A 113,005-nucleotide genomic window follows, 5' to 3' on the forward strand; every position below is an offset into this window, starting at 1 on the left:
TTAAAAATAAATAAATAAATATCCCACTATAATAGATCTTCAGGTAAATTACAGTACATCAACTCAGTGGAACACTACACAGCCATTAACAGGCAACTATAAAGGTGATGAAACCACAAGTAAAAATTTTTATAATTCAGTTCAGTACCTGAAAATTGCTCTTCACCTAAGACCATGATGAGGCTTTGTAAAAAAATATTTATAGGCCAGGAGTGGTGGCTCACACCTGTAATCCCAGCACTTTGGGAGGCTGAGGCCAGTGGATTACCTGAGGTCAGGAGTTCGAGACCAGCCTGGCCAACATAGAGAAACCCCGTCTCTACTAAAAGTACAAAATTAACAGGGTGTAGTGGTGCATGCCTGTAATCCCAGCTACTTGGGAGACTGAGGCAGAAGAATCCCTTGAACTCGGGGGGCGGAGGTTGCGGTGAGCCGAGATCACACCACTGCACTCCAGCTTGGGCAACAAGAGCAAAACTCCGTCTCAAAAAAAAGAAAAAAAAAATGTTTATAATGTTAAGTGAAAAACACAATATTTTTTCTGCTACTATAATAATAAATATGTAAATAGCAAACTGACTATATTTGAAAATGGCCTGGAAAGACTGGAAAAAATACAAAAAAAGGGTGATCAAATCTGATTTATCTTGTTACCCCCAGTACCTACCCAGTGCCTAACACATATGAGGTATTCAATCAATATTTCTGGATGAATTTCTTATTGAAAAAAAAAAAATCAGAGCCGGAAGTGGTACCTTGCGCCTATAATCCCAGCACTTTGGGAGGCTGAGGCAGGCAGATTTCTGGAGCCCAGGAATTTGAAACCAGCCTAGGCAACATGGTAATACCCCATGTCTACTAAAAATACAAAAATTAGCCGGGCATGGTGGTGCACACTTGTGGTCCCAGCTACTCAGGAGTCTGAGGTGGGAGGATCACTTGAGCCAGGGAGGCAAAGGTTGCAGTGAGCGGAGATGGCACCACTGCACTCCAGCCTGGGCGACAGAGCAAGACCCTGTCTCAAAAAAAAAAAAAAAAGAAAAAAGAAAAAAAAATCAGTTTCTGTGTTAGTATGAGAGAATCCAGGTTATCATTTTTATTATTTTTTATTTCTTAACAATTTAATGCTGTTATAAAACTGTTAATACACTTACTTATTTATTTATTTATTTATTTATTTTGAGACGGAGTTTTGCTCTTGCTGCCCAGGCTCAAGTGCAATGGCGTGATCTCGGCTCACCACAACCTCTGCCTCCTGGGTCCAAGTGATTCTCCTGGGTAAGCCTCCCGACTAGCTGGGACTACAGGCATGCACCACCACGCCTGGCTAATTTTGTATTTTTAGTAGAGATGGGGTTTCTCCATATTGGTCAGACTGGTCTAGAACTCCCAACCTCAGGTGATCTGCCCGCCTCGGCCTCCCACAGTGCTTGGATTACAGGTAGTGAGCCACTGTGCCCGGCCTAATGCAATTTTTAAAAGGTCCCAAATGTCTTCTGGATTTGGAGGTTAGGCAGTATATTAGTCTGCTCAGGCTACCGTAACAAAATACCATAGACTAGATGGTCTGAACAGCAGAAGCTTATTTTTCTCATTCTGGAGGCTGGGAGTCTGAGATAAAGGTGCTGAGGAGGTAGGTTTCTTTTTTCTTTCAGACAGAATCTCGCTCTGTCGCCCAGGCTGGAGTGCAGTGGCGCGACCTTGGCTCACTGCAATCTCCGCTTTCCAGATTCAAGTGATTCTTCTGCCTCAGCCTCTCGAGTAGCTGGGACTACAGGCCCGTGCCATCACGCCTGGCTCATTTTTGTAATTTTTTTTTAGTAGGGACGGGGTTTCACCATATTGGCCAGGCTGGTCTCAAACTCCTGACCTCGTGATCTGCCCACCTTGGCTTCCCAAAGTATGCTGGGATTACAGGCGTGAGCCACCGCACCTGGCCAGGAGGTGGGAGGTTTCATTCCGAGGCCTCTTCTTTGGCTTGTAGGTGGCCGCCATTTTGCTGTGTTCACATGACCCCTTCTTTGTGTGTACACGTGGAGAGAGAGGGCGAGCTCTCTAGTGCCTGTTCTCATAGGGACTGTGAGGCCTCTGAGCCCGAGCTAAGCCATTGTATCCCCTGTGACCTGCATGTGTACATCCAGATGGCCTGAAGTAACTGAAGAATCACAAAAGAAGTGAAAATGACCTGTTCCTGGCCGGGCGCTGTGGCTCATGCCTGTAATGCCAGCACTTTGGGAGGCCGAGGTGGGCAGATCACAAGGTGAGGAGATCAAGACCATCCTGGCTAACACAGTGAAATGAAACCCCGTCTCTACTAAAAATACAAAAAAATTAGCTGGTCGTGGTGGCGGGCGCCTGCAGTCCCAGCTACTCGGGAGGCTGAGGCAGGAGAATGGTGTGAACCTGGGATGTGGAGCTTGCAGTGAACCGAGATTGAGCCACTGTACTCCAACCTGGGTGACAGAGTGAGACTCTATCTCAAAAAAAAAAAAAAAAAGGCCTGTTCCTGCCTTAACTGATGACATTCCACCACAAAAGAAGTGAAAATGGCTGGTCCCTGCCTTAACTGATGACATTACCTTGTGAAATTCCTTGTCCTGGCTCATCCTGGCTCAAAAGCTCCCCCATTGAGCTCCTTGTGACCCCCGCCCCTGCCCGCCCCCTTTGACTATAATTTTCCACTACCTACCCAAATCTTATAGAACGGCCCCCACCCCATCTCCCTTCGCTGACTGTCTTTTCGGACTCAGTCCGACTGCACCCAGGTGAAATAAACAACCTTGTTGCTCACACAAAGCCTGTTTGGTGGTCTCTTTACACAAACGCGAGCGAAAGGGACACTAATCGCATCATGGGGATTCCACCCTTGCATTAGGGTTCTCCAGGGAGACAGAACCAGTAAGATATATGTATATACAAAGGGGAGTTTATTAGGGAGAATTGGCTCACACGATTACACGGCCAAGTCCCACGATAGGCTGTCTGAAAGCTGGGGAAAGAGAGAAGCCAGTAGTGGCTCAGTTCAAGTCCGAAAGCCTCAAACCAGGGAAGCCATCAGTGCAGCCTCCAGTCTGCAACTGAAGGCCTGAAGCCCCTGGGAAATCACTGGTACAAGTCCCAGAGTCCAAAGGCCAAAGAACCTGGAGTCTGCTGTCCGAGGGCAGGAGGTGGGGAAGCAAGCATCCAGCACCAGAAGGAAAAATAGAACCAGAAGACTCAGCCAGCAAAGCTGTCCCCTTCTTCCGCCTGCTTTGTTCTAGCTGCCCTGGCAGCCGGCCGACTGGATGGCATCCGCCCACAATGAGGGTGGGTCTTCCTCTCCCAGTCCTCAACTCCAATGTCAATCTCCTCTGGCGACACCTTCACAGACACACCCAGGAAGGTACTTTATAGCCATCAAGGTATTCCTCAGCGCAGTCACCCAATATTCACCATCACAACCCTTGTGCCCTCGTGACCTCATCTAACCCTAATTACCTCTCAAAGGCCCCGCTTCCAAATACCATTACATTTGGAGTTAGGGGTTCAGCAAATGAACCGAAGAGGGAAGGAACAAAAACATTCAGCTTTTAACAGGCAGTTCTTTTTTTTTTTTTTTTTTTTTTTTTTGAGACGGAGTCTCGCTCTGTCACCCGGACTGGAGTGCAGTGGCCAGATCTCAGCTCACTGCAAGCTCCACCTCCCGGGTTTACGCCATTCTCCTGCCTCAGCCTCCCGAGTAGCTGGGACTACAGGCGCCCGCCACCTCGCCCGGCTAGCTTTTTGTATTTTTTAGTAGAGACGGGGTTTCACCGTGTTAGCCAGGATGGTCTTGAATTCCTGACCTCGTGATCCGCCCGTCTCGGCCTCCCAAAGTGCTGGGATTACAGGCTTGAGCCACCGCGCCCGGCCTTAACAGGCAGTTCTTGACCCCACCTTCTGTACATGATGGCAGCTGGAGACATTCTGGGTGGGTTGGCTGCAGGAGCCATGGTGGCTGCCCAAGGTGGAGCTGGAGAAGGCACTCGACCTTCCTTGTCTGTCCATGGAGCCTTCAGGGGGCTGAGGTCAACTTACTGGCACTGGGGAGACAGAGACTGCAGTAGGGCCCGTGAATGGAGGGCTCTGGGGCACAGGGGCAGATGCCTCTGACTGGGCACCGTGGTGAGCCAGACTTGTCATTCGAGGGAAGGACCTGTCAGCAGGCTGCGGCGTTTTGACCAGAGGCCTAAACCAGGAGAACCTCAGCTGACCATCCATCAAAGCAAAGCTGGGCCGAGGGGTTCTCTCCACCACAGCAACCGAGGGCCCACACCTCCCACACCCTGCGCTGCCCTTTCATCACCTCTCAAGATCAACATTAGCCACACCTTCAAACTCTTTTGTCCTCCATCTGAGCTCACTTGGTGGTGGTGTGCACGCACACAACTCACATGCACACAGAGTGCACGCACGCCCACAGACGCACGCACACATGCACACAGACGCACGCACATGGACACACAGAGGGTACACATGCAGACACACAGAGTGTGCACGCACACACATGGACACATGCACACAGATGCACGCACATGGACACACACAGTGTACACATGCACAGACACACAGGGTGTGCACGCACGCACACGGACACATGCACGCATGCACACAGATGCACGCACGTGGACACAGTGTACACATGCACAGAAACACAGGGTGTGCACGCACGCACATGGACACATGCACGCATGCACACAGATGCACGCACGTGGACACACACAGTGTACACATGCACACAGACACACGCACATGGACACACACAACCTGGCTGTACTGCGGCGTTGCCATGTGGGCTCTTGGAGGCTGAATTTAGCAGGGCGGATGGAGCTCAGCCATGTCCCGGAACAGAAGCCCTCAGGCTGCACACACCCAGCGCCACACTGCCAAAGAGGTCAAGGGTGAAGGACACAGAGAGAAGGGGTCAAGTGGTGCTGACGATTCAACTCCAAGGCCAAGGTGTGGGCCCTATTGGGTGGACACTGCTGTTTATAGCTCCCCTCGTGAAGCATTTTTGGCAAATACGATGCCAGTCTGCACTGACAGTGACTGGGGACACGTGAGTGAGCCCCTGAGCTCGCAGCCATGGTTTGCATGGCCTCCCCGAGTCTGCACTCTGAGGCTCTGCCTCCAGCCTGACATCTCATCACAGCTTCTCTACCTCCTAGTCTATATCCTACCTTCTATATCCTAGTCAGGGAGAGAAAACACAAAATTGAAATAACTACAGAAGGCTGTTCACCGCATGGCAGATCCAAGGTGTGAATGAGGATTAGGAAATGTAGATTCCAGAAGGGCGTGTCAGCAGCGGTGAAGGGCGAGCAGGCAGGTGTGGACTGTTTTCTGTGGGAGATGTGTTCCAGGCCTCAGAGGAAGAGGGGTGGGGTGGGCCAGGTGAATAGTGGCCCAGGTGTGGCCCTGAGACTGGAGGGCAAGGTGTGCAGGGATAGAGGGAGGATTGGCTTCTCTGCACCTCGAGGGGAGAGGAGAAATCAGGCTTCGAGCAAAGGACTGGGGTGGGGGCCTGTCCTTCTGAGAAAGCCCCTCCCTTCTATCTGCCACCTGCCCCACCCCACCCCCATGCAGAGAGAAACCCTTGGGGCATGGGGGCCTCTGCCCTGCCTCTGCTGTCCCTCCCCCGCCACCTCTCCCAGAGACCTGGAACAAAAAGGGAGAAGCCTTGATTTTATTTTGTATTTTTTGTTGTTGTAAAATACACATAAAATTTACCATTTTAACCATGTTTAAGTGTATAAATTAGCAGCATTAAGTACATTCACAATGTCGTGCGACCATCACTGACATCCGCTTAGAACCTTTTCATCATCCCAAACAAATGCTCTAAACAATAACTTCCAGCCAGGTGTGGGGGCACACCCTGCAGTCCCAGGCCCAGCTACTTGGGAGGCTGAGGCCTGGGGATTACTTGAGCCTGGGGGTGGAGGTTTCAGTGAGGCAGGATTGTGCCACTGTGTTCCAGCCTGGGTGACAGAGCCAGACTCTGTCTCAACAAAAACAAAAACAATAATGACTTTCCATTCCAGCCCCTCCTCAGCACCCCCCAACCCCCGCCCACCACTATTCTACAGTGTGTCAATGAACTCACCTATTTCAAATTACTCATCTAGGTGAGTCAGAGAATATTTGTCTTTTGGGTCTGGTTTATTTCATCAGCAGAATGTTTTCAAGGTTCATCACTGTTGTAGCGTGTCAGGATTTCCTTCCTCTTCAGGGCTGAATATTGCCTGAACACATCACATTCTGTGTATCCATTTGTCCACTCACCGAGGCTTCGTTTGTTTCCACATTTTGGCCATCATGAATAATGTTGCAATGGCAATTGCGGACAAGTATCTGTTTGGCTCCCTGCTTTCCTTTCTCGTAGGTATACCACTAGATGGGGAATTGCTGGGTCATGTTCTATGTTTAACTTTTTGAAGAATATCTAAACAGTTTTCCACAGCGGCTGCACCAAATCTTGATTTTTTAAAAATATTTTATATTTTATTTTTATTTTAAGACAGAGTCTCACTCTGTCACCCAGGCTGAAGGGCAGTGGCATGATCTCCGCTCACTGCAAACTCCACCTCTTGGATTCAAACGATTCTCCTGCCTCAGCCTGCTGCGTAGCTGAGATTACAGGTGCCCGCCACCATGCACGCCAATTTTTTGTGATTTTTAGTAGAGATAGGGTTTTGCCATGTTGGTCTGACCTCAAATTCCTGACCTCAGTTGATTCGCCTGCCTCAGGCTCCCAACGTGCTGGGATTACAGACCTGAGCCAGTATGTCGGCCTTTTTTTTTTTTTTTTTTTTTTTTTTAAAGAGATACAAGGTCTCACTCTGTCACCTAGGCTGGGGTTCAGTGGTGCAATCTTGGCTCATTGGAGACTGGAACTCCTGGGCTCAAGCAATTCTCCCGCCTTAGCCTCTCAAGTAGCTGGAACTAGGGACATGACCTACCACATCTGGCTAATTTTTTTTTTTTTTTGAGACTGAGTCTCGCTCTGTCGCCCAGGCTGGAGTGCAGTGGCCGGATCTCAGCTCACTGCAAGCTCCGTCTCCCGGGTTTACGCCATTCTCCTGCCTCAGTCTCCCGAGTAGCTGGGACTACAGGCGCCCGCCACCTCGCCCGGCTAGTTTTTTGTATTTTTTAATAGAGACGGGGTTTCACCGTGTTAGCCAGGATGGTCTGGATCTCCTGACCTCGTGATCCACCCGTCTCGGCCTCCCAAAGTGCTGGGATTACAGGCTTGAGCCACCGCGCCCGGCCTTTTTTTTTTTTTTTTTGAGACGGAGTCTTGCTCTGTTGCCCAGCCTGGAGTGCAGTGGCCAGATCTCAGCTCACTGCAAGCTCCGTCTCCCGGGTTTACGCCATTCTCCTGCCTCAGCCTCCTGAGTAGCTGGGATTACAGGCACCGCCACCTTGCCCGGCTAGTTTTTTGTACTTTTTAGTGGAGACGGGATTTCACCGTGTTAGCCAGGATGGTCTCGATCTCCTGACCTCGTGATCCGCCCGTCTCGGCCTCCCAAAGTGCTGGGATTACAGGCTTGAGCCACCGCACCCAGCCATCTGGCTAATTTTTAAAATTTGTTTGTAGAGACAGGGTGTCTCTCTGTTGGCCAGGCTGGTCTTGAACTTCTGGCCTCAAGTGATCCTCCTGCCTCAGCCTCCCGAAATGCTGGAATTACAGGCATGAGCCACAATGCCTGGCCACTTTGATCTATTTTAAAGGAAGAATGAATCTGTTCTAAAAGCCTCATGCTTGGCAGGGAGGGATGGTCTACCAGCCAAATTTCAGGAGCCCAGAGCCTCACTGCACTATGAAATCACATAGCCAGCTGTGGAGGTCCCATCTTAGCTAGAGGCACAATGACAAACTGGCTGCATCCAAAAGAGGACGACCCAAGAGGGAGTTACATCAAGTAAAAAGCGGCTGAAGGGAGCGGGTGTCTGAGGCATCCCTCTTCACAAAGAACTGTTCCCAGGGCTATGAAAGGCCACTTTGCAGCAGGGTAGATAGACCTGCCTACAGCCACAGAGGCAGGACCCGGGGACTGGGGTGGGCCTGTGTGCGAGCTTCCAGAGACCAACTTTGGCTGCACACTGCTCTGAGGGCTGGAGGGTAATCTCTAAGGCTCCATGACTCTGCCAGGCCAGGAGAAGAAGATATCACAGAAGACATCATGTTCCATGAGATTCTTTTGTTAATTCTGCTTTGAACAAATGGGAAGGCTGAACTCCTAAGAGTTTTTGCAATTGAAAAAAAATCTTCCACTTTCTTTTTCTTTGAGGTGGAGTCTCACTCTGTCGCCCAGGCTGGTGTGCAGTGGCGTGATCTGGGCTCACTGCAACCTCTGCCTCCTGGGTTCAAGCGATTCTCCTGCCTCAGCCTCCCAAATAGCTGGGATTACAGACGTCCACCACCACAACCAGCTAATTTTTGTATTTTTAGTAGAGACGATGCTTCGCCATGTTGGCCAGGCTGGTCTTGAACCCCTGACCTCAGGTGATCCGCCCACCTCGGCCTCTCAAAGTGCTGGGATTACAGGCATGAGCCACCACAGCTGGCCTCCATTTTTTCACACAGGAAATCAGGAAGCACACTGTCTCGACACAAATAATAGTGTAAATGCTGAATTATGAATTGCATTTTGATAAATGTAAGCACTAATGAAAAAATATTTTAGGACAGACATCTTATTTGAATGATTTCTCTAGGAGTTGGAGGTGCAGAAACAAATGCGATCAGAGATTAAGAAGAGTTTTGAGACCTGAAGCTCCGTGCTTTGTTTGGGCATCCTGAAGGCTTTGGATACCTCTACAGGCGGCCGGAGAAATTAACACTGCACAGAAACAGCACGTTGAGGAATAGGTACCAATCATTCCACCTTTTCTTCCACTCAGCTCCTGATGCCAGCTGTCTCTCAGCCTTGTGCTTTTTTTAAATTGTTTTCTGAATTTTAAAAAATTCATTACAGGCAGGGTGTGGTAGTTCACGCCTGTAATCCCAGCAGTTTGGGAGGCCGACGCAGGCGGATCACTTGAGGTCAGGAGTTCGAGACCAGCCTGACCAACATGATGAAACCCTGTCTCTACTAAAAGTACAAAAAAAATCAGCTGGGCGTGGTGGCGGGTCCCTGTAATCCCAGCTACTCAGGAGGCTGAGGCAGGAGAATCACTTGAACTGGGGAGGGGAGGTTGCAGTGAGCCAAGATCGTGCCACTGCACTCCAGCCTGGGCTACAAGAACAAAATTCTATCTCAAAAAAAAAAAAAAAAGAAAAAAAATTCATTACAAAAGTGGCACCTGTCTGAGGGAGTGAGTGCTGTCCAGCCACTATTTCTGGTTCTCCTCTGGAGCTTGTTGTGTCCTCATTTTTCCCTGCTCCCTGAAAGTGAAGTGCAGCTATGTGACGTGCTTTGGCCAACAAAACGAGAAGTGGCACCTGTCACTTAAGGTTCCCCTCCAGGTGGGAACTCTAAGAGTCTGTGGCCGGGTGCAGTGGATCACGCCTGTAATCCCAGCACTGTGGGAGGCCGAGGCAGGCAGATCACAAGGTCAAGAGATCGAGACTATCCTGGCCAACATGGTGAAACCCCGTCTCTACTAAAAATACAAAAATTAGCCAGGCATGGTGGCGGGTGCCTGTAATCCCAGCTACTCGGGAAGCTGAGGCAGGAGAATCGCTCGAACCTGGGAGGCTGAGGTTGCAGTGAGCCAAGATCATGTCACTGCACTCCAGTCTGGGTGACAGAGTGAGATTCCATCTCAAAAAAAGAAAAAGAGAAAAGAAAAAAGAATGTGTGCAATTTATACTTCTGAGGAGGGTGACATAGAGCAGCCTCCCCCATCTACCCTCAATGGGCGCAAAGCCTATACAAGAAATAAACCTTGGTTGCACTAAGCTGCTGAGGTTTGGGGGTTGTTACTGTAATATAACTTGTTATAAAAAATCTTCCATAAATATTTACTTACTGTCAAGGTGCTGGCAATATAGCTGGGAACAAGAAAGCCATCAGTAAGCTGACAAGCTCTCCTCTCAGAGAGCTACACGCTAGCAGGGAAGAGAGCCATAAACAACCGATTGTACAATTCACCATTTTGTTGTAACAGTATGGAGAGGCTGGGTGTGGTGGTTCATGCTTGTAATCCCAGCACTTCGGGAGGATGAGGTGGGAGGATCACTTGAGGCCAGGAGTTGGAGACCAAACTGGGCAACATAGCAAGACCCTTGTCTCTACAAAAAAAAATTTGCCAGGTGTGGTGGCATGCACCTGTAGTCCCAGCAACTGGGGAGGCTGAGGTGAGAGGATCACTTGAGCCCAGGAGGTCAAGGCTGCAGTGAGTGGTGATCATGCCGCTGCATTCTAGCCTGGGTGACAGGGAAAAACCCTGTCTCCAAAAAAAGTATGAGGAAATTCAGGGCACTGAAGAGTGTAGGCAGCCAGGCGACCTGCCTGCCAGGGATCGGGGAGAGCTGCTCGTGGAGGATGGAAAGCTGAGGTGGAAGATGAACAGGAGTTAGGCAGGGAGAAGGGAGACCAGTGTGGCAGGCAGAGGCAGAAGGGAGCTTGGGTGGCTGGACTGCCAGGAGGAAGGTGAGGAAGGGCTAGCGGGGTGGGGACTGGGCAGGGCCAGGCCACTCAGGGCTTGTGGGCCCAGGTCTCATCCCAAGAGCAGCGCGATGGGAGTCACGGAAGCGTTGAGGCAGGGGAGCAGCGTGCCTCTCCCCAACGCCCACTGTTGCTTTCAAAGACCAGTGGCCGACAGGGACTGTGTGTGATAAGAAACATCAGGTGAAGAGAAATCGAAACCACGTCCACTCTGTGCATCCGACAGGACAGCCCACAGTCCCACAAGCCCCGCAGCGGTGGCTCTGCTGGCACTTCTGCCCAGTCTTCAGGAGCAGCAGCCACTCCAGGGACGCTGTTTCAAACTGGCTGCATCTCTAGCTTCTCACGGCCACTCAGGACACCCCTGCATCCTCCCTTGGCCCAGAGAGGGGGCACGCGCTGGCCATGCCTGCTTCAGCACAGCTCAGGCCAGGATTTGGAGACGAGGAGGTGTCTGTGCCCTCATTATTATTAGCAGTAGTATTACTAGCACCAGCTGAAGCCCCTGGTTCCTCCCTTCCACATTTACTCTCAGCTCCTATTTTTCAGCAGAGCCTAACGAGGACCCTTGTCCTTGTCCCCATCCCTCATCCTCCCTGGCATCTCTGCAATGTGTATGGCCCCGTGGACCCTCCTTTTCTTCCACAAATGTCTCTCTAGGCTCCTCACCCTTCTCAGCTCCTCCCACAACTTTCACAGCTCCTCCTCTTCCTTCTGCCCCTAAAGGAAGGGAGGTCGTTCCCGTAGTTCCTAACTCCTTTTTAAAAAAATTTTAAAATTATTTATTTATTTTGAGATGGAGTCTCACTCTGTCACCCAGGCCCAAGTGCAATAGTGCAATCTTGGCTCACTGTGGCCTCCACCTCCAGGGCTCAAGGGATTCTCGTGCCTCAGCCTCCTGAGGAGCTACGATTACAGGTGCCTGCCACCACACCCGAGTAATTTTTGTATTTTCAGTAGAGACGGGGTTTAACCATATTGGCCAGGCTGGTCTTGAACCCCTGGGCTCAAGCAATCTGCCCGCCTCGGCCTCCCAAAGTGCTGGGATTACAGGCGTGAGCCACTGTGCCTGGCCTGTAACTCCTTTCTTACCTCTGCACTCTCCAGTTCTTGGTTCCAACCATGACCTACCGTTGAGTGTGTCTAAATCTCCCCTCTGGCCAGCACCTCGCTTCTGAGCCCTGATCCCAAATTCCCCACTCCCCAAATCAGGCAGAACATCTCCCTCATTTTCCACAGCCGTCTTCATGGCTCCAGAGAGAAAATCTGATTCATCTAGCTCTGGTTGTACAGCCCGTGATCCCACCCTGGTCCCATTTGCCCAGGCCAGTGAAGAGTCGGGGGAAGAGGTACAGAGCACAGCCGAGGTAGGTGGGCCACAGAGAGAGTAACACATCAGTGGAGACCACAGGAAGAGGAGAAGCAAAAGGATGTAGAGGAACAGTCAGAGACAGGAGGAGAGTCGGAGAGAAGGTATCAAAGCAACCAAGAGAGGACAGAGTTGCAAGACGGGAGTGAGTGAAAACAGGGGATTCGCCTTGGCAATTACCAAATTTCAACCATTCAAAGACCCCCTTTCATGCTTGAATGATGTCTCACACCACAGATGGCACTTCATTGTTAAATGGTGGTGGGGTGTTTTTCTTCCTTCTCTCTTAGTGGTAAAGTGACAGAATGGCTTAAAAGCCATGGACTCTTAGAACTCATGGAACAAAGGCAGCTATGAAGCTGCTCCACTGGAGCAGTGGGGGCCGACGTCCAAATGCAATGGGTTGAAAAGGCAGAGGAGCAACTGGGCGCAGTGGCTCACATCTATAATCCCAGCACTTTGGGAGGCTGAGGCAGGCGGATCACGAGGTCAAGAGATTGAGACCAACCTGGCCAGCATGGTGAAACCCCATCTCAACTAAAAATACAAAATTAGCTGGGCGTGGTGGCGGGCACCTGTAGTCCCAGCTACTTGGGAGGCTGAGGCAGGAGAATCACTTGAACCCAGGAGGTGGAGGATGCAGTGAACTGAGATGGTGCCACTGCACTCCAGCCTGGCAACAGAGCGAGACTCTGTCTCAAAAAAAAATACAGAGGAGCATTCCACAAAACAATCGGGCCAGGACTTCTCAGAAAGGTCAATGTTGGCAGGGTATGGAGGCCCATGCTTGTAATACCAGCATTTTGGGAAGCCCAGGTGGGAGGATCACTTGAACTCAGGAGTCTGAGACCAGCCTGGCAAACACCGTGAAACCCCATCTCTACAAAAAATACAAAAAATTAGCTGGGTGTGGTAGCACGTGCCTGTGGTCACAGCCGAAATGGGAGGATGGCTTCTGCCCAGGAGGCTGAGGCTGCAGTGAGCCATGATTGCACCACTGCTCCAGCCTGGGCAACAGAGGGAGCCAAAAAAAAAAAAAAAAAGTCAATGTCATAAAAGACTCCTCCCCCACAAAAAAGGAGGGAACTGTTTCAGATTACCAGATACTAAAGAGACATAACAGCTAAATGCAATATGATCATTGACTGGATCATTGATCAAAAAATCCATTAAAAACATTATTGGAATAATTAGGAAAAATTAAATAGTGAATACAGAGTGCACATTAAATAATACTATATGGATGCAAATTGCTTGATGTAAATGTTTTATGTGTATATATACATATATGCATTTGTATATGTGCATATTATATATATGTATATGAAGAGTGTGTATAAATAAATGTGACAAAATGTTAATTCATAAAGCCAGGTCAATGGCTCTCAACTGGGGGCAATTTTGTCCAGAGGGGACATCTGGCAATGTCTGTTTGGTTGTCACAGCCAAGCGGGTGCTAGGACCGGGAGGCTATAGTGTCCTATAATTCACCCAGATGCCCCCAGCACAAAGAAGTATCCAGCCCAAACTGTCCAGGGTGCTGGGGTTGAGAGCCTTCGTCTATGTGAAAAGTCTGGGTGTTCACTGTACCTTCTTTCAACCTTTCTGCAGATTTTTCATTTTTCATTTTATTTTTTTGAAACAGAGTCTGCCGCCCAGGCTGGAGTGCAGTGGTGCAATCTCAGCTCACTGCAACCTTTGCCTCCTGGGTTCAAGCTTTTCTCCTGCCTCAGCCTCCCGAGTAACTGGGATTACAAGGCATGTGCCACTGCACCCAGCCAATTTTTAATTTTTTTAAATACAAAGTTAGGGCCGGGCATGGTGGCTCACACCTGTAATCCCAGCACTTTGAGAGGCCAAGGTGGGCAGGTCACCTGAGGTCAGGACTTCGAGACCAGCCTGGCCAACATGGTGAAACCCCGTCTTTAATAAAAATACAAAAATTAGCCGAGTGTGGTGGCGCTCCCCTGCAGCCCCAGCTACTAGGGAGGCTAAGGTGGGAGAATCACTTGAACCTGGGAGGCTGAGGTTACAGTGAGCTGAGATTGCCCCACTGCACTCCAGCCTGGGCGATGGAGCAAGACTCAAAATAAATAAATAAAATACAAAGGTGGCAACCAAAAAAAAAGTGAGAGGGAAAAAATGTGTGCTAGAAAGATGAGAAAGTAAAGGAAAAAGACTGGAGGGTAAGCAAGTTCTTCCCAGGATCTTGACTCTAAAGGGATGGTCTTCAGCCTGAGGGAGAGACAAAGAAACAGAAGCAAACCCTCACGCAACCTGCGGTCCCCACCCCCAACCCCAAGGCAGATTCCTGGTGGGTATTTTGCAGCTCCTGACTGTTGCCTGCCTCAGGCATACCTGATGGGGGTGGGAAGCCCCAGACCTCCACAGCTCATCTAGTGGCTGCCACGACACAGCCCGGCCGGGAAAGACTAGGGCCGTCAATCAGACTCTTGCTCCTGTCAAACCCTGATAATAAGACATTTAGGAGAGGAAGCTGGAGCTCAACGCAAGCAAAGACAGAGACCAGAAAGTACAGCAGGAGTCACAGGGGATCCTGGAGGATCACAACAAGCTGCGGTGGTGGAGATGCTGACACCGACAGAAGGCAGAACTCACAGGCGGAGAAAGCCGGGCAGAGCCAAGAGGACCAGGCAGCCGGGGCTCGTGGAGTCTGTCCTCTCACTACAGCAGCTCAGGAGCGAGGAGTCACCACGCTGCTGCGGTTCTTGGCGCTGGCTGGGATCCTGGAGCCACCAGGCTAGCCCGAAGGGGTTCACTAGGATTCTACAAGGTTCTTGTAGCCCCCGCCCCGTCTCTGCTCTGTTCAGTCCCCTCGCCCTGCCACGCTCCCTCCTTCCTGCCTTTGCACATTCTCTGGCCCTGTCTAACTTAGTCCAAGGGCAGAGCCAGGTTTTGTGGGGCCTAGAGCTTGGGGACTTTAAGAAAAAGATCACAACAGTATGAATACAAAACGGCCATGGCTTCGTTAGCTTCGTGGTAAATCCCTCTCCAGCTCTCAACTCCAACATCGCTTCCTCAGTAACACCTTCCTGCCTCTCCCCGTCCCCAACTAGGTCAGAGCTTTTCTGCAGGTAGCTCTGCGCTGTCTGATACAATAGCCACTAGCCACATGGGGCTACTTAAATTTGAATGAATTACAATGAAACCACATCAGACATTCAGATCTTCAGTCGCGCTGACCACGTCATGCTCAGCTGCCCCATGTGGTTCTAGGCTATGATGGACAGTGCAGCATAGAACATCTCCATGATCAGAGACGATTCTCCTGGACAGTGCTGATACACCAAGCAGCACCAACTGATACCTACTCACCTTTAGCTCCCCGTAGACTGGAGCCCCAGGAGAACAGGACCATATATCTGTTGGCCTCATGTCTGTCGCCCAGTGCCTGGCACAGACAGGCCCTTGATAAACACTCATTTCATGAATGTGCAATTCTTACTGGTCCACACATCTTTGGAACGCCCTCACTCCTAACTTCAGTGAGCCCCAGATTGTCTCATTAAAAAGTGGGGAAAAGAGTCTCTGTTTTCCAGGCTGTGAGGAAGGAGCTGGCAGGGAGGAAGAGCTTGAAAATGCAGAAGACAGACTTGACCTAGAATAAAAATATGTACCCTTGTGTACATGGAGATACTTATACCAGCACGTAGAAAATAGCCTGAGTATACACCAAATGTGACAAATGGTTGACACAGCTTAGCCACAGATGGGCGGGACTTGGGGTGATTCTAATTGTCTTCTTTGTGGCTCTTGTTTTTCCCAAGTGTTCCCTGTGTACTTTTTTTTTTCTGAGATGGAGTCTCGCTTTGTCACCCAGGTTGGAGTGCAGTAGTGTGATCTCAGCTCACTGCAACCGAGTTCAAGCAATTCTCCTGCCTCAGCCTCCTGAGTAGCTAGGATTGCAGGCGTGTGCCACCATGCCTCGCTAATTTTGGTATTTTTAGTAAAGAGGGGGTTTCACCATGTTGGCCAGGCTGGTCTTGAACTCCTGACCTCGTGATCTGCCTGCCTCGGCCTCCCAAAGTGCTGGGATTATAGGTGTGAGCCACTGTGCCAGCCTTTTTTTTTTTTTTCCCCAAGATGAGTTCAGCCCTGGCAGGAACGTTGGACAGCTCGGGTGTGCGGTCTCTCCTGCCACAGCTCCCAAGTTCCTCTGTCCCAGGATCTAGCTGCAAGGGTCTGACCGGACCCTATTCCCTATTCCGTGGCCTCGTCTCTGTTGGGGCCACCTGCTCTTGTATCTGGGACTTGCCTCCTCTTTATCTCTCAGTCTTGTTGGACCTTTTCTAGCTGTCATCAGCTTGAGACATGATTCACATACCATCAAATTCACCCTTTTAAAATGTACAGCTTAGCGGTTTTCAGTATAGTCGCAAGGTTATGCAACATCACTACTATTGAATTCCAGAACATTTTACCGTGCGAAAAAGGACCCAAAGGTTACAGACCCATTAACAGCCACTACTTCTCATTTCCCCCGGCACTCACTAATCCACTTTCTGTCTCTAGGGCTTTGCTTGTGTGAGTATTTCATCTAAATGGGATTACAATATATGTATCCTTTGTATCTGGCTTCTTTCACTTAGCACGGTGTTTTCAAGGTTCATCCATGCGGTGTAGCACATATCACTATTTCATTCCTTTTTGCGTTTAAATAATATTCCATAGTATGGATAGACTCCATTTCTCTGTTGTTGATGGACATTTGGGTTATTTTCACTTTTTGGCTATTATGAAAAATGCTGTAATAAACATTTGTATGTAAGTTTTGTTTTGTTTTTTGGTATCTTTGAGACAGGGTCTTGCTATTTTACCCAGGCTGGCCTCGAACTCCTGGGCTCAAGACACCCTCTGGCCTCAGCCTCCTGAGTAGCTGGGTCTATAGGCGAGCACCGCTGCACCTGGCTTATGTACAAGATGTTGTGTGACCATGTGTTCAGTTCTCTGGGCTTGTACCTGGGAGTGGAATTGCTGGGCCGTATGGTAACTCTACTTACGTTCTGAGTGGCTGCCAAACTGTCTTCCACAGCAGCTGCATTTTATATCCCCACCAGCAATGCATGAGGGTTGCAATTTCTCCCACCCTCACTGACACTTGTCACTGTCTCTCTGGATTCTGTCATCAGTTTTGTAATGGAAAATTCCATCCTAAAAAAAACATGTCTGCCTCATCCACATGTGACTGCCAAGTCCTCCTTCCTCCTCAGTGGACACTTTTTCTATTCCTGTAGTCACCGTTCCCTTCTCTCCCACTTTTTTTTTTTTTTTTTTTTTTTGAGACAGTCTCACTCTGTCACCCAACAGTGGCGCGATCTTGGCTCACTGCAAGCTCCACCTCCCAGGTTCAAGCGATTCTCCCTTGGCCTTGGCCTCCCGAGTAGCTGGGACTACAGGCGCCTGCCACCACGCCCAGCTAATTTTTTTATTTTTAGGAGAGACGGGGTTTTACCATGTTGGCCAGGCTGGTCTCGAACTCTTGACCTCAGGTGATCTACCCATTTTGGCCTCCCAAAGTGCTGGGATTACAGGTGTGAGCCACTGCACCTGGACTTCTCTCCCACTTTCTTTTCTTTTTTTTGAGACGGAGTCTTGCTCTGTCGCCCAGGCTGGAGTGCAGTGGCGCGATCTCGGCTCACTGCAAGCTCCGCCTCCCGGGCCCACGCCATTCTCCTGCCTCAGCCTCCCGAGTAGCTGGGACCACAGGCACCCGCCACCGCACCCGGCTAATTTTTTGTATTTTTAGTAGAGACGGGGTTTCACCATGTTAGCCAGGATGGTCTCGATCTCCTGACCTTGTGATCCACCTGCCTCAGCCTCCCAAAGTGCTGGGATTACAGGTGTGAGCCACCGCGCCCGGCCTTCTCTCCCACTTTCTAACCATCAAGTCCCGTATCCATCCTCTCCCTTGCATAGAGCCTTCCTCACAAAAAGCCCCCATAGCTTCACAGCAAGGCCTTCACTTCAGCTGTTGTCTCCTCCAGGTAGCCCTCATGGCCTGTATGTGGACTTTCCTATCACTGCTTATATTTGTCCCTGCCCAAATCTCATGTGGAATTGTAATCCCCAGTGTTGGAGGTGGGGCCTGGTGGAGGTGTTTGAGTCATGGAGATGGATCCCGCATGGATTGGTGCTGTTCTCGAGATAGTGAGTTCTTGCCAGATCTAGTTGTTTAAAAGCATGTAGCACCTCCCCACAATCCTCTTTCTTTAGCTGCTGCTCTAGGCATGTGGTGTGACTGCACCCTTTTGCCATAAGTAAAAGCTTCTGGAGGCCTCCCCAGAAGCCCAGCAGACGCTGGTGTGATGCTTGTACAGCCTGCAGAACTGTGAGCCAATTAAACCTCTTTTCTTTATCAATTACCCAGCCTCAGGTTTTTGTTTTTTTTGAGACAGAGTCTTACTCTGTTGCCCAGGCTGGAGTGCAGTGGTGAGATCTCAGCTCACTGCAACCTCCGCCTCCTGGGTTCAAGCAATTCTCCTGCCTCAGCCTCCTGAGTAGCTGGGATTATAGGTGTGCACCATCACGTGCAGCTAATTTGTGAGTGTGTGAGAGGCTCACTCTGTCCCCCAGGCTGGAGCGCGATGGTGCAATCTCGGCTCACTGCAATCTCTGCCTCCCGGGTTCAAGCGATTCTCCTGCCTCAGCCTCCTGAGTAGCTGGGACTACAGGTGTGTGCCAACACGCCTGACTAATTTTTTGTATTTTTAGTAGAGACAGAGTTTCACCATCTTGGCCAGGCTGGTCTCTGACCTTGTGATCCGCCCGCCTCAGCCTCCCAAAGTGCTGGGATTACAGGCATGAGCTACCAGCTGCCCAGCTAATTTTTGTATTTTTAGTAGAGACAGGATTTCACCATGTCGGCTGGGCTGGTCTCAAACTCCTGGTTTCAAGTGATCTGCCTGCCTCCGCCTCAGGTATTTCTTTATAGCAATGCAAAATGACCCAATACACTGTGCCTTTCACAAGCTCCTCTTTGAATCTTTAAAAGCAGCAAGAATCAGGATTCTTGCCAATTTGGGTTTAGGGGAAATAAAAACAGCAGGGTTCAAGGATATATTTTATCATCAGATATCCTCCAGATGTCCTCTAGAGGTCTTAATCCCACCCTCCTCTTAATCACCTTCATAAATTGCATCATGAATGTACTCTTTGTTTTTTTTTTTTTTTTGAGGCAGAGTCTCACTCTGTCGCCCAGGCTGGAGTACAGTGGCCGGATCTCAGCTCACTGCAAGCTCTGCCTCCCGGGTTTACGCCATTCTCCTGCCTCAGCCTCCTGAGTAGCTGGGACTACAGGCGCCCGCCACCTCGCCCGGCTAGATTTTTGTATTTTTTAGTAGAGACGGGGTTTCACCGTGTTAGCCAGGATGGTCTCGATCTCCTGACCTCGTGATCTGCCCGTCTCGGCCTCCCAAAGTGCTGGGATTACAGGCTTGAGCCACTGCGCCCAGCCCATGAATGTACTTTATCAAAGTTGAAATAGAAACTTAGTTGCCCTCTGTTAATCTGGGTAGTAGCCTTCTTGACCAGACTGGAAGCTCCTTGAGGGTAAGTGTATTAGTCTGCTCTCATGCTGCTGATAAAGACATACCCAAGACTGGGTAACTTATAAAGAAAAAGAGGTTTAATGAACTCACAGTTCCACATGGCTGGGGAGGCCTCACAATCACAGTGGAAGGTGAAAGACACGTCTCACATGGCCACAGCAGCAGACAAAACAGAATGAGAGCCAAGTGAAAGGGGAAGCCCTTATCAAACCATCAGATCTCGTGAGACTTACTCACTACCATGAGAACAGTATGGGGAAAACCACTCCTATGATTCAATTATCTCCCACCGAACCCTCTCACAATACGTGGAAATTATGGGAGCTACAATTCAGTATCAGATTTGGCTGGGGACACAGCTAAATCATATCAGTAGGGATCAGTAGGATAGACATACCAGTACTATCCTTGTCTTCGTGCCAAGCATAATAGATGCTCAATTAATGTATTGAAATAGCTTTAGTTGAAAAAAGTTTTAAGTTCAGTGTTTCACTAAAATAAAAATAATTTCTCAAAAAGTAAAATGCATCACAACCTTTATATAGTGTGTAATGTTTATAACTTTATGTATATGTGGTAACACTAGAGCATGGCTATTAGAACCCAAAATTTCTTACGGTGTCTCTCAGAACCCCAGGGCTCCAACGAGCACAATACTGAGACAGCCTCAACCAGTCTGCTAAACTAGGGGTGAGCCTTGAGTCACGGTGCCCCAGCCAGTCAGACCAGTGCTTCCCCCATTCCAGCACCACAGTCCTGGCTCATCATTTCATCGTCTCAAAAGAGAAGAGCATGGCCGCTTTCAGACCTTGTTAGCCTGTAAATGCCTGTACCTGTGCTGCAGGTGAGCAGCATTTCAAGTCGTCTGGAGTAAAATCTGTTGCTGGCAATAGTTGTTATCCTGACTTCTCTTCCCCAAGCCCTGTTCTCTGTAACAGAGATGTGTTGTGAAATGCTGTCACTTAAGTCTTGCTTCTCCCTTTCTTTCCCTTGGCAGCACCTGGCCAATGGTAGCCTTGCAGGTGCGGGCAGTCAGGGATCAAAAGGAAGCTCTGCAGGTGCCTTCTCCCCAACCTTCCAATAACCAACCGCTCAAATACAAGCTCCTGAACCCAGGTGAGGACAGGAAAGGACGTTATACATCCTACAGGTTCGGATTCCACAAGCCTTTTAGCTTCTGGGTAGGCAGCATTAACTGGAGCAGTGGCTCTCTATCTGTGTGGCTGGGCGGCAGCAGCCATAACCTGCCAACGTACTGGAAACACAAATCCCTGAGCCCCATCCTTTCTGCGGGGGTAGGGCCCAGCAATCTGCACTTAGCCAAGTGTTCCAGGTGACCAAGAGGCACACTCAAGTGTGAGAACTGCTGAACTGGAGTTTATGAGTTCAGCAGTCCCTAACAGGGTGGGAAGGTGCTCCCTGTCTCCAAAGCCAGAAAACAGACAGCAGAGGAGACCTCCCTTCAGATTCACCCAAGTGAGGGCTCCTCTGGCAACTGGCCAAGGGCTGCTATGGATACTGCACAGGTGGTGCAGGTAGACAATACTGTTCCCAACAGGCTGATGTGGGTCACGGACACCCCGTTTCTCTAGCACAGAGATTCATGTAGCTTCCTTTTTCTCTGATGCATATGAAAGCCTGAGTCCTGAGTTGCAGCCTCCCTTAGCAAACCTCATGAATCCTTGCAATCCTCACAAGGCCACCTGCAGCATAATTATAATTCCAACAAACTAGAACATCCCCGGAGGTGCTGCCTAGAGTGTGTCAGCTTTGGGCTCAGAATGGTGAATGGAGACAACAGTGCAGGGGCTGGGGAGGGGCAGGAAGAGCCAGGAAGACAGAGCAGGAAGCAGGGATGGAGTGCTCAGGAAGTCAGAGCCGGCGTCCGCACTTACAAAACGCTGGCTTTCACATCTGGAGAATTCAGGCCTCTGGGCCGAGGAGAAAGAACTGCAGTTTCATCTCTTAGGTGTCTCCTTACAGGGCTAGGGAGATCCTAGAATATCAGACGAATGCCCAGGGCAAGTGCCTGGCACCAATTCTATAACTCGGGGCCAGCCAAGTTTAACGAAGTATGCAGAAGGTGGGAAGAAATAGAGTGTAGAGAGGAGGAGGAAGAAGAGTCAGGTGAAATAGGGAAAAAAGAGGGATGGCTGGGTGTGATGGCTTTCCCTGTAATCCAGCACTTTGGGAAGCCGAGGCGAGTACAGTGGCTCATGCCTGTAATCCCAGCACTTTGGGAAGCCGAGGCGAGTACAGTGGCTCATGCCTGTAATCCCAGCACTTTGGGAAGCCGAGGCGAGTACAGTGGCTCATGCCTGTAATCCCAGCACTTTGGGAGACTAAGGCGAGCAGATCACCTGAGGTCAGGAGTTGGAGACCAGCCTGGCCAACATGGTGAAACCCTGTCTCTACTAAAAATAAAAAAATTAGCATGGCCTGATGGCGTGCACCTGTAATCCCAGCTACTTGGGAGGCTGAGGCAGGAGAATCGCTTAAACCTGGGAGGCAGAGGTTGCAGTGAACTGAGATTTCGCCACTTCACTCCAGCCTGGGCAACAGAGCGAGACTCTGTCCGAAAAATAAAAGAAAAAAGAAAGGGATGGGTGGATTTGCCCCCTTTGCCCTGCACCCAGCCATTTCGTACTGTCAGCCGCTTCTCACCATCTGCTTGCAGGACTGGCAGGGTCAGAGCATTCGTGACCATCTTAGCATCCGCGGAGCCTGTGGCTAATTCAAATCAAACAGAGTCAGACAGCTGAGAAGAAAATTATAGAAACAAAGTATTTATTATTTTCCATTAAAAAAAAAAAAGGAAATAGTGCCCAAGAGAGCAGTGTTCCTAAGGAAACCCAGTGCTTTTTGCGGTGTCTTCTCTAAATGACAAACCCTCTTTGGCAAAAGAAAACAATTAATGCAACTAGAACTGCCTTTTGGGAGCAAAGTTTAATTCTGACCCAGAATTATAATAATTTCTGAAAGGTCTATTAATTTCACCACACTGTGTAGGAATTACTCAGGCTTTTCCCACCCTATAACTCCTAAAAAACCAAAGTGGCTAACCATATCTGGCATAACAGAGGAAGTAAGGTGCATTTCCCCATCAACAACCATCACAGAAAAGCACACTTAATTTGCATCTCAAGTCGTCTGGAGTAAAGTCTATATTGCTGGCAATAGTTGTGTTATCCTGACTTCTCTTTCCCAAGCCCTGTTCTCTGTAACAGAGATGTGTTGTGAAATGCTGTCACTTGCTTCTCCCTTTCTTTCCTTTGGGAGCACCCGGCCAGTGGAAGCCTCGCAGGTGCAGGCAGTCAGCGACGTTGTGGGCGATATAGTAGAGGTTCAGCATGGCCGCGGGGCTGAGAATGTCCACTTCTGGTTTCTTCTGTTTCTTCCCATGAGACTTGCCCTGGCCTTTTCCTTTTTTCCCTTTAGCTGGCTTTCAAAGACAAATATAAATATGGGAGGAGGGAAGTTAGTTTTTGTTTTTTCTTTTTTTTGAGACAGGGTTTCACTGCCATCACCTAGGCTGGAGTGCAGTGACATGCTCTTGGCTCACTATAACCTCCACCTCCCGTGCTCAAGTGATCCTCCTGCCTTGGCCTCCCAAGTAGCTGGGATTACAGGTGTGCCCCACCACTCCTGGCTAATTTTTGTACTTTTAGTAGAGACAGGGTTTCACCATGTTGGGTAGGCTGGTCTCAAACTCCTGGCCTCAAGTGATCTGCCCACTTCGGCCTCCCAAAATGCTGGGATTACAGGTGTGAGTCATCGTGCCAGGCTGAGTTAGTTTTTATAAACTTGGTATCATTTTCAGTATTTCTGTATTGAACAAGGAAAAAAAATTCCTAAAAGGAAGTAAGTCAAAACAGCAGCCACAACAGTTTGCATTGTCGTGTCTTCTCTAAATGACAAACCCTCTTTGGCAAAAGAAAACAATTAATGCAACTAGGACTGCCTTCTGAGAGCAGATTAATTCCGACCCAGAATTATAATAATTTCTGAAAGTCACATGCAATCTAATTTGACAAATGTTTATTAAGCACCCTGATTAAAAGAGACCCAACCTAATGCAAGGTGTGGCCCTTGTTTGCATTCTTATTTGAACAAGCTGCAAAAAGAGGTCTTTGAGTTAATCAGGGAAATCTGATCATGTCAAGGAATTATTAGTAATTCTGTTAGGTCTGACAGTGGCAGCAAATCACAGAAGAAAATGTTCACACATTTCTGAAGTACACACTGAAATCTGCAGGGATGAAATCAAAGAAGGTCTGAGGTTTGCTGTAAAACACTGCAGCTTCCCCACTGCCCCCCACCAAGAAAAAACAGATAAAGCAAATGTGGCAAAGTCCTAATCATTTCTGAATCTGAGAAATGAATATGAGGATTTTACTTTACAATTCTATTTTCATTTATGTTTGGAAATTTTCATAATACACATTAAATTTAAAACGAGTTTGATAATCAGGATGCAAATATGTATGTTGGCACTTGTTTTACAAGTAGTCTCTACCTCATTAAGCAGTCATGAGGTTTAAGTGAGACACAAATATAAGATACTTAGCACAGGCCAGATGCGGTGGCTCATGCCTGTGACCCCAGCACTTTGGGAGGCGGAGGCGGGTGGATCACCTGAGGTGAGGAAGTTCAAGACTAGCCTGGCCAACAAGGTGAAACCCTGTCTCTACTAAAAATGCAAAAACCAGCTGGGCGTGGTGGCACGTGTCTGTAATCCCAGCTACTCAGGAGGCTGAGGCAGGAGAATTGCCTGAACCCAGGAGCCGGAGGTTGCAGTGAGCCAAGATCACACCACTGCATTCCAGCCTGGGGGCTAGAGCGAGACTCTGCCTCCCTCTCGCCCCCCACCCCAAAAAAAGACACTTAGCACCATGTCTGATGTGAGATAATTACTCAATAAATGATGACTGTCATCACCTTCCCTTTTTTTTTTTTTTTTTTTTTTTTTTTTTTTTTTGAGACGGAGTCTCGCTCTGTCGCCCAGGCTGGAGTGCAGTGGCCGGATCTCAGCTCACTGCAAGCTCCGCCTCCCGGGTTTACACCATTCTCCTGCCTCAGCCTCCCGAGTAGCTGGGACTACAGGCGCCCGCCACCTCGCCCGGCTAGATTTTTGTATTTTTTAGTAGAGACGGGGTTTCACCGTGTTAGCCAGGATGGTCTCGATCTCCTGACCTTGTGATCCGCCCGTCTCAGCCTCCCAAAGAGCTGGGATTACAGGCTTGAGCCACCGCGCCCGGCCCACCTTCCCTTTTTTTTGGAGAAAGGGTCTTGCTGTGTCACCCGGGCTGGAGTGCAGTGACACAAACTCAGCTTACTGTAACCCCGACCTTCCAGGCTCAAGCGATCCTTCCACCTTAGCCGTCCAAGTAGCTGGGATCACAGGCATGAGCCACCATTTCTGGCTAATTTTTTTTTTTTTTGGTAGAGACAGTCTCGCTATGTTGCCTAGGCTGGTCTTGAACTCCTGTCAAACAAGCCTCCCAGCTTGGCCTCCCAAAGTGCTGGGATTACAGGCTTGAGCCACTGTGCCCCTGTGCCATCATCTGTAACACCACCAACACTCAGAGCTGTATTTCTTTTTTTCTTTTTTTTTTTTTTGAGATGGAGTCACGCTCTGTCGCCCAGGCTGGAGTGCAGTGGCGTGATCTCGGCTCACTGCAAACTCTGACTCCCGGGTTCACACCATTCTCCTGCGTCAGCCTCCCGAGTAGCTGGGACTACAGGCGCCCACCACCACGCCCGGGTAATTTTTTGTATTTTTTAGTAGAGATGGGGTTTCCCCGTGTCACCAGGGTGGTCTCGATCTCCTGACCTCGTGATCCACCCGCCTCGGCCTCCCAAAGTGCTGGGATTACAGGTGTGAGCCACCACACCTGGCAGAGCTGTATTTCTAGGTATTACTCCTGCCTTCAAAATGGAAATGTAGGGGCTCAGTTAGGCTACCCAGCACACAGAAACCAGCGTCCACCAGGCTCGGTGTCTATTCTCTTTCCATGACTACCCCATAAGATCAGTGTTCTCTGGGAAAATGAATGGATACCATCCTAATCTGGAAATACACTATTATACTTCGAGCTCGTCAACCTGTTTTTCATGGATTGTGCTTTTGTCATACCCAAGAAATTTTTGCCTAACCCAAGTAACAAACGTCATCCATATTTTCTTCTAGAAGTGTTATAGTTTCTGGTTTTACATTTATATTTGCTAGAGCTGCACAAAACTGAGTTGAACTTCTCTATGTCCTCTGACCCACACATACAGAAAATAACAGATGGAAGTATATTATTATTATTTTATTTTATTTATTTATTTTTTTTGAGACGGAGTCTCACTCTGTCGCCCAGACTGGAGTGCAGTGACCGGATCTCAGCTCACTGCAAGCTCCGCCTCCCGGGCTTACGCCATTCTCCTGCCTCAGCCTCCCGAGTAGCTGGGACTACAGGCGCCCGCCACCTCGCCCAGCTAATTTTTTGTATTTTTTTAGTAGAGACGGGGTTTCACCGTGTTAGCCAGGATGGTCTTGATCTCCTGACCTCATGATCCGCCCGTCTCGGCCTCCCAAAGTGCTGGGATTACAGGCTTGAGCCACTGCGCTCGGCCAGGAAGTATATTATTAAAAAGTGTCTCCTGTAGGCAAGGGAGAGGAGAGGAAGGTATAAATGTTCAAGGACACCTGCAAGGGTAACCATTTATATAAAATAGATGTCCTATTCACAGCATTGCAGTCGAAAAATATCCCAAGTTAAACAAAGAGGAATATAGTTCATGCGTTAAAACTACTAAAATAGGCCGGGCATGGTGGTTCACACCTGTAATCCCAGCACTTTGAGAGGCTGAAGTGGGTGGACCACGAGGTCAGGAGTTCGAGATCAACCTGGCCAACATGGTGAAACCTCATCCCTACTAAAAATACAAAAATTAGTCAGGCATGGTGGCACACACCTGTAACCCCAGGTACTCAGGAGGCTGAGGCAGGAAAATTGCTTGAACCTGGGAGGTGGAGGTTGCAGTGAGTTGAGATCGCACCACTGCCCTCCAGACTGGTGACAGAGACTCCATCTAAAAAAAAAAAAAACCTACTAAAATACATTTTTGCTAGGTGAAATGGAGTACATTCCTAGATACAAAACCCGGTAATGAAGATGAGACATATCTTGCAATGCAGAATCCACATGAAAATCCTATGTACCTGCATTCTCCTGGTAAAACAACCCCATCAGGTATGAAAGGTACATTTTACCAGAAACTCTAAGAGACTTTGGGTCTTGATTTATTTCCTTTTTTCCTTTCTTTTCTTTTCTCTTTTCTTTTCTCTTCTCTTTTTCTTTCCCTCCCTTCCTCCCTTCCTTCCTTCCCTTTCTTTTTTTAACTGCATTCTCCTGGTAAAACAACCCCATCAGGTATGGGATGTACAATTTACCAGAAACTCTGAAAGACTTTGGGTCTTGATTTCTTTTCTTTCCTTCTCTCTCTCTCACTCTCCTTCTTTCCCTCCCTCCCCCTTCCTTCCCTCCCCTCCCTTCCTTCCTTCCCTCTCTCCCTCCCTCCCTTTCTTCTTTTAACTGCAGCCTCCTGGTAAAACAACCTCATCAGGTATGGGATGTACATTTTACCAGAAACTCTGAAAGACTTGGGTCTTGATTTTCTCTCTCTCTCTCTCTCTCTCTCTCTCTCTCTCCCCCCTTCTCGCTCTCTTTCTTTCCCTTCCTTTTTTTTTTTTCTTTTTTTTTTGAGATGGAGTCTTGCTCTTGTTGCCCAGGCTGGAGTACAATGGCATGATCTTGGCTCACTGCAACCTCTGCCTCCCAGGTTCGAGCAATTCTCCTGCCTCAGCCTCCCAAATAGCTGGCATTACAGATGCCTGCCACCAAGCCTGGCTAATTTTTGTATTTTTAGTAGAGATGGGGTTTCATCATGTTGGCCAGGCTGGTCTTGAACTCCTGACCACGTGATCTGCCCACCTCGGCCTCCCAAAGTGCTGGGATTATAGGCATGAGCCACCGCACCCGGCCTGGGTCTTCGTTTCTTTATGACCCTGTACTTTTTTCATGCCAACCACACTTGACTTAATGTGTTTTAATCTTTAAAATGGTTTGGGACCTAAAATTCACATAAGAGTTTGACATTTTTATTTGAAGTTCTCATCTTATTGTACAAAAATGGCAAACTGATTCTAAAATTCATATGGAAACACAAAGGATGTGAGATAAAGGTTTGACATTATTTTCAAAGTTCTCATCTTTTTGTGGAAGGTTCCGAAATTCACATGGAAAAGTGAAGGACTTATAAAAAAGAACCGGCCGTGTGCCATGGCTCACGCCTGTAATCTTCACACTTTGGGAGACTGAGGTAGGTGGATCACCTGAGGTCAGGAGTTTGAGACCAGTCTGGCCACTACAGTGAAACCTGGTCTCTACCAAAAAATCCAAAAATTAGCCAACTGTGGTGGCGGGCACCCATAATTTCAGTTACTTAGGAGGCTGAGGCAGGAGAATCGCTTGAACCCGGAAGGCAGAGGTTGCAGTGAGCCGAGATTGCACCACTGCACTCTAGCCTGGGTGACAGAGCAAGATCCTGTCTCAAAAAAGAAAGAAAAAGAAAAGAACAAAATTGGCGGACTAATACTACCTTATTTCAAGAATTATTATAAAGCTACTGTAACAAGATGGTGTGATACTGGTGTCAAGAAAGGCAACTAGAACAATGGGACAGAATAGAGTCGAGAAATAGATCCACACGTATTTGATCAACTAATTTTCAACAAAGGTATTGGTGGAGCAAAGATAATCTTGTTCAACATGTGGTGCTAGAATAATGAATATCCATTTGCAAAAAAAAGAACCTCAACCCACAGTTTCACCATACATAAAAATCAACTCAAAATAGATAATAGAATTAAATATAAAACCAAAAACTATAACACTTCTACAAGAAAATAGAGAAGACTTTTGCTACCTTGGATTATTAGGCAAATGTTTCACAACTCAAGAAAACAACTTGATAAACTCACCATCAACATTTAAAGCTTTTGCTCTTCAAAAGATATTATTATTATTATTATTATTTTTTTTTTTTTTTTGAGACGAAGTCTCGCTCTGTCGCCCAGGCTGGAGTGCAGTGGCCGGATCTCAGCTCACTGCAAGCTCCGCCTCCTGGGTTTACGCCATTCTCCTGCCTCAGCCTCCCGAGCAGCTGGGACTACAGGCGCCCACCACCTCACCCGGCTAGTTTTTTTTTTTGTATTTTTTAGTTGAGACGGGGTTTCACCGTATTAGCCAGGATGGTCTCGATCTCCTGACCTCGTGATCCGCCCGTCTCGGCCTCCCAAAGTGCTGGGATTACAGGCTTGAGCCACCGCGCCCGGCCAAAAGATATTATTAAGACAATGAAAAGCCAAGCATCAGACTGGGGGAAATATCTGCCAATCATAAATCTCATAAAGGCCTATATGGAGAACAGAGGACCCCGAAAACACAATAGTAAGAAAACCACTTTTTTTTTTTTTTTTTTTTTTTTGAGACGGAGTCTCGCTCTGTCGCCCAGGCTGGAGTGCAGTGGCCGGATCTCAGCTCACTGCAAGCTCCGCCTCCCGGGTTTACGCCATTCTCCTGCCTCAGCCTCCCGAGTAGCTGGGACTACAGGTGCCCGCCACCTTGCCCGGCTAGTTTTTTTTTTTTTTGTATTTTTTAGTACAGACGGGGTTTCACCGTATTAGCCAGGATGGTCTCGATCTCCTGACCTTGTGATCCGCCCGTCTCGGCCTCCCAAAGTGCTGGATTACAGGCTTGAGCCACCGCGCCCGGCCAAAAGATATTATTAAGACAATGAAAAGCCAAGCATCAGACTGGGGGAAATATCTGCCAATCATAAATCTCATAAAGGCCTATATGGAGAACAGAGGACCCCGAAAACACAATAGTAAGAAAACCACTTTTTTTTTTTTTTTTTTTTTTTGAGACGGAGTCTCGCTCTGTCGCCCAGGCTGGAGTGCAGTGGCCGGATCTCAGCTCACTGCAAGCTCCGCCTCCCGGGTTTACGCCATTCTCCTGCCTCAGCCTCCCGAGTAGCTGGGACTACAGGTGCCCGCCACCTTGCCCGGCTAGTTTTTTTTTTTTTTGTATTTTTTAGTACAGACGGGGTTTCACCGTATTAGCCAGGATGGTCTCGATCTCCTGACCTTGTGATCCGCCCGTCTCGGCCTCCCAAAGTGCTGGATTACAGGCTTGAGCCACCGCGCCCGGCCGTAAGAAAACCACTTAATAAAACATGTTCAAAGGTTGAATAGACCCTTCCCCAAAAAAGATATACAGATGGCAAATAAGCACATGAAAAGATACTCAACATTAAGTCATTAGTGAAATGCAATGAAAACCAGGAGATACCACCACATACCTTTTGGAATGGTTCAAGTCAAAAAGACTGATCCTACCAAGTATTGGTGAAGATGTAAAGAAACTGAAACTCTCATACACTGCTGATGGAAATCTAAAATGACAGAACCACTTTGAAAAACAGTCTGCAGTCTCTATAAAAAGTTAAACACATGTCTACCATATGACCCAGTCCATTCCACTCCTAAGGTGGAAATAAAAGCATACGTTCAAAGACTTTTACATGAATGTTCATAGTAGCTTTATTTGTAATAGCTAAAAACTGGAAACAGGCCAAGTGCAGGGGCTCATGCCTGTCATCTCAGCACTTTGGGAGGCCAAGGTAGAAAGATCGCTTGAGCCCAGGAGTTCAAGATCAGCCCCAGCAACAAAATGGGACCCCATATCTATATTAAAAAAAAAAAAATTGGCCAGGTGCAGTGGCTCACGCCTGTAATCCCAGCACTTTGGGAGGCTGAGGCCGGTGGATCGTGAGGTCAGGAGATCAAGACCATTCTGGCTAACACGGTGAAATCTCATCTCTACTAAAAGTACAAAAAATCAGCAGGGACTGGTGGCGGGCACCTGTAGCCCCAGCCACTTGGGAGGCTGAGGCAGGAGAATGGCATGATCCCAGGAGGCAGAGCTTGCAGTGAGCCAAGATCACACCACTGCACTCCAGCCTGGGAGGCAGAGCAAGACTCTGTCTAAAACAAACAAACAAACAAACACAAAAGAAAAAAATTAGGTGTGGTGGTCCCAGTTAAGGTGGAAGGATCACCTGAGCCCAGGGAAGTCAAGGCTACAGTGAGCCATGATCATGTCACTGCATTCCAGCCTGGGTGACAAAATGAGATCCTGAGAAAGGAAAGAAAGAAAGAAAAAGAAAAGAAAGAAGGAAAGAAAGAAAGAAAAGGAAGGAGAGAGAGAGAGAGAGAGAGAAAAGGAAAGGAAAAGAAAAGAAAAGAAGGAAGGAGAGAGAGAAAGAAAAGGAAAGAAGAAGAAAGAGAGAGGAAAGAAAGAAAGAAAGAGAAAGGAAGGAAGGAAGGAAGGAAGAAGAAGGAAGGAAGGAAGGGAAGGAAGGAAGGAATGAAAGGAAGGAAGGAAGGAAAGGAAGGAAGGAAGGAAAGGAAGGAAGGAAGGAAGGAAGGAAGGAAGGAAGGAAGGAAGGAAGGAAAGAAAGAAAGACAGGCAACCCAAAAGCCCATCAGCAGGCGAATGGATAGACCATGGTTTAACCACACAATGGAACACTACTCAGCACTAAAAAGGAATAATTACTGATACATGATACAACATGGATGAATTTCCAAATAATTACTCAAGTAAAAAAAGTCAGTAAAATTAAAAAAAAAAAACTATAATGTATGACTGCATATATATAAAATCTTAGAAACTATAAACTAATCTAGAGAGAGGGCAGACCAGTCATTGCCCGGGAAGGTTGGGAAGGAGTAGGGGTACAGAAAGGGGCAAGAGAGAAAAGTGGATTACAAAAAAATGGGTGACGGCTATGTTTACAATCTTGATTGTGATGATGGCTTAATGAATGAACACATTTGCCAAACTTATCAAAATGTGCATTTTATTTTTATTTATTTATTTTTTGAAACAGGTTTCACTCTGTTGCCCAGGCTCACTGCAGCCTCGAGAGCCAGGCTCAAGAGATCCTCCCACCTCAGCCTCCTGAGTAACTGGGACTACAGATTTGCACCACCATGCCGCACTAATTTTTTCTTTTTCTTTTTCTTTTTTTTTTTTTGAGATGGAGTCTTGCTCTGTCTCCCAGGCTGGAGTGCAGTGGTGCGATCTCGGCTCACTGCAAGCTCCACCTCCCGGGTTCATGCCATTCTCCTGCCTCAGCCTCCTCAGCAGCTGGGACTACAGGTGCCCGCCACCGCACCCGGCTAATTTTTTTTGTATTTTTAGTAGAGACGGGGTTTCACCATGTTCTACTAGGATGGTAGTAGATGGTAGCCAGGATGGTCTCGATCTCCTGACCTCGTGATCCGCCCGCCTCGGCCTCCCGAAGTGCTGGGATTACAAGTGTGAGCCACCGCACCCGGCCCCAACTAATTTTTTCTACTTTTTGTAGAGATGAGGGTCTCACTATGTTGCCCAAGCAGGTCTTGAACTCCTGAGCTCAAGCTATCCTCTCACCTCAGCCTCCTAAAATACTGGGTTTACAGGCATGAGCCACCATGTCCAAAGTATGCATTTTAAACATGTAAAATTTATTGTATATACATTCCACCTCAATAAATCTGTTAAGAAATTATTACATGGGAGTAATAAACGTTTTGTTTCTGGGCCCATCCATTCCTTGGGTTAAATCAATACAACTTTGTGGCTCTTGGCTGTTCCTGGTCTCAGAACATGTAGCTCCCAACTTAAAACCCTCTAAACTCCTTAACGAAGACCACTTGACTCCAGCCACACTGGACTTTCTTCTAGTTCCCAACACTCCGAGCTTCTCCCTGTGCAGTGCTTGTTCTTCCTGCAGACCTTCTAATTGAAAGGGCAGAGTTTGTTGCTTCTCTTTATGCTAGCCTGTGCTCAAATATCACCTCTTTAGAAAAACCTCCCTGACAGGCCAGGCATGGTGGCTCACAGTGGCTCAGCATTTTGGGAGGCTGAGGCAGGTGGATCACCTGAGGTCAGGAGTTCAAGACCGGCCTGGACAACATGGTGAAACCCCGTCTTTACTAAAAATACAAAAAAATTAGCCAGGCATAGTGGCAGATGCCTGTAATCCCAGCTACTCAGGAGGCTGAGGCAGGAGAATCGCTTGAACCTGGGAGGCAGAGGTTGCAGTGAACCGAGATTGTGCCATTGCACTCCAGCCTGGGTGACAAGAGCAAAACTCTGTCTCAAAAAAAAAGAAAAAGAAAAAAGAAAAACCTCCCTGACACCATGTCTATACTCTGTCTATAACTGGAGTTACCATATAATTTATTGCCCAAACCAAGATACTTCAACAAATATAAACAAACATAAACTGAGACTGTCCCAGGCTAAGGACGGGGGGTAGGTACCGTGGTCTGTCTTTAACAGTCTCCCAACAACCCCAGTAGAGTCACTGTCCATCTCCTTACCCGCAGCACTTTTCACTAGTTAATAGTAACTGCTTATGTTTATTGTTTGTTTCCCTCACCAGAGATTCTGTCTATACATTTACCACTGAATTCCCCAGCCTACACCAGCATCTGCCACACTGCAAGGATGCATAAATATCTGCTGAGTGAATGAATACATCGCAACTGAGATGCAGTGCAAGCACAGAATTTAGAAAGCAAATGTGGATTTCTGCTTTTCTGAATGTTAAGATGCCTCCTTCATTCATTCAACAAGTATTTAACAAAAATCTACTGTGTAGCAGGCCCTGTATTAGATGGGGAACAAAAGAGATCTCAAGATGCTTACAGTTCAGTGAGGTCTCAGAAAGACACTAGTCACCTAATCACAAACACATTTACTCACAATCCATGCTGTGAAGAAATGGCCCTATTGGCCAAGTGTGGTGATTCACACCTGTCATCTCAGCACTCTGGGAGGCCGAGGTGGATGGATCACTTGCACCCAGTTTGAGACCAGCCTGGGAAAGATGGTGAAATCCTGTCTCTACAAAAATTTAAAAAATTAGCCGGGTTCGGTAGCACATACCTGTAGTCCCTGATACTCGGGAGGCTGAGGCGGGAGGACCCCTTGAGCCCAGGAATTCAAGGCCAAAGTGAGCTACATATGATGCCATCACACTCCAGCCTAGGCAACAAAGCAAGACTCTATCTCTAAAAAAATAAATAAATAAAAACAAAGAAATTAATAAAGAAAGGCCCTATAATGCCTATAACACATGGCATTATAATAGCACAGGATGGGCAAGGGCTGACCTAGTCTGGGACATCAAAGGCAGGGTTCCCTAAGAGTGGCCTGTGGGCTGAGGGTAGGTAATTCCAAGGCCAACAGCCTACGCAAAGGCTCTGAGGCTGGAGAGAAGGTGCACAAAGAGACCGAAACCCAAAAAAGGCCAACATGGCTAGCCCACAGGCAACCAAGGGGGCCAGTGAGAGCAGCTGAGGCAGGAAAGGTAGGCAAGATTCCGCTCTGCAGGCTCTGTGCACTAATGTGTTTGACCTTCATTCAAGGAGCATGAATTAACTGGCATTTGCTTAAATGGCTATGTACAGCTTTCTGCCTCAGTTCCCTGGGCCCTGAAAGAAATGGCAATTGGCTGGGCACAGTAGCTCACGTCTGTAATCCCAGCACTTTGAGAGGCCAAGGCGGGAGGATCCCTTGAGCCCAGGTGTTTGAGACCAGCCTGGGCAACGTGGCGAAACCCTGTCTCTACTAAAAATACAAAAATTAGCTGGGCATGGTGGTGCTCGCATACGGTCCCAGCTACTTGGGAGGCTGAGGTGGGAGGATCACTTGAGCCCCAGAGGTCGAGGCTGCAGTGAGCTGTGATCACACCATTGTACTCCAGCCTGTGTGACAAAGCAAGACCCTGTCTCAAAAAAAAAAAAAAAAAAAAGGCAATAGCAACCATGGAATGACTCTCAACTTAAACCAAGAAATTTTTACTTAACCCTTTTACACCAAACAAACTGGAAATAACACAAAAACTTAATGATTTCTACACCAGAGTCTAATGGGGAGTAAGGCTTTCCAAGGAAAAACACGCAAAGCACCAGAGGTAAGGTGCAAAGGGCTGTGGGCGCTGAAGGAGCGATGGGGAAGCAGGAGGCACGGTCCTTCTGAGCCAAATCTCAAAGAAAATGGATCAAGACAGGGAAGGCGCAAGAGGCTTCCAGAAGAATGCGGGTTTAGTGTGGGATGCGGGGTTTTTGTTTGTTGTTGTTTAGCAGAGAAGATATGGCAGAGAAAGCTCGAGGTTGAGGCCCCTTTAGCAAGGGCTCTGTTCGCATAGTTTAGCAGACAATGGTGCCTCCCTGAGGACTTGGGGCAGGGCCTGGAAGGTCACAGCCCTTCTGGAAAGAGCAGCGAAGGTGGGAAGGAGGTCGCAAGTGACTGGACGAGGGCGGAGAACAGGAATGCTGTTGACAGCAAGGTGGTGGCACGAGGGCTCACTCTCTGCTTCCTGAGTCTGCAGAGCAGCGAAGAATCCCGCGCGGCGACCCAGGGTGGCGACGGCAGCTAAGAGCCCGGACCCGTCACTGTGGGCGTGGGCATGGCCTGGCGCCCTGAGCTGCCACACCACAGTACCACCCTCCCTTTATTTCCCACACCAACCGTCTGGGTGTGAGGGCTGCTCAACTGGACCACGACCTAAAACCCGGAAAGAGGGCTCGCCTGACTCCGTGGCTGCTGCGCCTCCAGCAGGCGCGGAACCGCCGGGCACCCCTTGTCCCTCCATCTTTTTACCAAGCGTTGAGGTCGCCCCCAGGGAAAAGCGGTGACCTCAGCGCCCGCGCCTCTCCGGGACAGCCTAGGGCTCCACGGCGCGCGCCCGGGCCCCCCGTACTTTAGGGAGACGGGGATTACCATGGCGATTCTCAGCCGAGCAGGCAGGCGTGGTGGACTCCCGATCCCGAAGCCCTTAGCATCCACCTGGGCCGCTGCCCCAGAGCCCGTTCCCCTAGCGCCCCCGGCCCCTTCTCCGCCCTCCTCAGGGAACCGCCGCGGGCCCGGCCTCACTATGCCTCCTCGCCACGCCTCGCTCGGAGGAGCGCGGCCGGCTCAGGGAGCAGCCAGCCGCGGAGCCGCCTGTACGCGAGGTGCCCGCTCGTCCCACGCGGCACCTAGGCCGCAGCAGCTGTGGGCGCTGGGCCGGCGTGCGCCTCGGGGGCGGGGCCGCGCGCACAATCGCCGGGCTTGGGGCAGGGCCTCGCCATGGTAACCGTTGCCAGGGCAACATTGCCGCGCGCGGAGTGTGAGGGGAGCTGGGTTCCCGGGCCGCGCGCGCGGGCTGGGCCTTCACCAAGCACGAGGCCCACCACGGCCTCCAGCACCCGGAATCCCGGTTTGGCGCTGTAGCGTCTGGGTTTGGGCTGCCGGAGCGGCGGGCGCGGGGCGAAGGGGCGGGCGCGGGCGGCTCTCCCACTGGGGTGGCGCTGGCGTGAGAGCACAGGCTAGGCGGCTCACTCGGCCGACCTGGGAGAAATCATCGGAGAACCTCTTTTGGAAAACGAGCGTAAGGACTACGACGGTGAAGGGAGAATATCATGGGAAATGTTTGCAAAAGAGCCAGGTAAACAGTAAGAGCCCGAGAGACTAAAGGGGTGGGGAGGGAGTTCATGTGCAAGTAGGACAGGACAAGAAAGGTACAGTAGATACAGTTCCAGCCTCACTCCCCGCAGGGGAAGGCTACACTTTGAGTGGTACGACTCATTCTTTTCTATGACTTGTCATTCCTTTTTTTTTTTTTTTTTTTCCAACCGAGTCTCTCTCTGTCGCCCAGGTTGGAGTGCAGTGGCACGATCTCGGTTCACTGCAACCTCTGCCTCCCAAGTTCAAGCCATTCTCCTGCCTCAGCCTCCTGAGTGACTGGGATTGCAGATGCGTACCACCATGCCCGGCTAATTTTTGTGTTTTTAGTAGAGACGGGGTTTCGCCATGTTGGTCACGCTGGCCTCGAACTCCTGACTTCAGGCGATCCGCCCGCCTCAGCCTTCCAAAGTGCTGAGATTACAGACGTGAGCCACCACGCCCGGCCTGTCATTGCTTTTTATTCAACAGTTATTGAGCATCTGCCACGTGCCTGACACTCTTCCAGGCCCTGAAAATTGAGCTCTGAATGAGGCAAAGTCCTTGTTCTTTTAAGCGTGATTTGGGGGAGGTGGTCGAGGCTGAAATGGAGGGCCTGGCAGACATTAAAAGTGATAGGGACAGTATGGCATATTGCATTAAATTGATGTGACCACTGGGTGCTCTTTTAGATTGCTGACTGAGGAAGGCCTCTCTGAGGAGGTGACGTTAAAACACATCTGGATGACAAGGAGCAGTCAATTATGCCAAAATTAGGGAGAGGAGGAGAAGGCAAGACCAGGAAGCAGGAGCAGGGTCCTGGAAGGCTCTGCAAGGATGAGGTGTTTTGTTTTTTTCTCCTGAAAGACAAACTGGCTTCCAAAGAGGAGTGTTTATGTTCTAGGTTCTCTTACATATGCTTTCCCTAATCCTTCATTAACAAAGCAAACCCAACTTCCAATTACTTTTAATATGTCTGTGAATTTTTCTTATGAGTCCATATGCCCTGGATATGGCAAATTCTCCTGCCCTCCACCTGCAGTTTCTTCTCTGCTTGCCCCTGTCTTCATCCCTGGATAGAGCCAGCCCACCCCAGCTGCTTACACTTCTCTGGGTTATCTCAGTTCTCCCAAGGTTACCCCTATGGGATCACTCCCAAATCTGTTCCATTCCTGCTTTTCCTGAGCTCCAGATCAGAGATCCAGAGCCCTGCTACAAGGTTTTTTTGTTTGTTTTGTTTTGTTTTTGAGATGGAGTCTTGCTCTGTTGCCCAGGCTGGAGTGCAATGACAGGATCTCTGCTCACTGCAATCTCCGCCCCCTGGGTTCAAGCAATTCTCCTGCCTCAGCCTCCCAAGTAGCTGGGATTACAAGCATGTGCTCTCACGCCCAGCTAATTGTTGTATTTTTAGTAGAGACAGGGACCAGGCTGGTCTCGAACTCCTGACCTCAGGTGATCCGCCTGCCTTGGCCTCCCACTGGGATAACAGGCGTGAGCCACTGCACCGGCCTCCTGCTACAAGTTTTAAAACTCAGCTGTTTTGAAAGTAGATCAGTGGTTGAGGTGTGCCATGGGTGGGGGAGGATTGACTGCAGTGCACTAAGAGGAAAATTCCAGAGCGATGGAAATACTCTCCATCCTGATTGTGGCGGTAGGTACACAGGTGCAGGGCTGGCTGCATCATTTGCATGGCTCAGTGCAAAATGAAAACAGGAAGAAGCAGGGAAAAGTGCCAGTAAAGGTACTAAATTAGAAAGCTTACCTTTTCTCTGCAGTCTCTATCAACCTGTTATGCTGTTTTTATTTACTGTTTAATGTGTTTCCTTGGGTACGGGAACACTCCCCTTCCTAGCTGTCTTCCCATAGCAGATGGGTGACCCTCGAGGGATTGCACCCTCTGTGCCAGGATGTGCTCAGTGTCATGACTGTGGTGGACGGGACACTCACATGTCTCACTCTGAATGTGCTGGGATACTGCCGTGTCCTGCCCTAGATGGGGGTGGGGGTGGGGTAGGGTGAGGGTGGGGATTGGGGGTGGTGGGGGGTGACAAGAGGTGAGACTCAGCGGGAGCTAAGGCACCAACCCCCTTCCCCCAACATGCTCCATTTTCCATTTTCCCGTCGGATTTCATTGACAAAACAGAAATTCAAAGGTAAAATTACTAAGAAATTTTCACACTGTGAAACTCAGAGCATTAAACCCCAAGCATGTGGCCCTTCTAAGAGTAGAACTTGGCCAGGCGCGGTGGCTCACGCCTGTAATCCCAGCACTTTGAGAGGCTGAGGCGGGTGGATCATCTGCAGTCAGGAGTTCACGACCAGCCTGACCAACACGGTGAAACCCCGTCTCTACTAAAAAATACAAAAATTAGCCAGGTATGGTGGTGGCAGGCGCCTATAATCCCAGCTACTTGGGAGGCTGAGGCAGGAGAACTGCTTGAACCCGGGAGGTGGAGGTTGCAGTGAGCCGAGATTGCACCACTGCACTCCAGCCTGGGTGACAGAGCAAGACTCCTTCTCAAAAAAAAAAAAAAAAAGAGCAGGACTCTGTGTGACCACTGGGGTCAAACAGTGCACGAACCTGGCCCTGCACAAGTATATACATTTGTCAGAATTAATTAAATTATATACTTCAAATTAGTACAGTTTACAATATATGAATTATACCTTGATAAAGTTGATTTTGAAACTTCAACTCTTAGGAACCTCACCTTGCCGCATCTAAAATCAAACCTGGCTGGGTGTGGTGGCTCACACCTGCAATACTAGCACTTTGGGAGGCTGAGGCAGGTGGATCGCTTGAACTCAGGAGTTCGAGACCAGCCTGGGCAACATGGTGAAACCCCATCTATGGAAAAAAAAAATACAAAATTTACCGGGCATGGTGGCATACGTCTGTGGTCCTAGCTACTTGGGAGGCTGAGGTGGGAAGATTGCTTGAGTCCAGGAAGTCAAGATTGCAGTGAACCGTGATCGCACCACCACATTCCAGCCTGGGTGACAGAGCAAGACCCTGCCTCTAAATAAATAAAGTCAAACACTTCTTATAGCAAATGTGCATCTCCTTCTGTTTGGATGATAGCCTCAGCAACCATCTAGGTACCCACGCTAGGAACTGGTCACCTTTGATCCCTCTCTCTCCTTATATCTAGAACACTCTCATCTGTACCTACTGGAGGCTACCTCCTGACTTGTTTGTTTTTTTTTTTTAGACGGAGTTTTGCTCTTTTGCCCAGACTGAAGTGAAGTGGTGCGATCTCGGCTCACTGCAGCCGCTGCCCCCCCCCGGGTTCAAGCGATTCACCTGCCTCAGCCTCCAGAGTAGCTGGGATTACATGTGTGTGCTATCAAGCCTGGTTACTTTTTGTGTTTTTAGTAGAGACAGGGTTTTACCATGTTGGCCAGGTTGGTCTTGAACTCCTAACCTCAGGTGATCCGCCCACCTTGGCCTCCCAAAGTGCTAAGATTACAGGTGTGAGACACTGCTCCCAGCTGATTTTCTTTTTTCTTTTCTTTTTTCTTTTCTTTTTTTATAATTTTTTTTTTCTTTAATAGAGATAGGGTCTCCCTATGTTTCCCAGGCTGGTCTCGAACTCCTGGGCTCAAGGGATCCTCTTGCCTCAGCCTCTGAAAGTGCTCAGATTATAGGCATGAGCCACCACACCTGACCCTCACCTTCATAAGTCTGTGGATGGTGCCACCTGCTCCCAGTCACCCCGCTGCAAGCGGTTCAGTGTGCCCTCCTGCACTGCTTGCCAAGCCCTGTCTCTCTGGGGGACCGCCCTTCCCCACCCTGCTCTTCCTCAGATCACCACACTGCTCAGGCCTGTGCTGTCTCTGGCCTGGGCTGCTTCAGAAGTCTCCTGACCAGCCCTGCTCCCTCCTTAGGCTTCTGCACTCCATCTGGTATTCTTTCTAAAGCACAGATTTAATCATGTCTCACCCATTTTCAAAAACTGTTGATGACTATTTCCTACAAAGCACTCCTTGGTATGGTATGAATATGTGTAGTCTTTCCGAATCTTGCCTCCATCTGCTTGTCTAGTTTGACTTACCCTTGCTGGCCCCTCATGCCTTGTTTTGGCCACTCTCCTCTGTCTCTGGGATTTGTGGTGCTCCATGCCTCCCAGCCTCTACTTATGTGGTCCCCTTTAGCTGGAGTGTTTTCTCCTCCTTGCTGATCATCAGAAGCCTGTTCAACCTTCAAGGCCCGGCACAAACTGTGAGCTCATTAATCACTGGCAACACTTTGTGCCCGTTAAACTCAGCCTCAGCTTCTGGCATTGCACGAATCTGGACTTCAGTTAGAGAGAGGTTTCCTTGTCTCCTCCACAGTGAGCAGCCTCTTTTAGCCTCCTCACTGTATGCCACAGCAGTAAGATAGATGTTAATGGAATAATTTTCATGGTCCATTGGGAAGTATTATTGCCTCTATTCTGCCAAGCGCGGAGACTTCATTCTCACTGACCTCTGAGCTTAAGTGAAGGCTGCTAGCCTCCCCTCCTCCTTTAAGTCCCCCACTTGTTTCTGAGGCATACATTCTGCTCCTTGCTCATCCCGGCCTACATCATCATTGCGTGCCTATCTGCTTCCTGCTGCACTCCAAGTGGGGGATGATCTCAAAGTGCACTCCTCAGCCCTGTGCGCTTCTCCCTCAGTGTCCCCTCCCCTGCTGGCTCAGGGAGTCACATCAGTCCCTACCACTCTCATGATGACACAGTCTCTGTGGTGAAAAATGGCTGCCCTCTGAGCTCTGGTCCTCAGCCCCCATCATTCCCTGCACTTTGGGCATCTCCCCTCGTCCTGCCTCGTCCGGTCCCCACTGGCTGCACCGTTCTCCCAGGCTCCTGCCTTTCATCTCCTCTAGCTCATCTTCATCCATCTAGAATGATAAGTTCATTGGTCAGGCCTAGATGTCCTTTGGAAATGCTCTTGTATCAATCCCTCCCTTGATATCCATATCATTTCATCCTTTTCTCACTGCAAATTGTAGCTAACACCGAAGGGGGGTTTGCACACATACTGCATTTTCACTCACTATAACCAGTGTGGTCATTTCACTCACTATAACAGAACAAAAGTGCATTATGTTCTCCACTTTGTACACGAGGAGGTCAGAAAGTGAGTAACTTTCGCAGGTTCACAGTCAGAGTCAAAGCCAGCTCTGTCTGCCTGTCAAGCCTGTGCTGTTAACCACTATAATTATTCAGGAAGGTGCCCTGGACTTGAGGCCAGAAAATGTGAGTTCACATCTTGGCCTCAGTACTTATTAGTTGGGCAATTCTCTGAGCTTCGCTTTTTCCCCTTAGGTTGCTGTGAAAGCAATATGATAGAATAACTGTGAAAGTACTATGTGAATTAATTATTATTATTATTTATTTATTTTGAGACAGCGTCTTGCTCTGTTGCCCAGGCTGGAGTACAGTGATGCAATCATAGCTCACTGCAGCCTCGAATTCCTGGGCTCAAGTGATCCTCCCACCTGACCCTCCCCAGTAGCTGGGACCACAGGCTAGCACCACCAAGCCAGGCTAATTTTTTTTATTTTTAATTTTTTGTAGAGACAGGGTCTCCCTGTGTTGCTCAGTCTGGTCTCAAACTCCTGAGCTCAAGTGATCCTCCCTGGGCCCCCCAAAGTGCTAGAATTACAGGCATGATTCACTGCACCCAGCCTGCTATGTAAATTTAAAGTGTTTCCAAGAAGCCTTGCTTTAAAAGATATAAAGCACAAGCAAACATGTTTTGCTAGTGGACAGGCAGGATATAAAATGCATGGTCTAGTGATGATTGAAACAATTTCAGTGGCAGGACTGTTTTCTATCAACCAAATGGATCTTCAGCCTTTACACGGAAGAAAGCCTTAGCATGGACTTGCAGGGAGGTAAGGAGGGCTGCTGAGGTGTGTGGCTGGATGGTAGACTTTGTTATAGCACATATTTCAGATTCTTGCTAGTATCAGAACATCATTGATTATATATGCATTTGTCTTAAATGCCAGTTTACTTAAGAATCACTCAATGTTTAGGACCTTAGATGTTTATTCCACAAGAACTGAGCAAATCTTCCTGTGTAAAGTGGAAGAAGATGTTAAATTTAGATAACTATTCATTCTCACATCAGAATAGCACTAATTTTATCTATTTATGAATACACATCCTTATGCCTTCTTTATAAATAGTAATGCTAACTGTGCTGTTCTTTTTAAAAATTACCAGAATTGAAGCATGCATTCTTAGAAAATCCAAACTTAGAATATTCTATCACTATCTTTCTTAGAAGTTACACTTAGAAATTCTTATTTCCTCTTTTCTACTCTGGTGGCATCTTCTTTCCATCATTCCTTTATTTTTTTCTTTCTCTTTTTGTTTCTATTTCATTAAGTGCAATAGTATATCACTGGATTCATTTCATGATAGCCCCACCCTTGGTAGCCCTTATATTAAATAAGAAGTTACAGAAAAAATAAACCGCTCTTTGTAGGTAATTTCCTCTGGTCACCCACTAGGGTCCTAGCAGTGAGAATGCAAGATGTTGGGATGCACGGCCAGCTGGGGCAGACTTAGGAGAAGAGTCATTCATATCCAGGGCAGAGGTCAGCAAACTCTGTGAAGGGCCAGAGAGTAAAAATTTTAAACTTTGTGGGCCCTGTGTCCTCTTTTTTTTTGAGACAGAGTCTTGCTCTGTCACCCAGACTGGAATGCAATGGCATGATCTCGGCTCATTGCAACTTCCGTCTACCAGGTTCAAGCAATTCTCCTGCCTCTGTCTCCTGAGTAGCTGGGATTACAGGCGCCCGCCACCATGCCTGGCTAATTTTCGTATTTTTAGTAGAGACGGGGGTTTCACCATGTTGGCCAGGCTGGTCTCGAACTCCTGACCTTGTGATCCACCTGCCTCAGCCTCCCAAAGTGCTGGGATTTCAGGTGTGAGCCGCCTCGCCCGGCCCTGTGTCCTCTTTTACAACTATTAAACTGTGCTGATGTAGCATAAAAGCAGTTATAGGCTATGCACCGCATAACGGCATTTTGGTCAGTGGTGAACCACATATACAACAGTGGTCCCATAAGATTATAATGGGACTGAAAAACTCTCATCACCCAGTGATGTCTTCATGATCCTGACCCTGTGTAGGCCTCTAGGTTAATGTATTTCTTAGTTTTTAACAATAAAGTTTAAAAACTAAAAAAAATTAAACATAGAGAAAGCTTAGAGAATAAGGATATAAGGAAAGAAAGTATTTTTGTACAGCTTCACAAAAATGTGTGTGTTTTAAGCTAAGTGTTATTACAGAAGAGTCAAAAAGTTTAAAAATATTAAAAAGTTTATAAAGTAAGAAAGTTACAGTGAGCAAAGGTTAATTTGTTATTGAATTAAAAAATTTAAATACGTTTAGGGTAGCTTAAGTGTAGAGTGTTCATAAAGTCAACAGGAGTATGTAACAATGTCCTAGGCCTTCACCTGCACACACCACTCAATTTCAGCCCTGCAGTCTCCATTCATGATAAGTGCCCTCTACAGGTCTACCATTTTTACTGTATTTTACTTTATTTTTACTGTGTCTTTTCTATGTTTAGATACACAAATACCCACTCTTGTGTTACAATTGCCTGCAGTCTTCAGTACAGTAACATGCTGTGCAGGTTTGTAGCCTAGGAGCCATAGGTTATACCATATAGTCCAGGTGTGCAGGAGGCCATACCACCTAGGTTTGTGTAAGTGCACTCTATGGTATTTGCACGAGGACGAAATTGCCTTATGATGCATTTCTCAGAAAGTATCCCCATCACTAAGCAATGCATGACCATACAAACCACATGTAAACAAATGAGCACATCTGTGTTCATTTTCATGTGTCAGAATGTATTTTTCTTCTTTGGATTTTTCCCATTTAAAAATGTAAAAATGTTTTCTTAGCTCATGGGCTGTATAAAAACTGGTAGTAGGCTAGAGTTGGCCCATGGGCTGTTAATTTGCCAATCCCTGATCTAGAGAGTTAAAATGCTATTTATTATTCTTGCTGGGGGATTGAGAGGGAGGGGAATGAGGTAGGAAAAATAATAGTAATTATTGGGCACTCATATTTAGTAAGCATTCTCCTAAGCACTATATATACAAATCATGTATACTCATTTAATACAACCATAGAAGGTAAGTAGGAATATTAGCCCCACTTTACAGATGGGGAGTCTGAAGCATAGAGAGACTAAATCATCTGTCGCATATCACACAGCTAATAGAGGCAGAGCGTGATACAATAGCTCACCAAGTTGGGTCTAGCACCCTCTATCTGAGCCATTATGCTGTACTGCCTTTCTGGGTGAAATATTGTCTTCTGGCAAAGACATATTTTCACAGGCATCCACATAGAAGATCTTTGTCCTGTCAGTTCCATTAAGCATTTGAACAAAAAGTTACAGAATGTTTGAAGTAATGTTTCCATTTGGAGGCAAGGGGACAGATGGCACTGTCTTACTTAGTAAAGAAGTCACTTTCCCTGAAGGTGTTTGAGCAGAGGTGGGATGACTTTTGTAGTCTTGTGGTTCCCTAGAAAGACTTTGGTTATTTTCTTTTCTATAAAATAAAAGTAAAAATTAACAATTCTTGATTTTTGAAATTTAAATCTGGCTAATTACTAAAGGAGCAAACAGCCTGAACACCTCCCCATAGCACACTCGGGCACCATCTCATTACATTTACAGGATTTGAGAGTCTGAATAACCAGAACTGCTGGAAGGAAATGATATGTCAGACTGTTTTGACCTATTGCTACAGGAACTGAGTGAATCTCCCTTAACCCCATCCCCACCACAACACACACACACACACACACACACACACACACACACACGCTACACACGATTCTTCCCATCTATACCCTTCTTAGGTGAAAAGTATTTGAAGGTGGTGTTAGGGAAGACTTATTTATTAAGTAATTAAAATCATATATTATTAACTGAGTATATTAATTTATAGTCATATGAGAGAACGTTAATATGGAAAGATACCCAAGACGAATGGTAAAGACAAATATAGAACAGCATGTCTTGTGTTCCCAATTGTGTAAAAAACAATGTTGGTAGGGAGGAGATGGATGAGTACCGTGGAAGTTTTCTGAAAGGATAAAACAATATTGGTAGTCATTACTTCTGGGGAACGAGATAGGGATCTGGACGGGAGGAAATTACATTTTTCATTGCGTACTCTTGTATCCTCTGAATTTTTAACCTGTATATTCTTAATTAAAATATCAATAAATACAGAAGTGTATTCTTCAACTGGATACCTGCTTCTCCATGGCATATCCCCTACCCAAGCCAGAAAATCTTTCTTTACTTGAATCTCCTTTGACTACATTTACAGTTGCAAGCATTTTTCAATTAAAAATAACTTCTCCTGGGACTTGCCTTACACTACTAATGATGACAGAGAGAGAGTAAATGAATCAGTGTTGCTATTTGTTAGACTTCTGATGAGTGTTAGTGGGTAAAGTGGGTTGAATGGTGGCTCCAAAAAAGATTTTTACACATTTGAATCCCAGGAAACTGAATATTACCTTATAGGGCCAAAGCTGTGATTGGGTTCAGGATCTTTAGAGGAGGATCATCCAAGGGGGCCCTAAGTGCAATCACATGCATCCCTGTGAGAGAGAAGCAGAGGGAGTTTTGAGGGAGAAGGGGAGGAAGAATTGTGACCACAGAGGCAGAGACTGGAGTGATGCACCACAAGCCCAGGAATTCCCAGAGCCCCCAGAAGCTGGAAGAGGCAGGGAACAGATTCTCCCATCTTTTGAGGAAGCACCTTCCTAGTGACACCTGACTGCAGGCACCTGGCTTCCACACTGTGAGAGAGAATAAATTGGCCAGGCACGGTAGCTCATGCCTGTAATCCCAACACTTTGGGAGGCCAAGGTGGGCGAATCACGAGGTCAAGAGTTCAAGATCAGCCTGGCCAACGTGGTGAAACCCCGTCTCTACTAAAAATAGAAAAAATTAGCTGGGCATAGTGGCAGGCACCTGTAATCCCAGCTACTTGGGAGGCTGAGGCAGGAGAATCGCTTGAAGCCAAGAGGTAGAGGTTGCAGTTAGCTGAGATTGTGCCACTGTACTCCAGCCTGGGCGACAGAGTGAGACTCTGTCTCATAAAAATAAAAAAAATAAAAAAAATAAAAAAAGTGTGTGTGAGAGAGAGAGAGAATAAGTTTCTATTGGTTTGTTTTGTTTTTGTTTGTTGTTGTTGTCGTTGTTTGAGATGGAGTTTCACTCTTGTTGCCCAGGCTGGAGTCCAATGGCGCGATCTTGGCTCACCGCCACCTCCACCTCTCAGGTTCAAGCGATTCTCCTGCCTCAACCTCTCAAGTAGCTGGGATTACAGGCATGCACCATCATGCCTGGCTAATTTTGTATTTTTAGTAGAGACGGGGTTTCTCCATGTTGGTCAGGCTGGTCTCGAACTCCCAAACCTCACGTGATCCACCCACCTCAGCCTCCCAAAGTGCTGGGATTACAGGCGTGAGCCACCGTGCCTGGCCAAGTTTCTATTGTTTTAAGCCGGCAGTTTCTGCTAGCTTGTTGCAGCAGCCTTAGGAAACTAATACAGTGGGGAAGAAAGTGCAACTAATAGCTAAAGTTTGGTTTCTGGATTCCATAAATGTAATCATGGTTCTTCTGGCCCAAATAATACCAAAAGATAGTATTGTATTGAGTCACTTAATTCTGTCATAGACAGTTCAGTTGTTACTAATGAAAGTGTGAAGTAGTAAGGTTCTTGTCAGTAAAAATATTAGAGGCTAGATAAGCACCTAGGGGATGCTAGTAAAGGAATTCCTGCATTGGATGGAGACTGGCTTCGGTAACCTCAGATCCCTTTCAGCTCAAAAACATGTCTTAGTCTCCTCAGGTTGCTATAATAAAATACCATAAACTGGGTAGCTTATCAACAACAGAAGTTTATTTCTCTCAATTCTGGAAGCTGGGAAGTCCAAGATCAAGGCAGATTCAGTGTCTCATGATGGTCTGCTTTCTGGCTTATCGGTGGTGCTTTCTTGGTGTGTCATTACGTGGTGGAAGTAATTAACGGTCTTTCTTGGGCCACTTTCAAAAGGGTACTATTCCCGTTCATGAGAGCTCTGTCCCTATGGCCTAATCATCCCCCAAAGGCCCCACCTCCTAACTGTCAACTTAGGGGTTAGCATTTCTTTTTTTTTTTGAAATGAAGTCTCGCTCTTATCCCCCAGGCTGGAGTGTGATGGTGTGATCTCGGCTCTCACTGCAACCTCTGCCTCCCGGGTTCAAGCGATTCTCCTGCCTCAGCCCCTCGAGTAGCTGGGATTACAGGCACCTGCCACCACACCTGGCTAATTTTTGTATTTTTAGTAGAGACGGGGTTTTACCATGGTTGGCCAGGCTGGTCTAGAACTCCTGACCTCTGGTGATCCACCTGCCTCGGCCTCCCAAAGTGCTGGGAATTCAGGCGTGAGCCACCTTGCCTGGCCGGGGTTAGCATTTCAACATATGTATTTTGGGGAGAACATAAACAGCCCATTTCAACATATTTCTGCAGAATAATTTTTTGCAAGTATTAAGGTTTAACATTTTAAGGAGAATATTAGAATAGGCAAACGTTTAGAGAATTCATTCACTTAGAAATGTGTTTGAAGGTATAAGGTGTTCAGGACTTCTATAAACTTTCCAGACCAGCAATTCTTTTTTTTTTTTTTTTTTTGAGACAGAGTGTCACCTAGGCTGGAGTGCAGTGGTGCGATCTCGGCTCACGGCAAGCTGCGCCTCCTGAATTCACGCCATTCTCCTGCCTCAGCCTCCTGAGTAGCTGGGACTACAGGCGCCCGCCACCACACCTGGCTAATTTTTTGTATTTTTAGTAGAGACGGGGTTTCACCGTGTTAGCCAGGATGGTCTCGATCTCCTGACCTTGTGATCCGCCCGCCTCGGCCTCCCAAAGTCCTGGGATTACAGGCGTAAGCCACCGCACCCGGCCCCAGACCAGCAATTCTAATGGAATACCACAGGTTACTGAAAATTCACTACTGGAAAAATAAAAACATATGAGCTGTAAGGGTAACTCGGGTTTTCCAAACACATGAGGGACTTACCTATACCAACATTTCCAGAAATAATTTGCATGTTGTTACAATGCTTTACCAGTATCAATAGAGCTTTGATCTATTTGTTCTACTGTTTTAGAGATTACACATTTCCTTATGTTGTTAAATCACCACCATATAAACAATCTGTGTTGAGTGATGAGATAAGGGAGGTAAATTATTCTCTTCATTCTAGTTTTTTTTTTTTGTTCAGAGAAAATGGGAAAGGAGGAGACTCAGAGGCAGATAAAGTTTATATTTAATGTATAGATAATAAAATCATACTGTAGCCATTTTTACTCTCAAATGTCTTTTTGAGGTCTCTAATGTCAAAAAACATCATATAAAATTTGTGCTATGGCCAGGCATGGTGGCGCATGCCTGTAATCCCAGCTACTTGGGAGGCTGAGGCAGGAGAATTGCTTGAATCTGGGAGGCAGAGGTTGTAGTGAGCCAAGGTCACACACACCATTGTACTCCAACCTGGGGGACAAGAGCGAAACTCCGTCTCAGAAAAAAAAAAAAAAAAAAAAAAGAGGTGCTATGGTTTGAATATGTCTCCCAAAGTTTGTGTGTTGGAAGCATAATTCCCAACACAATCATGTTGAGAAGTGGGGCCTTTAAGAAGTCATTAGATCATGAAGATGCTGCAATCACGAAGGGATTGATGGAGTTATTGTGGGAATAGGTTGATTCTCTCAGGAGTGGGTTCTTGATAAAAGGATGAGTTTGTCCCCCTTTTCCTAGTTCTGTCTAGTGTGCTATCTTGCCTTTTTGCCTTCTGCCATGGGATGATGCAGCATAAAGGCCTTCACCAGATACCAGCACCATGCTCTTGGACTTCTCAACCTCCAGAACTGTAAACCATATAAATTTCTATTGTTTATATAAAATTATGCAATTTCTGGTAGTCTTATAACAGAAAACAGACTAAGACAATATAGTTGTCTCTCAGTATCTGTGAGGGATTGGTTCCAGGACCTCCTAAGGATACCAAAATCCTTGGATGCTCAAGTCCTTGATATAAAATGGCAAGTAGTATTTGCATATAACTATGTGCATGTTCCTGTATATTTTAAATAATCTCTAGATTACTTATAATACCTAATATTATGTGAATGCTATGTAAATAGTTGTTTTACTGTATTGTTTAGGGAATAATGACAAGAAAAAAAAGACTCTACACGTTCAGTACACAAGCAATTTTCTTTTTTTTTTTTTTGAGACGGAGTCTCGCTCTGTTGCCTAGGCTGGAGTGCAGTGGTATGATCTCGGCTCACTACAACCTCTGTCTCCCAGCGATTCTCATGCCTGACTCTAGAGTAGCTGGAATTACAGGCATGAGCCACTATGCCTGGCTAATTTTTGTATTTTTAGTAGAGACAGAGTTTCACCATATTGGCAAGGCTGGTCTTGAACTCCTGACCTCAGTTGATCTGCCCATCTCGGCCTCCCAAAGTGTTGGGATTACAGGCATAAGCCACCATGCCTGGCCTCACAAGCAACTTTTAAAAATATTTTTGATCCACAATGGTTGAATCCATGGATGTGGAGCCCATGGACGTGGAAGGCCAACTGTATGTGTTAGCATTAACCATATGTCAGAATAGTACCAGCTGCTAAAGAATCTACTGGGTGTTTCACAAATGTTTATAGCAAATTCTGTATTTTGTAAAACATTCTTTTACTACAGAAAACATTCTATGACACTTAACACTATTATCAAAAAGTCTGACCTGGACCTATTATTGTAGGTAAAGCAGATGTTAATTGGTGTACCCAGGATTTCTGAAATAATGTCAAGACTTTCTTTGCCCCTACAAACCACCCTAAACACACACTTATCACCAATGTTCCCAGAGTCCCAGTGTGGCAAGTTTTATACTTCACATAGGTTTATACTTCATGTAGCCTGGATATCAAAGTGACAAAAATTTTATATAATTAAGGAGTACAACTTGATGTTTTGATATATGTATACATTGTGACATGACCACCACAATGCATTAACTGTGAAATTATCAAAATGGAGTCACTAATGTCAAACTCTAACAAACAAAATGGACTTGAGGTCATGGAGGAGGGGCCCTCATTTGAGTATGCCTGTGATGGGAACTATGCAAAAAATTCCTCAAAACCTCAGTATTCTAGATAAGCCACTTACACAAGGATACTCACCTAACAATGAATGTCTCCACCCATGAGCTACTGCCAACTCCTGCAACAAGCCCCTGTAACCAGTGGTCTTTGTTTCAAAACAGTTTATGTGGACTTTTTGTTTTTAAAAGCTTCCCCTTTGCCACAACCCCTTTGGATGAGCCTGTGGTCAGCCATAGCATGCATATCCCAGATTGCAATCCCCTGCTATTCCCAAATAAACTCTGCTTTGGAGAGTTGGTCTCTGTTGTTCATTTTAGGTAGACATATCTTGTTGTTTAACAAGTCACAGGATCAAGAAACACTTCATCTACACCTTCATCTAGATGAGATCCTAGAATTTAGGTCTCACATGACTGGATAAGATTTTTGGTCTTCCTTGAGGAAGGGCTGTGTGTTGTGTGTAATATAGGAGCAGATATTCATGACCAATTCACTTTCTCTACTACGAGAGTATTATACCACCCATGTTTGCCACTCTGTGGGTAGAGTATGCTTCTCCAGTCTCATGTTAGGCTTGTCCACATGATTTGCTTTGTTCAATGGTATATGAACAATTTGATTTACACCATATTCAAGCAAGAGCTTTGAATGTGCTTGCATGGTATGGTTTGTCTCTTGCTTCTGCTCTTCACTATAAAAAGTGTATGTCCCAAGTAGGGGCTATTCCATCAGTCTAGTGCCAGAAAAAGAAGACTGTGCTGTAATCTCTGCACTTTGGGAGGCCGAGGTGGGTGGATCACGAGGTCAGGAGATCGAGACTATCCTGGCTAACATGGTGAAACCCCGTCTCTACTAAAAAATACAAAAAATTAGCCGGGCGTGGTGGCGGGCGCCTGTAGTCCCAGCTACTTGGGAGGCTGAGGCAGGAGAATGGCATGACCCTGGGAAGCACAGCTGTGAGCCGAGACAGCGCCACTGCAATCTAGCCTGGGCACCAGAGTGAGACTGTCTCAAAAAAAAAAAAAAAAGAAAAAACAAAAGAAAAAAAAAAAGACGACTGTGGAGCAGAGCCAAGCCAAGCAAGCCAAGCTGAGTCGAGCAGAGCTGTGGCTGACTCCCAGACCCATGAACAAGAAACATTTGTTAAAAGTCACTAAGATCTGGAGTTATTGCTTGTGATAGTCTATCCTCAGGGAACACTCTGGGGGTAAAATAATATTTTATATATTAACTTTATTATATCCTTCGTTTTTGAGATGGAGTTTCATTCTTGTTGCCCAGGCTGGAGTGCAGTGGCGCGATCTCTGCTCACTGCAACCTCCGCCTCCTGGGTTGAAGCAATTCTCCTGCCTCAGCCTCCCAGTAGCTGGGATTACAGGCATGCGCCACCATGCCTGGCTAATTTTGTATTTTTAGTAGAGAACAGGGTTTCACCACGTTGGTCAGGCTGGTCTCGAACTCCTGACCTCAGGTGATCCACCTGCCTTGGCCTCCCAGAGTGCTGGGATTACAGGCATGAGCCATTGCACCTGGCCTATATCCTTCCTTTCTATATCTGATTTTGAGGTTCTCTTGTGTTGAAGAATTTAAACACCAAATTTCTAATTCCAGTTCATTTTATTTTTATTAAAGTGCTTCAGTAGATGAACAGTGTTATCAACAATCAACCCAAACTTTACTGAAATATTCACAAATAAAAATCCTCTATAAGTCATTCAAATAATGTTTTTCTATGTAGTAAAAGTAATCACCATTGGAGATTGGTGAATTTTAATTTATTCCTAACCACATACATGGATTCTTAAATTGGGAGATTCAGCCTGGTTACCTTAATATATGGAGCTGGCTGTTAATACCTGAAAGCTAGTCCCAGCAAGTCTGTGAAAAAATGATGTGATTGAGAACTAATCATTTATCCTTAGTGCTTCAGTTTCTCCATCTGCACTGAGAAGTAACCTTCCCTTAGAGAAGGGTTGTAAATAAATACAAAATGTTAAAGCTTAGCACACTTCTGTGCCTCAAAAAGCATTCATGTACATGCTTTTAAAAGGGCAACTTCTTTGTGCTTGACATAAATTGAATACTATCTGGCTTTAAAAGAAATGGATGAGCCGGGCGCGGTGGCTCAAGCCTGTAATCCCAGCACTTTGGGAGGCCGAGACGGGCGGATCACGAGGTCAGCAGATCGAGACCATCCTGGCTAACACGGTGAAACCCCGTCTCTACTAAAAAATACAAAAAAAAACTAGCCGGGCGCGGTGGTGGGCGCCTGTAGTCCCAGCTACTCCGGAGGCTGAGGCAGGAGAATGGCGTGAACCTGGGAGGCGGAGCTTGCAGTGAGCTGAGATCCGGCCACTGCACTCCAGCCTGGGCGACAGAGCAAGACTCCGTCTCAAAAAAAAAAAAAAAAAAGAAATGGATGATTACTCTTTTCTTCAAAATTATCTTTTTACTCAAATCATATTAAAATCATACTAGTCTGACCGTAGATTAATTTACAGGAGTCATGCTCAGTAAATTATTTGGTTGCAATAAGGACTACTATCCTACTTAGGTAAAATTTACAAATTATTTTAAAAAGTTTCATCCATTACTTACATTCTCCAAGACCTATCCATAAAGACAGAAATCCTGATACTTTAAAGCACAAAGAAGTCAAATCCAAAATTTACTTATTAGATTTTGGTATCGCTCCCTTGGATACTGTCAAGTATTTTATTCATGTCCTCCAAATTATACTGTGGTTGACAAGGGGCAGAGTAAACAAACAAATTTTGACTAGATCTTCCAGCATAAAGTGACCTGGTGCCATCATAAAAAGATTCAGTAGTGAATCTTTGGGGGATAATCTAAGTTGGGGGAGAGGGGCAACATTTATAGTAAAAAAGCTGGAAGAGGCTGGGCGCCGTGGCTCACGCCCGTAATCCCAGCACTCTGGGAGGCTGAGGCGGACAGATCACCTGGGGTCAGGAGTTTGAGATCAGCCTGGCTAACATGGTGAAACCCTGTTTCTACTAAAAATACAAAAACTTAGCCAGGCATGGTGGCGCATGCCTGTAATCCCAGCTCCTTGGGAGGCTGAAGCAGGAGAATCACTTCAACCCAGGAGGCGGAGGTTGCAGTGAGCCGAGATCGTGCCATTGCACTCCAGCTTGGGCAACAAGAGCGAAACTCAGTCTCAACAAAACAAAAAACAGAACAAAAAACAAAAAACCCACAAAAATCAAAAACAAAAACATATGATCCTAACTAAATCACAAACTCTTTTAAAAACCTTGTTTGTCTTGAAAAGTATGTGATTTTGCTATAAAAGAGAAATATAAAGAGGCTGGTACATCAATTCTTATATTTTCAATGAAATGTGCAATACTTTTAGGTAGAAACAGTATTGCTAAATCTCTACATGACACTTTGAAACTGCTAGCAATAAAAGGGAGAAAAATAATTAATCAACATTGGAGAAAAAAATGGTAAGCTGTGATGCTCTTACTGTTCTTTTCAATTAGAAAAATATATTGATCATGAGCACAAGTGGACATACCATCTGAATAAATAAAGCCTCCTGTAGTTAACTTGTCATTTAAAAAATGAATTGGATGAAAAGGATAATTTTCTGTAGTGTGCTCAGCCATTTTAAGACTGGAGTCATTTAAGAAAAATACGAAACATCCTTAGAAAGAACCTGAATATTTCATATTGGTTGTGGCTCTTTAAAAATGGCAGAGCATTCCATGCCCTATACAGAGTACACAAGGAAATAATTTTCACATTGAATATAGATCTCTTACAGAATGAGGAAAAAAACACTTTACACAACACCCTTTTCTATAACATGCAGTATTAAGGGAATAGTAAATCATCATCCTTCACAAAGAAGGTGCAGGTGCGCTAAAATAATCTTAGAGTTAATGATTTTAGAAAGAGGCTGTCCAAATTTGAAATTTAAAATGCAACCTTAATTTCAAAGTTGGTTTTTCCAAATCTCTGATAAGTCCTAGGAATCCAGGGTGAGCAAGAAGAAAACTTTCTCCCTATTTTATGACTTGTACCTCCCACTATCTGTGATGAATGCCGTGGGTCAAATGCTGTAACAAATTTCCTCTTTTAGAGCCAGCAAAGGCTAGCCTGGTTCTAGCCAAGACTAAAGCAGGAAGAGGTCCTACCAAAGAGCTTGTCTAGGACTGATCCACCAAAAGATTTCCTAGGCCAACTGGGCACCCAACTGACCCCAGGGCAAGTTGATCATTTTGTTGTGATTCAGGATCCCACCCTTGCACCATCTCTAGGACCAAGAGCCCCCAGAAGAGCCCTGAATACTGGATGTTCTTAGGCTGATCTTCCTGTGGCAAGCACTCCTAGAACTGGTAACAAAGCCTGTATGGACAGGGTAAGCAGAGCACCATTTACTGGAGCTGACCTCCATCTATTGATGCTTGTTGACAAGAACTTAGTCAGTGATTCTGGAGCAGCTCCTCCCAACAGATGGGCTGTGAAAACACCTCTCTCTCGAGCCAGAGCTCATATGAATAGTGAAAATCTTCAGGCAGATCCAACCTCTGCCCCAGCACACTCTGCAAGCAGTTATCCACAGGTGAAAATTCAGAGTCCTGGGGTCTGTCATACCGACGGCTGTTAAAAGCCTCAATGTTGGCCCTCAAGGTACATTCTTCTGCTTGGAAGTCCCATGGCCTGGCATCGATGTCTGTGTTGGAAAGAGAGGAAGAAAAATACATTTAATGCAAGACACTGCTCCTCTTACCACAGATCATGGTTCCAAAAATGGAACTGCTCAGAATTTTTTTTTTTTTTTTTGTAAAAAGCAATGTACAAAGTAAGTATACAGCATGCTGACACTTAGGTTTAAAAAATATACATATGCTCACATGCATAAGCTTGTATATGCAGAAATTACCTTTGGAAGGGTAGCCTAGAAAGTAGTAATAGTGGTTACCTATGAGAAAGGAAATGAGGGCCCGGAGGGAGGTGGACTTCTTCTATTGTATTTCCTTTTCATTATTTCCCTTTCTTACTAGCTTTATGTATTACTAGTTATATGTATTATATTTCCCAAAAGGGTAATTAAATTCCTTTTATGCAGCTTTCCCTAGGGGATGAGTATGCCATCTGAATGGAAGAGCCAGCTCTCAAGGAATGGGAAGGGGCAAGAGGGATATAACATGGAGAATCAGAATGGACCAATTACTGAAGACTTTCCTGATTCTGTGGAATCTCCTCCAGCATGTGATAAATCTATATATCAGCTTATTTTAAGATGATGAGGTGACAGCTTCAATGAAGGTAAAAACAGAAAACAGATAATCTGTTTTGCTTCTATTCACTTAGACACTTATTTCAGGGCTAAAGATACAAATCTCCCAGATCTCTCATGTCCTACATGCAAGGGTTTATCATAAGGAAGTGTAGTGTGAGTTTGGGCTCATAAGGGCAGCAACAACAGATGCGCCATTGGCAGGATAAAACATTTTTATGTTTTAAAAACGTACAAGAATTTAATAGATAATTGTGCTTTATGTCTTATAGCAGAAGTTGCATCCTGGCTTGTTATGTGCCTATCATATGTTTCCTTTAGTTCTGTAAACCCTTTTTTAGTGAAAAGACAGTCCCTCACTACCACAAATTATGCAGTTGAGTTTCCCACATTTGGGGGAATAGCAGGGGTCAGCATATCTGGAGTAAAATGGATAAGCCTTGTCCTGGGAAAACCACCTTCATGATCATGGTATTTTCCCTGCCAGGTAAGTAAGTAGAGTTATCTGAACTCTTTACTGCATCATCCTTTAAAATTCAAGCAGGTTACAAACCCAGCAAAGACAAGTCATTACCAAAAATTCTCAAATACGATTATGGAAATAATGGTCAAATACAAAACAATAAAAAAGCTCTCCAAAATAAATTTTTTCAAACTCTGATCAATCTTACAAGTTCTGGTAGTTCAACCAAATATCTTGCCTTCTGAGGTGAGGCAATGTACAGTTCCCAAGATTACCTAGAACATACCACAGCCAAAAAGGTTTAAAGTGAATTCATCAAACCTTTAGATTTAACTTCAAGTTTACAGGTAATACCATAGATAGAGGAATAAAGTAGATAACACCACAAAGAAGAAAACAGACAAATCCTTTTGCAGGACAACTGGCCTAGTTCTTCAATTAGTTAGCATTAATGGTGGGTGTGGGGAGACTGCTAGAGGCCAAGCATGGTGGCTTACGCCTGTAATCCCAGCACTTTGGGAGGCCAGGGCAGGAGGATCCCTTGAGTCCAGGAGTTCAAGACCAGCCTGGGCAACACAGGGAGAGACTCCATCTCTACAAAAAAATTTTAAAAATTAGCTGGGTGTGGTGGTGGTATGCATCTGTAGTCCCAGCTACTTGGCAGCTGGGAAGATCACTTGAGCCCAGGAAGTAGGGGCTGCAGTGAGCCATTATCATGCCACTGCTTTCCAGTCTGGGCGACAGAGCTGGACTCTGTCTCAAAAAAAAAAAAAAAAAAAAACAGAAAACAAAAATAATTCACATATATATAACAACCACATGTAACCTGTGGTCCTGGATTGGATTCTGACTTGGAAAAATCGCTATAAAGTACATTTTGAGACAATTAGAAAATTGTGAATATGAACTTCATTAGATGAAATGAAAATGTACTGACATGAAAAGGTAGAGATGATGTTAAAAGAGAAAATTACAAAATAGCATACATAACCTGCTTTCATTTTAATAAAATATGCATATATATGTATAGAAAAAGATCTGGAGGAATATACAATAAGATGTTAATGGTGGCAATTTCTGGATAGTACAAATATGGCATAAATATAATATAGTAGGGCCGGGCACGGTGGCTCAAGCCTGTAATCCCAGCACTTTGGGAGGCCGAGACGGGCAGATCACGAGGTCAGGAGATCAAGACCATCCTGGCTAACACGGTGAAACCCCGTCTCTACTAAAAAAAAAATACAAAAAATTAGCCGGGCGAGGTGGTGGGCGCCTGTAGTCCCAGCTACTCGGGAGGCTGAGGCAGGAGAATGGTGTAAACCCGGGAGGCGGAGCTTGCAGTGAGCTGAGATCTGGCCACTGCACTCCAGCCTGGGTGACAGAGCAAGACTCCGTCTCAAAAAATAAAAGATAAAAAATAAAAATATATATAATATAGTAAAATGTTTGTTTGCTTATATTTTCTATCTTTTTTTTCCCTAACTGCTTTGTAATAATAACAAGTTGTTTTATTTAATTTTATTTTTTTCTCGATCTCCTGACCTTGTGATCCGCCCGTCTCGGCCTCCCAAAGTGCTGGGATTACAGTCTTGAGCCACCGCGCCCGGCCTCCAAGTTGTTTTAATTTAAAAAATCTTTTGGAGAAAGCTGTCATTTAAAAGAATGTTTTGGAAAGGTAATTATCTTTCAATTTACTTGTTTTATAAAATGGATTTTTGTAGTTTACATAGGACAAGGGTACATATTAGAATTTGAGGCATAACCTTAAAAGTTTGGTGTATTAATGCCTGACCTATAATCACATACTTTTTCATCTAAAATATGCAACAATTCATGCCAAAAGAGGAGTGATAAATATTTATTTAGTTTTGTCTAAACCCCAGGAAACTCCAGGAAGTCAAGAGCTTTGGGAAGACTCACCATTCCCGTAAGCCCAGTCATCGTTCATGCGGTGACGCACTTTCTGGTAAATGGCTGACATGGTTTTCATGTTGCTTTTCCTCCATTGGCGCCCCAGGTACTTGGTCTGTATCTTTAGCAGCTTTAGGACATAAAGTTGCAGCATGGCCTGTTTGACCTTGAGGGCCCGCTTTAAGATTGGTGCCGATTTAAACACTACCAGCATCTGTTCATTGAAAGAGGGGTGGGGTAAACATCTAACGTTTCTTGGAATTTCCACTTTACAGACAAATTAAACCAAACCTAGCTAGCCTCAGAAATTCCTGGGGAGCTTTCAGGGATCTATGGTCCAGGCTCTACCTAGATCTAATCTTCAAGAATATATAGGGAGGCTGGGCAAGGTGGCTCATGTCTGTCATTCCAGCACTTTGGGAGGCTGAAGCCAGTGGATCACCCACCACCCTGGCCAACATGATGAAACCCCATCTCTACTGAAAATACAAAAATTAGCTAGGCGTGGTGGTGTGGGCCTGTAATCCCAGCTACCAAGGAGGCTGAGGCACGTGAATTGCTTTAACCCAGGTGGCGGAGGTTGCAGTGAGCTGAGATCATGCCACTGTACTACAGCCTGGGTGACAGAGCGAGACTCCATCTCAAAAAAATAAAATTATATATATATATAGATAGAACTATTCCATTCATATTTTATTATTAGAAGTTTTCAATATTCAAAGCATATGGTATAAAATGAAAAGAAAATTTTGTCAGCCACACATATCAATTCCACTGTCACAGTTTTTTGTTTATTTTCTGGAGATACTTCTATGTATGCATACATTACTTATATTTTTTTGTTTTGGTTTGTTTTGTTTTGAAGATGGAGTCTCACTCTGTCGCCCAGGCTGGAGTGCAGTGGTGCAATCTCAGTTCACTGCAAACTCCACCTCCTGGGTTCAAGCGATTCTCCTGTCTCAGCCTCCCCTGAGTACAGGCGCCCGCCACCACACCCAGCTAATTTTAGTAGAGATGGGGTTTCATCATGTTGGTCAGGTTGGTCTCAAACTCCTGACCTCAAGTGATCCTTTCACAGTGCTGGGATTACAGGCATGGGCCATCACAGCCAGCCTACTTCTGTTTTTTAACACAAATGGTAGCCAACTACATATCCTGCCACACTGTTCTTTACCTGTTTTTTTTTATTGAATATATTTTGAAAATCATTCCATATCACTATAGAACTGCCTCATTCTTTTACTCTTTTTTTTTTTTTTTAATAGAGATGGGGTCTTATCATGTTGCCCAGGCTGGTCTCAAACTCTTGGGCTCAAGCAATCCTCCTGCCTCATCCTCCTAAAGTGCTGGGATTACAGGCATGCACCTCTGAGCCTGGCTGCTCATTCTTTTTAATGATTGCATAATATTCTATTATAAGGACGTACCATCATTTATTTAACCAGTTGGTCCTGCTTAATGAGCATTTAGCTTGTTTCCAAGCTTTCACTATTATTATTATTTTTTTGAGACAGAGTCTCGCTCTGTTGCCCAGGCTGGAGTGCAGAGCTGAGTGAGATCTCGGCTCACTGTAACCTCTGCCTCCCAGGTTCAAGCGATTCTCCTGCCTCAGCCTCCTGAGTAGCTGGAATTACAGGTGCCTGCCACCATTCCCGGCTAATTTTTGTATTTTTAGTAGAGATGGGGTTTCCCTATGTTGGTCAGGCTGGTCTCGAACTCCTGACCTTGTTATCTGCCTGCCTCTTCCTCCCAAAGTGCTGGGATTACAGGCATAAGCCACCGCGCCCAGCCAAGCTTTCATTATTATAAACAATGTTGCAATGATAAACCTTGCACTTGTATCATCTGGGAATGTGTGTAATCCAAAAAACATTGCTAGTTTCCCTGCTAGAGTTGCCCTGAGGGAGGGTCTGAGATTTGGACCCCTGAAAAGAAATGGACTGATAAGTAATCATCTAATATAGAATAAGTGCCCAGAATTATGAGATGCTAAATCTCATGCAGCATTCAGTGTCTATATACGGAGATCACAAACCAGGCAGCACACAAATATTTACTAGTGATCTTTTAAAAATTCAGTCAGATGGACAACTCCATGATGTAAAACCACACTCACCATGGTCCGGGAATGTTTCCATTTGGTCAGTTTATTGAGCAGCCTCAGGAGGTTGATGCAGGAAAAGAGGTTCCTCCAGCAGAACTGGCTGTTGTCTCCAGCTTCCTAAAATAGGGAACATCCATCATTATCTTAATACCTACAAGGCTTTAATTCCCACAGAAGCCTGGAAGTCAATGTTGGTCAGTTTAGATGAGGCCTTCCTGTATGAAATAATACCTCCTCACCTTCCTGTTTCTTAACACACTGAGGTCTCCAAAGCCCACGGTTTGAAAACCCCCTCAGCTGCCAATCCTGGAAGACTCTACCTACAGCATGCGTTGGTTAGAAAGATGATACATGAACACAGGAACCTGATTCAAGCAAGTTTTCTTGTGTAGCTTATTGCTCTAGGATCAGAAAAGAGATGAGAGAATTTTACCCCTATATACAGGTACTTTGCGCTTATATAAACTATGTTTGTAATTGTTAGGATTAGGTCTAATTCTCGTAGATTTTAAACAATGTTGGATGGCTCTGATATCTATTATAGTTGAATTTTTTTTAAATCAACCTCAACCCTCCTTTATCAAACCATATTACAGTCAGATGCTTAATTCTTCAGCATGGAAGGAAAAATGGCAGATGGTTTATTCTAATCAGGTATTTTTCTTATATATTTTTTGATAGTTTGTGAACACCTAACCAGAGACAACAGATGGATGTCAGATTAAAAGCAGGTATCTACTCATAGAAACATCTTTCAGAAATAAAAATATGAGTCCTTATGTGAATTTGGGGCTTGCAAATACATACATACTGGTGTCAGAAGCTATATAAATCAATGAGCACACATGACAGCCAAACTAACATCTTGGAAATTCCTCACATCCACAATGTGATAGGAGAATGTAGGAGTAGACGACATGTAGAAGTGAGCTGCTGTCTAGTGAATGGAAAATTACCTCCTCCTCCCTCAAATTAATTTGAAGCAACACAGGCATATAGCTAATGTAGAATGAACATCTGAGGTTTTTGAGAGTATTAGGCTTTCCTAATACCTAATACCGAGAGCCAAAAAGTTTCAGGGAAATTTCTTATTTAGAAATATTATTTATAGGTCAGAAATATTATTTATAGATCAGGTAATCCCAGCACTTTGGGAGGCCGAGGCAGGCAGATCGAGACCTGAGTTCAGGAGTTCGAGACCAGCTTGGCCAACATGGTGAAACTCCATTTCTACTAAAAAAATAAAAAAAATAGCTGGGCATGGTGGCAGGCGCCTGTAATCACAGCTACTTCAGAGGCTGAGGCAGGAGAATCACTTGAACCCAGGAGGCAGAGGTTGCAGTGAGCTGAGACCACGCCATTGTACTCCAGCCTGGGCAACAAGAGAGAAACTCCATCTCAAAAAACAGAAATATTATTTATAAATAATATTCTTCATCCTATAGTAAATGTTCAACATTGTCCCAGGAGAACCATCTGTCTGCTTCTAGGGAAAACTTTTATGGGACTTTCTGCTCTAGTGCATCAGCTAGTCTGGCCTGCCCCAAATAGACCAAGTTCTACAGACATTATATCTTGTGTGGTTAGGAGAGACAGGCAGACTTTCAATTTTTTTTTTTTTTTTTTTTTTTTTTTGAGAGAGTTTTGCTTTTGTTGCCCAGACTGGAGTGCAATGGGGCGATCTCGGCTCACCGCAAACTCTGCTTCCTGGGTTCAAGTGATTCTTCTGCCTCAGCCTCCTGAGTAACTGGGATTATAGGCATGCACCACCACGCCTAGCTAATTTTGTATTTTTGGTAGAGATGGGGCTTCTCCATGTTGGTCGGGATAGTCTCAAACTCCCAACCTCAGGTAATCCGCCTGCCACAGCCTCTCAAAGTGCTGGGATTATAGGCATGAGTTACCGCGCCTGGCCAGAGTTTTAAATTTTTAAGACACAAGGGAAACACAAAACATATGGGATAAGCAAGTGTATTTCTACTGTGAGCTTCCTTCATCCTGATTTTCAATATGGTAGAGGCATAAAAAGCCTTGCATTCCTCAGTATCTCAAAGAATAATATGGGAGAGAAGGCATCCCCTTGTAGAAGCAGCATTGGAATAGATACCAGAATACCTGGATTATGGCCTCATCCCTGACTGTATGATCTTAGGTAAATCATTTTCCTTGTTTCTTGTAGGAGGTTGAACTAGCTAATCTTTAAGATCACTTCAGCTCTGAGCATTCTATAATTCTGTGATTTACGTGGACTTTCTCCAGTTGAAAAGAACTGCCTCATTCTTTTTAATGGTTACCTAATATTGTATTGCAAGTATGTACCATAATTTATTTAACCAGTTGGCCCTATATTAGTAGGCATTTAGGTTATTACCAATCTTTCAATTTTTCCTTTTCTGAGACAGAGTCTGACGCTGTTGCCCAGGCTTGAGTGCAGTGGTGTCATCTCGGCTCACCGCAACCTCTGCCCCCCGGATTCAAGCAATTCTCTTGCCTCAGCCTCCCAAGTAGCTGGGACTACAGACGCCTGCCACCACGCCTAGCTAATTTTTCTATTTTTAGTAGAGATGGGGGTTTTACCATGTTGGCCATGAACTCCTGACCTAGGGTGATCTGCCTGCCTTGGTCTCCCAAAGTGTTGAGATTACAGGCTTGAGCTATTGCGCCTGGTTTTTGTTTTTTGTTTTTTTTTTGAGACAGAGTCTAGCTCTGTTGCCCAGGCTGGAATACAGTGGATCAATCTCGGCTCACTGCAACCTCCACTTTCTGGGTTCGAGCTATTCTCCTGTCTCAACCTCCCAAGTAGCTGGGATTACAGGCATAGGCCACCACACCCAGCTAATTTTTGTATTTTTAGTAGAGATGGAGTTTCTCCATGTTGGCCAAGCTGGTCTTGAACTCCTGGCCTCAAGTGATCCACCCGCCTTGGCCTCCCAAAGTGCTGGGATTACAGGCATGCGCTACCACATGCCTGGACCCCAATTTTTCATTATTATAAACAATGCTGCAATGAATAATCTTAGACTTATAACATTTGGCATTTGGGATGTGTGACTGTAATCCAAACAACTTTGCTAACTTCCCTAGCAGAGATGCTCTGAGGGAGGGTCCATATTTAAATCCCAAAAAGAAATGGACTGGTGATTAATCAAGTAAAGTTTTCTTTCTTTGTTTTGAGTCAGACTCTTGCTGTGTCACTCAGGTTGGAGGGCAGTGGCGCCACCACAGCTCACTACAACCTCCACCACCTGGTTCAAGTGATTCGCGTGCCTCAGCCTCCTGAGTAGCTGGGATTATAGATGTGCACCACCACGCCCAGCTAATTTTTGTATTAGGAGAGATGGGGTTTCACCATGCTGGCCAGGCTGGTCTCGAACTCCTGGCCTTAAGTGATTCACCCACCTCAGCCTCCCAAAGTGCTGGGATTACAGGCATGAGCCACCGTGCTCCACCAAGTAGTTTTAAAAGTGAAGTTTTGGACTGGGTGCAGTGGCTAACACTTGTAATTCCAGCACTTTGAGAGGCCAAGGCGGACGGATCACAAGGTCAGATAGAGACCATCCCGGCCAACATGGTGAAACCCCATCTGTACTAAAAATACAAACATTTGTAGGGCATGGTGGCGCACACCTATAGTCCCAGCTACTTGGGAGGCTGAGGCAGGAGAATCGCTTGAACCCAGGAGGCAGAGGTTGCAGTGAACCAAGATTGCGCCACTGCACTCCAGCCTGGTGACAGAGTGAGACGCCATCTCAAAAAAAAAAAAAAAGTGAAGTTTTGAGTAAGGGTAAGCCATCTGTGGCTGTTGCCTTTTCCTTAGGGCTCAGTCTCAAGAATTCCAGGAAAGGAACCCAAGTTCCCTCTCTGAAGATAGTCTCAGCTGCCCATGGCCTTGCTCTCCTTTCCTCTTCCTTTTTTCTTTCTTTCTTTTTTTTTTTGTTTGAGGCAGGGTCTCACTATTTTTTTTTGAGACAGAGTCTCACTCTGTTGTCCAGGCTGGAGTGCAGTGGCGCTATCCTTGGCTCACTGCAACCTCCGTCTCCCGGGTTTAAGCTATTCTCCTGCATAAGCCCCTCAAGTAGCTGGGATTACAGGCACATCCCACCATGCCCAGCCAATTTTTCTATTTTTAGTACAGACAGGGTTTCACCATGTTGGCCAGGCTGGTCTCAAACTCCAGACTCTCAGGTGATCTGCCCACCTTGGCCTCCCAAAGTGCTGGGACTACAGGTATGAGCCACTGCACCTGGCTGGGTCTTACTATTTTGCCCGGGCTGGGCTCAAACTCATCATCCTCCCACTTCAGCTTCCCAAGTAACTGGGACTATAGGCATGTGCCAACTCTCTTTTCCTTCTGATACTACTTCCCCAGACAACTGTAACTAGCTCCACTTCTCACATCAGATGTTGCCAGGAGCTGGCACTGAAAGCACACACACTGGTCAGTGGCTCTCTCAGGATGGCCACCAAACCCTAGCTTGTTCTGTCTCCCTTGCTTGCAGCAGGCTCTACCTGCAGCACTGCTCTAGCCTGTGCCTGTTCCAACCCAACAGATAACTTTTTCCCAACAGGTCTTCGGTTCCACAGGTACCTGTTCATATTTGCCAAACTTGAGAGTTTTTCTTCATGTTTATATTCATTTAAGGCAGGTCACCTTTCTCTCTTTTTTTTTTTCCAAGACCCAGCATATTAAAATGGAAGCCTCTATGAGGAGATATCATTTGTGAACAGCAGCACACGTCACATTCTCTTGTTCCTGGTACTTCATACTAGCCAAAGCAAGACCTTTACTTCCTTTGTATTAACTAAAGTTAAAAAGAAAACATACTCACAACCTACTCTCACGAATATTTGTTTGCAGTATGCCTTAGGTCTAAAGATTCAGTTCAAGGACTACATCCCACCCTTTCAGAGGATCTCCAGGGCACTATGAGGGCTGTATTCTCAAATATCCATCCATCACCCAGGTGAGTGAGCCAAGCCAAATAAAATCTAGGCTATGCCAATTATGTAGCTAATTAATTCAGATGACTAAGGGAAGAATGGAGCATTTCTTCCTTTTGGATTGAGGAAATCATATTGGTTAGAATGTGAGCACCAGAAGGAATGTAGTTGCTCTAGTCCCAATTCTGTCATCCACAGAAACAAAAACTGGGGCTCAGAAAGGGGAAGGGGCTTGCCCAAGGTCACATGATAAGCACCCAATCACCAGTACTCAGTCAATTTGAAGACTCTTTGTTTACTGTTCACCTTCTAGCTGCACTTCTGGAATCCTGCACACAGAAGGCAATTCAGAGAAAATTTAGTTGGATCCCCTGCTTTCCGAACTTCTTGAAGACTCAATGGTGGAAAAGCACATTCTTCGGTTCTACCATAATTCGTACTTCAAACCAGAAGAAAATAATCGTTCCCAGGAAAAACAAGAACAAAAAACAGTGAGGTTTCCTTCTTTAAATGGAAGCATTTAACTGAATCTAGTCAGCCTATGATCAGTTTGAACTTTTAAAGAAGGGCTACTAAGGGTGAGATCTAATACTATATCTCAAACCTCTTCAACAGCTTACTGAAGTCCCTATGTGACAAATGAGCTCTGCACTGATAAATCAAAATTATTAATATTAACTTGGTTACTTTATAATGAATCTAGGGGAATTTTATAGTCCAAGGAAAGTTGGATGCTTATCTAATGACCCAACTTTCCTTCCTTTATAGATGAAATTTCTATAGCCTACAGGAAACCTGCTCAAGATCCCGTATAGTTATAAGTGGCAAAGCCAGGTTTGTTTGTCTTTTCCATACTACCTAGTCTATTTCTCTGCTTTGTGCTTCAGGCTTTCCTGGCCATGTTAGCCCTGCATTTATTTGAAACTATTAAAAAAAGTATGCTGGCCAGGCATGGTGGCTCACACCTGTAATCCCAGCACTTTGGGACGTCAAGGCAGGAGGATTGCTTGAGACCAGGGATTTGAAACAAGCCTGGGCAACATAGTGACACTTTGTTTCTACAAAATATTTAAAAATTGCCTGGGCAATATAGTAAGACCTTGTCTCTACAAAAAATATAAAAAATTAGCCGGGTGTGGTGACATGTGCCTCTAGTCCCAGCTACTCAGGAGGCTGAGGTGGGAGGATCACTTGAGCCCGGAGGGTAGGTTGCAGTGAGCCAAGATCACACCACTGCACTCTAGCCTGGGTGACAGGGTAAGGCTCTGTCTAAAAAAAAAAAAAAAAAAAAAAGCTAGGTCTTAATGCTTAACTGATGTCAAATTCATGGTAATAACTATTACTTGACAAATGATTCTTTTGATTCATTTCTCTATTGTGGTTCACATAACTGAAAATGAAATCCTATTTTTATTTGAAACTTTCTTTTTTTGACTATTACAAGTTTATCTAACAATTTTTTTTTTTTTTTTTTTTTTTTTGTGAGACAGAGTGTCGCTCCTGTTGCCCAGGTTGGAATGCAGTGGCGTGATCTCTGTTCACTGCAACCTCTGCCTCCCAGGTTCAAGTGATTCTCCTGCCTCAGCCTCCCAAGTAACTGGGATTACAGATGCCCGCCACCACACCCAGCTAATTTTCGTATTTCGTAATTTTCCCAGCACTTTGGGAGGCCGAGGTGGGTGGATCACAAGGTCAGGAGTTCAAGACCAGCCTGGCCAACATGGTGAAACCCCATCTCTACTAAAAATACAAAAATTAGCCGGGTGTGGTGGCGAGTGCCTGTAATCCCAGTTACTTGGGAAGCTGAGGCAGGAGAATCACTTGAACCCAGGAGGTGGAGGTTGCAGTGAGTCAAGAACGCGCCACTGCACTCCAGCCTGGCAACAGAGCGAGACTCTGTCTCAAAAAAAAAAAAAAAAAAAAGTCCGATATAAAAATGTACATGACCTAATTTTTACATCATAGTAAAACAGGCTCTTTGGAGAGGGGACATGGATTTCTATGCTGAACAGCCATCATTTATACTTGTTCCAAGGTTTCTAACATGATACTATTTCATTGTATTACCACTATTCCAATACTGTTCTGTTGCCCACTGGTTGCCATCTCCACACACTCATCTATCACAAGATTCATAAAGGGATCAAATTCCCACAATATTCTTGGACATGTCTGCCACCATTTAATTTCAATGATAACTTCTTGTCTATAAATTTTTTCAACATGGGAGGGTGAGTTTTGCTTATGGTGTCTACATGGGCTCATAGATGCCTTGAGATGGAATGCATGTCCTCTCTCTTGCTCCTGTGGCAGGCCCAGCAGTCTTGCATCTGGTATCACCCACCTCATTAGCCAATCAATTGTCAGCATTTTTTTTTTTTATTTTAGTCTTTTCTTTACCAACACCATTATAGAATAATTTTCTTATCATATGGGTTTTTGATAAATCACTGCTAGATTAAGGACATAGATCTGGATAGCTTAAAAGAGAGTAATGGTTCTCAAGTGAAATAAGTGGATAAGGAGGAAGGAGAAAAAAAAAATTTCAAGATTGTTTAGGAAACTTTAACAAACTACAAGTGCTCCAGTAAGGGGCACTAACATACCTGGATATGTGAGTTTGAAAAATCATCCTGGAGATTCTAATCTCCCCAAGAACCCATTACAGAAATAATGACCAACAGGAAAATTGATATAATGCTAAAAAAATTTTATCCATGGTCCTTTCTTTGCATAAATAACTCATGGAAAATGGATATATGCCTTATGGTATATTTACAGTATAACTCTGAAATACATGTATGTTTACTCATAAATGCATAGTTTTAAATAACATTGTAGGAATGTACACATAAGTATAGAAAGTAAAAAAAATCAATATAATACATATAAAATATTTAGTATTTTCCATCCCCCAAAGCATTTCCTTACACAGCCTACATTTCATACCACTGCTCTCAACAACCATTCAGATGCTAAGCATTGCAAAATACATGCTGAGTCCACATCCACTGCCTTCTCCAGCAATCTCCTTTCAAAGACCACACTTAACTTCCACATAACATACGTTCACCATCCTTCATTGAAGTTTGGAGTTTTATTTCAATTTTTTCCTAGCTTAGTGGATTGAGTATGAATACCAACATTTGGAGATATACAAATTTTTAAACTTCCTGTACCAGGTGGGAGGGGGAACTACTCAGTATATTGGTGAGGATGGCCTATCTATAGCTAATTGTTTTGACAAAATGGGAATGCTTCAGAAATTAATATGCCATTAGCTCTACTTTTATTTCATGTTCATCATGCTTTTTAGAGTTTCAAATAAAGTTGAATTGAATTCAGTTCAAATTCAGAAAAGTGAAAAAATATAAATCAAGACTACCTCAGCCCAGCGGTGGCTCAAGCCTATAATCCCAGCACTTTGGGAGGCCAAGGCAGGTAGATCATTTGTGGTCAGGAGTTCAAGACCAGCCTGGCCAACATGGTGAAACCCTGCCTCCACTAAAAAATACAAAAATCAGCTGAGCAGTAATGGCACACACGCACCTGTAATCCCAGCTACTTGGAAGGTTGAGGCAGGAGAATCGCTTGAACCTGGGAGGTAGAGGTTGTGGTGAGCAGAGATTGTGCCACTGCACTCCAACCTGGGTGACTGTCTCAAAAAAAAAAAAAAAAAAAAAAAAAAGACTACTTCAGCCCAATAGTTCCACTTCTAGGAATCTAAAGGAAATAATCAAAGATTCACGTGCAGCTGGGCATAGTGGCTTACACCTGTAATCCCAGCATTTTGAGACGCCAAGGCAGGAGGATCACTGAGCCCAAGAATTTGAGACCAGTCTGGGCAAAATAGGGAGATTCTGTCTCTAGGGAGATTGTATCTCTAAAAAACATTTTTTTAATTTAAAAATTAGCCAAGCATGGTGGTGTGTGCCTGTAGTCCTAGCTACTTGGGTGGCTGAGGTGGAAGGATCATTTGACCCTGGGAGGTCAAGACTGCAGTGAGCTGTGATCACACTACTGCACTCCAGCCTGAGCAACTTTGAGACCCTGTCTCAAAAAAAAAAAAAAAAAAAAAAAATAGATTTGCATGTAAGGATGTTTGTTTTGGAGTTACACAAGGAAAACATAAATAAATGTCAATGACAGAGAAGAATCTTTTTTGAAACTAAATAGTGGAATATTATGTGTAACTATTAAAAATTATGGCCTGGGCCAGGTGTAGTGGCTCATGCCTGTAATCCCAGCACTCTGGGAGGCTGAGGAGGGCGGATCATGAGGTCAGGAGATCGAGACCATCCTGGCTAACACAGTACAACACCGTCTCTACTAAAAATACAAAAAATTAGCCAGGTGTGGTGGCATGTGCCTGTAATCCCAGCTACTCGGAAGGCTAGGGTTGCAGTGAGCCAAGATGGTGCCACTGTACTCTAGCCTGGCCGACAGAGTGAGACTCCATCTCAAAAAAAATAAAAATAAAAAACAAATAATTTAAAAAATTAAAATTATGTCCTCAGCTGGGCGTGGTGGCTGACACCTGTAATCCCAGCAATTTGGGAGGCCAAGGAGGGCAGATTGCTTGAGCCCAGGAGTTCAAGATCAGCTTGGGTAACACAAAGACCCCGTCTCTACAAAAAATACATAAATTAGCCTGGCATGGTGGCATGCCTGTGGTCCCAGCTACATCCAGCGCACTTGGGAGGCTGAGGTGGGAAGATCGCTTCAGTCCAGGAGCTTGAGGCTGCAGTGGGCTGTGCTTCAGGCTAAGAGCACTGCACTCCAGCCTGGGTGACAAAGCAAGACCCTGCCTTCAAAAAAGAAAGAAAAAAATTGTCCTCTAGAATGTTTAATAAAATGATATTGTGAACATTTAAATTTTGCTGCCAAATGAAACATCTATGTATAAAGTCTTGGTTTTGTTAATGTGTTTATGTATGAGTGAATATATATACATAATTGCAGCAAAATATTAACAGTGGCTATATGTAGGTGACCTAAGAGTATTTTTCTTCCTCATACTTTTCTGTTTCTCCAATTTTCTGCAATACATATATTTATTTTAATATCAGAAAACAAACTTAAAGAAAATCCTATAGCCATTCGTGGTGGCTCACGCCTGTAATCCCAGCACTTTGGGAGGCTGAGGCAGGTGGATCACCTGAGGCCAGGAGTTCGAGATCAGCCTGGCCAACATGATGAAATCCCATCTGTACTAAAAATACAAAAATTAGCCGGGCATGGTGGCACATGCCTGTAGTCCCTGCTACTCGGGGAAAATCACTTGGACTCAGGAGGTGGAGGTTACAGTGAGCTGAGATCGCACCACTGCGTTCCAGCCTGGGTGACAGAACAAGACTCTTGTCTCAAAGGAAAGAAAAGAAAGGAAAAGAAAGGAAAAGAAAAGAAAAGAAAATCCTATATATTCAAATAGCCAATACATTTTCTGTGCTTGCCATTTGTTAAGCCTGAAAAAAAGAGATATATCTTACTCATCTGAACACTAGTCTTTTTCTGAGCATAGAAGTCACAAGTTTAGATAAACCATACTGAGGACCTATGTGGAATAGACTCACCAGTTACTGCAGCCCATGACTGGGTTCATTCAAAATTCAAGCAAAACAAAAAGTCTGTGGTTACGAAATGAAACCACCAGGTGCCACTATTGCTTCACAGAAAGGAGTAAAATAATTAGCATGACTATTTTTTAGGAAAAATAAATACATGCTTTCACTCTGGGATAACACTAAAGTCTTCTTAGAAAACATAATAAATCATTATGTTCACTTCATTTCAATAATTTTATGCACATATCCCAAAGGTCAATTGGGAGAGATGTGAAAGCGTGGTTCCTATCAATTCCTATATATGAACAAATAGGGTTGGAATTGAAAATAAAGAACACATCATAGGAAGAAATAAATTCAGGCCATAAAAGTTGACTTTATCTTCTGAAATGTCCTACTAATAGAATTTTAATGCTACTGTGTACCACTGTTTCTGTGGAAAATGTATTCTTCATTCCAACTCTGAATGGCAGGGGATCATGTCTCTCTATCCTGACTTCCACTTTCAACTGGTAGCTATTTAACTTCTCCATCTATAAAATAGTAATACAACCTCATAGAGTAGTTTTAATGATTGAATAGCTACGTCTGTGTAGTGTGGGTAAAAAAATTTTTTTAATAAAAAATTTGATAAAAGACTGACTAGCATCATAAATAACATAAAGAAGGTTAGACAATTTATTACTTCTCTGTAGGAATAAAAAGCTTCCAACTCCTTTGGCTGCTGAGGCCATATCTAAATAAGACCAGGGAACCTCTCTATCCCAGGGGTAAAAAAGGGTGCTAGGTTGGTGTCTCAGGACATAGGTCTTTTGACTCATGTCTAATTCAGGCTCTGTCACCTATGAGGAGTAAACCATGACGAGTCACTGGGCCTTCAGGTTTCTCATCTTCGAAATAAGGGGGTTGGATCAAATGGCTCTTAAGCCCCCTCTTAAGTCCCCTCCAGCCAAGAATCCTATGGTTCTATAAAACTTGTACCACAGAGATTGTCCGTCTATTTTTGCATAATATACTTTTCTGACTCAACATTTTGCAGGAATTACAATTGGACGACAAAGGGTTGTAGTAACCATCGGTGCATGCCATGATTCAATCATTTAACATTTATTGAGCTCTTCAATGTACCAGACAAGGTACTAGACTCTAAGGATATAAAAATGATGATACTATCTCTTCCTTCAAGGATTCTACAGTCAAATTGAGAAACAGACACAAATGCATAATTACAATGCAACAGGCTGGAGGTATGGATTGTGGCATATCTAAGGAGCTGTGGCAATACATGATGAGGTAGGTACCTCATCTTCAGTATGGCTGTTGTTCAGTCAGTTTCATGGAATTGAGAATAACTGTGAGTGACTTTTCTGATTTGCCTAGAGCTGTTTTCAAGATGAGAAACTTTCTGGGCAATCCTTTTGTGGCTATACAGACTTTTGCCTCCGAGAGACTTAGACAAGTATTTTCTCAGGTACACATTGCTAGGTTTATAACCTATATGAAAACAAGAAGTGAACTCCCTGTAGCACAGCAGAAAGAAGACAGATAATTATTTGAGCTAGACCAGAAGAGATTCTCCTGCATTTAGCATAGATATTCACACTCAATTTCAGTCCCATTACGTTTCTAAATTCCCTCTCCTCCGTGGTGTTTTTCACTGGCTGTTTCCTCTTCTCTGAAAAATGCTAGGCTAAGCTTTTCCAGATCTTTCTCAACTAGGTCAGCAACTCTAAACCCCTGCTGCATCTGTGCTCTTGCCAATATACCTTCATTGATCTAAGACTCTCAAACCAGGGCATTAAGGGGTTGGAGAAGAAATGAAAGAGCAAATGCCAACCTGTACCACCTAGCAATTTCGAAGGCTACCAAATCCCCATCTGCTTACCAGACTTTCAGTAGTAAGCTCCGGCAAATCCTGGATGGTGCAGCAAGGGTAATCCAGGACTGAGATGCTGTAAGGTGCAGAGATAAGGACAGGCTTTAGGTAAATGGCAACAGCAGGAATTGGCTGTATCTGAAAAGGGCAGGAGTTATTTCTCTCCAGCAGCCCCTATCCAGTTCCCAAATTGCTTAGTGACCTCAGCTGAAACTGAAGGCTCTGGTGCCAGGCAATTCTAGCTCCAGTCTCCTTTCCTCTCATGAGAGGAACCAATGAGTTCTTTGAGGCTGGCCCCCATCTGGTAGATGCAAAACAGAGCAGAAAGAGAGCCTCTTTTCTTAGCACTCCTTGCTTCTTTAAAGGAATACGTAAACTTAAGTGCATTTGTGTTTCTGCATTTAACTGTATGTGTGAATATAACTGCTCCCACAGACATGGTCCAAACCCATCCCACCGGATAACAATCTGAGGATGTGAGGATGAAATGATCCTCCCGTGTCTCTCACCAGATCTTTCTGAAAGCTGGGAGCTCTGGGGAATGATTACAGAAGCCACTCCTAAAGGAAGCTTGAGACAGGGGCAGCTTCCTATAGAAAGGCTAATCTAGGAACTCAAGAATGATAATAGCTGACAGTGGGGGACTGCAAGTTACAGCTCTGTGGTGAGCCCAGGGAAGCAGGCATGAGTTAGGAGGAGAAATAAGGCATTACATTATGACAAGGACATAGTTACAAAATAAACGACAGCTCTCTCTTTCCTCTTCTCCCTTCTTCATTGACACAACATAGAATCTGGACTAGCTAATCTCTAATGCTCGTTCTGGTTCTGACATTCCATGAGGTTTTGAACACCAATCTATCTGAACTAGTGCAGTTGGAAATGAATAAAGGATGTTGGCAAAGCAGTGGCTATAAAGACGAGTTCACACTGCTATAATGAACCTGTCTCTACATTTCAAAAGTCAAAATTTCTATACAAGCAAAAGGCAACAATTTATTTGGCCTGAAATGTTTACCTTTGTCCAAGAAACTCAGACAAAGATAACCTGGGGGACCAGGGTAGGAGAGGAGAAGAGTCAGCTTGGGAGAGGACTGTGTCAAACTACCTGTAACGTTGTTCATCATCTTGATTCACTCTATCGGATTTTCCCAGGGTTGCCAGTTCTGTACTGCTCCATTAGGATGAACATTCTTGGCTGGCTCATTCACCTATCCACCCACCTCCTACTGACGAAGCCCTATGGCAAAGTAGGTGCCGGCGACCAGGAAATAGGGGTGGGAAATCAAAGATGGATTTGTTCCTTTCTCTTAGTGAATTGAAATCTAGCCTAAGGGGGCATAAAATTAATTTACAAGTATCTAGAACATCTAGATTGTAAGATCCATGAGAAAATTCTGCAATAATGAGTTGTGATCTCCAAGTTCTCAGAGATCATTCAAAAGTAAAACTTACAGATCGTGCATAAGAGGATCATCTTGTTCAGGCCAACCTTAGCAAAAGGTGTAGTCTGTTGCTACCACTCTTCCAACTCCAAATTGAACCAAATGGATATCTATTGAATTGTCTGTCCCCCCCATTCTAGGTCCATGGGTGCAGAAGGAACATTAAGTTTCTGTATACCACTCCCCTAGCCACAGATGATCTAGGGGTGAACCTAGGGAATCTGGAATAGGGATTGGAGAGTCAATTTAGTCTCTGAGGTGGGGCATGTTCAGCTCATACAGACATATTTCACTATGCGGCCTGAGAAGCAAACAATGCAGACTGATATATTTGTCAGTGAGAGAGGAAACTGGAGTGGAAATACAGAGGCCTGGTGTCTTACAGATAGAAGTGGAAGGCTTTCTGGGCTCCCCACACTACAGACCATCCTGAAGTCCAGAGCTGCATTGCTGTCCTAGGTTCCTCAAGATGACACATGTCATTTCATTCTGACAAAGTCACTATTCTGCATGAGTCTAGTCCAGCTAGCTTTGGTTACTTTTAACCCAGAGTGTTGACTGATACACAGAGGTGCCTGCTTGCAGTTGTGACCCTGACACAGCCTGACCTGTACTTCATTTTCCCTGGTAACTCAAGTAGCACATCTGAAGTGCCAATTTTAAAGGGGTCAGTGCACAGGTCTCCATATTATTAGGAAAAACCTATCCTCCAATGCTTACCCTCAAGGGAGAGTGTTTAAAGCAATCTTGCATATGCTAATATTAACCAATGCTTACAACATTTCTATGATATAGTCAGAAAAGGTATTCTTAAAGATGAAAATACTGTGGTTCAGAGAAACAGTGTCTTGCTTGAGATTACATAACTAGCAAGTGGCAGATCCAGGTCACGAATCCAGGTCTCATGACTTCAGGTTCCATAGAGGGTGTGTGTGTGTTTTAAGCTACATATAAGTAGGCTCCCTCTCCATGGTGGAATTTCAGGCAGTACTGACAGACTAGTGTGGCAATATCTCTAGTCAACCCAACTATGAGATTAGCCCTCTTACTTCTACTTTAGGAATTTTGCCTCTGGTAAACTCTATTGATTAACATATTTCCAGTTCTTGTGAAAGTAGAATATTAAGGAACAAGGATCTATTCTGTAATCCCCAAGTCCCTGCTTGGCTGGAGGAATGGAAAGCAATTTGGATTCACAGGGAAGCCTATGTTCTGATCCTGTCTCTGATGCTTACTTAAGGGGTCTCACCAGCTTGTTAATTTTGTTAATATCTCTGAATTTGTTTCCTAATTGGCAAAATGAGAATAAAACGTATAACAACTCTTAGCATTGCTGAGGAGATTAAATAATGAATGCAAAATACCTTATTTTTTTAAACTACAAATTGATGTACCCCAGTAAATTCTATTATGTACCTTCAGTTATAAATTTTGTATAATGCATTACAGTTTACGAAACAGCATAACTGTTCCAATTGCTCCAACTTATGATTTATACTAAAATAAGGCCTGGCCAGATAAGCAGGTTGTTTCACAAAAAACAACCCCTGGATCCACCTGACACAGAGCTAAAAACTCATCACTGCCACTTCATTTAAGTCATGACATTTTTCAGTGTTTAAAACTATTAAAATACAAATACCTCCCTAAAGAAGGCAAACCATACACTCCATCAGCTAACACTTCAAGAAAATTAAATTTAACAGTGACAGCTCGAAGACAGGAGGGACTGGGGACACCAGGAAAACTGAAAGGCTCGGAGATGATGTAATTTTCTCAACCACCCCAAAATAGCCCCTTGAAATAAACCTGTCCAGAGTTCATACCTGTTTTTGGCAGTGATGTATGACAAGATATTTTGATTGAAGAACTTCAGGATCAAGGGGATGCAGTTGGCAAATACCAAATGTTGTGATACATATTCAAACTGAATTAAAAATCAAAGCAGAAAGGGCTGCTTATTTGGAGGAGAATGGAAAATATGTTTGAGAAAAAGAGAGGAAGTACAAATCTAATATCCATTCCTGAGACTATCTACTATCCACTTGTGTTATCATCAGTCTTCCTGTCTGGGAAATGGGAAGAATCATCTTCACCCAGCCCATCCTACATGGAGGGGGATAATCTGCAGTATATGTCACAAGCACAAAATAAAGAAGCCAGAAAATAAAATCCCACTCCAAAACATAGAAAGAATTGCTGTGAGATTTGTTCCTAAGCCCAAAAGGAAGGGAAGGCTCCCTGAGGGAGTTGTTTTCCATGCCAAACCTCTGGCTCATAATGTTTCAACTGTGATTGATATAGCAGGGACAGCTGCAGCTTACTCCTGGCATCACTCAGTCAGGATGGTGACAGCACATAATAACCAAATGGACCACTGGGCTCCAGCTCCAGTATGTCTGGTATACCATATTATCCTTAGTATTTAGAATATCAGTAAGTATACTGGCTGCTTGGAGTATGGGGGGAGGGGGAAAAGAATATTAGTAAATATTTTAATTAATGAATGAATGAACAAGAGCCCTTCAGCCAACAGATACTGCATTGAGAAGTCTAAGGTGTCTTTGATAGGCTAAATACCAGGACGTGGAGACTCCATTCTGCTCCTCCAAATCCAGATGTGGTTTGTATACAGGACAACCTAGTGGGGCAGTTGCCATAAGAGCAGTGTCATGGGGGTTATGTTACCCATGACACACTAAGGAGCGTCAAACACAGTTTATCTCCAGATCCAGAACCTAGTATTCTAGTATAGAAATGGGGTTGAGAAAGCAGAGAACTGTGGTGTTTTAAATCCTCAGCTCTCTGATCGCCAACAAGTAGCCAAGCAGCAAGCTAAGCTGCCTTACGGCCCTGGGTATGTAGTTAGAGCAGTGGAGTCAGCTTATGCCAAGACCACTTCCCTCTTCTGTTCAATATTTTCTCCCTGGAAAGTTATTTATTTTATTCGTAAAATCCAGGGTATTTTCCAAAGCCCCAGACAAAAGAGCCAACACATATCCAGTATCATCTGATGGAAAACTTTTTTCAGTTTGAGATGTGCCTGTGGCCCTGTCAGGATTCACTGACACACACTGGCAAGGCCCATCAAGCCATCCACCTGTCTGGCTGTGAATCCACACACTTCCCACCAAGAAAAGCAGAAGTAAACACACATCCACAGTTCTCTGTTCTCTTTCCACTAGAAACACTATCTCCTACCTACCCCTACACCTCCCAGCCCTGCTGCTGCTCAGCAAACACTGGCAAAAGTGGGAGCACTCAGGGCAACCAAACACACCCAATGATGTCTTCGAATGTATGAAAGTGGAAATACTCTGTTTGATAGGGCCATGGACATAGACCCTGCAGAAGTCTCTCTGTACTCTGAGGACCTGCTTTTCTACCAGCAAGCTTGATTCTGACTTCATAGGAGGAAAATGGGGTACAGCCTCTGGGCAAGAATGAGAAGCATTCCTCTTTTCCCCGTGGTCTCCTCACAGACAGGGGCATCCATTTGCTGTCCCTATCTTGTCCCTATATCTTGGCAATGCCCATGAAACCAAGTCCAAACTCCTTAGCATGGCAAACAATGTTTTACGGGAAAGCAGCTTCTTAACTTTTCTTAGCTTTGATTTCGTCATCTATAAAAGAGGTATTAAATAAGACTACTTCATAGGATGGAGAGAATTAAATGAGGACGTAGACAAGCTTAACAGGGTGCTAGGCACAGGATAGGTGCTCAGTAATTGTGTGCTAGCATATAGATTATGATATGCTCCCTGCCGATTCCTCCAGCTTCATGTGTCACCAGACCACGCCCATCTTTCCCCACCCCAGGCAGAACTCCAGCAACATTTAATTACGGTTTTTAAAGGTACTTTGCTCTCTCTCTTCCCCCTCTGGACTTTTGCATATTAGCTTTTCTGCTTGAAATGCCTCCTGTCCTCCTTCCCTAACAATTCTCATATCCTGGCTAACATCTGTTTTTTTAGGACTCAGGTTAGAAGTCATTTCTTCTCCATCTCAAGCTGGATTAGGTGTTTCCATAGCAACCAGTGCTTATTGGTATCAGCACACTTATCTCTCTGTAATTGGCTACTTATGTATCTGTATCCTTTAAAAGATTTCAAGGCCTTGAAGAGCCAGAACTGTGCCTTATTCTCAGAATTATATCTCAAATGTTGGAAAAGTGCTTCACATATAGAAAACTATGGTCAATATACCTTCCCCCCCATTTTTGTGAAATGCTTACATTCTCTCTTGCATTGTTTTAAAAACTGGCTGGGCATATTCCTAAGAAGCTAGAGATTCCTACCCACAACTCTGAGATAACTTACAAGGGACACAGACATCTGCACCTTTCTAGGACAGTTCCCACTCCATAACCCTACCCCAAGCTCATGCAATGGGTGTCTGGATTCCCTGAGGGAGGACAAAGAAAAGGCTGGAAGATACTCATCAGAACTAAAAGGGCCCTTGCACCCTTCCTTTGAGAGATCGGGCCTGGAAAACACCCAAGACCTGTGGAGAAGTGCTCCTAGCTGCTCACCTGGTAAATATGGTTGAGTTTGAAGTGTTTGAGGAGTAGCAGAAGCAGGGTAGAGATACTCTTTACAATAATCTCCTTGTGCCTGTTCACATCGATGCCCAGCTTCATGCTCTGGAGAACAGTGATGCTACAATGGGGAGAGAAGGTATTAGCGCAGAGTGTGGCCTTAAAGGGAGCCCTGCAGGGATCCAGGTATTTGGGTCTGATATAATACATACAAGAGAGCCAGAACTTGGGAAACTTGAACTTCTGTGCCAGGGAAACCTCCAGAGTTCCCACTTATGAGCCTGTCTGAAGAAATGCTCCATTGATTTCTTTGTTTCTGTCTCTCTTTTGGCAAGCTCATCCCTTTGCAATGTTCACCCAAATACCTGGGCAGCCAGTCGCTGACACTGGTGTCACCCTCCAGATCCTGAGTTCTGAGCTAAAAAGAGCTAAGCAGAAAGCCCTGAAGGGGGAAGGGGGTACTGGTGGGCAGAGAGGAGGAGATCTCTTTGGAGACAATCTCTGTAAGTGTTAACAAGGTGAGTGGGGACTAGAGAGAGCCTGCAGACAAGACAGCTAGTATCCAGCAGCTGCCCCCGTTGAAGCACTCACGGCATCTCCTCAGGTAGGACATCTGCCAGGATATTGATAGAGTCTGTCTTAGCCTTGGAGGTGGGAGCTGCAGCCAGCAGAATCTTAAGCAGAGCGATCTGGGAAGTAGAAAATAAAGAAATTCACCACTGTCAAATCCACTCAGCAAGGGAGTGATTCTTCCACACCCTAACTGCCCTATAAAAAGTGTTTTAAAGCCATTCTCCGGGGCTGGGCGCGGTGGCTCAAGCCTGTAATCCCAGCACTTTGGGAGGCCGAGACGGGCGGATCACGAGGTCAGGAGATCGAGACCATCCTGGCTAACACCGTGAAACCCCGTCTCTACTAAAAAATACAAAAAACTAGCAGGGCGAGGTGGCGGGCGCCTGTAGTCCCAGCTACTCGGGAGGCTGAGGCAGGAGAATGGCATAAACCCGGGAGGCGGAGCTTGCAGTGAGCTGAGATCCGGCCACTGCACTCCAGCCTGGGTGACAGAGCAAGACTCCGTCTCAAAAAAAAAAAAAAAAAAAAAAAAGCCATTCTCCAAGTTCTTCCCTCAATGACCATATCTCCCCAGTGTCCAGAAGAGCAAACAGGTGCCCAGTCCTGAGAGGCCTGCCTGTGAGGCTAAGGAGAAAGCCAGAGGGAGCGCATTGGCTGTTCTGCTTCAAGACTGTTCTTTCCAGGGCCTGGCATGGTGGCTGATGCCTGTAATCCCAGCACTTTTGGAGGCCAAGACAGGCAGATCACTTGAGGTCGAAAGTTCAAGATCAGCCTGGCCAACATGGTAAAACCCCGTCTCTACTAAAAATACAAAAATTAGGCCGGGCGCGGTGGCTCAAGCCTGTAATCCCAGCACTTTGGGAGGCCGAGACGGGCGGATCACGAGGTCAGGAGATCGAGACCATCCTGGCTAATACGGTGAAACCCCGTCTCTACTAAAAAATACAAAAAACTAGCCGGGCGACGAGGCGGGCGCCTGTAGTCCCAGCTACTCGGGAGGCTGAGACAGGAGAATGGCGTGAACCCGGGAGGCGGAGCTTGCAGTGAGCTGAGAGCCGGCCACTGCACTCCAGTCTGGGTGGCAGAGCAAGACTCCGTCTCAAAAAAAAAAAAAAAAAAAAAAAAAAAAAAAAAAAAATACAAAAATTAGCTGGTGTGGTGGCGCATGCCTGTAATCCCAGCTATTAGGGAGGCTAAGGCAGGAGAATCACTTGAACCTGGGAGGTGGAGTTTGCAGTGGGCCGAGATCGCACCACTGCACTCCAGTCTGGGCGACAGAGTGAGACTCCACTTAAAAAAAAAAAAAAAAGGCCGGGCGCGGTGGCTCAAGCCTGTAATCCCAGCACTTTGGGAGGCCAAGATGGGCGGATCACGAGGTCAGGAGATCGAGACCATCCTGGCTAACACGGTGAAACCCCGTCTCTACTAAAAATACAAAAAACTAGCCGGGCGAGGTGGCAGGCGCCTGTAGTCCCAGCTACTCGGGAGGCTGAGGCAGGAGAATGGCGTAAACCCGGGAGGCGGAGCTTGCAGTGAGCTGAGATCTGGCCACTGTACTCCAGCCTGGGCGACAGAGCGAGACTCCGTCTCAACAACAAAAAAAAAAAAAAAAAAAAAAAAAAAGACTGTTCTTTTCAAAGGGGAAGATGGAAGGAACAGAGTGAGAGGGACAGTGTGTAGAAATAAGGTGGGAGGCATAAGCCCAACTTCTTCCACTCTTTTCTTTCCTCTAACCCGAACCATTGGCATCTTCCCCACTCCCAGCCTGAGGCTATCTAGTACATGACAGACCACAGGAGATCTCAGAGGGACTACAGTACTTATCTCGGAGGAGGGTCCCCAGTGTATCCTGTAGAGACCCCAACTTATTCCCCACCCTTCCCAAAGAAGGACTAGGGAGAACAGCACCATCAGAGGAGCACTGAGGAAAGCTCAGAATTTTCATGTGTCAGAGAATGCCTTGCTAAAGGCACAAAGGCTCAGAAAACAAGTTCAAGGGTTGGACAGGTCTGCTTGAAATGGTTTTTAGCTGTCTGTTCCTTGCAGCAGAGAAGGGCAGCTCTGGCCTAGCCATCTCCTTACCATATACTGAGGGAGGCTGTACAGCATTCCCTGGTAGAGGATTTCACATGGCGTCTCTGGTACCACCTCTTCCCCCTATGGCAAGAAATACATGGTTTGCCAACGCCACTTTCCAGGTGACCAAAGGCTTTATTTTCTTGGTTATGAGGGGTGACCTGAAAAGAGCACTAAGCTGGGAGTCAGATCTAGGTTTCTACCCTAGCTGTGTTAATGACTCACTGTATGACCTTGGATAAGTCACATTCCTTCTCTGAGTCCTAGTTTTCTCTTCAATAGGACCATCAGGTTGGCCTGGATGACCTCTCAGGACCTGGGAAACTGGAACAGATGCTACAGAAGCACTTCCTATGGTGTTGATCTGAGGCTGAGAACTCTAGAACATTCTGTAAGCCTGGAAGGAGAGGTAGGTGGCTCAATAGTGAGGGTTTAAAAGGAAGTTGGGTAACATATGGCCTGGTGAAACAGGAAGGAATATCAGCAAAGAAGCTTTTAAGTGGATGGAAATGATTTTCCTCCCCTCTCCATTCACCCCTACATCACTTTCTCCTTTCTGACCAGCCCCCTCATATACAACTATCTCTGTCCTACTGATGACATTAACGAAGCCTTTTATCAGAGTGGGGAGGCTGGGGCCTCAGGGACCCAATAGGCTGCTCAGGTCACTGTCATCTTTGACCAATGCAGTTCCCTTCCTCCTACAAGGTCCCTCTATTACAGGGCAAGGGTTCACTGCCATGAGACCCTGAGGCAGGGAAGAATAACCAGCCTCCTTCTGTCCCACACAACTCATCTGCTGCTTAAATGGATGTAAGTCCTAAATGGACATTCAGCGGAGCCTGGCAATCCTGGCATGTTTGCCTTCCTGCTCTCCAAAAGGCCGATTTCAAACCATCTTCCCTCTCCTCAAACCAACTCCTTTGCCCACCATGCCTAAACAGTTGCTGATCTTGCCTCACACTTCATGGAGAAAACAGAAGCACTCAGACAGGCACACACTCATCTTCTCAACACCAAATCTACAAAGAGTCTTCTTCCTTCCTTCTTAACATGAAAGATGAACCGCCTGTGCTCTAACAAAGGCCAATCTCCTACTTGTGCTCAGGATCCCACACCCATTTGCTTTGTTGAATACCTCAGTCCTGCAATTATCCCCTCTTGGATCATTTATTTTAGGACAAAAAAATGCTCTAGTATCTCTCAGCTATAAAACATCCTCCCCTTGACCTCACATTCTCCTTTAGCTACCATCCACTTTCTCTCCTCTTCACAAAACTTTTATATCATCTACCTCCTTTTTTGACATTCCCTTCAATACACTCCAATTAGGCTTTCAGTTCCACTACTTCACTTAGAGTTGCTCTTATCAAGGTCATTATCTTCATGTTGCCAAATCCAATGGGCACCTTGGTTCTTACCATAATGCCACTTATTAGTAGCATTTTACCCAGCAGATCACTCCTTTTTTCTTGAAAGACTTTCTTAGCTTTTATGATGATATCATAATCTCCTGGATTTCCAGCCACTTCACTGTCTTTCGTACTCTTTTTTTTTTTGTTTCAAGTTTTAATCAAAGCTTTTATATAAGATTACTTTATTCCTGCATCTTCTCAATAGTTTCTTCCTTGTATTTGCCCTTTTCCTTTCCTACTTGGCGAGACTTGGCTTTCCGTTCAAGGATCTTTTTGCGGTCTTTGTCCAGTTTTAGCCTAGTGATAACTACCTTGCTGGGGTGAATGCCTACATGGACAGTTGTGCCACTAGCCTTTTCCCGCTGCACCCGTTCAATGTAGATAACATATTTCTTCCTGTAAACCTGGACTACTTTGCCAATTTGCTGACCTTTATAGTGTCCTCGTACAACCTGAACTTCATCATCCTTTCGGATGGGCATAGATCGCACGTTGTACTTCTGTCTCAGCTCTTTGGAAAGAGGGGAAGACATAATCTTCCTGCGAATGTGGGAAGGTGCATTGAAATGCCTTTTGTGATTCTTGCTTCGGTCGGAAGTCACAAAGGGATTAAATTTCATTTTGGCCGCTCCCGCTCTGTCTTTCGTACTCTTCTGGCTCCTTTCCTGACACATCCCCACCTCAACATACTGGTGTGCCCCAGGACTTTGTCCTGCCTTCCATTCTCTTCTGTCTCTACTCCCTCCCTGGGTTATCTCAGTCAGTTCTACGGCCTTTAACACTGCCTATAAGTGTTACAAACAACTTACGAATTTATTTCTCAAAGTCAGCCCTCTCCCTAGAATTTTAGACTTGTATTTCCAATTGCCTGCAGCTCCACTAACGGGCATCTAAAACTTAGTATGACCAAAACAGAACTGTTGATATTCCCGCCACATCCTGGCAAATGGTACTTATTCTTAATTTCTTTCTTTGCCTCTCTAACCACATCCAAATGCACTGCAAGTCTTGTCAGCTACATCTCCAAATCCAGGTCGGCATCATCTCTCACCTTGACTATTTCAAGGGTTTCCTAACTAATCTCCCTGGAGTGGGTCTATGCTTTTCTGGTCCAATCTTTACACAGAAGCTAATGTTTTTAGAAACATATATCAGATCATATCACTCCCCTGCTTAAAATCTCCAAAGGCTTCCTTCCCTTTGACTATGAGTCTACTTCAAGTTCTCTACCTTTGTTTACAGGCCCTTGGCAAAGTGGCCTTAGGCCACCTCTCTGACTCTATCTGTAGGATCCCGGCCCTTGGCCCTGTGTTCTAGCCACAACAGCCTTCTTTCACTACCTCTGACACTCTAAACCTGCTTTCCCCTTGCTAAGGCTGTTCTCTCTGTTTGGAATGCTCTTTCCTCTGATGTTCCTATGGCTGGCTCCCTGTCCCTCAGATCTTGGCTTAAATGTCACCTTCTCAGAGGTCTACCTACTGACTGCCCAATCTTAGTAGTCTACCGATGCTTCTTTCATGTTATCCTGTTTAAATTTTCTTCATTGTATTTACCATTCTTTGATAGTTTGGTTTACTTAACTTTTTGTTTTTTATCTTTCTTCCTCAACCTCAATATATCATGAAAGTAGGGACCTTGTCTTGCCTGGAACACAGTTAGAGCCTAATATGCTGAAATGAATGCATGCACACATGCTCTGTTACAACACTGAAGACAGATTTTCTTCTACTCTTCTCCTGTGCAGGACCTCCTTGGCTCACCAAAGACATAGGGCACTTCTCCAGCTCCTCTTCATTCTTGATCTGCACATCTGCGATGGAGATATACTTGTGCTGACAAAGATAAGAAGACAACAAGGGCTGAGGGCCTCATTCACATGTGTACCAATCTCTTACTTAAATTCCCCAAAAGCAAGGAAATATTCTGCTTATGGGTTTGTCACCCCACATAGATATGAACTCTTTCAAGGCAGGAGTCTTAATCACCTCTGCATCATCAGCACCAGTCAAAGTGCTTTGTGCACAGTGTTTCTGTTTATTCTGTTTCTACATTTGCTGAAGAGCAGCAAATACCTAAGCATTTATCTTCAAACAAAGTGGAAGGGTTGCCAGGCGCGGTGGCTCACGCCTGTAATCCCAGCTCTCAGGGAGGCAGGGGTGGGAGGATAGCTTGAGCCCAGGAGTTCGAGACCTGCCTGGGTAATATAGCGAGACCCCGTTCTCCACAAAAAAAAAAAAAAAAAAAAAAAAAAAAAGACAAAGTGGAAGGGGAAGCCAGAAACAGGCCCCTGCCCCTGGACCACTGCCCTAAGAGTTTTGATGCGTGTGCATGTATGCACGGAGTGATGACTCCATGCATACAATGGATATAGAGCAGGCTCCTATTCAATCCTGGGCCTTTGGAAGTCAGTGGACTTATGGAGAGAGAGAAGTGAAAGGAAAAGAAGCAAGGAATGGGAAGAGAGAGAGAAGAATGGGAAGAGGAAAAAGAAATGAGAGGAAGAAAGGAGAATTTTAAAATCTACCTGAATATAGGAAACTGAGTAAGTAAAGAGAGACCTAAGCTTTCCTAATTGGCCAAAGGACTGCAGGGGGAATGCAGAAGGTCCAGAAAGAGTCTGGTATAAAAGCCCCACCCGGGCCAGGCGCGGTGGCTCACTCCTGTAATCCCAGCACTTTGGGAGGCTTAGGCGGGCGGATCACGAGGTCAGGAGATCGAGACCATCCTGGCTAACACAGTGAAACCCCATCTCTACTAAATATATACAAAAAATTAGCTGGGCATGGTGGCGGGCGCCTGTAGTCCCAGCTACTCGGGAGGCTGAGGCAGGAGAATGGCGTGAACCTGGGAGGCGGAGCTTGCAGTGAGCCGAGATCGCGCCATTGCACTCCAGCCTAGGGGACAGAGTGAGACTCTGTCTCAAAAAAAAAAAAAAAAAAAAAGCCCCACCCAGTATCCAGGAGCCTGGTAATCTGACCTGCTTTGATGGCTCCCTATCCCTGAAGACTGAGAGCCCACCCCAGTCACCTGCTTTAGGGTCTTCACACTCTCATGGATGGGCCTGGGTAATCCAACCAATGTATCTGTGTCCCTGTAAAAGGCCAGACATACCAGATCATAAGCTTCCAAAGTACAGAGAACTACTGATACCCCAATATCCCCCTAGAGTCACATGGACCATGCTACTTTCAACAACATCTACCCCCAGTACCCTAGACCTTCCTCTGCAAGCTTGTAGGTCCCACATCAGTGCTTCAGGACACAAAAATAATAATAGTACACAGAAATGTTCCTGGAAATCAGGAGACTTTTATAGTCTTTTGGGTACTCACTTAGTGTGGGAGTGGTAGATTCCTACTTAAAAGGGGTATAGCCCAATGACATCTTGACTGTGAAACTCCACTAATAAAGACTCAATTTTCAAGAGGCCAGTGGAAAGGATTCATGAAGATGGGGAAATGGGGGAAGATTGGTTCCATTCTAACCATGTCTCTTCTTCACAGAATTTTAGCCCATTAGAGCAGGAAGGGCCCATAGAAACCATCTAACTCAATAACCTCAGGAAAAAATTAAGGCCCAAAAGAGAAAGGACTTGTTGCTCAAAGTCCTACAATTGGCTAAAAACACAAAAGTTATTTGAGGAAAAGTGGAAGAAACTCAAGGAAAAAAAAATCCATAGAAAGAACCCAAAGTAGTCACTGGGAGTTGTCCACGGCCTAGGGGCTCTAGGTTACATTATGACTACCAGGCACCATCCCTCATTCCAAGCTACCTGCTCCTCTGGCCCCCTAGGAACCACTCTATAGTCAGTTCCAACCATTCAGTCACTTACTGCCCCAGGGTGAATCCGATGAACTTGTTCCTGCTCATCTCCAAGAAGTGCTCAATGTCCTTCTGTCTGAGAAGATGGTGGAAAGACCAATCCCAGAGAAGGGAAGAAAAGCAAACTTTGAGAGAGAGAAACTTTCCAGGCTCCTACCCCTCCAATCAGAGGACTGGAGCGGTGGAAAAAGGCAGCAATCAACAGAAGGAATTTCAAACCCAGGAGTTCTGACTGCCAGACCAACTTAACGAGCCTTGAATACATAGACTACCTCATCTTGGGCCTTTAGAGACTGAAACCCCAAAGCATAGGGGTTCCTGATGCTATTAAACCTACCTGACCTTTGGGGCCCAGGGCAGGCCCTTGGGAAAAGTCACCCGCTCAGCAGAGAGGGGTGCCTCTGAGGGTGGAGGTGGCACCAGAGGGTCTTGCTCTAGCAGGTCTAGCTCTCCATCCAAGGTTCGTTCTCCATCACCAGCAGACTCCTCTTCCTCCTCTGTGGCTGGCTCCTCAGTCTTGAAGAGATCCCTTTCATTGTAGATGTCCAGGCTGTCCTGCTTAGTGAGGAGTTGCTGGAGGGGAAAGAAAAGAGGGTAGGCGTGCAGAGAGCTCACTCTGGGCATCCTTGTCTGAGGCCACCCCATATCCACAGACCTCCAGATTTCAGGGAACATGGAATCTGAACACAGCCCTTGTGAAAACATCCAATTTCCCACCTCAACCCTACTGTCCCCACCCAAACCAATAACAGAACAAGAAGTTCTCAGGCAACCCTGCCATTAGCCAGGGAACAGAGCATAGATAATCCCAAAGTCACAGTTACTTAGCTTTCAGAAAGCAGTGATGCCTTTTTTTGCCAGCACTTTCCTTCCTAATTATGCTCTGCTTAGGTGAACATTCAATTAGTTTGCCTTCTGTGAGCATACACCAGCTGGCTGACTGAGGAAGAGGAGGACAGAAGCTTGCTGCTAGGCAGAGGGAAGCAAGTTTGGAATTTTAAATCTTGTGACAGAGAAAAAAAGATTGGACAGAAATAGGCCAAAAAGTTAACAGTGACTGTCTCTGGTTGTTAAGATTGTGGGTGATTTTTCTTTTCTCCCGTCATCACATTTTTATATTTGTTCCAAATCTTCTACAATGAGTAAGCATTACTTTATAAAACAAAAATAAAGGTTAAAAAATTTTATTGCAGATAATGGAGACTGGATTACTGAGCACTACTGTCTAGCCTGTTGATGAACTCAAGTAGGTCAGGCAGGGGAGTTTGTAAGAACATAGTCAGGTCTCAGTATAACCTGTCATTCTGACCTTTTCAGGACAGCAGACTACAGTCATGTGCTGCACAACGATGCTTCAGTCAACAATGGACTGCATACATAATTGTGGACCCATAAGATTATAATACTGTATTTTTACTGTGCCTTTTCTAGGCTGAGATACACAAACACCATTGGGTTACAATTGCATATGGTATTTGGTATGGTAACCTACTGTACAGGTTTGTAGTCTAGGAACAATAGGGTATATGCCTAGGTGTGCAGTAGGCTATGCCATCTGGGTTTGTGTAAATACACTCTATGATGTTTGCTCAGTGACGAAATTGCATAATGACACATATTTCAGATTGTATCCCTGTCGTTAAGTGTCACACGGTTATATACATAGACCCCTACCCAGTCATCTCTTAAATGTAAGCCTTTGGTTCCGGGGCCAGTTAAGAGTGTGGCTGGCTGACAGTAAACCTTCCTGCTGCTTCAAAATAGTAAAATACCTTACCCCAGAAAAATGGATTAGGTTGGAGACTTGTTCCGGTACCCTGGGTCCCTATTCTCAGGATTATACCCTAATTGTTGTTCAGAATGTAAGGAACTCCAGGCACTGAGGTTCAGGCCAATGATTCTGTAGCAAGACATGGCTATATGATGTGATATCACAGTGTCACATCACAACAGCCCAGAGGGCTGTCAGGGCTGGGGGATAGAGTCAAACTGGAGACTCTTAAGATTTCAGGTTGGTCACAGGGCCAACCCAGGCAGGATGAGCCAGGTCATTTACTGCTTTTTCCTACCACATCCAGAGTAGCTTAGAATCTTGACTTTTGGACAGTGAGTGCCACAATACCATTGTCTGCTTCAGTCCATACCCTTCGAGAGCCACGGCGGCCTCGCAGCTTGGAGGGTGGGGGTGCCAGCTGAGACTCTCCCAGGTCAAGAGTGTAAGAGGGCGGGGAGGCAGCACGCATGCTCTTCACCACCTGGATACTGTCTTCAGCCAGTGGAGGCAGGCCCAATTCTGCCCGCTTCTGTACTTTGAGAGTCTGCAGATGCTCAAATCCACCGAGGGTAAACTAAGGAAGAAACAGGAAACGGGCAGAGAGAGAGGATGGAAGGGAAGTAAGAGAGAGCCAAGGTCAGGGAAACATGGATGAAAAGAAAGAGCCACAACCTCCAGTCCCTTCAGAGCTTTTCCTTAATAAGGAGGTAGTAAAACAGAAAGAGGCAAATATGATTACCATCCCCACGGCAACTGAGGAGCTCAGGGGTCAGGATAAAGCATTATTTACTGCCCCAGTATGGGAAATATCACAGAAGTTAGGAAAGGAATTCCTGGGGGCCTCCTCAAAAAAAAAAAAAAAAAAAAAAGAAAAAGAAAAAGAAAGAAAAAAAATAGGAAATTATCTCCCTTTTTAATGAACACATCCAGGTGCTATAAATCCCCAGAGTCACTCAATTTCCTCTGCAGTCAAGAGGCAGTTCCCCCTATTAGGCCTGCCTTGTGAGATGGGAGCCAAAAATGAAGGATCAAGTGGAATAACTAGTAACAAAAACGTAACCACATATTTATAAGAACTTCATTATTTTTTAAAAAGCAAATCCTGGCCAGGCACAGTGGCTCATGCCTGTAATCCCAACATTTTGGAAAGCCAAGGTGAAAGGATTGCTTGAGACCAGGAGTTCAAGACCAGCCCGGGCAACACAGGGAGGCCTGTCTGTAAAAAAATTATTTTTATTAAAAAAAAAAAATACATATCCTCTGTTTATCTGGAGGGAGGGCAGGCACTCACCCCAACCTTTTATAGCTAGAGAAACTGAGGTACAGAGAGTTGCCCAAAGTTTCTCAGTATCAGCAAAGACCAGATCTACCAACTTTCAACCAGTGTTCTTTCCATCAAACATTGGCTTTAATAAGAGAAGGTACCACTGACATCCCCAATTTATGGAGTGGCATATCCCATCCATCCAATAGAAACATGAAACCTATTCTAACATAGAGCATCTGATGTCTCTAGGACAGCCCTGTTGCCCCTCCAAATTAGCAGTTGGCTAAGGGCTGCCCTATTCTGCTCCCTGGCTCCAGCCTCCTGGAATGCGACTAGAACAAACTGAGGTGGCATAGGGTATTGCTGATCTGATAATGTGGGAATGGGGAGAATCACTCACCATGACCACCTTCCAGAGCAGAAGCAGGACCTTCTTTATGGGGAAGTGAGGAGCCAGGCCACTGCAGAACTTGGTAACCATGGAGAAGAGTAAAAGGGCAAAAGGCTCCTCATTATGCATGGAGAAGCCTAGGGGTGAAGAGAGAGGGGAATGAGAAAGTGAGGATGAGGCAGCTAAAACCTTGTTCATGTAACCCTGATTCTGGACACACAGAGGAAGACACTCACCTCCCCTGAAGAATTCCAGAGTACTTGGTCCTGAGAAGGAGGCTTAGCCCCCCAGAAGGAAGCCCCTCAAGGGCAGGAAGGTAGGCCATGGAATTAAAATGGCTTAGGCCCCAGAGTTTAGGGTGACGCTCTGGGGTTGGATGTCAAACTAGAAGTAACAATAATGAAGACATTGCTTTCTGGCTAAAGTACTCAATGTCATTCACTTTCCCACATCAATAAATATATTTTTAAAATCCCATAGGCCTTCATATCCTATCCCTGTCAGATGACAACACCAACTTACATTTGAGCAGAACTCAGTTTTCAAGGTGACTCAACTCATTTTTTCATGTGGGATTCGTGATGGAGTGGGAGAGGAATGGCTATTCCCACTTATAACCAAGGAAACCAAGGCATAGAGAAGTTACATGGCTGGTCTTAGCTCATAGATACAGGGGGACAATCAAGCCCAGCCCTTGTGCCTGCCATGCAGTATCTCTGTCCTAAAAGAAAGGACATTAATTTTAAAAAAGAAAACAAAAGAAGAAAAGGACTGTGCCTCTCCTAGGCAGATGCTCTGCTTCCCCTCTCCCATTAGCACCCCATCCACACCTTCCTCAAGTGCCATTTCTTACTTAATTCAGTGCGGAAGGTCTCCCGGGCTGTCCTCCACCCACAGGGGTCTGTCTCTCGCTCCAGGCGAATATTTTCCACCATTAGGTACATAACACTCAGCAGCACCCTGGGGTTACAGAAGAGTCACAAGAGGTTCCCAAGGCAATTCCCAGCCCACAGTCAGAGACCTCAGGGATGGTATCTGTGGGAGCCCAACCCAGTGAGATTAGCTCGAGGGCAACTTCCTAATGATTTGAGTCATCTGGGATTTGGGGAAAAGGTAACCCAGGTGCTAATCATCCGCCCTGTTCCAAGCCCATAGTTAGCCCCACTCACCTGAGCTCTGTGCTATCAGCTATGGAGACAGCTGGTTTCCGAAGGGCACTGCTACAGGCCTGGCTGTTGCTGCCAGGGGGAGGAGAAAAAGAACAGGAATGCATAAGACCTCTTTTCTCTCTGTGCTCTTACTTATCACTCACACAAACATGAGTGCTTGCCATTCCCTGGCTAGGCAGCCACTAATGAAACTGGTCTAGGGTAAAGGAGCCGGCAGAATTCCCTTGCCACCTCAGCAAACTCTCTTATCTATGGTGAAGACAAGGCAAGGGCAGGATCTGTGGTATCCACTCCTCTTGCATTCCCCACTATGCTTAGTATTGTGCTGGACATAAAACAGATGCTAAGAAACACCTGATGAATAATAAGCAGATTGCACCCTATCTCAAACTCCTGGGTGATAGGCATAAGACAAAACAAGGGGTCACTGTAGTGGTAGCAGCAAATAAGGCAACCTCTAGAACTATAGCCCATGAGGGAAAGAATTGGGCACAGTGACAGGAATTGATTTCCTGTCTTTCTTGGGTAATGCACTCAAAACAGTTTCCCTCTTGAATTACAGAGTTAGGCTGAGCTAAGAAAGTCCTTGAATAAAAAAGAGAACCCACTCAGGATAGGCCCCTGAAGCCCAGGATTAAAGCTGTAAGTGAGGCAGAAGCTGCAGATGTATCCAGCCTCAGGGAGGGAGAACAGAATATCAGAGAACATGGCTGGATGGAGGGGAACTGTCAATGAGCTTTGGGCTGAGGTGTGAGTAGACCCAGTTCCTCTCAGGAGCTCTCTATAGTGAGGGAAGCAGCACAGAATATGAGGCCCCTTTAAGGAATAGGGGTTGTGTAGGCCAGCCCTTCCCCTAAGGCTTCTCACTCAATTTCCATGTGGAGTAGCTCCAGGAAGGTGGAGAAGGTCCCCATCTGATACAGCAGGAAGCAGTTGTACCTGGACCAGTGTAGCACATCGACCTCTGAATCACATTCCCCAAAAGTACCTAAAGGAGCAGACAGTTGTTACAGGGGTTGAGAGATGGCAGTATCCCAGTTCTTTCTACCCTGCCCCATGATCTTAAGATTTTCCTATAATACTCTGCCCAATAATTAGGCTGACATAGGTATGACAGGGACCCCAAGAACTTCCTGAAATGAGTCAGGGGAGAAGAGAGGTAGTCTCCAGGGTTAGGTCCAATGTGCTCATCAATGGCCTGTCATCTTAAGGGTGGGTTCTCCCAGAAGCAGATCCTGAGGTAAGTAAGGATTCCAGTGCAATTAGCTTATTTGGGAATCATTCTCAGGAATCATCAGTAGAGATAGGGAAGAAAAGGAAGACAGAAGAGTTCACTCAGGGGATAACTTTGGAAACAGTATAAAACACACAACTCACAGTTATTCTATCCAAGAGGGGTGAGACAGTCAGGCTATCCATCTACTAACGCCTGTCAGTCACTGGATGAGGGTGCTAAACTAAAGGAGCACACTGATTCCCTACACTTCCTGGATGCCCTGTGTGGGCTGCAGAGAAGGCCCTTGGGCAGAAGCTGGGCATGGTGGCACATGCCTGTAATCCTAGCTACTTGGGAGGCTGGAGCAGGAGGATAGCTCGAGCCTATGAGTTCAAGACCAGCCGGGGAAACATAGTGAGACTTTGTTTTAAAAAAAATTAAATAAATAAAGTCCTTGGGCAAACACATGAAGGTACTGGAAGTTGGAGGTTGGCCAGAGCACCAGATCCAAGAGATACAGGAGGGCACGGTCCTATTTGCTAGTCTTCTCTTCACCTAATGTCCACCCTTTCCCTTCTTTATTTATTATTTCTTTTTACAATTTTTTTTTAGCTCCCAACTGGTTTGTTCTGTTAACAAGCCTCATATTTATGATCGTAGGCTTATTTTCACTCCAGCTAGGCTATCTCATTTCCCTTTCCAACACCTGGCTAACAGGTTTCTTCTGACCAGCTTTCCCCAGTTACTCTATTTAGGTCTGATCATCTCCAAATTACTCACAGCATCCACTCCTGCAGCTATGTTGGCTTGAACTTTCAAAATGCCAATGAGAAACAATGCAAGGGGTCCATGTGTATCTGTGACACTCTCCTATTTCTCCTCAGTTTTGGGGCCAGGCCACAGTTGATGTCTTGTCTCCATGATCAGCTAGTGGTACATCATCAGCTCTGGCCACACTGACCCTCTTGCTAGTATTCACATATGATTATAGTACAGGGTAAGGAAAAGAAGAATCCTATAAAAAATTCTGACATGCCTGGTAAGATAAAGGCAGATCCCAAGGGATCTAGAACAGCACTCAACACTATCTCATCTTCCTCGTAAGCACAGGTTACTCCTAGCACGTGACAAGATCTGTCCTTGAGAGGCAAGAAACCTTGCTTTCCCAGCACAGCCTGCATCATCTCAGTCCTGATAATGCCCACTTCCCTCTCAAGCCTCCACCCCTCTAAAGCTAGCAAGGGTAGTCACTCACCTTGGGCCAGGTAGAGAACAGCCCGGGCCACCTTCAGCCGCCGTTCCCTACTGACCACCTCTAGCCGGTCCAAGAGTCCCATTATATAGGCCTTTTGGGCATCTTCTTCCAACTCCAGCCATTCCTTGCCCTGCACTGGGAATAAAAGGCCATATACATCTAGTGTCAGCTATTGCCACCTTTCCTGGAAAGGCTTCTCATAGCATAGCCACCTCTGATCTCAGCTCTCCCCCAAAAATTATTTTCTCCAAAAGCTTTCCTTATTTCCCTGAGAAAGAATAAGGGATGGGAAAAGGACCCAAAATGTTCTGGCCTGAACCCAGTCTATAGCCTCATCTTCAACATCCCCTCTATCCTCCACACACAGCCCATACTGTCCTGTCTCTCTGCCTTTCCTCAAGGAGTTCCCTTTGTCTCCCTACATATTCAATTCCTAGTCATCCTTACAGGCCCAATACAAAATGACCTCTTTCCCACTCTTACATGCCCAATATAAAATGACCTTTCTCACTAATGCTCTGGCCAAATACTCTGCTTCCCCAGCGCTTTTTAAACTTTTCTGATACAGCATTTTCCTCTTGGATGAAGGGTGCTAAACTAGAGGAGCACACTGATTCCCTACACTTCCTGGCTGCCCTGTATAGGCTGCGTGAGAAGGCCCTTGGGCAGAAGTTGGGCATAGTGGCACATGCCTGTAATCCTAGTTACTTGGGAGGCTGGGGCAGGAGGATTGTTTGAGCCTCAGCTAGTTTTGTGATGTGCACATGATTCCTGCTCTCAAACTCTAATTTCTTTGTAAAAGCTGCTTCTCACTCCTGCCTCCAGTATCTGACACAGAATACTCACCACACATTTGTTGAACTGAAAATCAAATTGCCACTGACCAAGTAAGGATATGGATGAGAATGTCTGAGAATGTCACAGTGTGGGCACATAAAATTATTATTGAGAGTAGGACAAAGTTGAAGATGGGGTGAAACATTAAGGTCAAGGGTTGTATCAGGCAGCACAGGACTGCTTCTACTCCATTGCTCTCCACTTGAGACACAGAGAACCCTGTATCCCCTAAGCAAGAAGGAAAGGCTACATGGTTATGGAGGTTGTGATGGTTAATACTGAGTGTTAACGTGATTGGATTGAAGGATACAAAGTATTAATCCTAGGTATGTCTGTGAGGGTGTTGCCAAGAGATTAACATTTGAGTCAGCCAGCTGGGGAAGGCAGATCTACCCTTAATCTGGTGGGTACCATCTAATCAGCTGCCAGCAAATATAAAGGAGGCAGAAAAACATGAAAAGGAGACATGGGCCTAGCCTTCCAGCCTACATCTTTCTCCCGTGCTGGATACTTTCTGCCCTCGAACATCAGACTCCAAGTTCTTCAGTTTTGGGACTCAGACTGGTTTTCTTTTCTCCTCAGCTTGCAGACAGCCTATTATGGGACCTGGTAATTGTGTAAGTTAATACTTGTGATTGTGTAAGTTAATACTTAAACTCCTCTCTCTCTCTCTCCATATATATATATATATCCTATTAGTTCTATCCCTCTAAGAGAACCCTGACTAATACAGATTTGGGTACCAGGAGTGGTTCTAGAGGAAGAGAATATTAAGGATGGAGTTCTTTCAGTGGTTTTGAGATTTCTGGAGCTGGCTGCTTAATATGATTAGATCCAAAAATGCTAAGGAATCTACTTCTAATAGTATGGAGAACACTGATAGTCCTTGGCAGAAACTATTTAGAGAGTTATGCAAAATAAATGCATTTGACATTCCTGATTCACCGCTCGTGAGAGGCAAGGAGTTAATGACTATACATAATACCTTTGACCATATGTGGAGAACCAAGGAACATAAGGAAGCTGGTTGGTTGTTCCTAAGTTCAGTGGACAAAGTGATGAAAGAAAATGATGAACTCAGGGATTCTGTCTCCCAGCTTCAGAAGCAGATACTGAGCCTCAAATCTGCTAAGATTGCCCTGAGTGAGAGTCTTATCTCCTGTAGAGAAAGAGCTGAAATTGTGGAAAAACAGACACAAACTCTTGTCATGCGAGTGGCTGACCTGCAATGAAAGATGTATTTAAAGATGCATTTACAGCCTTGTCAGGTGTCTACTGTTAAAGTGCGGGCACTTATTGGAAAAGAATGGGACCCTGAAACTTGGAATGGGGACATGTGGGAGGACCCTGGTGAAGCTGGGCACACTGAGTTTGTAAACTCTGATGAACCTTTTTTGTCAGGAGGAACAGCTTCCCCATCCCCAGTAGTGGCAATATCTCCTCCCTGACCCATGCTGCCCTCAGCCTTTCCACCTTTGTCTGAGGAGATAAACCCTGCACTGCCTGAAGCAATAGTGATGGCAGTTGCCCTGAAACAGTTGCCAGGCAAGATAATGCTGCTTCTCCTCAGAAGCTACCTCCAACACCTTTGTTTGGTTCCAGACCTATAACTAGACGAAAGTCCTGGCAGGCCCCTAGAGGTGAGGTTGAGAGTGTGACCCATGAGGAGGTGTGCTACACTTGAAAAGAACTATTTGAGTCCTCTAATTTATATAAACAGCAATCTGGAGAACAGGCATGGGAATGGATATTAAGGGTATGGGATAATGGAGGAAGGAACACAGAGTTGGATCAGGCTGAATTTATTGATTTAGGCCCACTAAGTAGGGACTCTGCATTTAATGTTGCAGCTTGGGGAGTTAAAAAAGGTTCTAATAGTTTATTTGTTCAGCTGAATTATGGATTAAAAGATGGCCCACTGTGAGTGAGCTGGAAATGCCTGATCTCCCTTGGTTTAATATAGAGGAAGGGATCCAAAGGCTTAGGGAGATTGGGATGGTGGAGTGGATTAGTCACTTTAGACCTACTCATCCCAGCTGGGAGGGTCCAGAAGATACACCCTTGACCAATGCCTTACAAAATAGATTTGTGAAGGCAGCAACTTCATCTTTGAAGAGTCCTGTAATTACTTTTCTCCTTGTCAGATGTAATGGTGGGAACCACAGTCACTCAACTGAAAAATTTAAATACAATGGGAATAATTGGATCCCGAGGTGGCAGGGGACAAGTGGAAGCACTCGACCATCAAAGGCAGGGTAGGTGTAGCTACCGTAATGGATGGCAGAGGCAAAGGAGCAATCAGAATAGTCTGACTCATGTAAAGCTGTGGCATTGGCTAATTCATCACGGTGTTCCTAGAAGTGAAACTGATAGGAAGCCTACTGCATTCCTACTTAATTTATACAAGCAGAAAACTCCTAGGTCGAATGGACAAAAGACTAATTTGAATTATAAAAACAGAGAATCATGGCCCCTCAATCAATTTCCAGACTTGAGCCAGTTAATATACCCAGAACCCCTTGAATGAAGGGGAGGCTGGGTTCCCTTGAGGAAGGACCCCACTACATCACCGACAGTTTATGCAGTGAATTTTTTTCCGATTCTTCCTCAAGAAGGCCTCTGGCCTTTTACCAGGGTAACTGTGCATTGGGGAAAGGGAAATGATCAGACATTTTGGGGACTGCTGGACGCTGGCTCTGAGCTGACCTTGATTCCAGGGGACCCAAAATGTCATTGTGGTCCTCCAGTTAAAGTAGGGGCTTATGGAGGTCAGGTAACTAATGGAGTTTTAGCTCAGACCTGACTTACAGTGGGCCCCCGGACTCATCCTGTGGTCACTTCCCCAGTGCCAGAGTGCATAACTGGCATAGACATACTTAGTAGCTGGCAGAACCCCCACATTGGCTCCCTGACTGGTAGGTTGAATGTTACTATGGTGGGAAAGGACAAATGGAAGCCATTAGAGCTGCCTCTACCTAGAAAAATAGTAAATCAAAAACAATATCATATCCCTGGAGGGATTGTGGAGATCAGTGACACCATCAAGGACTTGAAAGACAAAGGAGTGGTGATTCCCACCACATCCCTGTTCAACTCTCGCATTTGGCCTGTGCAGCAGACAGATGAATCTTGGAAAATGACAGTGGATTATCGTAAGCTTAACCAAGTGGTGACTCCAATTGCAGCTGCTGTACCAGATGTGGTTTCATTACTTGAGCAAATTAACACATCTCCTGGTACCTGGCACGTGGTCATTGACTTGGCAAGTACCTTTTTCTCCATTCCTGTCCATAAGGCCCACCAGAAGCAATTTGCCTCCAGCTGGCAAGGACAGCAATATACCTTTACTGTCCTACCCCAGAGGTATATCAACTCTCTGGCTTTGAGTCATAATCTTATTCGGAGAGACCTTGATCACTTTTTGCTTCCACAAGATATCACATTGGTCCATTACGTTGATGACATTATGCTGACCGGATCCAGTGAGCAAGAAGTAGCAAACACATTGGACTTATTGGTGAGACATTTGTGTGCCAGAGGATGGGAAATAAACCTGATTAAAATTCAGGGACCTTCTACCTCAGTAAAATTCCTAGTAAAATTCCTAGGGGTCCAGTGCTGTGGGGTCTGTTGAGATATTCCTTCTTAGGTGAAGGATAAGTTGCTTCATTTGGCCCCTCCTACAACCAAGAAAGAAGCACAATGCCTAGTGGGCCTATTTGGATTTTAGAGGCAACACATTCCTCATTTGGGTGTGTTATTCCTGCCCATTTATCTGGACCCCCTCCCCCCAGTTCTTAGTGGGGTCCAGAACAGAAGGCTCTGCAACAGGCCTAGGCTGTTGTACAAGCTGCTCTGCCACTTGGGCCATATGACCCAGCAAATCCAATGATGCTTGAGGTGTCAGTGGCAGATGGGGATGCTGTTTGGAGCCTTTGGCAGGCTCCCATAGGTGAATCACAGCGGAGGCCTCTAGGATTTTGGAGCAAGCCCCTGCCATCTTCTGCAGATAACTACTTTACTTTTGAGAGACAGTTCTTGGCCTGTTACTGGTCTTTGGTGGACACTGAACGTTTGACTATGGGTCATCAAGTCACCATGCGACCTCAACTGCCTATCATGAACTGAGTGCTTTCTGACCCATCGAGCCATAAAGTGGGTCGTGCACAGCAGCATTCCATCATCAAATGGAAGTGGTATATACGTGATCGGGCTCAATCAGATCCTTAAGGCACAAATAAGTTACATGAGGAAGTGGCTCAAACGCCCATGGTCTCCAGTCCTGCCACCCCCAGCCTGCACCGATGGCCTCATGGGGAGCTCCCTATAAGTTGACAGAGGAAGAGAAGACTAGGGCCTGGTTTACAGATGGTTCTGCATGATATGCAGGCACCACCTGAAAGTGGATGGTAGCACTACAGCCCCTTTCTAAGACATCCCTGAAGGACAGCGGTGAAGGGAAATCTTCCCAGTGGGCAGAACTTTGAGCAGTGCACCTGGTTGTATACTTTGCATGGAAGGAGAAATGGCAAGATGTGTGATTATATACTGATTCATGGGCTATAGCCAATGATTTGGCTGCATGGTCAGGGACTTGGAAGAAGCATGATTGGAAAATTGGTGACAAAAAGATTGGGGAAAGAAGTGTGTGGATGGACCTCTCTGAGTGGTCAAAACTGAAGATATATGTATTCCATGTGAGTGCTCACCAGTGGGTGACCTCAGCAGAGGAGTTTAATAATCAAGTAGATAGGATGACCCGTTCTGTGGACACCAATCAGCCTCTTTCCCCAGTACCTCTGTCATCACCCAATGGGCCCATGAACAAAGTGGCCATTGTGGCAGGGATGGAGGTTATGCATGGGCTCAGTAACATGGACTTCCACTCAACAAGGCTGACCTGGCTACGACCACTGCTGAGTGCCCAATTTGCTAGCAGCAGAGACCAACACTGAGCCCTAGATAAGGCACCATTCCTCAGGGTGATCAGCCAGCTACCTGGTGGCAGGTTGATTGTATTGGACCTCTTCCATCATGGAAAGGGTAGAGGTTTGTCCTCACTAGAACAGACACTTACTCCAGATATGGGTTTGCCTATCCTGCAAGCAATGCTTCTGCCAAGACTACCATCCATGGACTCACGGAATGCCTCATCCACCGTAATGGTATTCCACAAAGCATTCCCTCTGACCAAGGCACTCACTTAATGGCTAAAGAAGTATGGCAGTGGGCTTGTGCTCATGGAATTCACTGGTCTTACCACATTCCCCATCATCCTGAAGCAGCTGGATTGATAGAACAGTGGAATGGCCTTTTGAAGTCACAATTACAATGTCAACAAGGTGACAATACTTTGCAGGGCTGGGGCAAAGTTCTCCAGAAGGCCGTGTATGCTCTCAATCAGCATCCAGTATATGGTACTGTTTTTCCCATAGTCAGGATTCACTGGTCCAAGAATCAAGGGGTGGAAGTGGTACCACTCACCATCACCCCTAGTGATCTGCTAGCAAAATTTTTGCTTCCTGTTTCCGCGACATTACGTTATGCTGGCCTAGAGGTTTTAGCTCCAGAGGGAGGAACACTGCCACCAGGAGACACAACAATGATTCCATTAAACTGGAAGTTAAGATTGCCACCTGGACACTTTGGGGTCCTCCTACCTTTAAGTCAACAGGCTAAGAAGGGAGTTACAGTGTTGGCTCGGGTGATTGACCCAGACTATCAAGATGAAATCAGTCTACTACTCCACAATGGAGGTAAGGAAGAGTATGCATGGAATACAGGAGATCCATTAGGGTGTCTCCTTAATATTACTATGCCCTGTGATTAAGGTTGATGGGAAACCACAACACCCCAATCCAGGCAGGACTACAAATGACCCAGACCCCTCAGGAATGAAGGTTTGGGTTACTCCACCAGGAAAAAAACACAACCTGCCAAGTTGCTTGCTGAAGGTAAAGGGAATACAGAATGGGTAGTAGAAGAAGGTAGTCATCAAAACCAGCTACAACCACGTGACTAGCTGCAGAAATGAGGACTGTAATTGTCATGAGTATTTCCTCCTTCTTTTGTTAAAAACATGTTTGTGCATGTATACACTTGCACTAATATCTTCATTTTATTTCCTTTCTCCTTTATCATGTGACATAAGATTTATTGACTTCGTATCAGCATTTAAGTATTGTTAACTTTATATAATAGTATTTGGGTTGGGTACTGGTGAGTTTCCAGTTGTACGAAGGATAGTTGTACTATGTTAGGCATAATTATGCCCTTATTATTGTCTTTATTTGAAGATTATGTATGATCTCAGGAGATGTGTATGAGTTCGAGATGACAAGGGGTGGACCTATGATGGTTAATACTGTGTGTCAACTTCATTGGATTGAAGGATACAAAGTATTGATACTGGGTATGTCCCTGAGGATGTTGCCAAAAGAGATGAACATTTGAGTCAGCTGGCTGGGGAAGGCAGCTCCAACCTTAATCTGGTGGGCATAATCTAATCAGCTGCCAGCAAATATAAAACAAGCAGAAAAACATGAAAAGGAGAGATGGGTCTAGCCTCCCAGCCTACATCTTTCTCCTGTGCTGGATACTTCCTGCCCTCGAACATCAGACTCCAAGTTCTTCAGTTTTGGGACTCAGACTGGCTCTCCTTGTTCCTCAGCTTGCAGACAGCCTATTGTGGGACCCTGTGATTGTGTAAGTTAATACTTAATAAACTTCCCTTTATATATCTATCTATTTATCCTATTAGCTCTATCCCTCTAAGAGAACCCTAACTAATACAGAGGGGATGAGGGATCCCACTTTGTTTTAGCCTTTTAGTAGATCAGGCTGGGATATCATAGAAGGAAAAAGCAGGTCTCTATGAGTAAAGATCTGGAATTACCTTGAGTCTTGAAATCTTCTTCAAAGCACCTCCTGTTATTGGTGAATTCCAGGTTCTCAGTGTAACTATACAATTCTGTGGCAGGAAAAACAGAGCAGTCACATTTGGGAGATCCTTAAAGAAGCGGCCCAAAGTAGAGAGGGTGGCATGAAAGAGCTAAAGCTTCCAACACATTCCTGTGTCCAATTCAATCCAAAGCCAGCTTCCTCCTTTTCAGAGCAGTTAAAAATAGCCACTTGTGTCCCTGGGAGATTAAACCATCAAACCTGTCCTCTTCCTGCCAGCTGGCTGCTGCAGCAGAGAAGGCAGCCTTCAACATTTGGTGAGGGCCAGGAGGAGGACTGGAGCACAGAGAGCTTAATCTCATCACTCCTGTTTCTCAGGGCTGCAACTCCTGCTTTGTCAACCCAACCAGGAACTATCCTATCTCTAAGGGAAGAGGAGGGCAACACAACTCCTGAAATTTAGAGGAAAGATCCTTGTGCTGGATCAGGAAACCAAAGCAAGGGCTGAAAAGTAAGTGCTAGATGGCTCTCCAGGATTGGAGCCAGTTCATTCTCTTCCTGCTAAGTTTCCTCAAAGGGTATACAAGTTTAGACTCCTGCCCACAGCCACTAAGCAGAGGCTACAAAAAAAAACTCTAGAGAACAGCTATGATTGTCAAAGGGTTGCTGTGCCCAGGAAAATCTAACTTTGCTAACAGCAGCTTCTCAATACAAAATGCAGAAAGCTTATGAGAAATAGAAATGCCGGCCATGTGTGACGGCTCAGACCTATAGGATTATAATCCCAGCACTTTGGGAGGCTGAGGCAGGAGGACTGCCTGAGGCCAGGAGTTCGAGACTAGCCTGGGCAACATAGCATGACCCCATCTCTACAAAAAATTTAAACATTAGCCAGGTGTAGTGGCACATGACTGTAGTCCTAGCTACTTAGGAGGCTGAGGTGGAGGATCGTTTGAGCTTAAGAGTTTGAGGCTTTAGTAAGCTATGATCATGTCACTGCACTCCAGCCTGGGGTAACAGAATGAGACTCTGAGAAAGAAAGAAAGAAAGAAAGAAAGAAAGTAAGAAAGAAAGAAAGAAAGAAAGAAAGAAAGAAAGAAAGAAAGAAGGAAGGAAGGAAGGAAGGAAGGAAGGAAGGAAGGAAGGAAGGAAGGAAGGAAAAGCAATAAAAATGCCCTTTCCTACTCTCTCGCTGTCTCTCTGCATAACATTATATACGTACTCTCATCTTACAGAAGATGAAGAACTGAAATACAGAAGTCAACAGATGATAGAACAGATTTCCTTTAAATCTCTGCTCCCTACCTGAGACCCTTCCTGGAAATTTAACTAGGTCACAGGTAATTCACAAAGCAAGAGAAATTCACTTATGTTCCAGCCAGCTGTCTAATGGTTGAGAAACACCTTGTCTGGGAGTCAGGGCTTTTGAGTCCTAAGTTCCAGAATCCAGGAGTGACCAGAAGCAAATCCCATCACTGAATCTTAAATTCTTCAGTCATTAGTGTAGAAGGTGAATATATATATTTTTAAGAGTAAAGCACTACAAGCCAAATCAGAAAAGTGGGCAAGGCTCTTAGGTACTGAACTGTAGTTCTGGTCTTTTTATTTTTAAATTTTAGATTATGAATTTTTATATACAGGTAAGTACAGAATAGTACATTGAAGACACCTGTGTATTATCTTCTACCCAGGTCAAACAAATGTTAGCATTTGTTATATTTGCTTCAGACTGCTCCCCAGTCTATCTTATTCCCTCCTCCAGAGGCAACCGCTATAATGAAATTGGTGTGTATCCTCATCTGCCTATTTTTCTACTTTTGCTATATGCATATATGCCTATAAACATATTATATTGTTCTGTTTAAAAACTTTTTTATCCAAGCGGTATCCCATTGTATAAATTCCTTTGTTACTGCTCCTTTCTCCCAATTTTGTCTTTAGCACTTATTATTATTATTATTATTATTTGAGACGGGGTCTTTCTCTGTCACCCAGGTTGGAGTGCAGTGGCACGATCCCCAGGTTCAAGCCTCCCGAGTAGCTGGGACTACAGGTGCATGCCACAATGCCCAGCTAATTTTTGTATTTTTAGTAGAGACGAGGTTTCACCATATTGGTCAGGCTGGTCTCGAACTCCTGACAGGTGATCCACCCGCTTTGGCCTCCCAAAGTGCTGGGATTACAGATGTGAGCTACCGTGCCTGGTCAAGAATTTATTGATATTGAAACATGTTGAGGCCAGGTGTGGTGGCTCACACCTGTAGTCCCAGCACTTTGGAAGGCCAAGGCAGGAGGATCACTTGAGCCCAGGAGTTCAGGACCAGCCTGGGGGCAACATGATAAGACTTTGTTTCTACAAAAGATAAACAAAATTAGCTGGACATGGTGGCACAAAATTAGCTGGGCATGATAGGGCACGCCTATGGTCTTAGCTACTTGAGAGGATAGGATGGGAGGATCACTTGAACCCAAGAGGTCAAGGCTGTAGTAAGCTGAGATTGTGCCACTCCAGCGTAGGCAACATTGCCAGAGCCTGTCTCAAAAATAAATAAATAAATAATTATCTTGATTTAGATCAATTATTTTAATGGCTATTCAATAGCTTACTGCACTAATATGCTATAGTTTATCCATTTCCCTACTGATGAGCATTGTAGGTTGTTTCCAACTTTTTACACTGATAAACAAGGCTACAATAAACATCTCTGTACATTTTCTTGTGCCCAAGAAATTTTCTGCCTAAAGTGTAATTTTCTTTAGAGTGGATATTTAGGAGTAAACTTGTTGGGTCACAATATGTGTACATCTTCAACTTTGCAAGATATAAGCAAAATGCTTTTCAATTTTATAAAGCAAAATGCTTTTAAATTTTATATTCTGCACCCCAATGTCTAGCAGTGCATAAAAGTACTAATTTCTCTGCACCCTCACCAACCCCAGGCTTTTAAGTTTTGCACTCTGATGATTGTGAAATAATATTATTTTAATTTGCTTTTCCTCATTTACTAATAAAGTTCAACATATTTTCATGTATTTATTGACCATTTGGCTTTTTCTTCTATAAATTCCCATTTATATTATTTGCCCACTTCTCTGTTGGGGTGCTCATCTCTCTCCTCTCATATATATATATATATATATATATATTTGTATCATATTCCTATTATGAATTCTAATCCTTTGTTGGTTATTAAACTTAGCTCTCTATTTCTCTGTCACTCATCACAAAATTTATTCCTTGTGCTTATGCACAAGAACTTCTTTAAAATTGTCTCTTTTCTCTGAAAAAGCGTGTCTCAAAGTATCACTTCCATGTGACAGAATATTTAACTTTCACACCATCTCACCCAAAGCTCGTTTATTAATAACTGGCATTTGTAGCACATGTAACATGGAGGCCCTTAATGTGAGGAGATCACATTTACCCTAAGCTAAAAATCCAGACAGAGAGAAGCAGGCCAGCACTGAAAGATGAATGCAATCACTTAACTCCAGCTCATAAACATCCAAGCAGAACTCCACTATCATGGATGCAGGTGACATGTCCAGCCTTGCTCAGCTGGCCAGTTGACTATGGAGTTTTTCCTCAGATTTTGTTGAGATTTTAATAAGGGGCAGATGCGAGAGGAAGAAGGAAAGGATGGAGGTAGAGGAGACAAAGGAAAAAGAGATGGCATGGGATAGAAAAAGGTAGCAGAAAGGAGGAGGCAGGCAAAGATACGGGTGACAGAAAGAGAAAGAGGAGGAATAGGGAGAAGATGGAGAGAAAACTGATTTGAGAGTGCACCAAATCAGTTATTTTCAAAGAGAATAAAGAAGAGTGAGCAGGAAAGAGTGATAGAATGACAGAATGAAGAATACCATAGTCAAGGAGAATCACAGAAGGAAATGTGAAGACAAATAAAGAGATATTTACCACTCTGGGGTAGAGAGAAAAAGGAATGTGGAGAACAGCCTTGGTTCAACAGCCACTCGGTGAGAACAGACAAGCTTCCAGGGAGATCACAGGCCCCTTCCCTCGCCTCCTGGCCGTTCTCCACTAGCTACTGACCCATCTGCCTCATACCTGACAACTCTGCTGCATGCCCATCTGCATCTCCATACTCAAACTCCAGAGTGGGACAGTCCACAGAGCCCTGTAACAGAGAAATCTTGTTGGTAACTGGGATAACTTGGAAAAAGGGGTTGTCTAGGGAAGATTGTACCCTTATTTATCTTCTTCCCCTCATAGAGGCCAGGGTTAGATCAGGGAGACAGTTAGGAGAGTCCTATTTGGGTCTTTCATCTCAGAGGTACTCTATGCCAAGCCAAAACTTGAGGCTCAGTGTGGGGAGGGGCTGAGGATTCCCATACAAAATCAGAAAGTCTGAATAAAGGGCCAGGATCTCAAAAACATATGAAAGCTACGGTCTGTGTCCACATCTAATCTACATGAACACAGACCAGAGGAGCATCTAGCTGATTTATATAAATTTGAGACAGACAGAAACAAAGAGCACTGGATTCTAGCTTTAGTTCTGTCATCAACCCACTGTATGATATAGATCAAGTCTCATGCTGTGGATCATAGTTCCTTATTTTTAAAGAGGTTTTTTAGCTCTAATATTCTGCAACTTTAGGACTGTCAAATAATATAACATCTCCACTCCAAGTTGTAGTAAAGATTAGATTTCCTATGATGTTGTATGTATAAAGTTAATCCTATTAAATATATTTTAATATAATCTCATCTTCTAACTTATTTAAACATTTTGGGATATTTCCTTCCTGTATATGTTAATATATATGAATTTTTAAAATTCTCAGTCTCAGCTCTCTCACATACTATTTGATCTTGGACAAGTTAACCTCTCTGTGCCTCAGTGTGACATAAATAATATACTGTTCTTTGCCCCTGGTTCCTGGTACAGAGCTCCTGAAATTCTTAGAAGTTCCTGAGTGATAGGAGTATCAGTTATTCATAATGAGTCACTGTCAGCTTTACCAGAATTTATGCTCATGAGGTGACTTATGTTAGGAAAGACCAAGCACATGATTAGAGTGTTTAACTTTCAGCACCATCCCCACATCCAGGGAGGGGAGGGGTAGTACAGATTAAGTTCAGTCATATGGCCAATAATTTAATTATGCCTAGGTAATGAAACACCATATGAAAACCCAGAAACAACTAGGTTCAGGCAGCTTTTGGGTTGGGGAATAAACAGATGTGCTAGGAGAGTGCTGCCCAGGGAGGATATGGAAGCTCTGCACCACCCCAAACCCATACTTCGTCCTTTGCATCTCTTCCATTTAGCTGTTCCTGAGTTGTATCCTTTACAATAAAATTATAATTCTAATTACATGCTTTCCTGAATTCTGTGAGTTATTCTAGCAAATTATGGAACATGAAAGGAAGATCATGATAACCGCTTAATTTGTAGTTGGCCAGGCTGAAGTGTAGATAGCTTGGGGATCCAACCTATGGTTGGCATCTAAAGTAGGGCCTTGTAGGACTGAGCCCTTAACTTGCAGGGTCTGTGATAATTCTAGGTAGTTAGTGTCAGAATTGAATCGAATTGCTGGACATCCAGTTGGTGTCAGGGAATTGTTGGAAAATTATCTGCTCAGTTTTCCCATCTGTAAAATGAGGATAATAACAGGACTTACTTCATAGTGTCATTTTAAGGACTCAATGAGTTAATACAAAAAGGCACACGGCCTAGCACTTGGTAGCACTATGTGGGTGGTCACTCTATTTATGATTTTAATATTATATTATAAAGGTATTCTTCTCATATTATTATGACTATTAGTTTAAATGATTGTATAAATGGATGTACATTTATTGGTTTACTTAACTAGTTCCTTACTGTTGAATATTTAAATTGTTTTTAATTTTCCTTTATTATATGCATGAAACTGTAATAGACGTATACTTTTTTCTATATTTAGGATATTTCCTAAGCATAGATTTTTATAAAGAAAACTAATGAATCACATCTTATGAACATTTTTAAAGCTCTTTGTATATAAGTTGCTTCCCCAAAACATTATGTCAATTTAAACTGTCAACAAGGCGAATCATGTTTAAATCCACTATAGCAAAGATTTCCAAACTTTTGGATTACAGGGAACAGTAGGGAAAAAGAAAAAGGTGGAGAGTGGCAAATGACGGAGGGTTGTTGCTATTTTATTCTGATAGGCATGGACTTTAAAAACTTTTTTAAAAAATTCAAAAAAGAACTGTTTAAACCCCCCAAATGAAGGACAGAATCTCAGAATAAAGAACAGCCATTAAAAACTGTTTTTCAAACTTTTTGGAAAAATGATACATTTTACATTATATCCCAGCACGCACGCACTCGCGCGCCAGCGCGCGCGCACGCGCACACGCGCGCACGCACACACACACACACACACACACGCACAAACTGGAACAAAAGTTTAACAAAGTATTTACCTTTACTGCATGTGATGCACTATTTTCTATTATTTTATTCCTTTTCTTTCTTTCTTTTCTTTTTTTTTTTTTTTTAAGACAGAGTCTTCCTCTCACCCAGGCTGGAGTGCAGTGGCACAATCACAGCTCACTGCGGCCTCAACTTCCTGGGCTTAAGTGATTCTCCCACCTCAGCTTCCTGAGCAGCTGGGACAACAGGCACGCACCATCATGCCCGGCTAAATTTTTTTTTTTTTTTGTAGAGATTGGGTCTGCCTACATTTCCCAGGTTGGTCTTGAATTCCTGAGCTGAAGCTATCCACCTGCGTCGGTCTCCCAAAGTGCTGGATAAAAGACATGAGCCATCACATTGGCTTTATTTCTTTTTTTTTTTTTTTTGTTTTGTTTTTTTTGAGACGGAGTCTCGCTCTGCTGCCCAGGCTGGAGTGCTGTGGCCAGATCTCAGCTCACTGCAAGCTCCGCCTCCCGGGTTCACGCCATTCTCCTGCCTCAGCCTCCCGAGTAGCTGGGACTACAGGCGCCCGCCACCTCGCCCGGCTAATTTTTTTGTATTTTTTAGTAGAGACGGGGTTTCACCTTGTTAGCCAGGATGGTCTCAATCTCCTGACCTCGTGATCCGCCTGTCTCGGCCTCCCAAAGTGCTGGGATTACAGGCTTGAGCCACCGCGCCCGGCCCCGGCTTTATTTCTTAAAATAAAAATTTTAGCCTCAATTAATAGTTGCCCCCATAACAGTTTGGAAAACACTGTTTTAAATTGCATACATCCTTAAATTTATTTATTTATTTTTTATTTATTTTTATTTTTTTTGAGACGGAGTCTCGCTCTGTCGCCCAGGCTGGAGTGCAGTGGCCGGATCTCAGCTCACTGCAAGCTCCGCCTCCCGGGTTCACGCCATTCTCCTGCCTCAGCCTCCCGAGTAGCTGGGACCACAGGCGCCTGCCACCTCGCCCGGCTAGTTTTTTGTATTTTTTAGTAGAGATGGGGTTTCACCGTGTTAGCCAGGATGGTCTTGATCTCCTGACCTCGTGATCCGCCCGTCTCGGCCTCCCAAAGTGCTGGGATCACAGGCTTGAGCCACCGCGCCCAGCCTACATCCTTAAATTTAATATATTGAACTAAATTTTTAGAAAAACTCACTTCGATGACCTGAATTTTCCTCATTTTACCACAGACCAGTTAAAACTTTGTCAAGGAGTTGGAGATCAATAAACCAGATCTGGCTAAAAGTGGTCTGAGGTGAATCCTTTTGTTAGGTTAAGACTCTTCTTATTAAGCAAACAATTATTCTTTAGCTTCCTTTTTAGGTTGGGATGTTCGTTCACACACTAAGCCAGTGGGAGAAGGTAGGTCAACAGTGCTTCCATAAACAGTGATACATGACTGTTGACTTGTATCAACAGTCTCTCTTTTGACTTGTGCCACACTAATTCTCTTCTAATGACTTTTTAAAAGCCCTGGAGAGGAAAAAAATCCCATCTCCTCTAAGGACTGCCTTCCATAGGCAAGCAAAAAGAAGGAGAGAAGAAAAGCAGATCTGGGTACTGTGGTGATAAGGGATGTACTGGCAGGTAAAAGGAGTTCTGCTGCCACAGAAGGTAAAGGAAAGCTAATCTTTCCAGCCAGGCTTTTGGCAGGCAATGAGCCCAGATAGAGATGATTGCAGCAGTTGTTCATTTCCAGGCATGAAGAGTGCAGCTGCAAACAATCAGCAGGTAAACTGCGGTGCAGGTGGAAAGCTTTCGAGTCTCAAAGGACTGTACTCTCAGAGCCTTTGCCTGAAGAAGACTTGACAGGTGGGGAACAGATTGCAACCTTACAAGGGAGACCCAGGCAGAGACTTTTATTCCCCCCATAGAGCATACCATTGTGAAATTATTTTATTTATTTACTCACAATTTGTCTCCCCATGGGGGAAGACCCTATCTTGTTCACTGATATATCCCTAGCACCTAAAATAGTGACTGGCAGAAAGTCCTTGATAAATAATTATTGAATTAATGAATGGCTCACCTCCCCCAAAAAACATTTGAGTGAGAACAATGTCTTTGTGGGGGAAGGAGGTAGAGGGTGCCCTAAAAGATCAGACTCATCTTGAGGTAGGGAGGGAGATGATGTGGTGGATATCATCTAGCAAGACAGGAGGGCTGAGCTCTCTGCCTCTGCAAGGTGGTGACTTTGGGCCAGTCTTTTCATCTCCACTTCTACCTTTAAAAAAATGAATGGATTCCTCCTACTCTACCTACATCAAAATGGAAAGCATACATGAAATCACTTTGGAAACTGAAATGCTATTCAAATGGTAAGGCAAGGTCTGGGATGCCAAAGACCCGGCTTCTAGAACCAGCTCTGCCACTTGATGATGACGACGACGATAGTAATATACTCAAGAGTTACTATGTACTGACTAATTACATGCATTGTGCCTGCACTGTGCCAAACATTTTATAGTCAATTATCTCATTTTGACTTTATCACAACCTTCTGAGGTAGGCAGTGTTAATCTCATTTTACAGATGAAGAAACTGGAGCTCAGAGAGGTTTGGTAATGTGCCGAAAATCACACAGGTAGTAAATGGTAGGGCTGGGATTCAAAACCTGGTCTGACTACTCCAAAGCCTGGTGTTCTTGACCACAAAGTATGCCAGATGTCTGATCTTGGGCAAGTCACTCCTCTTTCTTTTAGGTCTGTAAAATTAAAGGGCTATACCAGATGATCTCTGCAGACCCTGCCATATCTGACATTTTGTCGTCTATTCTGATCCCCGCTCCGCTCAGATTCAACTGATGGAAACTGCCTCAATGAGGGGAGAGGGGAGTGATAATAATTCAATGCTTTCATCTTCCTAGGTAGCGTTTCCTTTTTCAGGAGAGGAGAAAGAGATCGAAATATTCATACTTCTATCTGTATCCTGGGACTGCTCCCTCCAGATAGCCACTCCTGGACTGCCCCTGCCTGAATCCCGTCTTGCTCAGCCCTCACAGGCAGGGGCCTGATGTCCGCGGAAGGCGCTCCCTAAACGGCCTAAGGGGATAGCGGGGGAAGGGGATGGGCAGGGAACGGGCAGAAGTCCCTCGGCCAAAGTGGATCGGTCCAGGGGCCCGCCGCAGGCAGCCTGGGGAGGGGGAGTGCGGTTACCCCACTCGCCAATCCTGCTTTCCTGCAGCGCTTGAGCTCCAGCCTCCCATCCCTCAAGCCAGTCACTTAACCTCTCGGTTCCTGTTCCCCCCCTCCATAAACTGGGATCGGAATTTCTGCTTCAAGGGGCTGCAGCGATTAAGTGAGACAAATATTTGGAAAGTATCTGGTCCGCTCAATATCGCGCTTATCTTCGCGCAGCGGGGGAAAGCCAGAGGGCTAGAAAGCCCCCAACTCGCGGCAGGAGACGTGCGGACAACGGTCGGGGCCAAAAAGCCCAGAGTACAGCCGCTAGGACCCCGCAGGCGCCCACTGCGCGGGGCTGACCGAGCGCGCCGAGGGCTCCGGGGCCGAGGCCGAATCACCTCAGCCGCCGCTTCCCGCCCGCGAGCGTCTCCGGGCCCCAGCCGAAGCTCTCCCGGCTCCTCACCTCTGACTCCCGCCGCTGGCTTCGGAACGCTTCGCGGCCCTTGGGCGCCGCCTGCTTCCCTTTGCCGCCGCCGTTGCCATTGCCATTTGCGGGAGGGCCCCCGGTCGCAGGCACGGCGGGGTCCTCCATGCTGCTGGTCAGCGGCTCCCCTCAGGGTTCAGCTCGCTTTGCCCCGGGCGACCCCACAGCCGCGCGCCGGGAGCCCGGACCCGCCCCCTCCGCCGCTATTGCTTACGGCTGCTGGCCGCAACCCCGCCCCGCGAGGCGATTGGCTGCTCGACCGGCCGGAGCGGGACACGAGGAGGTGGGGGTTCACTGAAGAGATTTTGGGGGGATCTTTTTAGTCCTGCGGCATTGCTGGCAGCCAGAGACTCCTAGGTTAGCTACAGGCTCCACAACTTGGCGAAAGCTGGGCCTTGAGCTCAGGCGGGTTATCTCTGTGCTCCTCACTCGGTGTCTCTCAGCACTCACCCCCGTCCCTGTAGCGACCTTTTCTGGAGCTCTAGTCTCCGCCTCCTGCTCCACTGCAGTCTCCGTTTCCCTGTTACCACCTACCCGGACCCCCAAATCCCGGCTCCTACACACTTCCCATATCCCGCTTAGTCGCACAGGAGGGATGGCACCGCCAGGTGGCCAGGGACATCGCCCGAAACGAGGGACTTGCTGTCTCCGGAAGCTGAGAATTCTCAGCGTTTTTCTGAAGAGAACGCATCTCGCCCGAATCTAGGGCTTGGCTGGGAGACTGGGGGTCTAAGGGTGGGATGGGGGCGTTTTTCCGTCACTGAAATTGGTGATGCCCTGGAGGGCTGCTCCTGTCATCTGCCCTTCTCTGCTGTAGGGGGCCTCTTCCTCATGGTGTGTAAATGTTGACTGGAGAGCAAGCACCCACCCTCACCTGCTCGCCAGTCCTTTCTTTCCTTCCTCTCTCTTTTCTAAGATGCTTCCTAAGGGCTCATTGTTACTGGGAGCAAAAGAGGCTGTTTGATCTGCCCTCTCCTGAATTTAAAAAAGCAGCTTGTAGTAAATATTTAGACAGTCTGACTTGGTAAGAGAAGCCCCAAAGACGTAGGCCCAGGGGAACGGGTGGGACCAAATCGCTCTCCCTAGCCTGGTTGCTTTCGGAAGGGTCTGGGGGATTGTTGAACTGTGCTTGGTGCCAGGCACTGCAGTAGGCGCTTTCCAGATATAACATCATACCTCTCCCCGACAGGGTATTTTTACGAATCCAATGTTACTGATGAGGAAACCGGCACTTGCAGATTCCTCCCTGCAGTTCCCAAGGTATCATATTCTATCTTGTCTCAGGGTCTTGCCTATGCTGTTCTCTGGAGGAGACTGTCTTCTGTTCTCCTGGTTGATTCCTTTTCTCCCTTCCCTTAAAGATTCTAGTTAGTTATCACCTCCTCCTCCTCCACAAAGCTTTCCTTTTGGCCCTCAACTCATTCAGGCTGTGTTGGTGTCAAGCCAGTTCTGCCTAGATCCAAAATCCTAACATTTTCCACGATATACCCAAAGCAAGGGGCCTAGAGGAATTGATCCACCTTCCCATATCTTAGGGACAACTCTGTCCCTTTCTTACCATCTTTCTCACTTTTCCTTTTGCCAGTTCATAGGTGACAGAACAAGGCAAGTTTGAGAGCACTCTTTGGAGCTTTTTGGGTTTTCTCACCCTGGTCCTCAATATCTCCTTACTGTACCCACCCATCTTCCCTTTCCTCTTCCAGTCCCTCTCCTCTCCCCATCCACATATAGGCTACTTGTGAGTAAGACCAAATTTAGCTCATTTTTGTATGCCCCTAATTTAGGTACGTTTAACACAGGGTT

General features: G+C 45.5%; 3 protein-coding genes and 2 pseudogenes across 4 annotated transcripts; all 5 read right to left on the reverse strand.

Annotated features, from left to right (window-relative positions):
- Positions 1–22,341: 22,341 nt before the first annotated feature.
- SMKR1 (small lysine rich protein 1) lies at positions 22,342–35,784 on the reverse strand. The gene is made up of 2 exons (XM_030931847.1): positions 35,465–35,784; positions 22,342–23,013 (listed from the first exon to the last, which is right to left on the reverse strand). Exons 1-2 carry the CDS (start codon positions 35,465–35,467, stop codon positions 22,819–22,821), a joined length of 198 nt encoding a protein of 65 aa, XP_030787707.1. The 5' UTR covers positions 35,468–35,784; the 3' UTR covers positions 22,342–22,818.
- A 17,760-nt stretch (positions 35,785–53,544) lies between these two features.
- On the reverse strand, positions 53,545–111,386 carry STRIP2 (striatin interacting protein 2). Of its 2 annotated transcripts, XM_030931848.1 has the most exons (22): positions 111,182–111,386; positions 105,241–105,310; positions 101,170–101,244; positions 93,438–93,572; positions 91,834–91,954; positions 90,967–91,035; positions 90,651–90,757; positions 89,807–89,934; positions 88,510–88,713; positions 86,703–86,938; positions 86,376–86,441; positions 85,571–85,634; positions 84,304–84,375; positions 81,135–81,209; positions 79,071–79,168; positions 78,692–78,760; positions 78,474–78,600; positions 75,769–75,869; positions 72,507–72,573; positions 60,129–60,233; positions 58,022–58,226; positions 53,545–55,068 (listed from the first exon to the last, which is right to left on the reverse strand). In XM_030931848.1, exons 1-22 carry the CDS (start codon positions 111,308–111,310, stop codon positions 54,818–54,820), a joined length of 2,574 nt encoding a protein of 857 aa, XP_030787708.1. In that variant the 5' UTR covers positions 111,311–111,386; the 3' UTR covers positions 53,545–54,817. The 2 variants fall into 2 exon arrangements, with proteins under 2 accessions (XP_030787708.1, XP_010377069.1); XM_010378767.2 differs by lacking the exon at positions 78,692–78,760.
- LOC115898526 lies at positions 55,978–56,130 on the reverse strand (annotated as a pseudogene).
- On the reverse strand, positions 67,077–71,710 carry LOC115898313 (annotated as a pseudogene).
- On the reverse strand, positions 82,677–83,173 carry LOC104674449 (60S ribosomal protein L26-like). The gene has a single exon (XM_030931849.1). The coding sequence runs from the start codon at positions 83,161–83,163 to the stop codon at positions 82,726–82,728; it is 438 nt and encodes a 145-aa protein (XP_030787709.1). The 5' UTR covers positions 83,164–83,173; the 3' UTR covers positions 82,677–82,725.
- Positions 111,387–113,005: the final 1,619 nt, after the last annotated feature.

This window comes from Rhinopithecus roxellana, chromosome 6 (assembly GCF_007565055.1).
Source record: "Rhinopithecus roxellana isolate Shanxi Qingling chromosome 6, ASM756505v1, whole genome shotgun sequence".
NCBI classification, from domain to species: domain Eukaryota; kingdom Metazoa; phylum Chordata; class Mammalia; order Primates; family Cercopithecidae; genus Rhinopithecus; species Rhinopithecus roxellana.

Bases quoted from the DNA above. Each gene is read 5' to 3' on its own strand.
- LOC104674449 (XM_030931849.1), bottom strand. From the start codon at position 83,163: ATGAAATTTAATCCCTTTGTGACTTCCGACCGAAGCAAGAATCACAAA.
- STRIP2 (XM_030931848.1), bottom strand. From the start codon at position 111,310: ATGGAGGACCCCGCCGTGCCTGCGACCGGGGGCCCTCCCGCAAATGGC. The intron at 90,758-90,966 runs GTGAGTGGGGCT...CTGTAACCCCAG, and splicing joins GCTGATAGCACAGAGCTCAG to GGTGCTGCTGAGTGTTATGT. The intron at 78,601-78,691 runs GTATGTATTATA...TCCCCATTGTAG, and splicing joins TCCCAAGTTCTGGCTCTCTT to CATCACTGTTCTCCAGAGCA.